This window comes from Sitophilus oryzae, unplaced genomic scaffold (genome assembly GCF_002938485.1).
Source record: "Sitophilus oryzae breed Bouriz unplaced genomic scaffold, Soryzae_2.0 scaffold_1500_pilon_pilon, whole genome shotgun sequence".
Classification (NCBI taxonomy): Eukaryota; Metazoa; Arthropoda; class Insecta; order Coleoptera; family Curculionidae; genus Sitophilus; species Sitophilus oryzae.
Window position 1 is genome coordinate 1,059,267 of NW_022146171.1, and position 122,104 is coordinate 1,181,370.

Here is a 122,104-nt window from a genome sequence, read left to right on the forward strand (position 1 = left end):
TGATTGGTCCTGGTCCGGTCGTAGCTCACGTCGTATTGTCGGTAAGCAAAATCCCTGTCCAAAAATTTTGACGATCAGCGCCATCATCCGTCATAATTGGGAAACTTTTGCTGTTCCGTTCGGTCTGTCGTCAAGGCAGCATCGTATGTTGTCTGATGGCTGATTGTTCGGGAGTCCAAGTTGTTATTCTGAAGATACAATTGTAATCGTTTTATAAAAGTCTATTATTTTTTGGTGCAAAAGTGTTAAATTGAGTTCGTGTCTCATTCAGATACATATTTTTGTGAAATACATTTAAAGAAAATCTTTTTCACGTTGTCACGGGGTAACCAGGCCCTATGTAGCCGGATGCTACCAGCGTGGGAGAAGAGAAGGTCAGATTGATAATATTTTTAAAGACAACCTTTTTTCACGTTGTCACGGGGGTAACCAGGCCCTATGTAGCCGGACGCTACCAGCGTGGGAGAAGCTTTCGAAAGAAGTTGAAAAAGTTTAATTGAAGAATAGAAGAAATAGTCCATTCTGAAGACCAAACACGGAGGGTATGGATTCGTTCCAGATGCCTGAAAGGGCGCTCTCAGTGATGAAATAGAAGAAATGGAGATAGGAAATCTATCCACGGGCCGTATAGTCCAGGCAGCTAAAGGCCGTTAAACTGAAGAAAAAAAAAACTACAATTCTACAACCTAACCTCTAACGTCCATATTTTAGGTAACGATTTTGAGAGAAACGTGAGTTCAGAGTTTAAAAATAAAACTGTTTAGTGTATTGGTTTAGGGGGGGGGGGGTGAGGGGTAAATTAAAGAATCCACAGGCAATTTTGTTATAAAAATATTTAAGAATAATCCATATTAATCAACACCAAAAATATAGTAATTAAAATAATTGAAGTTTACATGACTAAAACATCACAAAAATAAAATATTAAGACATAATTTTTAAAAATATGCCATTTTATTAAAACTTGAAGTTGTGGCATGTGTGTCAGTTATTTATTATGCTTTAAATGGTCATCAATCCATATTATGGTATTGAGTATGGAATCCATTTCATTTGGAACACTTCCTAGAGGATGACTGTCTTCATATAAGTTCATTCTGAAAATATAAAAACAAAATGCTTTGAATGTAATAGGTATAAATAGGTACACGTATTTGGAACTTTGTTTTGTAGAAACAATTTTATTTCTTAGTACTGACTGATATAAGAGGAGTTAAGAAGAAGAGCAGGAAATAACTATGGCTATATCTAAATAGCACTCTAATTCTCCAATATTTCTAAAAACATGTCATTACTTATTTATTATTGTTTTAAGATTATTATTTTCTTTTGATGGAAATTTATTAAGTACTTATTAGAATACATCCTTTCATCATAATGGTATTTTTGTTATATTGGAGAAATAAAGACAATAACTTGTTTAGATGTCACATGTTTAAATGAAAATAAACTAGAAATATAGGTGCTCATAAACACCGCACAATCGAAAAAAACGGCGTCAAAGACGGCTAGGGAATGACAATCGATAATAATTTTGGCGAGGTCTAAAAGTTGACATAAAACTTGTCAAATATTAACACTAATTATAGAAAGATTAAAAAAGGAAGTACCCAGAAACACAAATCTATTTCCAAGAAATTATTTTTCTTGAATTTTAAACTATACATAGATAGATATTCATTTATTTGTTCCGATTAACAAAAGTTACAAGAGCCTGCAGGCATGGAACTATGGAAAAATAGCAAAAAAAAACAAATCTTAAGACTTAATATAACACACATAAATACACTTAAATAAGGAAATCACTAGAATAACACTCGACAACAAAAAAATATAAAATGTATGTTTCGAAAATCATTGTTCAGTTTAAATAGTCTTTCTAACCGTGCTATATATATAGTATATACTATACTACAGTAGTAGCAACTATCTCAAAAGTCCACACTACATTACAATTACTACAAACAATAAACATGGTCACTAAAAAGTGAGATATGCGAATCGGAAAAAAAATCGGCCAAACTATAGTATGCCTTTTTGGTTAAATAATCTTTTAGTACAGTTCTTATCTTTCCACGAGACAATGCAAAAACAATGTAAAAAGTATATTAACTGAATATAAAAGAGAAAATGTAAATACAATGTAAAAAGTACGTTTACTGAATATAAAAATAAAATACAACCTTATAAGGCCAACTGGCAGTAAGCGCCATTAAAAAGTAAAGAAGAGTAAATGTAAGTAAAGGGCAACTAGATTTCGCCAAAATTATCATCGGTTGTCATTTCCAAGCCGTCTTTGACGTTGTTTTTTTTTCGACTGTATGATATAATATTTAGTACATTACCTGACTTTAATATTGTTAGATTTGAGTCTAGTATAATACTCTAAACTTTGGCTGGGCGGAACTCTTAAATCTTTAGATCCTATTAATAGAAGAGTTGGAGCAGTTACTTTATGTGCATGCATAATAGGTGTTGCATTACGCATTTTTAACAAATGATCGGTATTAGGCTCCCCCACCTGGCTATAAGACTCCCCAACTCCAACATAGCATCTGAAAAGGTATAACGAAAATTAATGAAAAAAGACGATCAAAGCGTTGAGTCTACAGTCTGTTGCATTGCTTACCTGAACATAGGAAATCCCATGTAAATTTTAAAAATGACGAATAAGTTTTCCCCATTTTATTTTACAGAAAAAAGTATTTGAAACTTTTGAAGAACTCCTTAAATTTTTGATCTTCAATACTTCTACGAATTCCTTTTGGAGTTATGAAAGGTAAAAAAATACTAAATTAATTGAAAACATAATTCGGTCCAGAACAGTTTACAAACTATACTAAGGATCGGCATCTTAGATGGCATCTGGTCTTGGGTGCCGGTTTTCATGTGTACGAAGAGTACGGTCAACACGCTTAGTAAAATAAGATGTACTGAATAAAGACAGAAGGCGAGTATTTTCCCAAGCGCATGGATTCTAGCGTTAGGTTAAGTACCCAAGCAGCATTTGGATGTCGGGACAACGTTGTGTCACGCGACCAAACGTCGGGGCGTAACGTCGGCACAACTTCGTGCCAACCCTAGTCTGCACTAGTTTGGAGAATAATTTTTAGGTCGAAACGACGTTGGATACCTACGTTGGCTAGTAGCCTAATTTAGTACAAACTGCAACGTTGTTTAAAATCCTAATTCACAGAAATACAAAACTAAAATAATATGGCGTCTAAGTCACGTTTTATCCTATATTGGGATAATTATAGTAAAAATATTATTTTTATGATTTAGTAAGAGACATAGGCCAGATGGCAGTAAAGGAAAACAAAACAAAAGTATTTAAGTGTGGAGGATGTTTGAAGATTATAATTATTGAAACACTTTTAATTAATATAACCAACTCTGTAACTCGTTACCCAAGGCAAAAAAGTTAAACGCAAACAACTTTATTTATAAATCTATTGTTTCTATTTTGAAAAATACTAATGGGCCTTAAAATTAAAGAAGTTTTAAAAAATTTGTTTAAATTTTTTTTTTAGTAAAATGAGAATAATTTATTCGCAGTCGAAAAAAAATTGTTTCCGCGTGTTGTTTAGGGTCAAATATTTCAAGTTAATGTATTCAAAAAGCAGGAATTGCTATTTTAGGAACGAAACATTTTCTTATTCAACAACATGGCGGCTTTCACTTTGTTGTTTTGGAGATTAAGATAGAGTAGTTCGAGTAGTCGCATACTGGACTAATAAAGTCGCAGTTCAGCCTTAACAGGTAGTATACTAATCGCAAGATTGCCTAATTTAGTCATCCTAGAGTCTAGCTTGTGCCGCCCTCTATATTCTAAATAAACGAGGGAGTGGATAAAATATCGGTAATATGTCGATGTATATTTAAATTTAGTTTTATATGTGCCTTCCTTACGTCTCATTTTAATTAAGTTTTTTTATAAAAACAAAACAACACTGAACTGTCTGCCTAAACAGAACAATGAAGTGAAAATTTAAGATTTAAGGTTATTGTTCAATACAGTTGCAAAAAAGTAGTGGCTCGACGTCCTACCAACGTAAGAATAAGGAAATCTAAACAACGTTGGAATTAGTAAAACAGACGACGTTTGTATAACGTTGGAATAGGTCCTGAAAGTGACGTCGGAAAACTCTTTATTGCCCAACATTGTAACTACGTTGTCCGAATCACCTAAAGATCACTTAAGCAAAAAAGGTTACAAGACAACGTTTATTCGACGTCGCAGAAGCTTTTACTTTGTTGTAGTACTAGTTCAACGTCGGCACAACGTTACAACAACGTTTACATTTATTTTAATACCCAAGGTACGGAGCTAACTATGTTTTGTAACTAATCCAACGTTGTGTTTAGTAAATATGTGGTCGCAAGTCGTGAAAATGCTATTTGGGTAGTTATGTAATAAATACTTTGTATTTATGCTCACTCCGACTTACTAGATTGCCAAAACGACTCACTCCTATACATGTAAACGCCGACCTAAAGGTTCGCTTGCCAGCAGGGTATATGTAATAAGAAGAATTCCAACAGGAACAATAATTATTAATGACTGTAAATATAAAAAGAAGAATAATATTGGTATGGATCCAGGGTGGCTCTAAGATTAAGGGAATCCAATATGTGGAACCATACCAACTACGGTCACTCCAGGATATGGTCAGTGATGAAAATCATGGCGTACACGAGTACACATCTGCTAGACCAGAGAACGGACTATATGCTCAACAAACATGATTTTGGAGAAAAGATAAATGATTCGCATCCCAACAAGAAAAGTTTCCATTCTTTTCTTGTCGAGCAACCAAGAGATAGAAGTCTACACAGATGCTTCCGTAACTTCAGGAGGCACAAGTGTAGGCATCTTCTCAGAGGAACTAGACATCCGACGATCTTTAAGGCTATCAAATAGCTGTAATGTTTTACAAACAGGGGTTTACGCCATAAAGGAAGCGGCCAGTTGTATATGAGAGAAAATCGCTGATAGACCGATAGGAGATATCGTAATATACTCTGACAACTTGGGCGCTTTAAGAAGCATCGCCATGCAATCAGTGAGATCGAAAACTGTGATGGGCTGCCGAGAAGCACTGTTCTGGCTGCGTTAAGGCGGGGCTACTTTGTGCTGGGTGCCAGGAAACAGCACTGTGTTGGGCAACCAAGAAGCAGACGGACCCACCAAAGGGGGGACCAGGGGAGAGGTCGTGGCAGATGACCCACCACTTGTGACGATCAACACACTAAAGGAAGCTATAGGAACTACCATCAAGGCCAAGTAGTAAGAGACGTGGCAACACCGTGAGGACTGCTGGAAGACTGTGGCCAGTGGTAGATAGCAAAAAGACAAAACATCTACTAGAGCACACAAAGAACCTAGTATACATAATTGTAGGTATCATCACTGGAAACTGCACCACGGGGGTAAACCTCGTGAGATGGAAGATTTCCAAGGACAACTACTGCAGAGAATGTGGAGAAGAAGAAACCATAGAGAACCTGCTGCTTGGGTCGGGGTTGAAATTTGACAGATCGGATTATATTAGATTCAAATTAAATAAGCAAGAGGACAACTCCTCAAAGTTTAATGAAATAAGCACTCATTTTCAAGACAAAACCAAATTTTTCACAGACGCCTCAAAAGAGGTAGACTTTAACGTTGGTATTGGTGTCGTCTGCCCAGACCTTAAAATAGAGAAGACGTACAGAATCCCCAAGTTTGTCACAATATACACAGGAGAGATGGTAGCGATAATGAAAGCCCTGGAGCTGATTGAGACAAGAAATGCATATAATTCACTAATATTATCAGACAGCGAAAGTGCCCTCAAAGCAATAAGCTCCATACCCGCATACAAGGACGATCATATAACTTATTCAGTCAAGAAGAAGCTAATAGGACTAAAAGAAGGTGGATTTAGTATCTCCTTGGGATCGATACCAAGCCACACCCACATAAAAGGTAATGACAGAGCAGATTACATGGCTAAAATAGGAAGACGGAATGGATAGAATATAGACATTAAATGTTGGTACAAAGAATTTTATCCAGTAGTGATTGAAAAATTCTGGGGGACGTGGTTGAAACGATGGAAGGATGATTCAAGGCAGAAAGGCAGGCTGTACGCAGAGCTGATTGAAAAACCATACAAATACCCATGGTTCGGTCCTCTAGGCAATATATCCAGGAAGAAAATCACGACAGTCATTCGTATGAGAAGCGGACATTGCCTCACCCCAGTTCATCTACATCGAATCAGAGTCAAAGATGACCCAAGATGCCAATGCGGCGAAGAGAGCACGTTAAATCACATTTTTTTTCAATGTTCATTATTTTCAGACCAATTCTATACAAATCAATCACCAACCATTATAAGTTCGCCCCGCATGATTATACCTCCTTATTGCATGCGAGTCTCGCCTTAATCGAATATGTAAGTTGCTTTTTAGATTCTTGTAATCTAGAATTGTAAATTTTTGAATACTTATCCTGTAGTTCGGACAATGCATGTAAATTAATATCAATGACTAACTGGTTAGACTTTTTCATATAAGCTTTTGCTTGCCCCTGACATTATAGGGAAATATTATAATAGATTTGTCAGTACCTAAATTCATTCAATACGTTTATCTATTTCACCTAATATAGGACTCACCTTAGACCCAATACAGACACTCAACCAAAGAAGAAGACCTGGACTACCTTTCCAGGGTACAAGACAAATATTCAAGAGAAACAACCCCGAGTCGGGCGCTTTCACGAGCTTCTCTTGTCTTAAATTGAAGAAGCAAAAGATAGGAGATCACCTGGCCGTATAGTCCTGGAAGCTTAGGCCGTAAAACCAATCAAGAAAGAAGAAGAACCTGCTGTGCTACTGTCCGTCACTGGAATACCGACGCTTTAAAACTTTTGAGCAAGGTTTTTTTGGAGGGACTGGAGGAAGCAGCAGAAGCCAACATTAGCGACATCGGGAATTTTGCAATGAGCTGGAAGTGCTTTAACGCAAAGAAAGAATGAGAGGAATGTTTGGTAGAATAACACAGGGGTATCGCAATGGGCACAAGGCCTCCGAATGAGGGATCAAATATGATCCCAAGGCCTCCGAGTGAGGGATCAAACATGATGTCAAGCCCCAGCAACCTAACCTTGGTAAGGATTATCGAGAAATAATAAAAGAAAATGAATTAAATGTGATAGCTATATATATTTGACCAGAACGATTTTTAATTTTCGTCTAATTTAGTATTCCTGTATGTCTCATAACTCAAAAACGAATACGTATACATTCTTCAAAATGTATAATTTGGTTCATTATAAGGAGTTCTTTAAAAAGTTTGAAATGTAAAATAAAATAATAATAAAATATTTCCGTAAAATAAAATGGAGAAAAAACTTAATCATTTTCAAAATTTACATGGGATTTCCTATGCTGAGGTCAACGATGCAACACAGGGTACATCAAATACAGTAAGACAAATACAGACCACGTATTCGTATCCAATATAACTGCCGCTATATTATTTGAAAAATATATACAGGGTGGCGCACCTCATTCGCCTCGGTTGATTATACGAAAACGGAAAGATGAAGAAACAAAATATTTTATGGGTATATGTGGGGAGGTAATGTGCACATTTTAAAATTATTTTTAAATATACAGGGTGTTTCACAAGTAAGATCCATACCAACGTTATATTTTTTCTTATGGAACACCCGGTATTTTATTTCATTTTTGGATTCTTAAGCCCAAAAAAGGCATTTATTATAAGGGTTTGATATGTTTAAAAGTTTTGGTTTTTGAGATATTTAAAGATATTTAAATATGCATGCTATAATAAAAGAGTTTGTCAACACCCTGTACATTACTTTTCATAGTTAATTCTTGTGCTGACTTTGAAGCCAGAGAATAAACTTTAGTAAAAAATGTTATTGCTTCCTTAAATGTATACAGGCGTATCAAAAACTGCGGGGCTATTTTAAATATTATTTTACATAAAAACTTCATTATTTCAAATACAACACTATGTATTTATTTAAATAAGTCGAAGCAGATTTAAATGCTCTTTCAAACTATATCAGGGTTTCCTATACCTACCTGGCTAAGATTTTGATTAAAAAGCAATTTTTAAATAAAATGGCAATCAAGATGGCTGGTGTCGCTATGGCAATTTGCCAGTGATAGTTAGTAGCTATTTTCAAAATCGACATTACTTGACGGACTTTATGTAAATCTATAACAGTTTACTTTTATTTAATTTACCTGTAATAGTTTAATAAGTAAGTATTTATTATTTTATCAAGAAAAATAAAGAATTAGTTCTTTGATTTATATTACGATGACTTGTAAATATATTGGATTTTCTATAAAAGATGAAAAGAACCAATTAAGGCAAATTCATTTTCTTCACTTCTACAGGTTTCATTCACCAACTACAGGTTTCTGCTAATAGGGTTTTCACATATACCACACAGCTCTGCGAAATAGGAAAAGTAGTATTTCAAAAAAACTCTTATCAAGAAATTTTCTATTTGGATATCTTTGAGCATAAATCCTTCAGGCCAACAAGTAATTGTGCTCACAAAATAAAATCACTAGTAACATATCCATTCCTTCCGCCAGCAGATACTGCTTCGTTTTTCTTGATAAAATTTATTTATTTATTAATTATTTATCGTATGGCAAACACATGATACAATAAAAGTAATATGTATAAATATACACAACCAAAAGAATATAGACAAATATGTACAACACTTAAAATTATAAACAAAATATATACATTGACAGAGGTAAATATAAAAAACAATTACTTATATATAAAATATAAAAAAGGAACATATAAAAAAACAGAACGAAACAGGTATTAATATAAAAACTTTACAGTGCTATATCCAGGTTTTCGATCCATTGAGTTGCAGTAAGTGGTAAGGTAAAAAAGTCGTTCTTATCCCCAGGATAAGATCGGTTTTCACACTCGGTCACAATGTGCGCCACAGTCTGACAAGCACATCCGCAATCACATTGAGGAGTCGCTAGCTTTCCCCCAAATACGTTCAAATAAACTTTATTTTAAACGTATTGGCTTTCCCCATTTATGCAGGAGATCGGCACCTCGGCCGTGGCCTGTACGGATCCTGTTGGCTGTTTTCCATATTTGGCGTGATGCCTCAAAGCCCTTAGGTTTACAGTTGACAGGAAGATTCAGATGGATGTTGGGTGGTGTGGACTCAGACCATATCTCGGTCCATTTGTGAATTACCCCAAAATTATCTTCCTGCAATTCCCGAGCAGTTTTAATTACGGGTCGGCGGGACTTCAGTCTAGACAGAGATGCAGCAGCCACATCCTCATGTATAGGATGGAGTTCGTTGGCTGACAATTTATTATATTCCTGGAGTAATGCGTCTTGTCTTCTTAAGTGTGGCGGTGCAATACAGGACAGCGTTGGGAGCCAGTATGTTGGTGTAGACTTGATACAACGAGAAATAGTGCGCATAGTGTTATTAAGCTCTGTATCAGGTTTGTGCACATGTCTACTATTTAGCCAGATAGGTGCACCATATTCTGCAGCGCTGTAGACAAAACCTAGAGCCGATGTTCGGAGGGTTTCTGCTGTCGCACCCCATGTTGTGCCACATAGTTTTCGAATAATATTATTTCTTGTCCGTACTTTTGCTGTTGTAGGACAAAGTTCTATCCAGTGTGATCCCAAGGTATTTTGGAGTTGGATTATGTCGAAGAATAGCACCATTAAATGATATTGTAAGCTCCCTGTTAGCTAGTTTATTATTTAGGTGGAAGCAGGTGCTTTCTGTTTTGCTGGGGTTTGGTGTTAGTCTCCATTTGCGATAAAAATCACCCAAAATCTCCAAATCGTTGGTTAGGGTCTGTTCTATAGCTTCCATGCTTTTATTACTTACTACCAAAGCTAAGTCATCAGCGTAAGCAAATTTTTTGGACTGCGTTACTGGCATGTCCGATATATACAAATTAAATAACACTGAAGCAAGTACGGAACCTTGTGGTAACCCATTTTATAACGTCTTTAACTGGCTGGCTCTGTCACCCATTATTACCTGGAAAAGTCTGTCGCACAGCATGGTGTTAAGTAACTTGGCTAATTTTATATTTCGAACTATTCGCAGAAACTTATACAGCAAGCCGTGCCGCCACACTGTGTCATAGGCGGCAGTCAGGTCAACAAAGACTGCTGATGTTTTCAGTCCTCTTTGGAAACCAGCCTCAATATGTGTCGTAAGGCTCATTACCTGGTCTGTACAGCTTCGATTTGGTCGAAATTCTGCTTGATATGCTGGCACACAGTTGTTTACTATTACCACTATTCTTTCTAAAATTAGCCTTTCTAAGAGTTTATAGCAAGAGCTTAGAAGGGAAATGGGTCTGTAACTTTCTGGCCTATCTTTATATTTGCCAGGCTTTAAGACAGAAATTATTTTTGCTTTCTTCATGTCTTTCTTCTTCAATAGAGGGATCTCTGCACTATTATTTAATATATCGGTAAAGAAATTTGCCAACCATTGTCTTACATTTGGTCCTGTATTAATGAGAAATTCGTTATGAATTCCATCAAATCCTGGCGCTTTTCCCGTTTTGATATTCGTTAAGGCTTCCGTTATCTCATCTCTATCGAAAGGCCTAGAAAGGTGGCACTCTTCGGTGCTATTGGCCTTTAAATTGCGTAGTTCCCTTTTAATTTTCATTGTGTGCTCTCGGTCTCTAGGAGCTCTAGATAGTGAGACTATTCTGTTAGCAATCTGGTTTGGGCTTACTTCAGTGTCGTCGCGTTTCACCGGATTACTAGCGCCCAACTTTTTAAGGAGACTCCAAGCCTTTCTACTGGAATGCTGAAAATTCAGACTTTCAGTTGTTTCGATCCAACTAGTCCTGCGGGCTGCGTCAAGAGAATGAAGAAGTTCGTCTCCAATTTCAGGGTCTTTGCTGCGCAGGAAATTTTTGTACAGATCTTCGCTATGTGAACTCCAGCCTGGAATATATTCTTTTCGGTAACCCCTAGAAATATGTTTTTTGGCAATTGATTTGAGTCCGGTAAACCTATGATAGTTCTTATACTTGGGAGGAATTCTATCTATGCAGTTCTCAAGTTCCTCCTTATACTGGCTCCAATTGGCTTTTCTGAAGTTCCATCTTGGTTTGGGGAGCGATCTTATAACAGGTATTTGAGTGCCAACCTCAAGCAATATGGGGCGGTGCTGGCTTTTGGAGAAATCATCAAGTACCTTTCTGGCTATATTGATCGGTTGCCCTTTATCATCGCAAGTCACAAATGTTAAGTCCGGATTGAATTCTCTATTCCACGCAGCAGAACTGAAAGATGCTCTGTCCTTTGCATCAAATACTAAGTGGAGTCTCTGCACTACAGTCCACTCGACGAGTGCTTCTCCGTTGGGATTATTATGGTTATATTTCCAGCTGGTATTGTCACTGTTAAAGTCGCCTGCATAAATAGCTGGATAGGGGAAGGTATCGAGAATATGGTGTGGTCATGCGGTTGCGGGGGGTTTGTATATATTTATTATATGCGTTTCACCCATTTTAACAGCGATCGAGTAGATGTCATCTTTGCTTGGAAGTAGATATTAACTTTACGTTTTCAATATCGTTGCGAGCATATGTTATGTTACACACAATAGATCTTTAAGGTCGCGGTGACTAACTCTCCTCCTAAACATTCTAAACATATGTTATGTTATTAGGCCGTAACTGTGATGGTAAGTAATGCCAATTATGTCATAGCCGGGGATTACAGCTCTGGATCGAGCTTGGTCTTCATCCGCTAGATGAGATTCCTGGACAAGCACTAAGTCAATTTTATACTCTCTGAGAATTTTCGAGAGAGTTTGGCATTTTGGTCTACTAATGCCTTCTATATTTATCTGGCAGATTCGGTATATATCTCCGAGATCTCTTGTCAAGCAGTCCTCAGAAGGACAATTGAGATTGTTGGATTCCATGTGTTTAAATGCCAGGAGATCAGATATGATGGTCTGGCTGCCAAGTCGCACAAGCTCTTTAGCGTAACCCAGGGTGCACCACGTGGGGGCGAGCTAGAATTGCACCACCTTGATAAAATAATACATACTTATTAACCTTATTGTAGGCAAATTAAATAAAAATAACCCATTATAAATTTAAATAAAGTTCATAAACTAATGTTTATTTTGAAAATAGCTACTAAGTGTCACTAGAAAATTGCCATGGCGACATCAGCCGTCTTGATTAAAATTTTATTGAAAAATCGCTTTTTATTCAAAATCTGAGCAAGATAGGTATAGAAAACCCTGCTTCGACTTATTTAAAAAAATACATAGTGTTGCATTTGAAATAACGAAGTTTTTATGTAAAATAAATATTTAAAATAGACAAGCAATTTTTGATACCTCTGTATACATTTAAGGAAGCAAAAATCAATTTTTTTAGTAAAGTTTATTTCTCTCGCTTGAAAGTCAGCACAAGAATTAATTCCGAAAAGTAATGTACAAGGTGTTGACAAACTTTTTTATTACAGCATTCATATTTAAATATCTTTAAATATCTCAAAAACCAAAACTTTTAAACATATTAAACCCTGATAATAAATGCCTTATTTTATATCCAAGAATCCAAAAATGAAATAAAATACCGGGTGTTCCATTAGAAAAAATATAACTTTGGTATGGATCTTAGTTCTGACACACCCTGTACAGTTCAAAATAATTTTAAATTATGCGTATTGCCTTCCCACATATACCCATAAAATATATTGTTTCTACATTTTTCCGTTTTCGTATAATCAGCGAGGCGAATGAGGTGCGCCACCCGTTTATAAATCGTTTTGTTCTGCGCGAAATATTTTTTTACTTACAAATCGGGTATATCGGAACTGATGCTCTTCGAAGCAATGTCGATCACTGGATTTCTTGCTACTACCACTTTAAATTTATCTGGATATTGGCCACTTAAATGAGTTACTAGAAATCCTCCATATGATCCTCCACGTAAAGCCAACTATAACAATAATTATTTCAGAATATCTCTAAATGACTTTTGAACATCCGTATGATCGAATAGAAACGGCGTCAAATGAATAAAACAATGTTGCCGTTTGCTGTCGCCTTATTTTATGAACGGTTTTAATAACGGCGGAAAGTAACGCCTAGCTATAGCCAATTTTGCAAGAGCAGCTGTGGATGCATTGGTAAGGTCGGGAACGAGAGGTTCCAGGATCGTGTCCCAACCCAAACCAAACTTTTTTATTTTTTTACAGCTGTTTTAATTTTTTTAATTATTTACAGTTGTCGGTAATAGCAATACGCCGTAGGTAGGCGTGTTTTCATTGCGTTGGTTAGTATCTGGGTTTTTTTTTGTTTAGATTGCACGCGAAATACCCGACCGATTATCTTTATGCGCGTGCAGAACTGCGAAATTAAGGACAACAAACGGCAACATTGTTGGGTATGCGAGTTGACTAGTGTGACGTAGAAGCTAGTATGACAATCGATGATAAATTTGGCTAGGTCAATCTCTAGACGTCATTTACTAAAAACTGGCATAAAATTTGTCAAAAATTAACATTAATTATTATAGAAGAGATTAAAAAAGGATAGAACTTTCCTAGACACACAAATCTATTTCCAAAAAAATATTTTTTGCAACTAAATGACGTCAAGGGTTTGACCTCGTCAAAATTATCATCGATTGTCATTCCTAGCCGTCTATGACGCCGTTTTATTGTCGATCGCATGGTACATAACTAATGCAATCAAAAATATCAATTTCTTATCGCCAAACCAAACCAAACCCAATACATTTATCTGTATTAAATGACACACAATCAAAAGATTAATAATAACTAATCACATTGTAATATTTTTGTAAAGAAATTCGAAAAGGTTTATATACAGGGTGAGTTTCCTACGATGTTCTCTATGGGTATCTCGGAGAGTACTGGAGATAGAGAGTCGGTTAAATGGGGAAAGAATTGCAATTTTGTGAGGTCATATGCGCCTTTCAGATTTTTGAAAAAGTTCATGGCTTACTAGTTACTTCGAAAAAAACAAATTTCGGCTATTTTAAAAAATTGCCCCTAATTCCATTATAATATATTTTAGATAAAAAGTTTTCAGATAAAAGTTGTAGATAATCACATCCTAAATGAATTTATGTTCTCCGATTTTTTTAAAGCCTGTCTTTTTTGACATATATATAACATCGTCGATATTACATCGTTGATTTGACATATATATATATATATATATATATATATATATATATAACATCGTCGATATCAGCATATAAAAGAAAATGTACATACCTGTTCTGGATTTATCCATGGGAATTCTTTAAGAGCGGTATCAACAGCCAAAATGCAGTCTTGGACATCCGCCGTGCCAACTTTTCCAGCCAAATAATATATTGAATCATTACCGGCTCCTATAGAGCCTCTATAATTAATAAGTAGCACGGCATAACCTATATACCAAAAAATATTCGTTAGGACGTATAGGTACGTATAAATAAACACCCTGTAAACTATCAAAAAGTCTTATGATCAAGCAGGCTGAACCGATTTTAACCAAATTTGGCACAAAAATACTGTGGCACCCGAGAATCTGGCCATTAGTTTTTGGTGGGGGTGGGGGGTTGGTAAGGGGGTATGGGAGGGGGTTAAAAGTTTTAAAAAATCGTAACTCCAAAATTACAGTAGCTAGCGAAACGCGGTTTTCAAATTAAGATTAGGAATAATATTTGCAACAAAATTTGTAACATCAAAATCAGTCAAAGTCGCAGTTTTCGAGATATTAACATATTTTAGTATGGGCGGCTATACACCCGGTATTTTATTTCATTTTTGGGTTCTTGCGCCCAAAAAATGTATTTATTATAAGGGTTAATAATGTTTAAAATCTTTGGTTTTTGAGATATTTAAAGATATTTAAATTTGCATGCCACAATAGAATAGATTATAATCAAGATGGCTAATGTTGTCATGGCAAGTTTCTAGTGACAGTTAGTAGCTATTTTCAAAATCGAAATTAGTTTATGGACTTATTTAAATTTATACCAGTTTACTTTTATTTAATTTACCTACAATAGTTTAATAAATAATAAACACATAATATGTGTTTATTATTCTATCAAGAAAAACGAAGTAGTTCTTTGAATTATTTTACGATGACTTGTAGATATATGGATTTTCTATAAAAGAACCAATTACGGCAAATTAATTTTCTTCACTTCCAACGACAGGTTTCTACCTAATAGGTTTTTTATAAACCACACTACCAGCTCTGCGAAATAGGACAAGAAGTTTTTCAAAGAAACGCTTATCAGGAAAATTCCTATTTGGATATCTTTGAGCATAAGCCCTTGAGGCCAAGAAGCAATTTTCCTCATAAAATAATATCACTAGTAACATATCTATTCGTTCCGCCAGCAGATACTGCTTTATTTTTCTTGATAAAATAATTAATACTTCTTACTTATTAAACTATTGTAGGCAAATTTAAGTAAACTGTTATAAATTATAAATAGTAATGTCCATAAATTAATGTCGACTTTGAAAATAGTTATTAACTGTCACTAGAAAATTGCCATGGCGACAGCAGCCATCTTGATTGCAATTTTATTTAAAAATTGCTTTTTATTCAAAATCTCAGCTAGATAGGTATAGGAAACCCTAATAAAATTTGAAAGAGCATTTGAATCTTATTCGATTTATTTAGAAAAATACAGAGTGTTGCAGTTGAAATACCGAAGTTTTTATATAAAATCTATCCTTAAAATATATCAGCAACTTTTAATACCCCTGTATAAATTTAAGAAACCAATACCATTTTTCAGTAAAGTTTATTTCTCTACCTTTAAACTCAGCATAATAATTAATTCTGAAAAGTAATGTACAGGGTGTTAATAGTCTATTCTATTGTAGCATGCAAATTTAAATATCTTTAAATATCTCAAAAACTAAAGATTTTAACCATATTTAACCCTTATAATAAATGCCTTTTGTTGGACCCTAGAATCCAAAAATAAAATAAAATACAGGGTGTTCCATAAGAAAAAATATAACTTTGGTATGGATCTTAGTTCTGAAACATCCTGTATATTTTAAAATAATTTTAAATTGTGCACATTGTCTCTCCACATATACCCATAAAATATTTTGTTTTTAAGTCTTTCCGTTTTCGTATAATCAACCGAGGCGAATGAGGTGCGCCACCCTGTATAAATAATTAATAAAACGGATTTTAATTAAATAAGTATTATTATATTTATTAACTATTCTGCAATATTTATAACACCTATTTTTAGAATCTCTAGTTTTTATTTTGTTTTGACTGTCTTTTGACTAATGTTATTTATGTATAAATTATTTATTTAAAACATACCTAAAGCTAAAAAAATTGCCACTTCGAACATAAAGCAGTTGGTAAATGCACTATTCGGTCCTCCATGTGGCACTATGACAAGTGGAACTGTTGCATCTTCTCCATTTTTTGGACCTATGTATATAGCGTTGAAATCACCTAAAAATATGTATATTAAGCTTTTATATTAGGGGTTTTAAAACAAGTTAATAATATATAGTTTATATAGTTATAGTTTTTAGTTATAGTTAGTTTTAATTTCTTATATTTTAAATTATTCAAGGTGTTACAACCTAAAATTAAAAAAAAATAAATACACGTAAATATAAAAATGTAATGTAATGGTAATTGTGTAATATTGATATAAGTAATGATTACAACAAGATTATGATACTCACTAACACTCTCTTCAGGAACCACTATATCTAGATATTTGTAAGTTAGATCCTTTAATAGATCCACTTCAACTTTAGGACTTATTTCAACCCAGTCAACTAAATTATCAGGTGTAAGTGTTCCAATAACTAAAATATCTGGAATAAGAAAATTTCTTCTCACAGCTAAAACTACATCGTTGTATGTATCTACAATTATCTGACTGCCATTTGGCCATTCTAATTCGGTTATAGCGCCCGTATCTAGAAAAATAAACATGTAAAATATATCTTAAACTTACAAAATCCATCAAATTACCTATATCAATCACATAGGAGTTTATTGTATATTTCTGATATGTATTTAATAGCAACCTATTGTTGCTTGCCCAAGGCCTCTTAGGAAATGCGGTATTGTAAATTCCATAAAATAATTTGTTATTATTGATTATTTTTTCCTTAGCTACTATATCAACAATTATTTCTACTTTAGACTGTAAAATTTAGAATATTAATCATCTTAGCAGTTTAGAGTAATGTTTTGCAATGTTTTTCAATATCCCAACCCCGAAAAAGTATCCATTTCAATTTAGGTGAGCTGACATACTGTCATAATTAGGGAGAAATATATATTTAACAATTATAATAGCTCCCGTATATAGCGTTTAACGCCTTGGGAGTAGCAAGATACAGCCATGGTACAGCTAGCCCAAGCAGCTAGCCATGCTAGAGCAGTTACAAGGAAGGTAATATGGCTAGCACTACGCTTCAACCGCCTATTATTACCTCAAGATTGTGAATCCCAAGTACTCATTTAAGGCTGAGTCGACCTAGGTACCCAAACTATTTTTATTTTAATAAAAATAGTCGGCTGAAGAAATGCCGGGTGTAGGATTCGAACCCACTACCTTGAGATTGGTAGACGAGAGACTGCCACCCTACGCCACCGGGCACCTCATTTAACAATTAACTTATATATTATATAAAGGCTAAATTAATATTATATAAAGGCTAAAGAATAATTACATTCAATATTTAATAATTAACTATAGGCTTGGTGCATTCTCCGCCGGTACTGCCACCATCGGAGAATATCGTAAACAACTGGTAAAAAAAATGGCTTTGTGAAAATTCTAAAAATAAAAAAGTAAATATTTTAATATCGCCAGAATATCTAACCTGTATTATAATTTATTATAACGTAACCAGAGTAAGTGGATCGACACCTAACCAACTAAAAAAACGTTTTAGATGAGTTCAACTACGGTAGAGAGCACCGGTTTTGCTAATGGAGTCATAATTGGGGCTATTTCGGCTATAACGAATTTTTTTAAAGGTACATAATTATAATTTTAGAAGATGTTCGTAAAACATTTAATCACTAGTTGATTAAAAAAAGTATACAATTAATATTGCAAATTATATTTTATCCTTTCATAGTATATGCTTATTTAATTTTTTCATGAAATTTTTTTGGCTATGTAATACGCACTTTGTTTACTCCTTTGAATAAGAAGACTAAGGAAGGAGCATAATGCTATCCATGTATTCATGGATGGTGGGCGGAAAAGGCGCCATAAAAGCTCTCTAGGGTGGGGATCCTTGACAGTTCTGTTTGACGATTCATTTGACATATTTGAATTTGATTTGAAATTTTGTGGATTTGTCAGTCTTTATGGAGCTTATTTTATGTTATTTATTATTTATTCTACTACTGATAGTTGTATAAAGGTAGTTAATCTAGATGGAAATTGTGGCAGAACTTAAATTAACAGTGACACTATCGCGATTTATCGAAAAAGACTCTAAAATAGTTCGTTGTGTAGCGTGCGGTAGATCTCGGCAAAAATTGAGTGAAATAATGGAACAACTTTTCGCTAGTAAGTGACTATATAATATACATACGTGTAGTAAACCGATCATTTATGAAATTCACTTAAATTAACTAAATTATATATTTTTCTCGCATTTTAGCTTTTATTTATTACTTGTCAAAGATTAGATGTCAAAAAATTTGGATACGTTAATTTGACTTACCTGCTTCAGTAGCGTATCGGATGTTTGTGTTAATAAATACTTATTATAACTTATCTATTTTTTATTAGAATTATATATTTTATAACAATTTTAATAACTACCAACATTTATTCACAACGTAAAATAAAACAACAAATTATTGAGTCTACCCTACGTCTACCCTACATCATAGTTTTATATTTTTTAAATAAAATTAGAACGACACTGATAAACCGGAATTTAAGTCGGCCATATTTGAGGGCCATCGCGGTGTACCTAAGATTTTTGATATGCTCCTTCCTTAGTCTTCTTATTCAAAGGTTTACTCTTACTAATTTGTTTCGTCGAACTGCTTGAATCCATTTTGCTTTTGATCAAATCGGTGTGAGAAACTGAAGCTATAAAATTTTTCGGGAGAATTGAATATCCGGGAAAAGTTGAGTTATTGAATGTTATTGCGCCGAACAACGCCCTAATTACGCTCTCGTTTACGCGTTAACATTTTTTCGTCAATTTTATTAACATTTGAAATTGTCACAACACAACACGACGCCTAATTCGTTTTTTTTTCACTGATTTTTTACTACCCGAAACAGCGTTACATCACACAAACCTCGAACCGGAGTGTTTTGTAATTTCAATAACTGCACTATTAAAAAATCAAATACTTAAATATTACGACAAAACCACGATTTTAATATTATTTCAATGCGATCGACATAAACGGTAACAGGACTGCGTCAAATACTTTATACCCGGCAATTCTAATTTCTGCCGTTGGAGCGCTGCGATCGGACTTTTTAAAATGAACTGAAATGCACCAAGCCTATAACCACAGATTATACAGATTTTGTTTTTTCTTTATTGTTTTTCGTGGTTCCAATTTTCGGAATCGGGCACTAGTTAGGTTACTAGTTTGCGTACATAGCACGCCCACTTATGGCCTCTAAAATTGTGCACAGCGCCTGACCGGCACAGTTATTAGAGAGATCTCGGAAAACCGATATGCGCGAGTCAATTTTTAATAACGCCTGACGTAATTTGCGGATCAATTACACCAAGCGCTATTTCCAAATAACGTTTAAAAATTGCTTAAATGGGCATGTGCGGGTATTTGACAACCGGGGCCGGCCGGCGAGATCTTTTATTTTAGGTTATGTTTGAATTGTTTTGAATTATTACTTTAGTTTTATTAGGTAATTTGATATTTAAGTAGCTGGGATTAGTTTTAATTAAATAAATATGGCTCAAAATATGGATTCCACCTCTTCCGATGTTAAAGAACCTATAAAGAGGCTTAGGTTTACAGCAGATGACGACTTAGCCCTTCTAAGAGAATTTGTTGCTTGTTGCCCTAAACCCACTGGCAGATGTTGAACAATAAAGCACTGGAAATAAGCACTTTAGCCCGTTAGTTTTAAAATACCTAGTAAACAAAACAATTTCAAAGTTTTAAATTCAAAGTTAGGTTCAGTTTAAATAGCGGAAGCAACGCGAACAGAATTCTTTCCGATCCGAAAACTATAAATGAAGAGAGTTAATATCACCTCACGTAAAGGAAATAACACCTTGCCTCATTAACGTCCATGCCCGCTATTTGGTTTAGCGATATCTCTCTATTACGCTGTTTATTGTTATTTTACGCGAGTTTATTTTTGCGCACAGGAAATTTTACTCGTTTGCACATCGTCATAAAAAACAATTTTCGTACCACGAATTAGGGACAAGATTTTTATCTGTATACTTATAGGATACCTAATCTATGCTATAACTAAAACATTACCTTGTCATTTAGAGGCACACTAGTTTTAACTAAAGCCATACAAGTCTTATGAGGTCCTCCGGCTCTCCTCTGTAACCATACTAATGAATTACCATCGGGAGTAAAAATTGGTGAATTAACTGAATTATCTTTTAAGTTTAATTCATCTAAAATATAGAAGTATATTTAGTCGTACGGAACACGTTTTATGCTGGAAGTACACATTCGCCGAGGCGTCACAAAAAATGCGAGGTCCAGCGAGGCACCCCGAGGCATAGCGCAAAAACCCAGCAATAAAATTTGGCAGTACCTACATAAATAAATATATTCTGAAGAATAATTTTGTAATAATAAAAACAATCAGGCGCTCAACGAGATAAATTTAATAACACTTTTGGGAAAATGCGGGCAAAAATTTTTCTTAAATCCCATTTATAAAACCGACCTGAAAGACGAGAAAATAAAAAAAGGGAAATCCACAAAATCAAATTGCATATATCAGTTCCAAACAGAAAAGGATAAATTCACCTGTGATTAGTTTTGTTTAAATTGTATTTCTGGTATTTTATAGACGCGTACTCATCTACGCCACTCTGTTCTGTGTCTACGCTTTGTTTTTTTGCTCTTTGGCTGTTACGTCACAGATTGTCACTCTATTGTCCGTGTTATGCAAAGGTGTTATGAAAAAAAATCATGAAAACCAATACGACGTCGAAAATGATGACATAACTTGGATCGAAACACAAAATGTATTTTTGACTTTATGTTGCCGAGGTCAGGTGTATTAAAAAATTTAATAAAAGAATTAATAGATTAAATGAAAAAACAACATAATGTTGCATAAACGTAAAATATTTGCTATTTTACCTAATAATATTAAAACAAACTTTTACATTATAAAAAATAAATCTTTGTTTTTAACTGAGGATAAAATAGATTAATCAATAATTTTGTAATTAGAGTAATAATTTTTATGTTAATGATGGTACAAAACGTTCAGTGTACGAGGCGAGAGGGCCCGAGAGGACGCGAGAGCCCCAAGTACACACTCGCCTCGTCTCTGCCTCGGGTCACCTCGCCGAGTGTATACTTGCACCATTATATGTATATTACAATAATGTCCTTCAAAATCCAATTGAAAAATGGTACTCCGTCTGTTAGAGCAATAAATTAATCCTAATTTCCTTGGTTCTGTAAAGTAAGCTACTCCGACTATGTAAGAGCCATCTGGTGAATATTTTGTTTTGGCGACACAAACATTTTCTGGAATTCCTTCAAGTATTTGAGCAGTGTCTTTTTCAATATCATATTGAACAACGATAGATCTTTTTTTGCCAACTAGTTGTTCTCCCCAGTCTTGTTCAAACAAATATTCGTCACCCTATATAAAAATTTACATTATCAATAATTTTCTTATTTTTTATCTAATCAAAAAAAATATTATTCGTAAATATCTTTGAATAGGAAGACGGAAGGAGCATAATGATATCCATGTATTCATGCATGGTGGGCGGAAAAAGGACTCTAGGGTGGGGATCCTTCACAGTTCTGATTGACGATTCATTTGACACATTTGAATTTGATTTGAAATTTTGTGGATTTGTCAGTTTTTACGGAGCTTATTTTATGTTATTTACTATTTATTCTACTACTGATAGTTGTATAAAGGTAGTAAATCTAGATGGAAATTGTGGCAGAACTTAAATTAACAGTGACACTATCGCGATTTATCGAAAAAGACTCTAAAATAGTTGTTTGTGTAACGTGCGGTAGATCTCGTCAAAAATCGAGTGAAATAATGGAACAACTTTTCGATAGTAAGTGACTATATAATATACATACGTGTAGTAAACCGATCATTTATGGAATTCACTTAAATTAACTAATTATATATTTTTTCTTGCATTTTTGCTTTTATTTACTACTTGTCAAAGATTAGATTAGATAGATAGAAAGAATTTAGACACGTCAATTTGACTTACCTGCTTCAGTAGCGTATCGGATGTTTATGGTTATAAATAATTATTATAACTTATCTATTTTTATTAGAATTTTTTATTTTTATAACAATTTTAATAACTACCAACATTTATTCACAACGTAAAATAAAAAATAATATTGAGTAGAGGGTAGACGTGGGGTAGACGTCTACCCTACATCATAGTTTTACATTTTTTAAATAAAATTAGAACGGCACTTATAAACCAGAATTTAAGTCGGCCATATTTGAGGCCCATCGCGGTGGACCTAAGATTTTTGATATGCTCCTTCCTTTATTCAAAGGTAAATATATATAAAATTTAAGTGCCACACTGACGGGCTACAGAATGATGCCCTTGACGTTTCGAACCGATCTCTTTTCTTAATTATGGGTCGATTGGAATCAAACTCGGCACGTGGATAGAATTACCCTTAGATTATGAATTACCCGAATGGAGTTCTCAAACGGACAGATGGTCATTTTAATACAAATTTTGTGAAAGTGAATCAAATTATTTATTATTTTTTAATTTATTACTTTCTGCCTTTCTGCACATTTAAAACTGCACTTTTTCAAACGTCCTTCAGATCCTTCAATTTAATAGCTGTTAGTAAGAAGTTTCACTTCAAATATGCGCACATAGTGCACACACTTTTTTTATTTTGCATTTAATAGAAAAATAACACATTGAAAAAAGAACAAGAAAAATTACTTTAAATTTTAACAATTTTGACATTAAATTTTAAGTATGCTGTACTATACAAGGTGTTCCAAATTGTATTCGGGAAACTATGGCAGAATATTCTGCCGATAAAAATAATTAAAAAATTCGTATGAATGTTCTAAAATGCTTCGCTTCGGAGATACAGGGTGTAGAAATTTTTATTTTTATTTTGATTTTCTCAAATAATTTCTGTACCTGTAGTATACTACTGAGTGAAAAAATATACAGGGTGAGTCTTAAATAAGTGCAAATATTTTCATGGGTGGTATATTTCGACTCTAGGAACACGTCTATGAGGTTTTTTTCACTAAAAAAATGTTGAAAATCATGCATTTTCATTTAAATTTCCCTGTATATCTTTCGAAAACTTTTTAGAACTGCCTGTTCACCGCAAATGTTTTCCCACGGTATAATTTCTTAATCTTTGATATTACCAACGACTAAAGAATCATGTAACGCCCATATACGGGCTGCAGCAGAATTTGTTACGTTAGACGCCATCATTTTGGAGACTACGGATGAGTCACCATCTCGTCAACAGCGACAATTTTAGCGATTTTTAATAATGTACTGTATGTAGTGAATTTTGTATAAACTTTATTACAATGGTGACGTGTTCAGCTTTCAAGTGTAAAATCCGCAAAGATAAGGAGCAGAAGTTGCGTTTCATAAGTAAATAAACTCCACCCTTTTAGCGTTTTCTTATTGAATTTGGTAATTATTGTTCTGATACCATATGTTCTTGATATGTGCTATACGTCGATACTAGTTTTATACTTTTTGTTAACATTTTAATACGTTTTTTTCCTAATTAATTAGTATGATACCACCGTCTACACCATAGGCGTAGTCAAAACATTTATCAAAAATATAAATATCCATTCAAGCAGCTATGTTAAGAAAAATATAGGCCACGGCACTGTTTGGAGCCATGGTAACAATTTGGTCTTGGGTGTTATGTCCTTGTATTCTTTCTTCTTTTTAGGCCGCTGTTTCCCTTCGGAGGTTGGCGATCCAACTGGCTATGATGGTGCGTGAAACCGCACCTCTGAAAATTTCAATTGATATTCTTCGACTAGATCATGTATATATACAACGTCAAAACTATTAAAAACGTAGCCGTAAAACATCAGGCAAAAAAGTCTTTTCATTCGTAAACTTTAAGGTCACTTGTAGTACTTTATCGAAAAATTACGTAATTCTAGACCGTCGTGATTCTATAATAGCGCGGTCTTTTTGAAAGACCGCTTAAAACGCCGAAAAATAAGACGAACTTTTATGTCGTAGGGGGTTAGATTTGGGCGCAGTAGACTAAAAAATTCACCGAGTTACTGCGACGCCGAATTTGAGGACGAGTCACTCGAAACGCCTGTGTCGACGACGATCGAATGGTCCCTCAAATACAGAATCGCTCGGCCCAATTGGCACCGGTGATCAACCTAAAGTATACATATATACATTTATTTGAGCAGCTATGTCATGTCTCGCGCGATGCAGATTGAGGCTACCAGTTTACAATCTCTAAAAAATGTGAGGTTGATGTTAAATTTAATTAGGCGTGAGGTCAGGCAGCATCAATCTGACATAGCGGGAGATTTTGCGCACCGAATTCCGCGCGGAAATTAATGAGAATTCAACGAAACGTCACAAATAAACTGGCGGATTTGTCTGCGAAAAGCAATTCTTGTTCGTTGTGGAACTCAACGCTAGGGCGACTTGGGTGTTTGAGGCATCTGATCAACCGTTTCCCGGCCATTCCCGGCCGACTGGTTGCCGTCCAAGCCGTCCCTTGCCTGGAAGAATCGATCCGCGTCACACATGAGGGTGGCTCCGGTGCAACACTGGCCGCTGTGCTCCGGAGCTCCTCCGGATCCGGCCTCCTCCATCAGGATAATGGCGCTCTGCTCGGAGCTCGGCGCTATCGTGAAGTCCTCCTGGTCCAGGGTGAAGAGCGGCGTCGCACAGTGGTTTCGGCAATGGAAAAAAACCCAAAAAAGAGGGTGTTAAATCGGGTTTAAATTATCCCATCTTACATCGAGTTAGTTCAAAGACAATATAATATTATTTTTTTAATTTAATTACTAGTTTTGAATTTACAGCACCTCCTTTTTGACAATTTTCTTAATATACGAAACGCGCAAAAATAAAGCGAAAACAAGTAATATTTTACAGCCCTTCTTTTAATTCCTAAAAATCGGTATTACCCAGGAACTGTTTGGTTTATCCATGGGCATTAAAAGTAAAAATCATTTTGCCAAAATATACCGTGCCTTTGGTGCAGTTTAGTTTGAATCTATTTCTAATAAAATTACTTTACTTCTTACTTTAATCAGACTAGAAAAAAAAAGCTTTACCGAGCTTTGGTCTCGGATTAATTTGACTAAAAAAAGCAACTGTTAAAGTAGTGATTCTATAAATTTTATCGCCAGATTCGGCCAAGTTTGTTAAAAATTTAAAATAAAAGATAAACAGTGTGAAAAAAAATTAAAACTACTTTCTTCATTTTTGCGGATGCCGAAAACCGATTTTAGATAAATTTTGATATGAAACTTTATCAGTATTGTTGTTGGATTTGTCTTATTAGCTGGATAATAAATATGTCGCAATTTGTGATACCATACAGTGTTGTGTGCGAGTTACTCTTTAACCGCGAGTACCCTTTAGAGCAAGGTTTAAGGGAACAGTATCCAGAATTACAAGGAGAGCGGTTGTTGCTGGTAACTGGAGCCATAAAAAAAAGATTTGAACCCAACTTTGCCAAAAAATTGAGAGAAGTGCATCATGTGAAACGAATTTTTTTTCGGAAGTATAGTGAGCGGTTGCAGGGCGAGTTTTTGTTAATTTTCCTGAATCTGATCATGAATCCGAAAACGAGTCATCCCTTAAGTCTGTCGGAGGTCGCCCAGAGAAACCTTTTAAAGATTTGTGTAAAAGAAGTAAGCAAAATAAAATAAAAAAACTTCGAGAGGATTTTTCGGATGAATTGATAATCGCAGCAGCAGAACAAATAAAAAAAGAAAAACAATCTGATCCTATGAGGTATATTGACTCTAAAAAAGCCTTGTGTTTAATTCTTGACGCATTTTTAACAAAATATCAATATGAAATATTAAGAAAATGTGTTAAGGAAGTAGGCTGTAATATTTTCTTATTATAACTTCTTCTATTTTTTAAACTTTTGAAGGAATTTTGAATTTGCCAGCCAGATTCTAAAACATTGTTTTATCGACTATCGAACCGTTCTTTGCAGTTTTTTTCAATTATTGGTCAGGACCCATAATACAGGGTAAAACAAAAATTCGCGCATTTTTAACAAAATTTTAAGTGAGCCTGATTTTGTGGGGGGATGGAGGAAATCCATTTTTTGTGGGTAGTTTGAAGGAGGTGTTTTATACCTCCGGACGTTTATGAGTTTTTTTGGCTATCGCTCTCCATTGCGATGTTTTCGATATTCTTATGATTGTCGGTAGAGTTTTAATACTAATAATTTTATCTCATTGTGAAATGAAGATATCGTATCTTTAAGCATTATACATTTTAATGTACAATTAAATAAAGCAAACAAATAATTTTATAAAACTAAAAAGTGTTACAGTTATACAGGGCGTTAAAAATTTATCTAGCTGGTATATTTAAATTATATGAACAGGTTTTATCATGTATCTTGGCATAACAAAAGAAGCATTTAACGTAGTATAATCATTAGTTAATACGCATAATACTCAAAAATACAATATATTAATTCCATAATGAGATAAATTTATTAGAATTAAAACCTTACCGAAAATCATAAAAAAAAGGAAAACATCGCAATGGAGAGCGATACCCCAAAAAACCTCAAAAACGTCCCGAGGTATAAAACAGCTCTTTTAAAATACCCACAAATAATGGAAATCCTCCATCACCCCACAAAATGAAGGTCACTTAAAATTTTGTAAAAAATGCACGCATTTTTGTTTTACCCTGTATTATGGGTATTGGCCAATAATTAAATAAACTGCAAAGAACGGTTCGACAGTCGATAAAAAAGCGTTTCAGAATCTGGCTAGCAATTCAAAATGCCTTCAATAGTTTAGAAAATACAAGAAGTTCAACTTGATGCAAAAATTTTCACTTTACGTTTCAATTGGTGCTCAGTTTACTTTTAAATAAATTTATTAAACTATGTTATTTGATGTATTTTATTAAGCTGAATCGAATAAAATTCGTCCCAATGCGATTGGATTAACGGTTTAGGAAATATAGGGTTTTTTCGTTATATTATCAGTTTCACACCACTGTGCGTCGTCGTCCACCTCGAGATGTTGCTAGAACGCGTGGTGCCTGTAATCATCGATCGATCGATCTCCTGCCCTCAATTTTGCCTTTGATGACCAGTCTGAGCACCTCGTATCGATCACCCCTCATGATGTGACCGACGTACTGTAACTTCCTTTCCTTCGCTGTTGATAGGAGCTCTTTATCTTTCCCTTCCTCCTGAGCACCTCCTCATTTTTTGTATTGTTTAGTCATTGGATATTACCATAGTCACGGCTTTACTCTATGGTTACGGCAATAAAAGAGATGTAAATACAGAAAAAATCCGGAATCAAAATTTCCAATCTCAAATTTTTTCAAAAAAATCAATTTTTTTTTAATTTTCAAACTTAAATAATTCGGATATTTTGACTTATCTGAAAAATGGTAAAGAGAAAATATGTTTTTTTATCGAGATCTACCAGCTCTGAAAATATTTGCACTTATTTAAGATTCACCCTGTATATTTCCAATGCTTTTTACGTAAAAAAGGTCGCTTGGTAAAAATTGGTACTAATAGTAGTTCTCAAGATATTCGGAATCGAAATAATCAATACATGTCATTAATGACAAAAAGTAAACATGTTGACTAATTAGTTATTTGACTGAAATACTAAATTTGGAAATGTTTTTGTGTCAAAGGTTCAACGGAAACTATATTAACATAATTTTTTGTAGAAAAATTAATAATTAATTTAAAAAATAAAAAAGTTCCCAAATTTATTATTTCAGTCAAATAACTGTCTTGTCAATGACATGTATTGATAATTTCCATTCCAAATATCTTGAGAATGGTTGCTCATAGCGATTTTTAGCAGGAGAATTTTTTTTAAACAGGTACGGGAAAAAAGTTATAACCCTTCAAAGCAGTTACAAAACATGTAAGTGGCGCCCCGTACAAGTAGCAGGCATGCTGACATCAAAATGAATTTTATCATGTCAAAAAACCGATTTTATCAGGTTTTATCCAAATATCTCCATTAGTTTAGAAATTATTTTACTTATTTTTATCGGCAGAATATGCTGCCGAACTTTCCCAAATACATTTCGGACCACCCTATAGAACAAACCAACTGTAGTATAGGTACACCGAGCGTTGTTTTGAATTCAAGATGTCAATTGATATTTTAAATTATTTATTGATGAGATGATGCAAAATATATTTTTTATTCTCTGTTACTCTCTGTTTTATTACTTTGTTCTTCGGACCACCCTATAGAACAAACCAACTGTAGTATAGGTACACCGAGCGTTGTTTTGAATTCAAGACGTCAATTGATATTTTAAATTATTTATTGATAAGATGATGCAAAATATATTTTTTATTCTCTGTTACTCTCTGTTTTATTACTTTGTTCTCTGAAACTATTAAAACAATTTTAATAATAAACTAGGATTTTGTCTCGTAATTTTGTTGGATTACCTTCTTTGGTCTTACTCAATTATTACCTTTGTAGTAGGCTTTGCAGTACCTCCATCATTATTATCCCCATTTCCATCAGATTTCTTTCTTTTGTAAAAAGGTTCGCTTTTTGGATTCTTCTTTTCAGCAACGTATATCAACTTTTTTTCGTCCGGAGAAAATTCGAATGCTCTAAACTCCGCTATAAAAACAGTTAATAATTTATATAAAATTGCATATTTAGCTTATTTTAAATACCGTCTGTATAGACAGATCCATGCATATCTAACGACGTCAAATCTACTACTCGTATTAGCGAATTGCTTTGCCATATCTCTAAATACTGTTTAGAATCATTTTCTCGAATAACAGCTTTAAGGTTACCCGATTTAGCAATCTGTGAAAGTGACCTGGAATAAAAAAAAATGAGAATTAGAGAACAACGGCATAAGCATGACAATAGAGAACAACGGCATACGATCGAGTCGGCCGCTGCTGGCACGTAGACGTAGACGTAAAGAATCTTTTACGTGTATAAAAAATAAAAAATATAAGAACTGCGCATGCGTACGTAAACGTTTACGTGTTTGTAGGCCGACTCGACCGTATGCCGTTGTTCTCTATTTTTTTAGTAAAAAACGTATAATTAAAACACAATTAAAAAATAGACATATGAAAACTTAAGCAAAATCTACTCCGCTAATTCACCACAATCGTGTCTGATTTCAGACATGACAATAGAGAACAACGGCATACGATCGAGTCGGCCGCTGCTGGCACGTAGACGTAGACGTAAAGAATCTTTTACGTGTATAAAAAATAAAAAATATAAGAAATGCGCATGCGTACGTAAACGTTTACGTGTTTGTAGGCCGACTCGACCGTATGCCGTTGTTCTCTATTTTTTTAGTAAAAAACGTATAATTAAAACACAATTAAAAAATAGACATATGAAAACTTAAGCAAAATCTACTCCGCTAATTCACCACAATACACCAAAAGTTAAATTCACTTCAGTTTTTAACCGCTTTTCGGATATAGTGTATAAGAAATAAAATGGCAACACCGAACAGTGCTTCAAATAAAAATAGTATTCTATTAGGCAGAATTTATACTGAATTCAATTGTCTACAGAAAAATGAGGGGTGCAATTTAAAAAAAAACTTAAAATTTTATCATAATTTTTTTGGGGCATCCTGTATACAACAGCACAACTTATATAACCCAACCATGCAACATCTGTATAAAACTTTTTTTCATATCTTCGACAACGACGAGGATATTAGACTTCCTCGCACTAATGGGCCATCCTGTATATATTTTTATTTACTTAGTAATACCTCTGAAATTATGAAAACATTATTTAATAATATCTTAGGATTATATAAAGTGATCAGAAAGGAATCCAAAAATGCAATAATATCCAGGGCGTACCATTTAAAAAAATCATTAAAATTCACTCACTTTTTTGAGCCACTCTGTGCAAGTTAAAATATTTTCCTGAATACATCCTACTACATTCTATACTAATTTCTAAGTATTTTATTATAGGAGCTGCAGATGCCCCGACGCACTGTTGCAGAACCATGTATAAACTATTTATCTTAAATGGAACACCCTGTATATTAGTACTGTATCGGTCAGCACATTTTTTCAAATTGTAAAAAGATAATATATCGCACAATATTGTAAAATCAAGTTCTGTATGATAAAAAAAACGGCGCCCAGTTGGCTGGGAAATGACGATCGATGACATTTCCCATATAAAATGACAGCGCCGATCTTCATCTCATAGCCATTGCTGACGCCGTTTTTTTTCAATCATACCACAGATCATACGGTAGTAGCTTTATAGGGAAAACTCGCAATAAAAAAGTTATACCAAACACCTGTCTTAAGGTGGCTACACACACTACTGCAAGCTTGACAAGCATGTATGAACAATCTTTTTGTACAAGCATGCATAATTTACCTTCGCCGCCATACGGTACATGCATGCTTGAGCAAGCTTCAGTTTATGCCGCGAAAAAGAAGAAGGATGTCCGAAGAAAAAGAAGAAGGAAGTCCGCGAAAAAGTAAAAGTAATACTGAAGACATTTATCTTTTTAATAACGGCATCCTTATCGGCTTGGCTGTCAATTAATCTATACTTATTAAGTAAAATTTTGTATGCTGCATCCTTCTTCACCCTATCATGATATTCTGGTGATTTAATTCGCCAAAGACACGGCTGATTTTCGCATGCGCGAATAAAATCTTTCAATAATCCTCGATTGCTCCTCTTCAGATCGCTAGACATGATAGCGACGCGACGTACAGGTCATTTACGATCACGGACTGAACTAATTGTTTGTACAAGCTGAATACATGTGGTACACACGTACCTTTTCGCTTGCGCAAGCATGACTTGTCCAAGCTTGCATGATTCAAATTCAATCGATCAAGCGGCTTGCACAATTAAAATTCTTGCGCAAATTTTCCCTACAGACGCTACAGTTTGCTTGTAAAAAAAGATTGTTTATACATGCTTGTCAAGCTTGCAGTAGTGTGCGTAGCCACCTTTATTTTATAAAAAGAATAAGTTCCTAAATCTTTTCGCGCTTATTCATTTAGGAATACCTAGTCAATGTTTATCACTCTATACATTAAAATAAAAGACAAGTAATTTACCAAGACTCCATTCAAATATGTTTTATTTTATTAAGTTCACACCATATCTGAAAACTGGCATTTATTATTTTTTTATCACTTTCTCACAAATCTCTTTCTCTACACAAATTTAATAAAGTTAGCAAAATGCAGAATATAATTAGGCACTTACTCTGTAGTAATATCAAAAGGTGAAATTTCCCCAATTTTTTCAAAATTATTGTTAAGCAAAATTGTAGAGCTAAACCTAGCAGTCTTTCCTTTTTCAATATTCCTTTGAGACCAAGTTGTACTAATTATATTTTGAGATTGAATTTGTCCAGTAGTTAAAGCAGATACTCTGGATAAAGATTTATATGTTTTTACTAATTTATCAATCTACAAAAAATAGTCTCATTAAACAAAAAAATTCTTTAAAAAATAAAATAATCTTACCTCAAAACTCATTGTATATCATACACTATTCTTCGATAGGAATATATACCTACTTAATTAAAAGAAGCTTTGTTGTAAAATGCAACACGATTGTATCTGTAGGGTTTGCAAATATTTTTACACATAAATTGCCTTTATTTATTGTTCAAATATTTAAAGATTGCTTAATATTAAAAAAATACTAAAATAAAATTGTGAAACGAATCTTTTGCATATCATCATCTAAATTTAAGTCTCGTCTCTAATTTTTTTAACTGTCCACCTATATATTTATGGAAATTAGAAATTTTAATTATTTTTATTTTTGTCTGCATTATAAACATAAAAATAAAATAAAATTGAGGTTAAATATGGACAGAGATATGGATTAAAGATTAAATCTAGGTATCAGGTCCAGTAGGTTAGTCAACCAGTAAATACAAATATTAAAAATTTCCTTGGAAAGATAATTTAAGACACTTTTTTACGCTTCTGTATTCTATGTATATTTCGATAATTTAAAAGACTGTTATGTAAAAGTAAATATTAATAATAAAGATTTATTAAGTTATCTAAATAATTTGTCGTTAAACAAAAGTTCCTACTTTAGTTTTTTATTTATATTTTCAAAATTATCATTTTTCTGAAAATTTTCAATAGGAAGCGGTTCTGAAAAAGTAATAAGATTAAGATGAGTATTGTATTTTTATATAGGCACTTCTATTTCTAAATTTGGGGGAAAATGAAAAAAAAATACAGTGATTTATGACAAATTATTTATTTTGTCAACTTAAAAAATGTAAAACTTATGTAAAAAGTAACAATATTTCTTTGGATAAGTAGATTTCCTGTTAAAATAGCCAATCAAAACATTTTTTGCCGCCATTGTAGTTTTTATTACAAAAAATGTATCCAGTCTACAAGAATATTAGAAGATAAGGCTGTCTCGTAACTTTTGGACCAATAGGAGCGAAGCGGAATAGCATATCCCTCTGACGTAGACAGAACGTATAAAATCATATACAGGGTGGTCCAAACTGTATTCCGGAAACTTCGGCAGCATATTCTGCAGATAAAAATAAATAAAAAAGTTTGTATAAATGTATGTCCTAAAATGCATAATTTCGAAGATACAGGGTGTAGAAGTTTCATTTTTATTTCAATTTTTTCCAAATAATTTCTGAAGCAACATCAATACTTGGATGAAAATTGGTGTCTGGTAGTTTTTTGACATGAGAAATTTGATTTTGATGTCAATATGACTCCTATTTGTAGAGGGCGCCACCTAAATGTGTTTTAACTGTTTTGGAGAGTAATAACTTTTCGTCCGTACCTGTATAAAACTACTGAGTGAAAAAATATACATTTTCATGATTTTTTACGTAAAACATGCCTCTTGGTAAAAGTCGCAACGAACAACCGTTTTCAAGATATTTAGAATGGAAATAGTCAATACATACCATTATTGACAAAAAATAAGCATGTTGACTAGATAGTTATTTGACTGAAATTATAATTTTGGGAACTTTTTATTTTTTTTCATGATAAAGAACTTTTAGCACAAAAACATTTCAAATTTATGATTTCAGCCTAATAACTATTTAGTCAATATGCTTAATTTATGTGAAAGATGACAGGTTTTGATAATTTCGATTCCAAATATCTCGAGAATCATTACTCGTAGCGATTTTTATTATGAGACATTTTTTACGTAAAAAACGTTGTGAATACATATTTTTATACTCAGTTGTTTAATACAGGTACGGACGAAAAGTTATTACTCTTCAAACCAGTTAAAAATATGTAGGTGGCGCCCTCTACAAGTCGGAGTCATATTGACATCAAAATCAAATTTCTCATATCAGAAAACTCCCAGACATCAATTTTCATCCAAATATTGACAATACTTCAGAAATTATTTGGAAAAAACCGAAATAAAAATGAAACTTCTACACCCTGTATCTCCGAAACTAAGCATTTAAAGGCATACATTTATACGAACTTTTTTGCTTATTTTCATCTGCAGAATATGCTGCCGAAGTTTCCGGAATACAATTCGGACCACCCTGTATAAAAAGAATAAAAAATAAAATGCAACCGACAAAGAGAGATAAATGGACAATATAATAAAGAAAACACACATCAAACAACTGAAAACTATTCACGCCATACACTATAAACAATAAAGTACACAATGAACATCGATTCGGACATGCACTGTGGGCAGTTTTTGTCCCTTTATCTATGAATGGTATCATTCCTATGACGTAGTAGATGACGTTTTAGATAATGGCGGATCGAGTTACGAGACAACCTTATCTTTTAATAACCTTGTCCAGTCTACGGTATGTCCCCGGATCGTCTTTACGTATGGAAAAACTTTTTGACAAGTTTTTGAGAAAAATGCATACCTACACACACGCAACAGATTGATATTTTCAAAGAAACACGTCTTGATTTTTGAGATATATTTAAATTTTTCTTTAAAACGGTATGAAAATTTGAAAAAGTATAAACGGGATTAATAATTTTAAAACAAGCAAAAACTTGTATGACGAATGCATTTTCATCAAATAATTAATAATAAAAAAATTTTCCTCTTCCAAAGACGATCCAGGGACATCCTGTATAGTATAAAAATCTAGTTTGATATGTTAGGGAAATTTCGCTGTTAGGGAAAAACAAAAAGAAAACATTTTCTGTTATATAAAAACTAAACAAATTTTTAGCATTCTTAAGTTAACAAAAATAATCCCCTTACAATTAGGTACAATTAAAGAAATAATTTTAAATCAAACCAAACCTAAACAATATATTAAGTATGTACTTATATTAATTTTATGTAACACGATAGAAAAAATATGAGAATTAACTATTACCAGTTTAATTAAACTAGTAAGTAATTAAGGCAGTTATTTTAGTTATTAAACTTTAAATGCTCATCAATCCATAATATGGTATTAAGTATGTTATCCATTTCATTTGGAACACTTCCTAGTGGATGATTGTCGTCATACAAATTCATTCTGAAAATTAAAAGTTTACTGTCATAAATAAGTACACTGAATGATAAAAAAGGTGTCAAGTTGGCTAGGAAATAACGGCCAATGACATTCACCATATAATTTTCTATATAAAATAACACAGGTTTAATTTCAAATTTAAAAACATATAAAATTGAAAAGGATAAAAAAATAATAGGCCATTAGGCGAGGATAAAAATAGGGTATTACCACAGATTATACAGATTATAAACTTTGTTTTTTCTTTATTGTTTTTCGTGGTTCCAATTTTCGGAATCGGGCACTAGTTATAAGAGAGACATCGGTAAACCGAATAGGCGTCATGCAGTATTTACGCGTACCTTATTTTGACAGTTACGATATGTGTGAGTCAATTTTTAACGCAACGCCTGCTAATAACGTTACCGCCTGACGTAATTTGCGGATCAATTACACCAAGCGTTTTTTAATTAAATAAATATGCCCCAAAATATGGATTCCACCTCTTCCAATATTAAAGAACCTATAAAGAAGCTTAGGTTTACAGTAGATGACGACTTAGCCCTTCTAAGAGAATTTGTTGCTTGTTGCCCTAAACCCACTGGCAGACGTTGAACAATAAAGCATTGGAAATAAGAACTTTAGCCCTTTAGTTTTAAAATACCTAGTAAACAAAACAATTTCAAAGTTTTAAATTCAAAGTTAGGTTAAGTTTAAATAGCGGACGAGACCCGAACAGAATTCTTTCCGATCCGATAACTATAAATGAAGAGAGTTAATACCACCTCACGCAAAGGAAATAACATCTGGCGTTATTAACGTCCATGCACGCTATTCGGTTTACCGATATCTCTCTATTACGTTGTTTATTGTTATTTTACGCAAGTTTATTTTTGCGCACAGGAATTCACTCGTTTGCTCATCGTCATAAAAAACAATTTTCGTACCACGAATTATTAATTAATGGATAAGATTTTTATCTGTATATATATAGTATACCTAATCTGTGGTATTACCTCCGAATTCTTGACACCCGCACCGATTGACGTGAAATTTTAACAGTGAATAGAGATATATTCAGTGGCGGATAGAGAGGGGGGCCCATGGGGCCCGGCCCCCCCTAAAATCTGTAAGTTTGGTTAAATATTAGCCTTTTGGGTTAAAAATGACGCCCTACAAGGCATATTTCACATTATTTTTGATTTGGGCCCCCTCTAAAATAAATTCCTGTATCCGCCCCTGGATATATTATAAGAAACAAAAGTTACATAGCAGCGATGTGTGCTTTCACCCTGGGGGTGAGTCCCACGCCTTCTCGGTGGTGAAAAATAAATCACCCATTTTAATTGCAAAAATCAACAAAGGGATGAATTCTAAGCAAAAAATGTTCTATAACATTTTATCAGAGTTATTTAGGATTGAAAATGTTGATTTTTCATTTAAAAACTGCATATTTTTCTGCCATTTTTTATAAATAACACGAAAACATTGCGTTTTATCGCAAAACTCATATAAAGCAAAAATGAAGCTGTTGGAATAACTAAACGCTTCATTTTTTGATTACCGTAGGTGTAATAATAACCGAATTATCACTTTGTAAAGGTGATTTTTTATTTTTCGAAAACTAAATTGCAACCTTTTACAATAAAATAATCACATTTTTCGAAGAAAATGAATATGACCGTTTTTGTTGTAAATTTTTTTCCGAAAAAATGAGGAGACCATTTTATTTTTATCATAACTCGAGAGTTTTTGAGCCACAAACTTTTTTAAAAAAGCATTTAAAATGTCCTCAAGCACTTTAAAAACGACTTACATTGATAACTCGGCTATTATTACACCTACGGTAATCAACAAAAAATGAATCGTTGAGTTATTCCAAAAGCTTCATTTTTGCTTTATATGAGTTTTGCGATAAAACGCCAGGTTATTTATAAAAAATGGCAGAAAATATGTAGTTTTTAGATGAAAAATCAACATTTTCAATCCTATATCCTCCTCCTCCTAGGTTCATCTCCGTTGAGGTTGGCGACCACTATGGCAAAATCTTCCCTATGTTGGGAACGATGTATTAAAGTATTCCCGTTTGAAATATTTGTCCAATCTCGTATATTTCGAAGCCACGATTTCTTCTTCCTTCCTATGCCGCGCTTTCCCTCGATTTTACCTTGAAGCTGAAGCTGTTCGTATTCTTCGTGTCTCATTATATATTCGTGTCTCATTATATGCCCCAGGTAAGCGGTTTTCCTTATTTTTGTTGTGTTGATTAAGTGGGTACGGGTGTTCACATTCTGGTCAGTACTTCCACATTTGTTGTTCTAGTGGTCCAGCTTATACGTAGCATTCGCCTATAAAGCCACATTTCGAATGCCTACATCTTCCTGAGGTCCTCCTGTTTTAGGGCCCAAGTTTCGCACCCGTATAGCAACAAAGACCAAACGTAGCGCTTGAGTGTTCTCAACCTTACCCCTATGGACAAACGCGGGTTGCAGAGTACGCTTCGCATCTTAACGAATCCTGCACGAGCGATTTCTATTCTCCTTTTAATCTCTATAGAGTGGTCGAGCTGACTGTTTATTTCCCTGCCCAGGTAACAGTACTTTTGTACATTATGTAAAGTGGTGTTATTAACAACAATGTCCAATTGAGGGTGATCTTGAGAGGTCCGAGAAAACACCATAGTTTTGGTCTTAGATGCGTTTACCTCCAAACCCATTCTTTTACTGTGCTCTGTTAGGATGTTCATCAGAGTCTGTAGCTGTTCTTTAGACTGTCCGATCACTACGGTGTCATCTGCGTAACGGAGGTTGTTAATTACTATTCCATTTAGTTTAGCTCCTTCAGCTCGATCTTCCAACGATTGTTTGATTATGTACTCCGAGTACACATTAAATAACAATGGGGAGAGGAAGCAGCCTTGACGTACCCCTCTTTGGATATCTACGTGAGAGGTGTTTCCAGTTGATGTTCGGACGCATCCCTTATGGTTCCAGTATATATTACGAATTACAATGATGTCATGGTTATCTACTCCGATTTCCTGGAGGATGTTTATTAGTTTTTCATGTTGTAAAAGCCTTCTTGTAGTCTACGAAGCAGACATAAAGATCCTTCTTTACCTCCAAGTATCTTTCAGCCATTAAGGTTAGGTCCAGGATGGCCTCTCTTGTTCCTGTTCCTCTTCTGAAGCCATACTGCGATCGACTTAGGTAGTTGTCGCACTTGGAGCGTATCCGATTAAAAATGATCCTCATCATTATCTTAGCAGCATGGCTTATAAGGCAGATGGTCCTGTGGTCGTCGCACTTCCTTGCTTTATTTTTCTTTGGAAGAGGTACGAACGTAGAAGTCAGCCAGTCCTGGGGTAGGATACCGCTTTCGTAGATGGCGTTCATCAGATGGGTAAATTTTTGCATTGCTTCTTCGCTGAGGTTCTTGAATTGCTCTGCTACGGTAGAGTCTTCGCCCAGTGCCTTGTTATTTTTGATTTCGGCGATTGCCCGGGATACTTCGGACGTGAGAATCCTTAGGTGGTTTTCTTTTTTGAGGACTGGCTCTGCAGGGGTTCTTTCGTCTCCGAACAAGTCCTTCAGGTATTCTTCCCAGATAAGTTTTTGTTTGTCAGGGTCTAATTCAAGTTCATTATTTTTGTTTGTTATTAGGGACACTTGCTTGGGCTTCCAGAGACCTGCGGCTTCACGTATTTTTTCGTGAAGCTCTCTGTCCTTATGTTGGTTTTGCAGCTCTTCAATTTATCTGCATTGTGCATTTAACTACTGCTCTTTTGCCTTCCTTATCTTATCCTCTATTGTCCTGTTTATATCTCTGTGTGCCTGCTCGTTCTTGTTCTTTAATTCTCTTCTGGCGTCCATCAATTTTAATATGTCCTCCGTCATCCAGTCCTTGGTCTTCCTGCGGTCTTCCTTTCCTATTGCTTCTTGCTCTGACTCAATAAGTATGTTCTTGAAGTCGGTCCATGTGCTTTCGATGCTATATAACTAGGAAAATATTCATTTTCTGAAAAAAATGTTACTGAACATTTTTTGCTTAGAATTCATCCCTTTATTGCTCTTTGCAATTAAAATGGGTAATTTATTTTTCACCCCCGAGAAAGGGTGGCACTCACCCCCGGGGTGAAAGCACACATCGCTACTATGTAACTTTTGTTTCTTACATATATCTTATTCACTGTTAAAATTTCACGTCAATCGATGGAGGTTTTCAGAATTCGGACCCTAAAACCCTCGCTTACTGGCCTTAAATGTCAGATTAGAAAAAAAAATAAAATTGAAAATGATAAATATATAACTTGTAAAAAAAGATCTCATGACAACCGGCAACATTTGCCATGACTATCAACTTAAAGCCTTTTTTGGCCCATCCGCCATGAGCGGCGGCGCGGGCGTGCTGTCTTTTTATAACTAAAATTATATAAAAAAGGAAAAAGTGTGCTATAAGTTTCAAACAAATTTGTTATTTATTAGAAATTTAATTTGTTAGTAATTTCGATGTCTTTGATGACTTGCATGCACACTTTTATTAGTTTCTTTATACCAGGTGTTGCATCGTCGGACGGGATATAGGAAATCCCATGTAAATTTTAATGGGGTCAATTATTGGCTTCCCTAATTATTTTAGAGAATAATTCTATTTAGGTTTATTGAAGAGCACTAAAACCCACATTCAAAAGAATAACTTTAGATATTTTTGATTAGCTCGTTTACGAGTTATCGCCGATTTCTTTTTAAATATTTCTCCTTTCTTATGGCCCTGTATTTACTTATGAGCACCAGTCAAGGTAAAAGATAACTGTCAAATGAAGTTGTCATTCACAAATTTACCTATTTAGTGCTTTATTATTATTGAAAACTCATTCCTACATCAGAAATTTTAAAGATGTATTTATAAATACAAATTAATATGAATTAAAGTAAAATAAAGTAATCAATTACAAGGTTAATTATAGTATTATTACAATATTCAATAACTTATTAATTTAAGTACTATTAAATTGTTAGAAATTTAGGATTTAAGAAGATGTTCAAATATTCCTCCATCAACTGCTAGACAATAACCCAGGCGATCATAAAATTCTCTTCTTACATTCGCTAGTTGGTAAACTGAAATTCTATTGCATTAATATTGCAGAAATGGCCCCAGAGAAAGAAATCATTTGGCGAAATATCAGGAGACCTTGCTGGCCAATTTACTGTATAATTTAGGCCAATAACTTTTCCGTTAAAACTATTGTCTAAATATTCCCGAACAGCCAGGGTACTATGTGCCGGGCAGCCATCCATTTGGTACCAAACTTCCTGATTTTCCCTAGCTGCATCATGTAAAGCAGGTAAAATATGATTTTCGAGTAGTTCCAAATAATATTCTGCATTTAAATTTCGCGTAAGAAATAATGGCCCGATAATATTGTGTCTGAATATCCCTGCCCAAACATTTACGTTCTGTGGATATAGCCTTGTTTCGACAAACCTGTGTTGGTTTTCTGTGTTACAATATCGATAATTTTGAACATTGGGTTCGTTATTTAAGGTAAAGGTGCATTCGTCAGTGAAGCATGTTTTTTTAAAATTCCCTATCCGTGTTTGCTCTTTCTATCATACCAAAACAAAACGCCTGCCGCCGTATTTCGTCCCCATCTCGTAGCTCTTGGTGCTTTTCATATTTGAAGGAATACTAGGAATAGTATTTATGTCGTTTCAAAATTCGAAACGCTGTAGTGTGATCTATTCCTATTTCATCCTCAAGTTTCCTTGTGCTGATCTTTCCATCGTTCTCTTCCACGCACAATAAAACTTCCAAGTCGGTATCATTTCTTGCATCTTCTCTTTGTTCCTGCCTTGCTTCACATCTGCATTTATTTATTAGGGTACCTTTGGTCTCAAATCTCTGGATATTCCTTGGGATTGTAGATTTTCCAGGTATCGGTCTATTCGGATACAGAAGAGAAGAACTATTTTCTTGATAATACCATTTAATCATCAATACTTTTTCTTCGGTAGTGTAATTCATGGCTAATATTTTCGATGTAGGTATGAATTTTTAATAATAATAATAAAGCACTAAATAGATAAATTTCTGAAATGACAACCTCATTTGACAGTTATCTTTTACCTTGACTGGTGCTCATAAGTAAATACAGGGCCATAAGAAAGGAGAAATATTTAAAAAGAAATCGGCGATAACTCGTAAACGGGCTAATCAAAAATATCTAAAGTTATTCTTTTGAATGTGGGTTTTAGTGCTCTTCAATAAAACTCAATAGAATTATTCTCTAAAATAATTAGGGAAGCCAATAATTGACCCCATTAAAATTTACATGGGATTTCCTATGTCCCGCTCGACGATGCAACACCCGGTATACAATATAACCGAAAAAAAAAACGGCGTCAGCGATGGCTATAAAATGAAGATCGCTGTCATTTTATATGTAAAATTATAAGGGAAATGTAATCGATCATCATTTCCAAGCCAACTGGACGCCGTTTTTTTTCGATCGTACGGTATATGCAGCTAATGTAAAATACATCCACAGAATCAAATCCTTCAATCTCACACCTGGCGAGAAGGAACGGATGGACTACAAAAATTACAGCATGGTATTCACGAGGAATTAAAAGACCTAGAAGAAGTCCAAACCTGAAATGAGGCCATGACATTATGAAATTAGCAAGGATAACTTAAGCTTTTTCGGTGTCTAAATATGCAAGGGGTGAGGGAGGCTACACCATAATAATTGGAAATGGTTGAATAAGGTAAAAATAATGATGATGAAGATGATGATGAATGTTAATTAAATATTGATTAAATAAATATAAAAATTAACATTAACTGCAGCAAAAAATATTCTTATTACATTTGAGATAATATATTTATAATATTACCTGACTTTAATATTATTGGACTTCAATCTAGTATAATACTCTAATCCTTGACTGGGAGGAACTCTTAAATCTTTAGATCCAATTTGTAGGAGAGTTGGAGCGGTAACTTTATGCGCATGCACAATAGGAGAAGCATTGCGCATCTTTATTAGAATGTTGTTATTTGGGAGCCCGACCTGAGTATAGGGCTCTCCAGCTTCCACATAGCACCTGAAAAATATTATGACAGTTGAACAATAATTAAAAAATAAACACAATAAAATTAATTGAAAAATATGACAAAAAATATAGAAATCATCCACAGTTTACCATCCTGTGGTACGTGATATTCGTTTTCGTGATATTCGTATTCATTCGTGATATTCGTATTAATTTTTTCGGAAAACATTTTATTTTTTTAAGTAAATAGTTTTATTTTTGCCTAGCTGTTGTATATGTAGGAATCAAAAGTTTTCTAAATGAACCATTATTCACTAGAAATTTTTATTTCAAAAAGAGTGTGACGGTCTATTCCTGGAGACCGTTTGTGAGATTTCTTAAGGTAAGTAGTTATAGTATATGTAGTAGTGATGAAATGGATAGTTGTTTGGCCGGATACCGGATATCCGGTGAACTGAGAGGCCGGATGGCCGAATATCCGGCAGCCGGATATCCAAGCGTGATCGACTGCTACTTCAAAACAGTTCGAATTGATCACAGCCGGGTTCACTAAACCATTTTGACGAAATTTGCGAAAATATACCTTTCAGCTCCTTGCAGCAGTGTTTTTAGTAAGTGGTTGTTTTCCGAAGCTGGTTAGATTTACGAAAACAAGCGAAATCGCCTATTACTGATAAACGCTAAAAATTTAATTTTTATTTATCATAATTTGACACTTATTAATTTTGACTATTCTTCTTCTTCTTCCTGTGCCTTGTGCTTAGCCGCACGTTGGCGATTGTCTGTACTCTTCATACAATGTGTAGAGTGCCGTTTTCGGCTCTCGTGCAGCTAGTATCGCTGATGTTACACCAATCCCGTATGTTTCTTAGCCAGGAATGTTGTTTTCTTCCTGGGCCTCGCCGTCCCTCTATTTTTCCTTGTAGAATCAGCTTAGGAATGTAATATTTGTCTCCTCTAAGGATATGGCCGAGGTATGAGACTTTCCTTTCTTTAACTATATTAAGCATTTCTCGTTCATAGCCTGCAGTTGTTAAAACTTCTTCGTTGGTGGCATGTGCGGTCCATGGCACACGTAAGTCTCCAGAGAGTCCACATTTCGAAAGCCTCGATGCGGTTCAGGGTTCTAGCCTTGAGAGACCACGTTTCTGCGCCGTATAGTAAGATGGGCCATATGTAGCATTTTACTACCCGTAGTCTAAGTGTTAGCGGGAGACTGCGTGCTAATAGGAAGTTTTTAAGTTTAAAAAATGTTGACTTTGCATAATTCGTTCTAAGTTTAACTTCCTCATCGCAGTCCCATCGTTCATTGATTATGGCACCCAGATATTTAAATCGTGGTACTCGCTCTATAATATTTCCATCCACGGTCAATGCGGTGTTGATTATAGGCTGGCGTCCTATTACCATAAGTTTGGTCTCGGCAGCGTTGATTTTAAGACCGAAACGATTTCCCATGTCCCCTATCTTATTTATTATTTATTATTTTGACTATTAATTTTCTAAAATTCCCTTTGACAAAAGAAAAAGAACAAGATAGTAAATTTTAAGAACCTGTGTATTTTTTATGTTTTTTTCATTTATTATTAGTTATTTATGTATGTCACTGTATGAAGTTTTCATTTTTGTATTTTTCATTAAAGTGAATAATGAATATTTTAATTTTTTTTTAAGTTTTTGTTATTTTCAGCTTTAAATAAAAGCAGTTTAAACTGTAAGTACGTTATTTTTTATTATTTATGTTACTTTTAGAATATCCGGTATCCGGCCGAATATTGAGTTACTATTCGGTAGGGGACACAATGGATCTGTAAGGTCGAAGTGATTAACCCCCCTCCCACTCATTCTAAATTCTAAATTCTAAATTCTACTATTCGGTATCCGGCTGGATAATAAATTTAGGCCGGATACCGGATAGTTGCCGGATATCCGTTTCATCTCTAATATGTAGTTCTCGGACGCCACCTCTAAATTATTGTTTAAAGTGGTTTAGAGGCTCCACTCTTGCCAGTACGGGTAGTTTTTAGACAATGGAGAATCCAGGAAGTAGTTGGGGTAAAAGCCAGTAAGGTTTTAAAGGTATTTATTTAGTAAAGAAATAAACAGGTATACCAACAAGCTTGTCGCTCGCAACTCTGCGTCGTTCCCAAATGTAGACAATCTGAATTATTTCTGACGGCAATTATACCTACATTTTTTCTGATGACTGATTACTTGATAATTTGATCTTATTGTCATTAAAAATCTCAATTTTTTATCGATTTTGCTTTGGAAACGCATCTCTTGCTTTCTGACTGATGCACCATCGTTGAACAAAAATTAGTCAGTACCGAAAGTACGGAAGAAAAAGGGAAATCCTGGCTCCTAAGAGGCGCGATACCGAAATTCCTGGTTCCGTAAAACAGCTCCGGTTCTGACAACTAGTGATGGGATAACTTGAGTGAAAATTCGCTCGAATACTCGATTATTGAAATAATCGGCATCAATGCAAGTGACGAGTTACAAGCGACGAACGCAAGCGATCCTAGAATGAAATAAATTGAAATCCGATTTTAATGTGACATACTCGATAAAAGGCCTAGCGAATTTTCTACATACATTGCAGGCAGCAAATTTATACGACGTTGTCCGTTGCGGTATCTGAGCAATAAAAGTTTACGACCCACATCGACACTGCTTTAAAATAAACTAAATCAAGCGAATTACTAGTCGCTCGTCGCTTGCTACTTGCCGTCATCACCGAAAGAATATGTGCTCTGCGCACGCAACTTATTGCTTGAGGACGCTAGCGACGGGCGAAAAACCGTATTTTTAAATAAGAGCGAAATTTCGCTCGAACGATCGCTCGATTATTGAAATCGCTTGAAACTCGAGTACTCGATTATTGAAATTAATCGTGTTTTCCTATCACTACTGAAAACCCTAATAACCAAATATATTTGTACGAAAACGCGACATAGCTAAATTTTATGTAAAAAACATATTCCAGATCAGTCATTTCTCAAAAATAAAAAAAAATACTTTTGAAAAACATCCGGTATACTAAACAAATTAACTAATTTTAACCAATATGCCCTATAAATCTACTTACCAATCTGGTATATCAGAAATAACACTCATCGATGCAATATCGATAACTGGATTTCTTGCTACTACCACTTTAAACTTATCTGGATATTGTCCACTTAAATGAGTTACTAGAAATCCGCCATGTGATCCGCCGCATAGAGCCAACTATAAAAGATTTTTTTTATCAGATTACCACACTGAAAATGTAATTATTATTAATTAAATATACAGGGTGAGTCTTAAATAAGTGCAAATATTTTCAGGGCTAGTAGATCTCGAGAAAAGAAATATAATAAGATTATAAATAAGATATGAAGTTTTTTTAACTAAGAATTAAAAAAACTTCCAAATTTAAAAAAAATCGCGAAAAAAAACTCATAAACGTGTTTCTGAGGTCGAAATATACTACCCCTAAAAGTATTTGCACTTATTTAAGACTCGTCCTGTATAAATGTAATTAAGTCTATACCAAACAATAAAAAAGGCGTCACAATGGCTTTTAAAACGACAATAATTGTTGGTAATTTCATTTAAAAATTGACATACCAACTTGTCAAAAATTAATATTTAAATTGAAAAAAGGAAAGTTTTCAGCCATGCCCAATCATTCGAACACAAATCTATTCTGTAACAAATATTTCAAAATATATTTTTCTAAATAAAATATTATTTTTAAGAAAAAAAAAACAAATTCGAGTTCGGCATTGTAACGTCTTTTTGTTCGATCATAGAGTATATATTGTGCAAATGTCCAAAAAACTTATAAAAAATATTTTTTTGTAATGTTTCCAAATCTTAAAAACTGAGTAAAAACATAAAATATAAAAATTGTTAGTAACAATATAGGGTCCTCCTAAAGATATATACAAAAATCTACCACATATTTTTAGAACTAAATTAGACAATAAACAATAAAAACGACAAATAATTAATACAGGGTGTCCAAGGCTGAGCCTGCATTAGAAGTTTCTAGAGAAGTACAAAATCTAGATTGGAGATTTCTTGCACATCATTGTTTCATAACAAGATCTATCGATAAAAAATATTTTCAATATGGCGGCACTATCGGAACCACACATAAGAAGTAAGGTAATGTTTTTGTTTATTTTGTACCTATACCGGAATTCCAAGCGTCTAGCCGCTACCGGTAACAGATTGATGAGTTTTGAATGTTTTGATTTCAACCTTTTTTTTGTGATGAAGGTTTTCAACCTTTTTTGCAGGGTTGGCATGATTTAAATCAAGTGATTTTTAAATTTTAATCATGTGATTTAAATCAAACAAAAATATTTTATTGAAACTTTATAATAAATCAAAAAATGACTGTAAAATTTATAAAAATGTGTCCTAGAAAAACTATAAAGAGTATGATTTTCAACATTGCACATAATGCATGGCCATTTTCGTAAATCATTCATTTATATTTCTATAACAGATATAACAGATAATAAAATCGAAAATAATTGTAAACGTTGATAAAACTATATAAAAATAACTATTCACCAATTTAATTGTTAGAGCGTTTTTGAACTAATTTCCTGTGAATTCATTAGACCGCTAAACGCAAATTTTAAAATTTATGTATAAGTGACAAAAATTCGCTGTTCGAAAGTTCGAATACTAGTATTTTTTTTTTAAAAGAGTCAATGCCAGAACTAGGTTCTTCTTATATAGAACCTATACCTTCATTCCCGAGAATCTACAATCGTTGTCAGAAAATATGTTGTTTTATATTTTTTTTGACACGGTAATTTTTTTCGAACTTTAGTTTCGGAGATATTCATTTAATCGGACATTTTTTAAAAAATTAATTTTATTTTTCAGAAACTATTAGAGACAGAGTTTACCAAAAATGCTTTTTATAACTACTAGTGGGTAAATGAATTTCTAGATATATTACGAAAATTTTTGGAACTTTAGTTTCGGAGATATAAATTTAATCGGACCTTTTTAAAAAAATTAATTTTATTTTTCAGAAACTATTTGAGACAGAGTTTACCAAAAATGCTTTTTATATCTACTAGTGGGTAAATGAATTTGTAGATATATTACGACATTTCTTGGAACTTTAGTTTCGGAGATATAAATTTAATCGGACCTTTTTAAAAAAAATAATTTTATTTTTCAGAAACTATTAGAGACAGAGTTTACCAAAAATGCTTTTTATAACTACTAGTGGGTAAATGAATTTCTAGATATATTACGAATTTTTTTGGAACCTTAGTTTCGGAGATAAGTAAGTAAGTAAGTACTTTACACTTTGACATTTGATAATACATACTAATTTCATTCTCGACTTATAGACTATTTCCGAACAATAATGTAGTGTATTGTTTTATTAGGAGTAAAAATTATAGTGTTTTTGACGACGCTGTACCTTTGAAGGACCATCGTAAAGCTATTCCGACGTTACAGGTAGGCATAAAAAGTACATGTTTAATCCGAATAGAACATACTATTTTTTTAAACATTACAAATATTTTTTTAATCAATTTCAAACATTGCAAATAATGTAAACAGTAATCGAGCAACAATTTGTGCACTCGTTGAATTTGATACTTAATATCAGTTTAATAATTTAAAAATTCGTACTTTTGAAAAAAATCCTTTTGATCTGAAGCGAACGACTTTTTGCGGAATATATTGGTGACCGATGTGGAAAAATGACACGCCCCGTAGAATTATTAATGTTATCGGTATCGGGGTATAGATTTAGCCATTTAGGATAGGACTTTAATTGGAAATAAGTCCTAGACATTTGGAAATCCGATTTAAATATTGTTTTAAATTAAAATCCAAAAAATCTGATTTAAATTAAAAAAATCCGATTTTTTTGATTTTTTTAAAAAAATCATGATTTTTTCCAACCCTGCTTTTTTGTGATTCTCTGTATTTTTTTAATTTTAATATGAATTTGATTGCTTTGAATGTCATGATTTAAAATGAATGTCAAAGTCAGGGTTCAATGGAAAGGTCTAACAGAGATACTGAGGAAATGTTAGCTGTCGTTGTTGAAGAAGACAGCTTTTGTATTTCAACGTTTCCCCATATTTTGTCTTCAATAACGTTATTGCCTTCGACAATGATTGACAAAAGCCAATAAAAGAGTATCATTTTCAACATTGCACCTAATGCATGGCCATTTTCGTAAATATCCCAGCTATGACTATATTATTTGGTTTAATTGGGTACTTACGTTATTGGTCGGGAATTATCGTAAAAGTCCTGTATACAGTACGTCTGTCCGTTCTGTAGCTACGGGGTATCCGTGAGAGGGGAAACGATATTCTCTCGATTTTTTTCGTAAAAAATTAGACGACGCGTCCCATCAATAAAAATTTGACAAATTTGCAAGTAGCCAATAAAATGAGTGGGCGGAGCGATTTGCGGTGACGTACTCATCAAGTCGACGTATAAAATATATTGCTGTTTATTTAAATGTTTTTTGTCCGCATTCCTTTCATAGACACAGATCCAGCAGACGTACTGTACATAATTGTCCGTAACATAATATTATAATTAGAAACATTATCAAGGATGAAACATTATTATTCACTTACAATGTAAGTGAGTATATCCTATTAAACTAAAAAAAACATTCATTAAAACATAATGTACATACCTGTTCTGGATTTATCCATGGAAATTCTTTAAGAGCGGTATCAACGGCCAAAATGCAGTCTTGAACATCTGCAGTACCAACTTTTCCTAGCAAATAATTTACCGAATCGTCTCCGCATCCGATAGACCCTCTGTAGTTAATAAGAAGTATGGCATAACCTAATACCAAAAAAATATAGATAACAATAAATAAAGATTTCAATTTCATTAATAGAAGGAATAAATACGGTGTAGTGATAGGCATTACGATTTTTTTAGTGAATGGAATCCTACGATTCGTTTATTTGAACGAACCACATGCACAATTTACGTTTCATAAAAACAAGAATCCTAACTGGCACTACAGGCGATAATTTGGTCAATTACTTAAGGGACCAGAAAATAAATATACAGTTCTTTCAACACTTTATGGGACTAATAATATTAAATTATCAATCCAATTCATAATATGTACTATATATGTACTATTTATACGCGAAAATTAAATGTATTACAGATATTCCTGTACTAAGCACATTATAAAGTTTTTTTCCTGTATTTACAGGAAAAAAACTTATTTATATATTATTTATTATTAAAAAAGTTATTTAACTTTCTTATCGTTTGCATTTATGCCCATGATGCGTTATTTTTTACCAACATGGCAAATATAAAATCCCTCTGTCAAAAAAGTTACTGATATTCTTTAAACTGAGTGCCTGAACGAATCAGATAGGTAACTCTTTTTACTTTCGGAAAGTGAATATACTAAAAATACTAAAAAGGAAAATACTAAAACAAGTGACACTTCTTCCTCTTCTTGCAAAAATCAACACAAAATGTCATAATTGTTAAAAGTAAAATGTCATCAGCTTTTGACATTTCTATTTAGATATTTATCAGACAACAAAGAAAAATGCATGGCCGCAAGTTGCTAACCTAATAAAATTAACACTAGACTTGCAACGGTCGCGACCCAAAGCTTTTGATAATTTCGGATCGGTTCGGCTTTATGTCGCCAAATATTATATTTATTCAAATTTATTATTTTCTTTTAATTTTATAAATAAAATACAGTGTGTTGCATATAAGAAACTTTATTTTATATAAGGACATGTATGTGAAATACCTATGAAACATTGGAAATCGACGTTATGCCACGATCCGCAATGATTTTTGCAATTCACAGTTCACAACACAGTTTTTTAGTTTTTAATGCCACTTTTTCACAATTATCACGGGTTTGAGCAAGTAAAATTTGAATTAAACTCACACGATAGCAATAATTACTTTGAGAATGGACGCTTTAAATACTTTTCGGTATTTTTTCAATGAGGGCGGTTTCGATTTTGAAAGATTTTATAATTTTTGAAGATTCTGACTTTGACAAGAGAAAATTATTTCTGTTATTGTTTAGCGGTTGTTCTTAGCAACCGCTATAGCAGCGCCAGATGGCATACAACGGTCGCGACCCAAAACAATTATATATTTTGTCGGGCTTTCCAATCTAAATTTATTTCCTTTATCTGTGGTTTATAGTGTCTGCTGTTTTTCAATAAAAGTTTACTAAGTTTTGCCTTTACCCCTGATTTATTTTCAAGCCGAGTCTCCGAACAATAATACAACACCGTGCTGGCCACGATTCAATTGAAAGAACCGTATTCTAAGCAGTAAATCGAGTCTCACGATTCATTTTTAACACTCTCAAATGAACGACTCTTTCAATCTTTGCCCACCTCTAATATGGTGACTTTTTCACGTGTACAAAATTGCAAATGTGTAAAAATATACAGAATGTCACTTAAAATGCTTTACTTACTTCAATAAGATTTAAAGCGGACATATGAAAATCCGCCTTTACTTCCGAATTTTGATTAACTATTTTGAACCTAACTGTTATATTTATTTATTTCATAAAAATCAACAAATTAGGCATTGATAGCGCATTGATCAATCTGCTAAGATAAAATAGATAACGTTTCTGTACGAATTCTGTACTTAGAACTTACCGGAAGCTAAAAAGTTTGCAACCTCGAGCATAAAGTAATTTGCAAAAGCACTATGCGGTCCTCCATGTGGCCATACGATTAGAGGAACTGTTGCATTTTCTCCATTTTTCGGACCTAAGTATATGGCGTTGAAATCACCTACAAATAAGTACATATTTTAAAGCATTATCTACATTTTTTTAAAGTCTACATTAAATTATCCCATATATTATTATTATTATTAGGTTTATAATAGTAACAAGCCCTGTTGGAACAAAAAGCTGGTCACTCTTCGACTTCTTAACAGAGCTAACTCCAGTGATGGATATATCGAGAAATTAACTGAGTTCAAAAAGGAAATAAGAAGGGCAAAGCGATCTGACTTTGGATCTTCTTGCGAAAACATCTCTTCTACTCCATATGCAGATAGGCTACACAAAGCCATGGTCAATATCCTTGATATGGCACTTAAGAAATCTGACGGAAGTCACACGAAAGGACATGAAGAGAGAGCTAACCTCCTACTTCATACACACTTTTCAAGTAGCGTATCTATTGATACGCATGTAGTTCCGACTGAATACCCATAATCCTTCAAGGGAAAACTTGCAGGTAGCCAAGCTAGTAATAACAGAACAAAAACTGAAATGGGCTATTCACACCGTTCAGCCTTATAAAGCAGCAGGAGTAGATGTGATTTTCCTGCCCTTCTAAAGAAAGGTCAGAAATAGCTACTTATCATCTAGTAAACATTTCAAGAAGCAGCTTAGTGATGGGATATATACCAACCATCTGGAGAAGAGCAAAAGTAATCTTCATACCCAAAACAGACCAAACTGACGGGCCTATTAAGGCCTAAATGATTTAGGGTTGGCCCAGTCAGTTTGATTGAGACTAATGTTCGTTCATACTAAAAACGATGGAGAAAGTAGTGGACAACCATATTGGAGAAAAGCATCTTAAGGTTAAACCACCGCATTGTAGTATATTTATACAGGGTGGTCCGAACTGTATTCCGGAAACATAGGCGCATATTCTACAGTTAAAAATAAGTAAAAAAGTTCGTATAAATATATGTCCTAAAAATGCTTGGTTTCGGAGATAGAGGGTGTAGAAGTATCATTTTTATTTCGATTTTTTATCGTCAAAGTAACATCAATATTTAGACGAATTTGGCGTCTGGGAGTTTTTTGACATAATAAATTTGATTTTGATGTCAATATGACTCCTATTTGTAGGAGGCGCCATCTACATGTGTTTTAACTGTTTTGATGAGTATTTTAGAGTGTTTAACTGTTTTCGTCCGTACCTGTATAGAACTACTGGGTAAAAAATATACATTTCCGTGATTTTTTACGTAAAAACCGTTCTCGAGATATTTAGAATGGAAAGAGTCAATACATGTCATTATTGACAATAAATAAACATGTCGAGTAGATAGTTATTTGACTGAAATGATAAATTTGGGAACTTTTTTATTTTTTTTTAATTAATCATAATTTGTTCTTCGAAAAAATGACGATAAAACGGTTTCTGTTAAACTTTTAGCACAAAAACATTTCAAATTTATGATTTCAGTCTAATAACTATTAATTATAGTCAACATGTTTCTGCTTCTTCTTATGCCGCGCCGCCGCGCCGTCTCCCATCGGAGGCTGGCGATCCAACTGGCTATGATGGTGCGTGAAACCACACCTCTGAAAACTTCGATTGATGTTCTTCCGAACCAACGATGCAGATCCTTAAGCCAGGAGTTTTGCCTTCTTCCCACTGATCTCCTGCCCTCAGTTTTGCCTTCGATGACCAGTCTGAGCACCTCGTATCGATCACCCCTCATGATGTGACCAGACGTACTGTAACTTCTTTTCCTTCATTGTTGATAGGAGCGCTTTATCTTTGCCAATCCGCCTGGGTACCTCTTATTTGTCACTCTATCCATCCACGATATACGTCATATATGTCAACATGTTTAATTTATGTCAATGACGACAGGTCTTGATAATTTCGATTCCGAATATCTCGAGAACCATTACTCGTAGCGATTTTACCACGTTTAAAACTTTTTAAAAGTTACGACGTTTTTACGTAGAAAGGTCTCTACGTAAAAACGTCGTAAATGTGTATTTTTTACTCAGTAGTTTTATACAGGTACGGACAAAAAGTTATTACTTATTCAAACCAGTTAAACATATGTAGGTAGTGCCCTCTACAAGTAGGGAGTTATATTGACATAAATATTTATCATCAAAAATCCCCAGACACAAAATTTTATCTAAATATTGAGGTTACTTCAGAAATTACTTGGAAAAAATCGCAATAAAAATGAAACTTCTTTACCTACACGTCAGCCACAATTTTATTCATTTTTCTTAAGAAAAACGTAAAATAGTATACACGGTCGGCAACAGAGAGTCTTGTGTCAGATTTACGTCTTAATCTGACGCTTTATTGCATGCGCTTTGGAAGATATTTGCTTGATATTGTTAAAAACATAGGATGTACTCTTCGTAGACACAAAATCGGCACCTTAAGCCAGTCTTTGCCGACCGTATATAAACTACAATTTACCAGTATACAATATACAAGCAAAAAAGCAAATGCTTTTTGTTTTTGAATGTTATCATTTAAATACATTTAAATTAGAATGATACTTACCAACGGTCTCTCCAGGCACAACTATATCTAAATATTTGTAGGTTAAATCTTTTAACAGATCAACTTCAACTTTAGAACTTATTTCAACCTTAATCAACTAAATTTTTAGATGTTAATTTTCCAATAACTACAATATCTGGAATAAGGAAATTTCTTCTTAAAGCCAAAAAGTATATCGTCGTATGTATCTACCACTATTAGACTTCCATTTGGCCATTCTAATTCTTGTTATATCTCCGGTATCTTAAAGTAATAAAGTCATATAAAATAATTTAAAAAGAAATACACATCTAATTACCTATATTAATCAACGTAAGAGTTTATTGTATATTTCTGGTTAGTATTTAACAACAATCTGTTGTTACTTGCCCACGGCCTCTTAGGAAATCCAGTATTGTAAATTCCATAAAATGTTCTATTATTATTGATTAATTTTTCCTTAGCTACTATGTCAACGACGGTTTGTACTTTAGACTAAAAATTGATTATAATAGTTATATTACCTACTTAAGTATTGTCGTTGATTGAAAGAATTGTGTGTGGGTAGATACGCAACTTAATGGGCGAATTCGTGACAAGGCTGATTTGATTTTCCCTTACATCTCAAGTAAAACTGATAGTGTAAACAACTATAAACATTATAACCTTACCTTGTCGTTCAAAGGCACACTCGTTTTAACTAAAGCCATACCAGCCATATGTGGTCCATCTGCTTTCCTTTGTAACCATACCAATGACTTACCATCGGGGGTAAAAATAGGAGACTTAACCGACTCAGATTTTAAATCTAACTGATCTATAAACGCAAGCCCATATTAATTAGTAGCAAGAGAAACATGTTTATATATTACAATAATTTCCTTCAAAATCCAATTGAAAGATAGTACTAGGTCTGTTAGTACAATAGATTATTCCTAATTTTCTTGGATCAGTGAAATAAGCTACTCCTATTATGTATGAACCATCCAGTGAATATTTAGTTTTTGACGACAAACATTTTCTGGAATGTGCCTTCAAGCACTTTGGCTGTATCGCTTTCAATGTCATATTGAACAATGACAGATGCTTTTTGCCAACGAGTTGTTCTCCCCAATCTTGTTCAAACAAATACTCTTCACCCTAAATGAAAAAAACTCAAATTAAACAAGAACACCTAGTGTGTATTCACTGATTAGATGGATAATCGAAAATATAATAATAACGGCGTCAAGTTACTTGAAATTACCAATAAATGACATTCCCCATATCATTTTATACATATACCGGGTGCTGCATCGTCGTTGAGAACGTAGGAGATCCCATGAAAAATTTGAACTGTCCGGATATTGGCTCCCCTATGGATTTTATAGCAAAGTCGTAAATAGACCTTTTAAAGGTCTACATTTGGTAAACACACATGCCAAATTTGAACAATTTTGGACAAGTCGATTTTAGGTAATTTGAGAAAAACTTAATCGATTTTTATATTAAAATCCAACAGGTAACAATCAAACACCAGTCAAAAACTGACATACCTTACGTTTACAAACTATGATTTTGTCATTGTCAAAAGTAATTTTAATAAAATTTTAATATTTAGGGAAAATTAACCGAAACATGTCAGATACACTGTCTAATCTATTTCCCGCGTATTTTATCATGTTCACTTTTTCTTTATATGTATAACAATAAATTATTACTAGTACTGAATATTAAAATTTTATTAAAATTAAGTTACGTTTGAAAATGACGCTGTCGACTTAAGGAATGTCGGTTTTTGACTGGTGTTTGATTCAGGGGCGGGAAAGTGAAATAGCAAAAGCAGTTCCACCGTTTCCATGGAAATTTCAAATAAAATAGTTCCAGCCTCAGGCGCTAGGTGGTAGTGCAATTAATTTTTAGGTTAAGAAGTTGCTACTCGTTATTGCCAGATGGAGTTAAATCAGAATTTTTTGTAGTTGTCATAGTTTCCAACAGCCATCGTCATACTATTGTCAAATTCTCAAAAAATATTGTCGTTGTCATAGCGCCAATCAGAATATATATATAATTTGTTACATGTGTTTTAATTAGACAATTCCTTTTGTTTGTGGCCATAAAAATATAATGTAAGTTTTTTATTTTTGCCATCATTTAAGTACCTATTTATATTTACTCCATTTACAAAACTTTGGGCATATTACGTTGGTCTTGTTTTATTATAATAAACGATGTTTAAATATTTTACTTATAAATAAAAACTTTAAATAAAAAATAATATTTCACATGTTTGGTTTTAATTTTATTTAATAATTGTATAAATTATACTGTTAAATCTTATTTTTTACACATCACAACGATACTTGTTATTAGTATTGTTGAATTTGTGTAAAAATAAGATTTAATAATCAAATTTAATTATTTTAGAGTAAAATTCAATAAATAGGCTCATTTAAAAAGCCCGCGCTTCGATCCTTTTAAAACAAGCCCTACTCAATAGATGGCGCCACTTCTGTAGGACCATTTTTCATTATGGCAGAGTCCATTCTTTTTCTAGCTAGGTATATTCTTTGGTTTGATTGTTACCTATTCGGTTTGAATTTAAAAATCGATTGAGTTTTTCTCAAATTACCTAAAATCGGCTTGTCAAAAATTGTTCAAATTTGGCACGTGTGTTTACCAAATGTAGACCTTTAAAAAGTCTATTTACGACTTCGCTATAAAATCTGTAGGGGAGCCAATATCTGGACAATTCAAATTTTGCATGGGATTTCCTATGTTCCCAACGACGATGCAACACCCGGTATAAAATAACACAAAATTATTTCGAAGATAACTCGAGGCTGTTTTTTTTCGTTTATATGGTATTATTTTATGTACTGTTTTATTAAAATAAAAATCAAAAGGTACAAATATGTACCTTTTGATTTTTATTTAAGGTAATCACACACACAAAAGGTATACCGGGTACCGGGTCCGTCTCAAAAGTGGCTCACCCCTATAACTTTTTTATTTTTTCAGATAAAAAAACGAGATTTGATATGTTAGTATATGCCATAAATTAGGATTGATTGACTTATTCAATTGTTTTCTGTCACTTCCTATTTCGCCGGAAATGACTACAACTTTTGACTTTTAAATGGCACCTTCAGTATTTTTTTACTTCATTCGATAGAAAATGACATTCTGAATAGAATGACATATCATATGTCAACTTTTGACATTTTTGCTTAAAACAAAATTGAATTTTAAATTTCAATCTAGAGTGCCATGGCTGTGTTAAAAACACTAATTTTTAATCAAGTAGCCTTGGAAAAATAGATTTGATCGTCTAATGTTATTCGTGTCTTGTCCTGGCTGGTTAAAAGATGCCCAAATCGTATTTTTAATCATATCTCAATTTTTTTCAAATGGAATCAGGGTGGCTCATTAGCATATTTGGAAAAGGCATTTTTTACGAATAATTTGGTACCACACACTTGGTATTTCGAGTCAAATTGTCGTTACGAATCGCATGTTGCAATTTCTAATAAACCATATTCGAAAATGTCAAAGTTGACATATGATATGTCATTCTATTCAAAGTATCATTTTCTATCGAATAAAGCAACAAAAAAAAGAAGGGAACCATTTAAAAATCAAAAGTTGTAGTCATTTCCGGCGAAACAGGAAGCGACAGAAAACAATTGAATACGTCAATCAATCCTAATTTATGTCATATATTAACATACCGAATCTAAATTTTTTATCTGAAAAAATAAAAAAGTTATAGGGGTGAGCCACTTTTAAGACGCAACCGGTATATATTATGGCATTATTTTATGTACTGCTTTATTAAAATAAAAATCAAAAGGTATCGAAAAATGTATTATCGAAAAAAAAAAAAACAGCGTCAAAGTCGCCTACGGAATAATAATTGATACTGAATCTTGATGAGTTTATCCCTAGAAACTAAAACAATTTTTAATCTACTTAAGACAACAGTTCCGTTAAAATTTAATAAGCATCCATTGATAGTAAAGACCGCCCAAAATTAAAAATAAAGAAATTCCTAAACTATACAAGGATTATGGAGAGATCATATATGCAGAGGATGGAACTCATGGAAAACACCAAATCGATTTGTAGAAACGTTTCCTATTCTAAACTTCGGAAAAAAACTTATTTCATATAAGTAAAGCGATTGTTTGGTCACCTTGTATACCACTGTGCAAATAACGTTTATATTTATATATAACGCATTTCAACCGATTTTTAAAATTACGCCGAAAATTCAAAATACCGAGCAGCGCTCGTTACGGCCGAAATCAGAACTTCTCGACTCTGTATTTCACTCCGTCCCGGTTATCGTTCATGTTCATCGCATTAAAATAATACTGAAATCTTAGTTATATTTGATATCAATTAAACTTTTAGCCACGTAATCGAGGGCGCGATTTTTAAATTCATTGGTGCCAACATATTCGACGTCGGGCTGAAAACTGGAATTTAAATTTCGCACTGGGGATTCAGGTGGTAGCTCTGCTGTTAAAAAATGTCAACACATTTATTGTTGCCACATTTATTTATTTATTTCCTAACATTGTCATTCGTTTTGACACTTTAGTTTTATATTACGAGTTTTTAGTGTAAATAAATAGTGTTGTGATACTTTAAACTTAAAAATGTTTATTAGCAGACCTTGCAGTCGAACATTGTTCTTTTTAGAACCCCTTTTAGTGCGAAGTGTACAAGATCGCTTAATAGCCGTAAAAAACTTATCGCAACTTTATTAGAATATTTTGAATGGGAAACCGGTAGTAATGGCCTTTTATGCCCCTTAAGTGCTCTTAAGAAAGTGAGTTTAGTTGATGTAAATAATAACTATTTATATATTTAAAATTAGTTCATCTTTGTTTCCTACAATATTTTGATTAAGTGGGCAACGCTGTGCTGGTCAAGCTTCAAAAGCTGCTTTTAGTCAATCACGTGACTATATAAAAGTTTATTTTGACATAATATTTAAGTATTTTGGTTGTTGCTAGTGCAGTTATTGAAACTATTTCTGGTACGAAATTTGTGTGATGTAACGCTGTTTCGGGCAGTAAAAATTAAGCGAAAAAGAACCCGAACTGAGCAACACGTTGTGCTGTGACAATTTCAAATGATAATAAAATTGCCGAACAAATGTCAACACGCAAAGGAGGCGTTATTCCGGGAGAGTTGTATTGTTGTATAGTGTTATTGTACTCAACAATAGCGTGGTTGTGGGATACAATAACAAAAAAAAAATTCTCCGCCGGTGCTACCACCATAGGAGAATATCGTAAACAACTATACACGGATTTAAATAGCCAGTATACGAAAAATTTATTATATAATTATCCTAAAAGTGTTGTGGTCGAAATTTTTTGAAATCACCTGAAATGCACCAAGCCTATACATACGTATAATATACATTATAAAATATTACCCATAGATATTACCTTTGGTGCCGGCTTTGGTGCATCTCCACCATTATTCTCCTTTTGATCCTCAGGTTTCTTTCTCTTGTAAAAAGGTTCGCTTTTTGGATTTTTCTTTTCAGCAATATATATCAACTTTGTTTCATCAGGAGAAAACTCAAATGTTCCAAATTCGACTAAAAACAAATAATCAATATGATTTGAAATATTTGTTTCTTTAAATAGGTACTGTCGGTATAAACAGATCCGTGTATATCCAACGACGTCAAATCTACTACTCGTATTAAAGTATTGCTTTGCCAAACCTCTAAATATTGTTTAGTATCATTTTCTCGAATAACCGCTTTTAATTTACTTGATTTAGATATCTGAGAAAGCGATCTAAAATATAAGAAATCAAAATTAATAAAAATTAAAAAATTGCAGCTATATCTATAAAACTATGAACTGAACATAAATGGTTTAGAAAAAATTATCTGCTTTTGAGTGGAGCTGCACCAATAGATAGAGTCCTGAGTCGATATTTCTGAAACCGAGGGATTTTAACCGGGAGCTAGATCTTTTGCAGACAGAAAGAAAATCGTGAAACATGTCGGGATAAGAGGTGGGCATGAACTTCTTATTAGAAACCTATACAACAAAATATTTATTAGAAGATAACACTGCTAGTCAGCTCAGAGGCTTGAACACCTTCAAAAAGAAAATTCCACTCCTCCAACGACATATGGATGAGATACTATCTTTACTTGTGACTATAATGGCATAAAATTTTAAAGAAAGAAATACCGATTCAATGGGGATTATATATACCGGGTGCGTCTCAAAAGTGGTTCACCCCTATAACTTTTTAATTTTTTCAGATAAAAAAACGAGATTTGGTATGTTAGTATATGACATAAATTAGGATTGATTGACGTTTTCAATTGTTTTCGGTTACTTCCTGTTTTACCAGAAATGACTACAACTTTTGATTTTTAAATGGCACCCCCCGTATTTTTTTACTTTATTCGATAGAAAATTACTTTCTGAATCGAATGATATATCATATCGTCCAATTGCTACCAAAAGTCACTAACTTACTTTTTATTACTTCCGAGAAAAATTCGTCTAAAGATGAATTGTTTTAATTTACTTGATTTAGATATCTGAGAAAGCGATCTAAAATAAGAAATCAAATTAATAAAATTAAAAATTGCAAAATATATCTATAAACTATGACCAATAGTAAGCTATCTCTAGGATACCCGAAGATCTGAACATAAATGGTTTAGAAAAAAATTCTGCTGCTTTTGAAATGGAGCTGCACCAATAGATAGAGTCCTGAGTCGATATTTCTGAAACCGAGGGATTTTAACCGGGAGCTAGATCTTTTGCAGACGGCTCGAAAGTCTTGTCCTGGCCGGTTAAAGATGCCCATATATGTATTTTTAATCATATCTCAATTTTTCAAATGGAAGGAGGGTGGCTCGTTATCATATTTGGAAAAAGCATTTTTTACGAATAATTTGATACCACACACTTGGTATTTCAAGTAAAATTGTCGTTATGAACCGCATGTTATAACTTCAAATAAACCATATGCGAAAATGTCAAAAGTTGATATATGATATGTCATTCTATTCAGAGTGTCATTTTCTATCAAATAAAGTAAAAAATGTCGATGGTGCCATTTAAAATCAAAAGTTGTAGTCATTTCCGGTGAAACCGGAAGTGACCGAAAACAAATATGTCAATCAATCCTAATTTATGTCATATACTAACATACCAAATCTCGTTTTTTATCTGAAAAAATAAAAAGTTATAGGGGTGAGCCACTTTCAAGACGCACCCGGTATATATATATATATATATATATATATATATATATATATATATATATATATATATATATATATATATATATATATATATATATATATATATATATATATATATATATATATATATATATATATATATATATATATATATATATTTTTTTTTTTTTCCAAGGCTCCTTGATTAAAAATTAGTGTTTTAATTAAAAACAGCGATGGCACTCTAGATTGAAATTTAAAATACGATTTTTTAAACAAAAATGTTAAAAGTTGACATACGGTATGTTATTCTGTTCATTTCATTGTGTCATTTTCTATCAAATAAAGTAGAAATATACCGAGGGTGCAATTTAAAAATCAAAAGTTTTAGTTTTAGTCATTTCCGATGAAACAGGAAATCAACAAAAACAATTGAATACTCAGTCAATCCTAATTTATGTCACATACTAACATACCAAATCTCGTTTTCTATCTGAAAAAATAAAAAGTCATTGGGGTGAGCCACTTTCGAGACGCACCCGGTATTGAAAAATAAAAATTTTCATCAAACAAATATTCTAATAATTCTTCCTTTAAAATTTTATTTGCATCAAATAACTAAAAATACTATTTATTTAAAGATTATCTATGTAGAAAGTGCCTCTAGTAAAAATCTATTAAAAAATAAGACTTGCAAGAGTCTTGCAGCAAGACTACTTATTACACTGCAAGACCAAGACCAGTGGAATCCTGGTCTTGCAGTGTAATAAAAAACTGAAAACTAAAAAACTTGTCAAAGAATATAGATTTTTAAAAAAATTGTCACTATTAAGCGGTTTAGACAGTGTAGACTAGGGGTTTAGAATGTTTTTTCTTATTTTTACCATTTCTACAGGAATGAATTTGTTTCTTTACAAGCTTCTCAGAAAAATGTAACAGTTGGGTCTATTTTAATAAAGAACCATAAAAATCGCCATTATGCCCAGTTGTCGCACAAAATACTAATTTTTAGAGTCAACAGGCCAGAGAAGAATTAGACAGATGACATCCAAAAAATGATATGTTACCTGTTACTTGTTACTCGTCACTGTCATGTATTCTCTTCTTTAACAGACTTTACCTTGATGCAGTCTAATATAATCTAAATAAAAGTATGTTCCTAAATATTCATTCTCTTACCTCAAAATTTAATTAAAAATTGCAAATTTTAAATAAATAATATTATTAAATAAGATTTTTTTGGCTTTTCCTGCAAGTAATTTTCTTATACAGGGTGGACGAAAATCTATATTATTGACTTTTATCAAAAACCATTCACACAAAAGTAATGCCATTTGGTATCTGGATGCCAAAAATCAAGTACCTAGCGTTTGTAGGTATAATAATTTTTCATATGCCATATACAGGGTGTTCCTTTATGACATGCTAATATTTAAGAGGGTGTTTCCTGGACATATTCTAAGAAAAAAACTTCATATAAATGTGTGTCCTAAACGTCTTAACTTTTGAGATACAGGGTGGTAAATTTAAAAAAAAAATACTTTTTTTCATAACAACTGAGATGTTATTAAGGACGGTCCACACTTGCTATATAACACTGCTATACATATAGCAAAGTTATATAACATGTTACATGTTTTTAGTCATATTTAGCTAATTTCGCTGCTATATAACTTGCTAGATGTTATTCATTTGTAGTCGGTAAAGATCAAAAGATGTTGTTTACACTGCTATTGTAACATGAAACAATGCGTCCAGACTTGCTAAATTTCTAGTTTAGCCGCTTATATTTTATGGACGCACGCGACAGAATTTTAGTGTGGTGAACTGGTATTGGTTTGTTTATTTACTGGTCAATAATATCGTAAGATCGAAAAAACTGCGCCCAGTTGGCTTGGACATGACGATCGATGACATTCCCCATATAATTTTCCATATAGAATGACAGCGATCTTCATTTTCATAGCCATCGCTGACGCCATTTTTTCGATCATTGTTCTTATATTAATGGAGGTAGAGCCAAGAGCAGACTTGTCAACTAATTAAGTTGTATAGAGATCATACAGTGTAATGGGATATCCGTAGTCCCTCATTTAAAGTGAAATAGAAAAAAGCATCATGCACGGTTAAAAAGTGCAAGAAGTATGTATTTGGAAAAGAAAAAGTTTAGAAAAAAATGTTATCCGAGGCGTTATCTAATAGGTCAGTTCCAGAGGGAACAAAAGAAATGCAAATCAGGTACTGGTTTAGATGAAGTGGATAATTAAAAATGGTTTGCTTTATGTTATTAATAAATGTTTTAAATGACAGAAACACACCACGAGAACAGCCGAGGCAGGTATTGAAAAGGTAAGCTAATTGAGTTCAACTATATCTAGATTTTGCGGACTCAAAACCGCTTTTTTCTCGACTTTCTTTCTCTTTCTTCAAAAGTAATTACGCACGCCGTTGCTGCGAGCAGAACCTCTTTCTCGTCAAAACGATTCATGATTACGAAAACTATAATGCGGACGGCTCCCGGTTTTTTAACATGTTACATGTAGCTTGTTAAATAGCAATGTTATATAATATGTTACTAAATGTGGACCCTCCTTTACAGATATCTTCGTGAAACTTGGTACACGTTTTCTATTCATCAAATCGCATGTTTTAATTTACTAACAATTTTATTTATATCAACCAGAGGCGTCCATACCGGTTTTGCATTGAATATTTCTGAAAGAAAAAATGGTACGCCATTGACTTCAAATAAAAAATATTTTGAAAATCTTCATTCGTTTCTAAACAACTTACATCTGCTGAATTTTTTCGTCGGACGCATAGTTTTTGACCGTTTGTGGAAACCGTTGGTGACCGTTTTGTGGAAATTGTTTTTGTGTCTATGAGCATTGGATGAAAATTAAGAAATACAACAAAAAAATTTTGTACACCAAAAAAAATATAGTTTTATGCATAGAAGACGTGTATGAAATATCATAAAGATAATTATAATAACCTCTAACCTAAAAGAGTTTATTAAAAGGTTTCTTTTCAGAAAATTTTACCGCCCTGTATCTCAAAAGTTAAGATATATTAAGACATACATTCATGTGAAGATTTTTTTTCTTAAAATAGGTCCAAAAATCTCTTCCTTAAATATTAGCATGTCATTAAGGAACACTCTGTACAGACTGTTCTTTCTTTATCCATGGGGTGTTCATAATATACCTACTCACTACTCCACTTGTAATTATTTTACCATAATTTTTTATTCCCAAATTAATAGATTTAACAAAATACCTACTCTGTAGATATATCAATTGGTAAAATTTCTCCCACTTTTTCAAAATTGTTTAGCAGAATTGTAGAGCTAAATTTAGCCGATTTTCCTTTTTCAATGTTCCTTTGGGACCAAGTCGTGCTAATTATATTTGGAGATTGAATTTGTCCAGCACTTAAAGCAGATACGCTAGATAAAGACTTGTATGTTTTTACTAATTTATCAATCTAAAAAGTAGTAACATGTAACAACATAAAATATTATTTTCATTACAAAATAAAGTAAATCTTACCTTGGAAGCCATTATAAATTTGATGATGTATTAGTTATAGTTGCAGTAAAAGAAAAAAGAAAGACCGTGTATACTCCTACAATAAATAAAATATGAATACAAAATAATTTTACTTATCTTTATTTTTGTTCAAATATTTAACTATATAAAGCCAATGTTTAACACCAAAAAACCTTCAATTTGAAATAATAAAGGAAATTTTCTGCATATCATTCTCTAAATATATCTCCGTACCTTTTTATCTCTTTATATTTGTAGATTTTAATTTTTGTATAGCTAATATCCTTTAATATTTAAAATGAGAATAAAAAATAAAAAACAAAATTGAATTGTTGAGGTTAACAACAATTAAAATTAAAACAAGATGTAGGATAGGCAACTAGTAAATACCATAGTAAATACCGTATGATCGAAAAAACCCGGCGTCCAGTTGGCTTAGAAATGACGATCAATTGCCCATATAACTTTACATATGACTTTACATATATGATGACAGCGATTTTACCATGATAACTTTACATAAAATGACAACGATCTTCATTTCATTCTTTTTTTCGACCATACGGTAGCTTTTTTCGGGTTCTTATTATTACCGATTCTGAACCGTCCTAGAACTCTGCAGCGCATGCGCAAATGAAACAATGTCTTCATATTTCCTTCTGCGCATACGCATCACAGTTCTAGGACGGTTCAGAATCGGTAATAACAAGAACCCGAATAAAGCTGGTATTAGCTTGATTTCCGTTCGTTATGCAAAAAATGTTATATTACAAAAAAAGCGATTCAGGCAAAAATTTCTTTCCTGCGCCTAAGTTTAAAGGTGCCATTACACGGCGTGTGGCTTGCCGACCTTGCCGTCCACGCGCCTGGCGCGCGAATCGTCGAGCCAGGACGCGCCAATGCGTATTTTCGCACTTGCGATCTCACGCCCGACCGAGAGACAGAGACAAAAAATACATTATATAACTTTTTAACATAGACTATCGGTTTAAATTGGGTTTAAATTCATACAATCAAATAATTTGTTCCGCAACTTTATTTTCAGTGCAGTTTATTAAGATCTTCTTACAGTGCTATACTCTATATAGATCGTCGGCTACCTCTCGCATGTACTTGTGATGTGTGTCATCAGTGTTTCACAAGTACACGGGACGAGACAGTTTATCGCCAAATCCGAAAGGCACTATTTGAAAGGCTGTATTTACTCAAGGTGGCAAATATACTCAAGGTGGTTTGCCATTGCCTTCCTTGAGGTGGCGGCTTGTTGGTCGCTCTATTTAGATAAATAAATATTTTTATTTAAATAAATAAAGCGACCGTACTGGCTGGGGATCGAACCCAGTACCTTCCGCTCCGCAGATCGACACACTAATGCTGGAGCTACGGCCGGCCACTTATTAAGATAACAAGATGGAAAGCAAAATCATCTGGTTAAATTAAATTAAATAAGATAATAATACTTTTTTTAACTAGGGCTATTTATGTTCAAAAGTTAAATAATATTTTTTTGCCTTATTTATGAAAATATTATTTTAGAGTATATCATATTTTCAGAAATCCCATAACAAGGCAAATAATATAAAAAAATAATATACTGGGTGTCTCATTTAAAAAATAGAAGTCAGATTTCGAAAATGAGAACCATCAGCGAAACTAGTTAACATCACTGGATTCTAGTAAAAAACTAAACGAGACTGAGTTTTCACCTTTTCGATAAGTTATAAGATAACCGATATACGATGGAATCGAAAAATGCAACATTTTAAAATTCCTGTATTTTAGGAACTAAAAAGACAACACAGAACTCTTCTTCTTTTTTAATTCTTTGATTAATTAATTTTTTAATTCGTTCATGGTGCAATTGATACTCAAGTTTTGATGTATTCTCAGGCAGCCATCGTGTATTTCATTTCTATTTTTATGTGCATTATTATTTCTGGGGTTCCAAGTTATTTGTTCTTTTTCATATAGGGGTAAAAACTCAGATATAGTCTCGTTCGACCAAGACATGTTGTCTCGAAATATGTAAAATATCAATTATTCTTTGAATCCCCGTTTTTCGATAGATATGGTAGGTTACATAATCAAATGTATCACATACCTACTGTGTCCAAAATAAACAATTTTTTGTCGTACCGGTTGGCCGGCTATAAATCAGTTCATTTGTGATTGAACTAATCGCACTGAGGGGTAAATTGGTACCTATAATATATTGTTATAATCATCGGCAATTACCACCGCTCAAATTACCGCCAATAAATTAGTATAATAATAATAATAATAATAATAATATTTATTTATTTCCAAATTATGTTACAAAAAAAACATAAAGAGAAATATCGTCAAACATCAAAATAAATATTACACAAAAAATCACGATAAAATGTATGGGCACTTTTAGTTTAAATCACTTGCACAACGTAATTTTTAAAATTTCTATTTTTTGTGCGAAACCGAGAGTGACCATATATCTGGTAGTAGTTTATGTCACTTCAACACTCAAAATAATTAGTTTTTTGCACTAAGCACACAATAATACCAAAATCAAAAGAGTTAAAACCAAAATCAACCGGACAAAATATGAAACGGAATCTAACCCAATATCTAAGTATGTACAGCTGATGAAGTAAACAAGAGTCCGCCTGTAGGCTGATCTTTTAACAGAAGGCATTGGCTTATGTCGCCTCCCCCTTTTATAACCTCATTGCATAAACTACACCCTCTACATAAACTACATTAACTACATGCTACATATGATGTAGTTTTTAAAAGTAACATGTAGTTTTCCGAACCCTGCTGCCTACTATAACTATCCTTTCCACCAGAAACACTAATCTATGGCTAATGGCAACTACTTTGTTTTTAATGTTAGGAGGCGGTAGTAGCAATATAAACAAATTATTAATGTCGACAGAAGATATAGAATGGAACGTTATAAACGAGGGTCAGTTGTTAGACGCTATGGTAGGACACAAACCCGTCGGTAAGTCCAAAAAATATTATTATTTTAAATTTTACTTAACCTATTAAATATCCAGGGGTAAATAAATACTTTCAAATGGCCCTTATATGTGACAAGTTCTCCGAAAGTTTAAACAAAGATATCGACCCTCAAAAAATTTGGGCTCATCTAGAAACTATGTATAACTTAGAAGCTTTAGATGAAAATGAGTCCATACCATTCCCAAATAATGAAAGGGAATTTTGCTTGCCAGAATCAGAATTTGGAATGTTGCTTATTAAAAAGGAGGAAGACGATGAAAAGACCAGTATGGAAATGCCTAAACTAGCAAGGGACACCAAAAAAGATGAGAAAACTTTGACAAAAAACACCAAAGATACAACACTAAGAAGAGATAGTAAGGAGGGTAAAGATAATAATAAGATGCTTAGTAATAATAAAAAAGACATAAAAAAAGAGGCAGAGAAGAGTGGAAAGCCTTCAAGTAAAAATAGGAATTCTACAAATGTTAAAGATGACAATAAGGGGAGAGATACACCTAAGCCAACCAAAAGAACTAGAGGTAAGATTACTCTTAATATAAAGATAGATTTTTAATACAAATAACAATATCTAATTCTAGGTAGTTTAAAGCCAAATGATGACTCGGGATCTAGTGGAAAGTCTAGTCCAATTACTGTTACACCATCTAGTGCAAAAAGGAGACGATTATAATTCTATTTTAAGTAGTTAATGCTGGTTAGAAATTTATTCAGACTCTAAAAAATATAATGCCTGATTTTACATTGTTATATAATCGAAAAATTATTTGCTCTAGGTTTATCTATTGCTCTACCATACACCACTGAAAATAAAACCATAATAGTAAATAAATAGATCTAATTTTGGTAGAGATAGAGCAATTTTTATGTATGAAACAGGCGGATCTATGGGGAGGACTGAGGAGGCCCAGGCCTCTCAGCTCTAATCACTATAAATATAAAATTTGCTATTTTTACAATATCAATAACTTGCAATCTACCTACCTAAAATATTTTGAAAATATCAACTTAGTTTATAAGTAAAAAATGTTAGCTATTTTTATTTCCTCTAAGTATATTTTTTGTTCTCTGTATTGTTCACATCTGTTTTTATTGATTTTTAAGGTTTTGTTATAATGGCTCACTCAATGACTAAAGAATACAAGGACGTGTAACCCTAGATCATATATACTTACGTGGATAAGTAAATCACTATGGAAACTGTCCCAAGCATATCAACGACTTCCATTTATCTTCTTTTTTTGTTGCACACGCGGTGCTTCTACTCTATCTATCCTTGTCGAGGACCTAACGCCCACGCGCCAAATTTGGACATTAATTTTAAAAATTTAATTTGTAAAATGTATATATTTGAACAATAATTGTAACTGTCACAAAAATTAAATTATATAACAAATAAATTAGCCACTCCATACGAATATCAATATTCTTAGGAAATCTAACCAGAAAGTATGCATGTGGTTTAATATACCTACATAAAAGAACAACTGAATACTTTACTTGCCTGTGAAAAGATAATTCGGGGACATTTATATTTTAATTTCCACACTCCAAACATTTTCTTGTCATTTTTACGAGTATTTACCCAAAAAGTAAAACCCAGCGAATAAAAAATAGAAATATTGTTGTGAACATACATTTAATATGGTTATATGTATATGTATATTCGACAAATTGTATAAAATATTATTTTTACCCTTATTCTACGGCTATGCCTAAAGAATTTAAGGTACGAAAAATACCATCAACATTATTATTCTTCTCAGAAAGATGGGTGATGCAAATAAACAGAACCATTACCAGTTGGTTTCCATAACAATGTATAATTTGTACTTTCTAAACCGGATAAAATTGTAATTATTTTGAAAATACGTGCCACTTTTAATGCGCATGCGTAAAGTCAGGTCCTCGAGAAAGACAAACCTATTGAACGTTTCATAAGTGCAATAAAAAGGTTTGAAAATGGCATGTCGTGATGTTGGGGACATATTTTTTAATGCTAAACTTATGGCGTTGATTTATCCACGTAAGTATATATGATCTAGGCGTGTAACGCACATATACGGAATTTGTGCTATTAGACACTACCATTTTGGACCCTGCAGATAAGTCACCAGCTCCAAATTTTAGCGATTTTTAATAGTTTGTTGTGTGTAGTGAACTTTGTGTAAATTTAATTACAATGGTGATCGTTCAGCTTTTAAGTGTAACAGCCTCAACGATAAGAAAGAGCCTGGGAGTTACGTTCCATAGGCCCACTCCACCTTTTTAGCATTTTCTTATTGAATTTGATAATTATTTTTCTGATATGTATTTGATATGTGCTATACGTCAACGCTAGTTTTGTACATTTTATTAACATTTTAATACGTTTTTTTTTTGTAATTAATTAGTATGATACCACCACATACACCATAGGCGTAGTCAAAACAGTTATCAAAAATATAAATATCTCTTCAAGCAGCTAAGTTAAAAGAAATATGTGGCCACGGCATTGTTTGGAGCCATGGTAACAATTTGGTCTCAGGTGTTATTTGTCCTTTGTATTCTTTAGTCATTGGCACAGATATGGTCATTGGGCTCACATCACCACTTTTTAATAGACATGTATTCGATGACATACACATCTATCTGTAATGGATACATATAAAGTACTACAAAATCGGTTAAATTTTATAAAAAAAAAACATATTTTTGTGTTTGTAGTTGTTCTGAAAATTAACCGTTTTATTTTATATGGTTTTAGTCTCATCTGTATCTACAATCTACAATAAATTAATAATATGATACTTAGGGTGGCTGCAAAGACGTCCCGTAATCCTGCTGTTAAAACATAACAACTGGTTTTCATATACAGGTTGTTAATTTGTTCATTACTCGCGGCTCGCGCCAAGAGCTTTATGGTTCAAATATGGCAACCTCGGCCCGCTCGTCGATAGACGATGCGATGACGGGACGAGTCGGCAGAAAACCCTGTGCATGCGTTCTCAATAGGCAGTGTTCTGTTCCCCTATAAGTACAAGGCTGAACCTCTGCTACCCGAAGATGCTTATCACCGAACATTAGGCATTACGTGTAACATTGACACGTAACTGCATTCCAATCTTTCCTCCGGGAAATCCCTAAAAGTATACAATTTTCGCAGAGCGGACTACCCACTATTATACGACCGATTTTTTAATACTGATGGGTCTTTCTTGGAGACAGGGCGTTTTGACAACTTAGATGATATGGTTAGAGCATTCTATACGAAAGTTACTACCTATCATGGATGCAGTAATACCACTTTATGATAAACAGAAAAGTTCCAGGACTTATCCAGCATGGTTCACAACTTGTTCACAAGGGATATAATCAACAACTTAAAAGAAAAATACAGACAGTTCAGAATTTACAAGTGCACCAACTTCGTTATTGCATTAGAATCCTTCAAGCGTCTTCGCGCACTCACTAAGAATCAAATCAAAGAAGCCTACTCAACATATGAACAGACAATCCAAAACAATCTGCAAACCCAACCTCAAGATTTATGGAAATTTGTGAACCAGAAGCGTAAGCATTCCCGCATACCAGGCATTATGGAATATGAAAACACTCAGCTTTTCGACACATCTCAAATACTGGATGCTTTTGGATCATTTTTCCGAAGTGTATACGAACAGAAGCAGGACAATTGGGATGGCTGTCCTGTACAGCTACTAGTGTTGGGAAAATTCGAATTAAATAATACGACTAATTCGATAGTAAATTAAAACTAACTAATTCGAATTATCTTTTTCGAGATAAAAATTAGTAGTATTTTATATTATATCTGTGGTAACCGAATTACAAATGAACATAAAACATAACCTCTTATGGACGAATACGAATATTACTAATTAGTATAGTACTATTAGTAGTATTCTTTCGTTCTGAACGAACTGAAAATTTTCACTTAAACTGATTTATAAAGGGAATCGACAAAGAAAGGAACGATCCGATATAGAAAAATCCAGAAATCATTGTTATTTCCTATACCAAGTGGGAATAAATCAGTTTAAGTGAAAATTTTAATTTCGTTCAGAACGAAAGAATACTACTATTATTTGGTTCATTTCCATCTCACCCAAATTTCACCGAACACCTGCCGAACACTAAAATTAATTTTCTTCTTTTATCTAAATAATTATTGATTGCAACTGATAAAATAAAAAGAAATACGAACCGCACGTAAACAAGGACATACTTATATCGTTTTAGAAGAAGCTTTTATTTTAGATATGAGCTTTTCAATAGGAATTGAAACAATCATAAACTCGGCACTTTTAAATTTAAAACTTTAAATTATGGTTTAATTTATTAAACGGCTTCGGCACAGTTAATAGAATACATTGAATAAAGAATATTTTTTTTTTAATTTTTTATTCAGTGATAGAATATAGGTATGGCAATGGTTCAGATTTGTTTAAAATAGCCCCTAGACGAGCACTAGTTGGGACGAATTTATTTTTAGGTTAAATTTATAATACTACTAAATAATTCGAATTATTAATTCGATTGTGAAATATGAATTATTACTAATTATTCGATGGTGAAAATAATTCGATTATTCCCATCACAAACAGCTACCACTAAATTGTGTTTCCCTGATTGGAATTGATGAATCCGATGTTCTCAACGCGTTACGAAAACTGAAAACTAATGTTACTGCAGGACCTGATAGTGTTCCTCTGTCATTGTTAGAGACTGTGCAGCGGTCTTCTCTAAACCACTTACTAAGATTTTTAACTTGGCTCTGCCTACTAATACTTTCCCCGATGCCTGGAAGAATGTAAAGATTTGTCCAGTATTCAAGGCCGGTAAAGTCAACGTCATTGGTAATTACAGGCCGATTGCCATTTTATCAAACTTTGCCAAGGCTTTTGAACTGTGCATATTTACGAAATTATTTCCGCAGATCCAAAACGAACTTTCCCCCAATCAGCATGATTTCTTCCCAAAAAGATCTACTGTAACAAATCTTATTACATTTATGGAATACACCTATAAAGCTATTGAAGAACACCAGCAGGCAGATGCAATTTTTATGGACTTCTCAAAAGCATTCTGCTTCATAAATTGGAAAATGTTGGTTTTTACAGAAGAACTCGTAGCATTCTTTTCGTCATATCTTTCTTGCCGATCGCAATACGTTGAATATAATGGCCACCGTTCTTTCAGATTTACACCAACAAGTGGCGCTCCTCAGGGTAGTAACCTCGCACCCCTATTCTCCATTTATATCAATGATATATTCAACGTAATTGACTGTCCATCCTTATTATTCGCCGACGATCTAAAATTGTTCTCTGTTGTGACTTGTGACCGACTTAGAAGATTGCATACGAGTTCAGAATTCATTAAACTCCATCTTTGCCTGGACTGTTCGCAACCATCTACCACTCAACATACAGAAATGTAAGAAAATGCCAATAACACTAAAGCACGGATAAATCATATACGACTACAAAATAGACAGCATTACAATGGGAAACTGCGATACGGTAAAAGACCTTGGCGTCTATATCGACAAGCGTCTCAGTTTTAACTATCACGTTGAGGAAATCTGTAAAGCATCACTGAAGGCACTTGGTTTTATATCACGCACAACTAAGAACTTCCACAATATTCCGTGTCTTATTGCAGCAGACATACAGATTTGGATCTCTTCCACAACTCCCTCCAAAGTTTTAAAGGGCATCTGGACACTCATTTCTTCAAACATTAATTGTTATCTGTTTTTTCATCTATCTTTTGTTTCACATATATACATATACTTTTTTTCTGTATTTTTTTATATTTAATTAATTATTACTATATTTGAATATTATTATTATGTCTAAATTGTCTTTTGTATGGGTAAATACCTGTTAGGCAATAAAGTTATTATTATTATTATAAGCAACTGTCCAGAGTGTCCAGTTAACAACCTGTATAAAAACCAGCTGTTATGTATTAACGGCAGGACGTCGATGCAGCCACCCTTAGTGAGAAAATCGCTAATTGGTAATACAAGAAAATTAATATTAACATTTAACCAAAGGTACTTATATTGAATTCTGGTTGTCTTGATTTGAAGGTAATTTTATTGATTTAAGTCATTTTACTGACTTAACTTGCAGATGCAGATCATCATGATTTAAGTCAAAAATATAGACTTTAGTCATAAAAACGACTTAAATAACGTTATATTGATTTGTCTTTACAAAAATGACTTGACATGAAATAAAATGTCATAAGTCAAAGACTTAAGACTTAAATCATTTGAACTTTACATTGAATTTGACTTAAATCATTTTGATTTTAGAAATTACTTAAGACTTAAGTGTTTTTAAAACTGACTTATTGCAGCGCCGCCTGAACGGTCTATTTTTACACACAAAAATGGTCAGCGCTGAAGTTTTACAACGCCTCCTCTCTCTTTCATCCATGGTACCCAAACACCTACACTTGAAATATTGTACCAAAGTCTATATATTACAATAAGTCCGCTCAGTCCTTTGATCCCCTCGAAACGCCGTTTTTTTTTCGACTGTTTGTAAACATACACATGACGATCGATTCCCAGTCATGACTGGAGGCGACAAAGGAGCCGGGGTGCGGAGTTGGCAGGAGGGGGATTTTCGTCGCGCCCAGCAAGTGGTCGAACTTATTGCATATATAGACTTTGATTGTACTACTTACATTTCTTTCCTATTTCACTACCAATTTTTAAATATTTTTTTTTATATCGGGTGCGTCTCAAAAGTGGCTCACTCTATAACTTTTTTACATAAAAAAAGATATTTGGTATGTTAGTATATGACATAAATTAGGATTGATTGACGTATTCAGTTGTTTTTGGTTACTCTCTGTTTCACCGGAAATGACTAAGGTACCATTTAAAATAAAAATACTTAAACATTTATTATTTGAGTGTGTTTACAAGCCAAAACTAAAAATAAATAAATTCTCTAAATCCAAAACTCATTTCCAAAATTAAAAAATACATCAATAAAATAAAAAAAACTAAAATAATACTCTAAATAAAAAAAGTTATAACACGTGTTCAAAAAGACCACCTTCTTGTGCTAGACAGAAGCCTGGCGGTCGTAAAATCCCCGTCTGACATTGGCTAACATATTAGGGAATAGTTTAGAAAGCCTCGTATTTTTACTTGAAGCTCATCCAGATTATTAGCCCTATTATGATCAAACACTTTGGATTTTACATAACCCCACAAAAAGAAATCATTGCGAGAAAGATCTGGTGATTCTTGCGGGCCACAAAATAGTTCCATAACCACTAATTAAACGGTTTGAGTAAAACGGTAAAGATCTATTTTGGAAATACCATTTTACAATTTGAATTTTCTCACGAACTTCGTAAACATCCATTATTTTACTTAAAAAATAAATTTTACACGAGAACTGTCGCGAGAATCTATGTATTCGTTTTGGCTATTAAAACACGAATAAATACAAATTCAGAAACATTCTTATCACATATCTACCTATTTTTATTTTATCACATTTTTTCGCCTGCTTTTTATCCGGCGGACGGGTATACGTTAATTCGTCCGGTTCTGCCTATGTTACTACTACGGTGGTCCGGTCTGTATACTAATATAATACTTTAGATTGAAATTTAAAATACAATTTTTTTAAATCGAAAATGCCAAAAGTTGACATATGATGTCATATTACATTCATTTACTATGTCATTTTTAAAAAAATACCGAGGGTGTCAATCAATGCTAATTTATGTCATATACTAACATACCAAATTTCGGTTCTTATCTAAATAAAAATAAAAAAGTTATAGGGGAGAGCCACTTTTGAGGCGCACCCGGTATAATAGTAAAATATTTTTTTCTACACATTTTCTACACAGTAAAGAGTAAAGGGTGAAAAAAAATAAAATTCAACATTATTGATGTGCATTGGAAGGGACATTAAATCATATTTTCGATTTTTTCAAAAACGTTTGCACTAGAAAATTTTAATTTTGACACAAAGGACCATTACTAGCACTTTCCCGTTCAAAATATTATAATAAACTTGCGATGAGTTTTTGCGGCTATTAAGCTATCTTGTGCACTTAGGACTAAAAGGGGTTCTAAAAATAACAATGTTCGACAGCAAGGTCTGCTAGTAAACATTCTTAAGCTTAAAGTATCACAATTACTGGATAGAAAATAACATTCTGAATAGAATGACATATCATATGTCAACTTTTGATATTTTCGCATATGGTTTATTTGACATTATAACTTGCGGTTCGTAACGAAAATTTGACTCGAAATACCAAGTGTGTGGTATCAAATTATTCGTAAAAACATGCTTTTCCCAAATATGCTAATAAGCCACCCTCGTTCCATTTGAAAAAATTGAGATATGATTAAAAATACGATTTGAGTATTTTCTAATTGCCCAGGACAAGACACTAAAAACATTAGACGATCAAATCTATTTTTCCAAGGCTCTTGAAAAAGGCTCCTTGATTTAGAATTAGTGTTTTTAACGTAGCCATGGCACTCTAGATTGAATTTTAAAATACGATTTTTTATTAAGCGAGAATGTCAGAAGTTGACATATGATATGTCATTGTATTCAGAATGTCATTTTCTATCGAATAAAGTAAAAAAATACCGAGAGTGCCATTTAAAAATCAAAAGTTGTAGTCATTTCCGGTGAAACAAGAAGTGACCAAAAACAAATTGAATATGTCAATCAATCCTAATTTATGTCATATACTAACATACCAAATCTCATTTTTTTATCTGAAAAAATAAAAAAGTTATAGGGGGTGAGTCACTTTTGAGACGCATCCGGTATAGAAGTTTAATTATTGGTATCAAGAATAAATAGGATGCTTTATTGCAGATGTCATATACAGAGTGTTCAAACAAACAGTAATCCGAACACTCAAAATTTTCACCCTGTTCGGATTATAGTATGTACAGGGTGAGTTAACGATAGAGTAAAGTCCATTATCTCATTTGTTTCGAGGTTTACGTAAAAAATGTTAAATATAAAAGTTATAGGGAAGGTTAAGATAAACATTTTAAAATTATTATAGAATATACAGCATGCTTCAAAAAAGCGTAGCGAATATAACATGTGTTTTTTTTAAATGCAACATAGTATTTTTTATCTTAATTTTAGATTCTGCGTAAAATTCTATAACTTTTTGATATACCGGGTGTTGCATCGTCGAGCGGGACATAGGAAATCCCATGTAAATTTTAATGGGGTCAATTATTGGCTTTCCTAATTATTTTAGAGAATTCTATTTAGGTTTATTGAAGAGCACTAAAACCCACATTCAAAAGAATAACTTTAGATATTTTTGATTAGTCCGTTTACGAGTTATCGCCGATTTCTTTTTAAATATTTCTCCTTTCTTATGGCCCTGTATTTACTTATGAGCACCAGACAAGGTAGAATATAACTGTCAAATGAAGTTGTCATTTCAGAAATTTATCTATTTAGTGCTTTATTATTATTATTAAAACCTCATACCTACATCGAAAATATTAGCCATGAATTACACTACCGATCTACAATCGCAAGGAATATCCAGAGATTTGAGACCAAAGGTACCGTAATAAATAACTGCAGATGTGACGCAAGGCAGGAACAAAGAGAAGATGCGAGAAATGATACCGACTTGGAAGTTTTATTGTGCATGGAAGAGAACGATGGAAAGATCAGCACAAGGAAACTTGAGGATGAAATAGGAATAGATCACACTACAGCGTTTCGAATTTTGAAACGACATAAATACTATTCATTGAAATATGAAAAGCACCAAGACCTACGAGATGGGGACGAAATACGGCGGCAGGCGTTTTGTTTTGATATGATGGAAAGGGCAAACACGGATAGGGTGTAGCGTTTTTTATAAAACATTACTACTGCGAACGGCAGCTTTTCATCGGAGAGCAGTCGTGGATAAGGTATTTCACTAGAGAGAAAACTAATCAATAACAATAAACAAAAAATATAGATATTGGGCGCCAGGCATGTACAGAGAAAGAAAACACAGTTGTTTATTACTTAAAACTAATGACTATATTTCATGATGTTTTTTGCTGGTACATGACATTGTAGAATTCTAATAAATATATAGTGGTTATATGTCAAAAAAAATGGTGTTAAGAGTTGTACTAAATATCTATGAAAGTAATACCATTACAAGACGTAATGTAATGAAACCTAAGATCTAAATCATATTTTAAATATTAAATCGACATGAATGTTCTTAACAATCTAACCACTAAACATAGTCTGTACGATATTACTTAAGATGTACGTTATTGTTTAAGACTGAAAATGTTTTAAATGTTAAATGTAAAACTAGAACTTAAATCTACACTTAGCTGATCTTTATGTAATCTTGCTTCAAACAGTAGCAGCGTGAGGTGGTCTCGCATCTCTGTACTCGGCCATCCAATACAACAAAAGGGCCAGAATGAGGACACCATGAATTGATACAGCCGTAACTACTAACTAGCTTATATATGGGAACGACGCAGCATGGGGCTTATGCTGTATCCATACTGTGACAATATGGGGACAGTACCCGTACCTTGGAACACTACTAGGACCTTGGATAATGTCCGTAACTTGGACCATAACCTTGGATCATAACCTTGGACACAGTCCGTCCATAAGATAACGGTACAGGGGAACACTACCCGTACCTTGGATACTACTAGGACCTTGGATAATGCCCGTGCCTTGTAAATAGTCCGTCCATAAGACCCTAAAAATACGAAACTCTTGTTTAAAATCAAACAAGGTCTAATAAACAAAATGAACCTACCTCGAATTACTTCCGAGGGCTCAATAATAAACAAAGAAACTGTCCTTTCTTCCATGTAACATTCTGGAGGACAAAAGAAAAACGCCAACGTGCCAGCAAAATACAAATACAAGTTAAGTTGGGACATCCAAAACTCTACCCTAAAAAAATGCAGTAATAATATCGAATCTAAAAGGATAATATTTCATCTTTACCTGTTGCTTTGAAATAGCAGCTGATTCAGATTATACAGCAAGATTTAAATAATCACCATTTCTAAAAGCCGGGATAGTTAGGTTAGGCTACAGAGCGCCAAAAAGCCAAAGTGAGTCCACAGCACAGAGAGTTAACAGAAGCGATGTTGACAGCGCCTCCATAGAGCGATAACAGGCTTGTGTCAAACGATAACAGGGTTGTGGACTAGAGAACGTAAAAATTACGCCAAGCGCTTCAAATAAATTATCAGGCCTGAACGATATGGAATCCGATGACGATACGCCAGACATCATATATATCATATATAAAAAAGACATGTAACAACTAAAAACGTTACAAGGGAATTTTTAAAAAACTAAAAAAATAATGAATTCAATGTTCAAAATTATCGATATCGGAACAAAGAAAACCAACACAGGTTTGTCGAAACAAGGACGCAATATCCACAGAAAGTAAATGTTTGGGCGGGGATGTAGAATGTAGAATGTTTAGGAGGGGAGTTAATCACCGCGACCTTATAGATCTATTGTGTGTTCCCCTTTCTTGAGTTATAACGAGTTATAACTCATCATTCAGTCTCAGGGCTTTAAGAAAAGCCAGTATCTGAGACGGCTCCACAGAGGCCAGCTCTCCATCCTCAACATTAGACGTACCAAGGTTCATGGCACGAATGGTCGTCGTCTCGGCGCACTCAGTGATAAGGTGTTCTGGTGTTTCCCCATTTTCCCCACAAAATCTGCATTCGCCGTTGTTTCTCAGTTTCAGCCTACTGAGGTGTTCGTTGAGGAGACAGTGTCCTGTTAGAAACCCCGTGACAATCCGAAGATTGTTTTTACTTAAATCAAGGAAAACCTTTGATTTTTCTCGGTCATAAGTGCTAATGAACTTTTTCGAGTGTCTTAGACCGGTGAAGGACACCCATTCCAAGTTACGGATGGAGTCTTCCAGATTCTTCAGTTCCGCTTTCAGGGAATTTTTAAAAAACTAAAAAAATAAAATGAATTCAATGTTCAAAATTATCGATATTGGAACAAAGAAAACCAACACAGGTTTGTCGAAACAAGGACGCAATATCCACAGAAAGTAAATGTTTGGGCAGGGATATTCGGACACAATATTATCGGGCCATTATTTCTTCGGGTGAAATTTAAATGCAGAATATTATTTGGAACTACTCGAAAATCATATTTTACCTGCTTTACATGATGCCGCTAGGGAAAATCAGGAAGTTTGGTACCAAATGGATGGCTGCCCGGCACATAGTACCCTGGCTGTTCGGGAATATTTAGACAATAGTTTCAACGGAAAAATGGGCCAGCAAGGTCTCCTGATATTTCGCCAAATGATTTCTTTCTCTGGGGCCATTTAAAAAACAGGATATACAAGGATAAAAAATACCCAAATCTAGACGAGTTAAAAAATGCTATTTCTGCCGAATGTAATAGAATTTCAGTTTACCAACTAGCGAATGTAAGAAGAGAATTTTATTATCGCCTGGGTTATTGTCTAGCATTCGATGGAGGAATATTTGAACATCTTCTTAAATCCTAAAGTTCTAACAATTTAATAGTACATAAATTAATAAGTTATTGAATATTGTAATAATACTATAATTAACCTTGTAATTGATTACTTTATTTTACTTTAATTTATATTAATTTGTATTTTTAAGTACATCTTTAAGATTTCCGATGTAGGAATGAGTTTTCAATAATAATCATAGACTAATGTCACGTACTAGAGATAGATTGGACACTGATATAAAACAAATGGATCCGTCATTTAGAGCCACCTGGTGATCCGGAAGAAACTAATGGAGAGTATTGGCATAACATAATTTTAGCGTTCCGTTACTTATTAAAGCTTATTAAAACGGTAACGTTATTCGAGCGCAAAATTATTCCTTGTAAAATATAACATAATAAATATAGACTTTTTTACTGCCATTTTATGTTTTATTAGATCATTAGAAGTGTAACATAATTAAAACAAAATTAAAATTATGAAAACATACATTTTAAACACCAACAATAGATCACATAGCGCCTATTTTTTTGATTTAGCAACTAAATTATAATATAGTAAAATTATTATTAATATTAAGACTATTAATTAACAGTTACTAAAAATAGATACAGTATATTACCATAGACTTAAAATAAAATATAGACTGAGCATCTCATTCATAAATAGCTGGAACATGCGGTCAGACACTGTCTTGTTATTGTTGTGTTATTGTTTTAGGTTATAACGAGTGCGACACGAGCGATAGATAGGTTGTCTCTGTCATAACGGTCGTTCCCTGACGACTCTGCCGAAAAACACAACACTGTCTTTCGTTTCTCAAGTACACCTGAACTCTCCGTATCATAGCCGGGTAATTTTTTTATTTTAATGAAGCTATAATTAAATTAAAAATATATCGTATTTAAACTTTTTTATATTTTATTAAGATTTTTTAAATAAAAGTTTAGAAAAAACAATTTAGAGTCCAAAAAGGATAAAAATAATAAAATACACGTTATAGAAGAAATTTTATCATCGAAATTAGGTAATTTTTGAAATTAATAATAAATTATTAATTTTAGTCAAACATTTACAACCCCTAATATTAATCAAAACAGGATCTATTCCACAGATATAATAGAATCGGCAACAGGGAGAGAAAAAAAATATGATTGTTGTAATTTTTTTTCTGGTTAAGTGATGTCTTATTATGTAAATTAGAGCAAACATAAATCTGTTCCATTAAAGCAAGGAAGGTGATAGGAAGTGGATAAAATAAAAACTACATTTATAACTCGGTACTGTCTTTATTATACCGGGTGCGTCTCAAAAGTGGCTCATCCCCATAATTTTTTTATATTTTCAAATAAAAAAAACAAGATTTAGTATGTTAGTATATGAAATAAATTAGGATTGATTGACGCATTCAATTGTTTTTGGTCACTTCCTGTTTCACCGGAAATGACTATAACTTTTAATTTTTAAACGGCACCCTCGGTATATTTCTACTTTATTCGATAGAAAATGACACTCTGAATAGAATGACATATCATATGTCAACTTTTGACATTTTCGCATTTAGTTTAATTGTAATTGTAACACGCGGTTCATAACGACAATTTGACTCGAAATACCAAGTGTGTGGTATCAATATATTCATAAAAAAATGCTTTTTCCAAATATGCTAATGAGTCACCCTTGTTCCATTTGAAAAAATTGACATATGTATGATTAAAAATACGATTTGTACATCTTTTAACCGGCCTAGACAAGACACGAAACCTATTAGACGATCAAAACTATTTTTTCAAGGCTCCTTGATTAAAACTTAGTGGATTGAAAAAAACTGGATTGAAATTTAAAATAGGATATGTTGTTTTTAAGCGACAATGTCAAAAGTTGACATATGATATGTCATTCTATTCAGAGTGTCATTTTTTATCGAATAAAGTAGCAATATACCGAGGGTGCCTTTAAAAATCAAAAGATGTAATCATTTCGGTGAAACAGGAAGAGACCAAAAACAACCGGTATATTAAAAAACGACGACCCGGTATATTAAAAAATATTGTTTCATAATGTAATATCATTTTAAAATTCTTGTATGTTATTTTAGATTCTGAAGATAATTTTAGAATAAACCGGAATATATTTTTAATAAAAACATTATTAATTATTAACAGGGTTATAATTATAATTTTGTTACAATGTAAGTAAGTAAATAATGTAATGTAAGAGAAAAAATTCAGATTTTACATTTTACTAAAATATTATCTAAATAAGCGCCTTTCTACAACAACGCCACTGACTCCCAATGGGTAAATTGAGAGTTGCCTACCGGTCAAAAGTCGTTTCAAGACTTAAATGGATTATTTAAGTCAAATTTCTTGCAAATTTGGCACTGGCGAACCATATTTTATAGTTCTTGAACAGAAAAAGTCAATAAAATAAACACTTAAGCACTACAAGCTAAGAAAATGCGTTAATACAGCCGGGGAGATAGCGGCAACAAAGCTTTACCGCACACGTGCGACACGTACTACAAGGTAATAAATGAATGAATAGGCTCCCTCGCCTCTAATCGGTGTTGTCATATTGTAAAGAACTTATCCTTTTTAAACAGTATCCGACTTATAATTTAGTAGTATAAGGACTATTTAATACATCTCTGGAATATTAAAACCTACTTTATTAAACTGTAGTATTAATATCTCAATATATGTGTATAACAAGAAAAAAAATATTGATAATATTAAAGACGTGACAACATAGGCTGGATGAGGAAGGCTCGGTCGACTGTACCCAGAAGTAAACATGTGTACAAAAAAGGTTGTTTGTCCGCGTTGAGATGTAAATAGTGTAGTCTATATTTTATTTTAAGTCTATGTATATTACCAACTATGTACTTACTTATTTATGATTAAACTATTTTTTATTTGGCTCATAAATTTATCACTTCTAAAATGTCAAAATGACTTTATAATAAAAAAGTTTAGTATCTAACACGAAAATGATGATCGACTGTAAATATCAGAATGCACAAACTAATAAAAACACAAACTATAAACACAAATCACTGAAATCACTAAACTTTCCGACAAATCAGGAATATTTGAATTAATAATTATTTAAAAATAACTTGAAGGATCACCAACATTTTGTCAACTAGACAAAACTAGACCATAGACAGTTAACATAGAGACTGTCATGTCATCTTCATATATAAATTAGAAACCTGTACTTTAATGTCTTTTGCGCCGTCTGGCGATGCGGAAGAAACTAAATTTGTAGTTCTATAAAATTACCATTGAGTGTCTAGGGCATGATAATAATAAAGCACTAAAAGGTAGGTAACTACTAGGTAAATTTCTGAAATGACAACTTCATTTGACAGTTATCTTTTACCTTGACTGGTGCTCATAAGTAAATACAGGGCCATAAGAAAGGAGAAATATTTAAAAAGAAATCGGGCGATAACTCGTAAACGAGCTAATCAAAAATATCTAAAGTTATTCTTTTGAATGTGGGTTTTAGTGCTCTTCAATAAACCTAAATAGAATTATTCTCCAAAATAATTAGGGAAGCCAATAATTGACCCCATTAAAATTTACATGGGATTTCCTATGTCCCGTCCGAAGATGCAACACCCGGTATATTATTTACCTAAAATTAATAGTTTTTGTAATATTTCAATTGAGCGTCCGGATTGCACAACGACCTTAGCTCTTCAATAAACCTAAATAGAATTATTCTCCAAAATAATTAGGGAAGCCAATAATTGACCCCATTAAAATTTACATGGGATTTCCTATGTCCCGTCCGAAGATGCAACACCCGGTATATTATTTACCTAAAATTAATAGTTTTTGTAATATTTCAATTGAGCGTCCGGATTGCACAACGACCTTAGCGCGTGGCCGTGGGCAGCCCAGTAGGCAAGCGAGACAGCGACGCGCCGATTTAAAGCCGCGTCCAAGCTACTCGAACAAAATGTTCGCGAACATATATAATTAAACAGATACTAAGTGAAAATTGAGAGATAGGTAGATTTATAAATAATAAAGCCAACAAGTACAGCTAGCCTAGGCCTATTAAGGAGCGCGAAGCGCCGAACGGCTAGCTTGTACGCCGGAGCGTGCGTCTGCCTATGCTATAGCGCGCGCGTTCTTTTTCCGACGGGTGTCGGTAAATCAAAAGGAGCGAACGGCGTGCATTTTTGCAGACATTGCACCGGACACTTGGAAGGGTCTCATTTAATTTCGGGCGTCCATCTGTGATTTTTATTTTTTACCGGATATTCGACAATGGGAGACGCAGTTATTGACTGGGATCGTGAAAAACATTTACAACTAATTTGTTTACACAAAGAAAATATTTTATAATTTTATTGTGGGTTGAGTGTGAATAGCTATGTAGCTAGACTTCGTCCATATAATTTCATTTTTGTTAATAAAGACCTTTATGATTCTTTTTATTAAAAACCGGAATTGTTATGGGATTCTGAAATTAAAAATTACTACTTATTAGGAAGATTGACACCGGAAATGAAATTTTACCATTACATTTTTAGAAATAAATATACCGGGTGTTTCTGAAAAGTGGTTCACTTCTATGACTTTTTAAATTTTTTTGATAAAAAACGAGATTTGGTATGTTAGTATAGGACATAAATCAGAATTGATCGACGCTTTCATTTATTTTCGATCACTACCTATTTCACCGGAAATGACAACTTTTGATTTAAATGGTACCCTCGGTATTTTTTACCGTATATGATGAGAAAATGACATTCTAAATAGAATAATATATTATATGTCAACTTTTGATATTTTCAATTTAAAAATGGCCGTAAATAAACGTAACGACAATTTTACTCCAAATACCAAGTATGTGGTACCAAATTATTCGCAAAAAATGCTTTTTCCACATATGCTGAGCCAGCCTCGTACCATTTGAAAAATTTGAGTTATCATTAAAAATGCGATTTGGGCATCTATTAAGCGGCCATGAAAGGATACGAAAAAAAATTACACGATCAAATATATGTTTCCAAAGTTCTTTGATTACAAATTAATAGTTTTAACTCAATCTTGGCACTCTAGATTGAAATTTAAAATGCTATTTTTATTTAATTGGAATTGTCTAAAATTGACGTATGGTATGTCATTCTATTCAGAATGTCATTTTCTATCAAATAAAGTAAAAAAGTACTTATGATACAATCTAAAAATACAAAGTTGTAGTCATTTCCGGTGAAACAGGAAGCGACCGAAGGTAATTGAATACGTCAATCAATCCCGATTTATGTCATATACTAACAAACCAAATTTCGTTGTATTATCTGAAAAAATAAAAAAGTAAAAAAGTGAGCCCCTTTTGAGAAACACCTGGTAGAATCGGCTGAAAATGAATACAGGTCTTAAAAATACACTATAACGAATAATCTACCAAAAGACCCCTGTAACCCTCCGCCTGCTAAATATCGATTCTTCAACGACAAAAGTTCTTAAACTGTTTACCGGTTAATTTATTTAATAATATGCTTGCACTCGAAATCCTGGCACTCGAAAAAACAGCGACTACCTAAACGCATTCTAGATTTATAGAGCAAACTGGTTGTCGCATTCTTCCCCGCACCTCAGTCCTCGGGACCGATGCGATGGGCTGTGCCGTCGTTTACGACCTGCTGCTACTAGTATATAGTGTGAATTATATATGTTCGCGAACGTTTTGTTCGAGTAGCTTGGACGCGGCTTAGCAAAATAAATAATTTTAAACCTGCTGTCATTTCGTTAATAATTATCGTATCGTGTTGATTTTTGCATAGAAATACTCATGAGTCTTTAGCGCTTCCGACAAGCCTAAGTAACTGGATTATTTTTTATATTTTCGATTTGTTTACATTGCCCGAGCATATTATAACTTTGAGATAAAAATCTTTGTTATAAATTTTAAAACTGACAGAATGAATACTATCATTTAATTAGTTACAATATATTCAAAATTTAGGTCTATCGGTTTATGCTAGCAGTAATAACGAGTATAAATAAAAAAATGGTCAGTACAACGCTCGCCGTTTTTAGCGCACGTTCAGCTTTGGTTTTAGCTTTAGCGCTATTTTTACAGAAAATAAATTCTGAACTTTGATCAAATGACAAGAACATTATCATTGCCGATATCTTCTGGTTATAATGTAGTTCTTTTTTCAAAATATTGCATTGTTTTCGCTTAAAAAAAACTTGAATTATGCGGCTTTTTTGCGAGAGCTACCGGAGCTGCGTTAATAAAAAGATGGCTATGTACGTCAATCATAGCCATAATAGAGTGTAATTTTACCTCGTCACGAGATTTTTTGGAAATATTGCACTTCCATTTATCCGGATTTCTACTAACATTTGACCTTTCTTTTCGGTCGCATTTCCCTCTATTTAATAATAAATAATTTAAAAAAACGCACAAATACTACTGGTAGTAAACAAACTGTGTCAAAAATTTTCTATACTCCGTGTAAACAAAAGACTATCGCAAATACTGTCTTTCGATAGACGTACATAGCCATCTCTTTTTTAACGCAGCGCCGGCGCCACGCCGGTAGCTCTCACAAAAAAGCCGCATAATTCAAGGTTTTTTTAAGCTAAAACAATGCAATATTTTGAAAGAAGAACTACATTATAACCAGAAGATATCGGCAATGATAATGTTCTTGTCATTTGATCAAAATTCAGAATTTATTTTCTGTAAAAATAGCGCTAAAACTAAAACCAAAGGTGAACGTGCGCTAAAAACGGTGAGCGTTGTACTGACCATTTCTTTATTTATACTCGCTATTACTGCTAGCATAAACCGCTAAACCTAAATTTTGAATATGTTGTAACTAATTGTATAACTAATTAAATGATAGTATTCATATTTGTCAGTTTTAAAATTTATAACAGAGATTTTTATCTCAAAGTTATAATATGCTTGGGCAATGTAAACAAATCGAAAATATAAAAAATAATTCAGTTATTTAGGCTTGTCGGAAGTGCTAAAGACTCATGAGTAAATGCAAAAATCAACACGATACGAGAATTATTAACGAAATGACAGCAGGTTTAAAATTATTTATTTTGTTAAATCGGCGCGTCGCTGTCTCGCTTGCCTACTGGGCTGCCCGCGGTCACGCGCTAAGGTCGTTGTGCAATCCGGATGCTCAATTTGCTTCAACAAATGGTAGATTTCAGTGTGGTAAAAAATGTTCAGTGATGCCATTGTTTTTGAAGTTGGACAACTAAAAGTTGGTAGGAGAAATTTATAATGATGGAGAAAAAGATATATGTAAAGATATTTTAGTTAGATGCTACAGCGTGTTCAAAATATATTTATAAATTTCAACTACTTAAAATTAAAAAATCTCAAATTTTTTAAATGGCACGCCGTATATGTATATTATCATTTTTCCTGATATATTATACTTGTGAATTATTTTTTTTAACCAATACAAAATCTGGTTCCAAAAAAAGGGTTTTATTTTATAAAATATTCTTAGCGTTCTAAACGACAAAAGAAAGCATGTTTAGAGTCCTGCACGTCAGTTCTAAAATACTTATCATAGAAATCTAAAACCACATTTTCAACTTTAAATCCAAACTGCTGATACAAAAATAAAGCTGGATTGTTGATTGAGACATGAAGCGTGATATCTCGTCCCAAACTTGTCTAAAAACAGATTTGTTACAGAGTATATATGTAGAATATATAAGAAAAAAACAGATTACTTGTATTAGATGGTACACCATAAATTTGGCTATACTGCAATTCCTCCATCCTGGTCTTGTGAATACAAAGGAAATATAATTCTCTGTATGCTTAACATCAGGAACTAAAAAGGCAAAACCTATTATAAGTCTCTTGTACAAAGCCACGCAGCTAAAATCTGGATATTGCAGAGATTCAGTTACTACAAAAAATGAAATTACAGACAATGTTATCTTCATAACTCTTTTAATTTTGCTACATATACTCACAGTCAATCCCAGGCCAGAAAAATTGATTGCACAAACTATTTATAGCAGGAATATGTTCAGGTTGAACATACGTATAGTCTATTGGAGCTCTAGGATTCAAAATAAATTCTGGATCGGTTTTGTTGGCGGTCAGCTGTATTTCTGCCATTAATTTTAACCTATATCAATGGCACTGAATTAGTATTCTCTAAGTAAACATAACAATCTTCTTACCATGAGGGAAAAGTATCTACATCTCTTCTGATGTAAGGTTTTAAATATATACCACTATACGGAGAGAGTGTTATCTCCTTTCTTATATTTCCTGTAAGTTTTACATGCATTTTTTGCATCTTCATTCTTGAAATATCTGAAAGGACTCATGTAAACATGTTAAAAGCTTTTAAACAGAAAAAAAAATACTATTTAGGGATGTATTGTAATAACACATAGGATCCAATAACTTTAATGGCTTCATTGAAGGCCCATTCTGACTTTTCTGGATTGGTATTTGCTCAGAGGGATTATCATAAAAAACAGGCTCTTCTGTCAATGATGAAATAGGAGTGAATTTCATTAATCTAAAATATATAAATGCAATAAACAGGTCAATATGAATGATAAAAACTTACTTTTTTGGAAGGTCTTTATAATTAGGTAACAGAATTTTTCTTTTAATACTTTTTTGCTTCTGAAATTCACATTCTTACTGTAATGCCTATAAAGGAGTGCTCAGATGACTCGTCTACTTAACACACATTTGTTATTGGTATACAAGGTATATTGGGTGCGCCAGGCATTTATAAAGAATTTCTTAGTTATTTATTATAGGAGCTACGCCGCACTATCGCTGAACCCTGTATGTCAATAAAAAATGTTTGCCAAGTACCCGAGTCATCAGAGTCTGCCTTAACAATAAATTTAATACCTTTTTTTCTGTTTGATTATCAACCTCATCAATATTTTCTATACTGTTTATGTGCCTTCTTGATATATCAAATTTTTTAGTAAGATTTTCATCAGGAACATATTGCTTTAGAAGAGCATCAAAACTCTCAGCATCTGATGTAACTCTTTTTTCATTCCTTGATTTAGCCTTTTGCTTTTCTAAATTCATTACATTGTCTAAAATAAACATACTATGAAACTATTAGTTCATGTATTTTAAATAAAGACATACAGATGTTAGATAAAACTAAGGGTGTAATTTTGGGGTACATAAGGGTCCACCAAGCTGTTTTGTTAATAACTGTTTTTCCTCCAGATAGAAATAAGTATGAGCTGTAATGAGACAACCTTCCTGCAACTGTACCAATCCACTTTTTTTTGCGTTTGATTTCATTTGGGAAAAGAATATCCCAATTTCGATCAATGAATGCCACTATATGATCCCGCCAATGAAAGAACCCATTTCGCGCTAAACCAGCACTTTTTGTCCCCAAATGATACAAAGACAATGTGATGACTTGCAGCCTACAAATAACACTTATTTACTGACTTTCGTTTCTAAATTCGAATGATAGTATTACCAAGACAACTTCTGCCTAACAAACTTTTCGCTGCCTATATCTGAACATTCTTGGCAAGTAAAATTATAAAATAGGTCTCCGTGTAATCCACCAGGGACTGAGCCCCGCTTAAGGCAACCAGCATGGACATTAGAATTACATACAATACATTCAATTCCTTCATCTAGACAAGATTTTAAGTTTTCGTGGCAATACTTGCATTCTTTTATTAATAATAATCCTTCCATTGTTTTTAGCAGTTTGTAGTAGTTAATTTCAGGCACAGAATATACTAACGAAAATGATTTCAGATTAATTTAATTAATTTAGTCCTGAAGTCGTGGCCATAAAATAATAAATACAAGAAGAAGTGTCAAGTAGAGGTGGGTTGTGAAATCGCAGTCCGCTACTTTGTCACAGCTCCACCAACGTCGCAGTATGTGACTGCTCCAGTTCCAAGAAAATCGCAGTGACATTTCGGAGCAGTTTACAAGTTTAGGACATCTGCGCTCGTGAGTAGCAATAGGAGCAATAGCAGGCAATAGTGTAAATTCTGAAAATGCTCCTAGCCCCGTCGCCCGTCAGACTGTTCCAGTCACAGTCGTCGCAGGTCGCAGTCGACTGGAGCATAGTATATTGAGTATATTCTGTGTACTGGAGCTGTTGGGAGTTTGGGAACGGGAAACGTAGCAGCGTTCGCTTTTTCTTTCATGAATCTAAATAAGATATTTATGTATTATATATTAATCACAAACAGATGTTTTTGACAAAGGTAATTTTTAACTTGTTAGTATGTTTATTTGTTAGTTAATTTTGTATCTGTGTTTTGTTGTATATCCTAAATCTTTTATTTGATCTTATACATTCATATAAGTTTTATTATTTATATCTATTTTTAAGGTCTGATGATGGCTAAATAGCCGAAACCGGTCACTAATAAAGATTTTTTTGACAGTTTCGACTTTGAATTGAATATAACATTAAGTTTTTACCATGGGCCACCACTCTGTGAAAATGAACAGACTCTTTAAGATATTTATAGCAAAGTGCTTGGTACTTAGAAACACTCAAATTCTTCTGAATAGACTAAAAAAATATAGCAACATCTATCAAACTAAGACATCAGTATAGTACCGTACAGCCGCGATTTTAAGAGCTCTAGGGGCCCGTAGTTCGGAAAAGTTCGAATCTTGTTCGCAAGGGCCCGGGAGGCTTGGGGCCCGTCGGTGACTTACCCCGATTGCACAGACGTTAAAATCGCCACTACTGATCGAAATAAAAAACGGCGTCCAGTTGGCTTGGAAATGACAATCGATAACATTCCCCATAAATTTTACATATAAAATGCCAGCAATCTTCATTTCATAGCTATCGCTGACGCCGTTTTTTCGATCATACGATATAAATAAATAAAAACTAGACGATGATGTTGCCTATCATAATCACACCTATAGTCCTGTACTTTTTTAGTAAATGCAACTAACGGTGCCGAACACCGAGTGCGATTTTTCGGAGCAATTAACCTATAATACTACATTTTTAATTTATAGGTTAATTGCTCCGAAAAATCGCTGCTACTTGTCACAGTGCTTTTATTGGAGCAGTCGCAGAGCGTAGCAGCTCCACAAAAATCGCAGACTGGCCCACCTCTAGTGTCAAGTCAATGTTAAATTATGGAAACAGCGTGGCTGCCTGGGTAACTAATTTTCAGATATGGCGGCTGGGACATTTGACATGATTTGACATGACATAGACACTTCATTGACATGACAATTTCAATTTTATGAATTTTATTTCCGTTTCCGGTTTTTAATGGCGGGCTGTTCAGGAGGTTTAAATGAGGGTAATATACTTTTTACTTTTTCTAGTAGTAAATAATACAACAAAATTACTCAAAAATATTTATTTGGAATTTAGAACAATGTAAATATGCAAATCAACACAATTAAAGAGCTATAAACCCATAAACTACTGTATCAATATCAAAATATTTAAATAACATCAGAGATGCTGTGTTAAAGTGAAATAGTAAAGTAACAATGCACTGACTTACAGAAACTTGAAGATAAATAAATGTTTTCACAGCTTCACGGGCGTAAAACTAACTGGAAGCAAGAAAAAGACAACAGGAACCCACGCAAAACCTGGAATCAAAAAAAAAATATGTAAAAAAAACATAAATATAGGTACATAAGACTGTTGTGAATTAAATCAAACAGGACTTGAATGAAAATAAAATGAATAAAAAATATGATACACATATGATATACATGATATGATATACATCTAATACCTCATTTGTATTTTAAAAATAATCTACATACATAGCATTATTCTATGAAAATACATAATAGGTACCTATGTGATATGTAATTACGCATTTCTGTTCATCTTGTAGATAATTAATGTAGGCTAATAATATTTCAATAATCATAATTTACCTTGTGTAACTTGCTTTCAATTGCTCAAAATCTCCGATCAGTCTTTAAAGTAGATATACGGAAAAATCCTTGGCAAAGAATATCCCAAGATCCTTGGATCTAAAGCTAAAAAAATATAACAGTTAATATATTACCTATTTTTACATATAATATGGCCCATACCTACTACACGCAGAAACGTCGATTTCATCATTTTCTTTATGTAATTAATATCATATATACTTTATTAAAGTGTTAACAAGGAACTTTATATCAAAAAACATCTTTGTACTTATAAATTTCCGCCGAAATATCATAAACAAGCTTCTAATCAAATCTAAACGGCAAAAATTAAAATGGCGCTCGACCTTGCCAGAGGCCTCGGTAGTTGACACATGGCTGACACACAGACAAAAGAAGAGGACGCCGACGTGCATAAAAATGTTCCGTAACTGAAATTGGCAGAAATCATATAGAAATATTCAGATTTTTGTCTAGGACAGTCTAGAAGGCCATGCTTTCCGCCTGGGTAAGACCGCGCCAGAACTGTTTCCAATTTTCCGGTTTACTGTCACCCCCCTGGTCGTGGCTGGTCGTGGCTAACATAAAATAATTAACTAGAAAGAAGTGTCAACTCTGTGTTAAATCGTGGAAACACGATACGCCACCGAAAGCCTTCGTTGTCGTCTGGAGAACTAACTTTCCAATTGACAGGTTGACACAGTGCCTTCTATTAAAAGATCAGCCTACGGGCGGACTTTTGTTTACTTCATCAGCTGTACATACTTAGATATTGGGTTAGATTCCGTTTCATATTTTGTCGGTTGATTTTTGGTTTTAACTCTTTGATTTTTGGTATTATTTATTATTGTAGTGCAAAAAACTAATTATTTTGGTGTTGAAGTGACATAAACTACTACCAGATATATGGTCACTCTCGGTTTCGCATAAAAAAATAGAAATTTTAAAATTACACGTTGTGTAAGTGATTTAACCTAAAAGTGCCCATACATTTTTTACTTATCGTGATTTTTGTGTGTGTTTTTTTAAGACTCTAACAATTCATCAATAAAGCTTAAGTGGAGTGTGTTTTTGGTGCTATGCCTCATCTTTGTTGTGTTCCTGGTGGAAAGGATAGTTACTAAGGATAGTTATTATACTAGGCAGCCTAAAGTGTCCGGAAGAGCAAGAAAAGTGGGTACGAGTTATAAATCAAGAGAATTTTATTGAAAATATCTTTAATAAATTTAAAAATAATATTCTCCCATGATGGTATTAATGAAAACTGGACAATTATGTTTATTTTATTCATATTGTGGAATCTCCACTCCAAGTGTTGCTGGTTCAGCTTCGATAGATTCAAACACGTAAGTAGGTATTATGATCTAGGGAAAAATAAAGAATATGTGTATTAGAGATCATGAAAAAGATTATTATTTTGAGTTCAAATTTTAAAAAAGATTTTTGTAAAGACAAGACTGATACAGTTTAAAAGAAGAATGTGTTTTTGTTTGATAATATATAATGTATGTTAAGCATAACATATATTTGTTCAGTAATTTTTAATGAATAGTATTGATTATTTATAATACCAAATTAATATCAAATATTTAAGTGATGGCTGAATACAATATGAATAAAATAACAATAAAATTGGTATATTTGCATAATACAAAATTAAGTTTTAAGAATAAAGGTGTTACTAAAAATACTAAGAAATTCATATTTCTTTGTTTTAATTGGTCTAATGTTATTTACATTTTACGTAAGAATTATACCGTATCATCGAAAAAATCGGCGTCTAGTTGGCTTGGAAATGAACATCGATGACATTCCCTAAATAACTGTACACATAAAATAATTAACTAGAATTTTACAATCTTGGAAAATTTGATATTCTTGAACCTTGATTCTAAATATTCTAAATTTTTTTTGATTTTTTTAGGAATTTAGGTTCGGGAAAAACGCTGATTGATTTTTCATTTGGTTTTCATTATTTTTATTTGGTTTAAAAAACGGTTCGGCTAACATTATAGCCTCCATCAGTGTTGTGTCATATGAAAAAATAGTGTCGAATATAATCCAAAAATTGCATATAAAATATTCACACCACGCACATAATGTTTACTGCGTACTCCATAGTCAATGTAGATAATTTTAGTGTTAAGAATAATAATTTTAAAAAATATGTGGTCATCTTTTGATAAGTTTATATTAGTTTATTAATTGCAGTAAACATTATGAGGTGTGAATTATATTGTATATGTAATTTTTTGGATTATATTCGACACCATTTTTCTCATATGACACAACACTGTGAAGGCTATAGTTAGCCGAAACGTTTTTTTTAAACCAAATAAAAATAATGAAAACCCAAATGAAAACTTAATCAACGTTTTTCCCGAACCTAAAAATCACAAGAAAATCAAAAATTTTAGAATAATTTAACATATAAAATGCCAGCGATCTTCATTTCATAGCCATCGCTGACGCCTTTTTTTAGATACTATTGTATTATTTGTAAATATAATTTTTCGAACATTGATACTTGCAAAATATACATATAAATTTTATGAATGCAAATAATAATACATCACTATTAGTAGATATTAAATGTTTTTGTTAAATTAGATCGATTTTCAAACCCCAAAATTTAAAATATATTTTACATTTTACCCATTATCTTATGTACCTATACATTATTTGTACATTGTAAAACATTTGCTGCATTTGTATGGTTCATAGTTTATTTGCCAAAGTATTTATTACTATAAATAGGTATATATGTTGTAGTTATTAACTGTATATTATGTATATTTCATTTAAACTATATCATTTTTAAAATACAAACCAAAAATCTGAGGAATAATTATGTTTTCCATGTATTCTACAATATATTTATTAATCCGTTATATCTAACTAGCGTGACGTCATAAATCTCGCCCGCAGGCTGATCTTTTAATAGAAGGCACTGCGGGGCTTTAGCCTTGTGAAATGACAGACTGATGACAGATTGACAGATGACATGATGTAATACACTTGTGTATAGTATAATCAGCTTGTAATCTTGTAATCATCTCCTTATAATAAAATTTATAAAATAATTGCAAATATCTTAAATTGAAATGTCATTCACCAGTTTGTAATATATTTGCTAATGTTTAAATAATTATGAAAAAGGATATTAGGATATTTTATAACTGTTCTTAAAAGTTACAGTTTTTATATTTTTCTAAAAATGTCTAATTCCGATGTATACAACGACCTAACTTTGTAAGTTACCAAATAATATAAGTTACCATATATATTAAGATATTGAATAAACTGCATTATTTATAAGGTATATTAAATTTATAATAGGGTGTATTTTAATAGGTACATTACTCCTGAGAAATTTTATATAGAACCAAAAACTAGTGATGAATTGTTAGTAATTGATCGTGGATCGGAAGCTGTAACTGTACATCGAAACACGGGTCAAATTCCGGCAGCTAATAGTAACAAAGACTTTTGCGGGCTTCTCGGATCTATTAATTTGTTGGCTGGAAGATATTTAATTATAGCAACACAGAGAGATTTGATTGGGTATGGCCCCGATATTACATCTGTTTCATTTTGATTTAGGTCAAAATTTATAGGTATATAGGTGGTCATCCAATATGGAAGCTAGTTAAAACTGAACTGATACCATATTGTCGCAGTATGCTTCATTTGACCAATGAAAAGTTAGCTGACAATAATACTTATGTGAATATGGTAGAAAATGTGTTAGCAACTCCAAGTTTTTATTTCAGCTATAGTTATGATATTACTCATTCCATTCAGAGGTTGCATGATCTTACACCTGATTTTTGGCAACAATCCATGTTACAAAGGGCTGATAATAGGTAGGCATCCTGTTTTAATTATAACACTTTTTAAGCTTATCATATGTTGTATAGGTTTGTTTGGAACAGATATCTTTTAGAACAATTTAAGGAGACAAATGCTAAAAGGTTTTCCCTTCCTTTATTACATGGATTTGTTTCAATTAACCAATGTGTCATAAATGGTCGTAATTTTACTTGGGCAATTATATCTAGGAGAAGTATTTATAGGTAAATTATAAATTTATAATTGACTGTTGTCATCCATCGACCTTATAATAAGTTGATGTGTAAAAACATTGATTTTTTAATGACATATTGATAGTTTTATTAATTACTCTATGATATATTTTTATTTGAATAAAAAGAGCTGGAACAAGATGGTTTAGAAGAGGCATAGATAAGGATGGGAATGTAGCTAATTTTGTTGAGACAGAACAAATTGTTGAGTCTAGTGAAGGTGATAGAGCTAGTTTTGTACAGGTAGGATATAACCAAGAACAATAAGAATCCCTCTGTAGTTACTGATTAGGAGTATTATTATTACTCTGAGATAACTTATCATCTAGATTATCATATCATATTTTTTAAGATAAGAGGTTCAATACCACTCTTTTGGTATCAAAAGCCAGATTTGCGGTACAAACCAAGCATAACTTTGGACTTGGGAGTGGATGTTCAAGATCAACAAGCTGCTTGCTTAAGACATCTAGAAACCACAGCAGGTATATATGGCAGACAGGTCATGATAGATTTGGTTGATCAAGTGGGCTCTGAAGGTCGATTGGAGAAGGCATTTAAGGACACCATAAGCTATTTATCTCATCCGTCAGTTCGTTACGAACCATTTGACTTCCACGCCGAATGTCGAAAAATGAAATGGCACAGACTATCCATATTGACAGATAGAGTTGCTTTAGATCAGGATGATATGAGTTATTTCCTAATTCTTTCTGATGGAACATTTTCTTCTTTGCAAGAAGGGGTGTTCCGAACAAATTGCATTGACTGTTTGGATAGAACCAATGTTGTTCAGAGCATGTTGGCTCATAGGAACTTAGAGATTGTATTGAGGAAATTTACGATCTTGAGCTATGATCAGAAGTTAGAAGATCATCGGACTTTTGAGTCATTGTTTAAGAACGTATGGGCTGATCATGCTGATTTGATTAGTATACAGTATTCAGGCACTGGGGCTTTAAAAACGGATTTTACCAGAACCGGTAAGTAAAATCTGTGACACTCAAAATAAATTGACTCTCATTAGATATATTTAAACTTTTTGATTTTTATTGTAAAGTTCTCACAATTTATTTGTTCAAACTATATCTTTAATATGAAAAAGAAACTTGCATTGAGAGTACAGATAAAGGAGTAAACAGTAAATTACATTCAAATCATTTTTCATTATGTTTATTTTTATTTTTATTCAAATTATTTTTCACTAGTTTAAACAGGCGCCTAAAAATTCTGACGTAACTTATGAGCATTTGGATTGTCGCCTATACCTGGAATGTGTTGTAGTAATGGGCATTAAGATTCTTTTTAATGAATCAAATCACACGATTCAATTTCTCATATTGAATCGACTCCTACAATTCGTTCATTTGAACGAACCACATGCACAATTTACGTTTCATAAAAACAAGAATCGTAACTGGCACTACCGGCGATAATTTTAGGGACCAGAACAAGAAACATACAACCAGGGAACAATAATAGAGACCACAAAATGGCGTAATTGGATTGATTATTTTACCAATAATATTAAATTTTCAATCCAATTTATATATACTATTTATTGAAGACTTCTTAATACCATTTTAATATTTTTAGAACCATATTTTAATTCCGATTTAGTAATCATAAAATAAATAGTAAAAGGGTAACATTGAACATCGATGACATTCCCCATAATATTTTACATATAAAATGACAGCGATCTTCATTTTATAACCATGGCTGATGCCGTTTTTTATCACATTGAGCAGAGGTCAACAATATTTATTTGGAGTTGCATTGGTTTATAGTCGGTAATATTATTTTAACAAAAATATTAACGTGAAAATTAAATACCTTACAGATACTCCCGAACTAAGCACAGTATAAATATTATTTTTTCCTGCAAAATACTTTCTTATCGTTTGCATTTTATGTCCATGATGTTTGTTTAGGACTTTTGTTCAAGTCTCAATATAGGCGCCTGCGACTATATGCCTATATCACCGCCGCACAGTGTTCAAAATTGATGAAAACTTGGTCAAAATTGATTACGTGCAAGCTGTAAACCCTATTGCGCCAATTTAAACTACTTTTTCATTAATTTTTGACAGGTTTTATTGCAAATAGTCTATAGCAGTCATATATCAATTATAATAATATAAAAACTAATCATCCGAATCCTCATATTGTTCTCGCCCATCATTATCTTCATTGTCATTATGCTCATCAATTTTGAGTTCATGTTTCTCCTCCTCTGTAAGGTCCAGCAAAGGAAGCATGCTTTGGTCTATTTTCCTATGAACTTTTTTGGAGAAATGAAATGAACTCAGGAGTGGATCCGAGCTCAATATGAGTCTTTTGAACAAATCCTCATTAATTTTAGCAGGGCTGATTTTTGTTATGTGAACATTCCAGAATTTTAGTTGCTCTTGTGGGCGTGGTCATAGTTGCCTCTGTTACCAATTTTGAAGCAGAGACGTTTCCCTCTTTACGCAATTTCATAGACTCAGCAAATGATAACTCGGCTGCTGTATTTTGCCGTCGAATTTTTTCAGTCTTTCTACGTTTACTAACGTCCGAACTTTCTACAAATGTTTTTGACGGCCGACCTGGTATAATAATATAAAATGTTAGAATTTATCCCTATAGATAAATAATTATTTTGCATATTTACCTCCACTTGTAGATGCAGAACAATCAGGAACCGTAAGTTGTCGTTGACAATGAAACACTTCATCGGGAAAAATAACATCAACCTGTATAGCCAATCTGCATACCTAGACAAGAAATTTCTGTCTTTCCTCCGAGCAGCTTTCTATTTTGTTAAATATTACGGAAAAAACGATTGCCTCATGAAGTTATTGAGAGAGTTAGTTGCAATTTCATCTCCGTTTGTTTCAAAATGATCTTTTAAAAAGTCCAAACATGAATTTTCTTCACAGAGAAATCTTGGCCAGGTATTTCCATCATTTTCTCATGTAGATGCAGACGTGTAATTGCCATCATGAATAAATGCCAAAAATAAACCCACACACTTTAAAACAATATATTTGTTGACTTACAACACCGCAAAATAACACAAACTAAACTTATGACTACACTGAACACCATATAATAAAAAACTAAATACTGGCCGCCCGGCCGCGTGTAAACATGTTTAAAACTCAGCGCAAATGAATCCGAATTGCAGCCTGATGCGCACCTTTGCGCAGGTAAAACAAAATGTTCCTAAATTCCTTAGACTATAGGCTTTTATGTAATGTATAATTTATTGATGAGCAAGGACTAGCAATAAACATAAAAGACCAATAAAATGGCATTTCTTCAAAAACTGTATTGGGTTATAGGCAGCGAATTATGCCTGAAAGGAAAAGCGACCTTCATTATAGTATTTAGGTTATTTAAATCCTTAAAATATGTACTTTTTTCTGATATAATTACATTTCCATGAAAAATTTGACTTACAGCGGCTAAAAAAGAAAACATTTTAATGCCAAAATATGCTGTATAAAATTATTATTATTTTTTTAGCTTTTGCTCATAAAAATATTCAGTCATGATAAAACCATTAAAGCAATGCTTGGTTAAAAGTTGTAAAATGAGGTAAAGAAACATATACGTAAATTTGACGATTCTCAAATAAACTAAAAATTTTCAATTTCGATCGGTTTTTTGCAAATTTTGAACACTGTGCGCCGCCGGCGCCGCACTGTGGTCAGTTTTTAAAAATTAACAGGAAAATATTAAAAAATATGATGAAGCTAAGCGGCGTCAAAAACTCCATAAGTAGGCTTTGAAATAGTTGCTAAGAACATTTCATTAACAAATATGTCAAAGGTCGTTGCGAATTTACTCATGAATTTACTGTTATTTTGATTGAAAATGTAGTATGGTTGACAAATTAAACTAAATAATCTTGTTATTTGCACATAAATAAAGTTTTTAATTTGCGTATTCCGTGCAAAAAGTTATATGTCATTAATACTATCTAAAATAGAAAGAGCAATTGTTGTTGGTAAGTTTTTTGACATTAATGTTCTTCTGTTGAATATTAAATATGAGTAAATAATTTTGATATGGTTAGATTTTTTTTTTAAATTATTAGAATATACATTTTTTTAATGAACTAGCAGAAAAATGTCTTATGAGGTTTCCGTTTTAAATAAAGTTAAGTTGATAGTTAAACCATTAGACAACTTTACCAAACCTACAAATTTACCGTCTTAGTCCGTCTGTTAAGTCCAGGCCATTTTTTAGGACGTATTGCCCATATTAAACGCTTGGAGGTTGTTGACTTTTTAAATAAATAAAATAAGATAATATATTTACGGACTAGCCATTTAAATGTACGTACAACAATAATTATAATTACAACTAGAATAAAATCCATCACAACAGAAACTTTACAATAAATTACTACAAAACCTCCGCCTTTACTTTATTCTTGAAACTATTTATATTATTACAGAAGAAGTCGACAGTCTATCAATAATCTGATTAGCCTCTACACAAAATCTTGTAAGCGCAGACATTCCATAATTAGTTCTGTGAAAAGGTATATGGAACAGACCAAACCCACGCAGAATTCTCCCCGGAACATGCAAACATAGTTCGCTTAGTAAGCTGGGACAGTCAATCTGAGAGTTGAGAATCTTGAAAAGTGTGCAAATATCTATAAATTTTCGCCGATCTCCCAAACTTGGTAAATTCAATGAATACATTATTTCCTCAATTGCAATATCTTCCACGGGGATTCCCATCTTAAAGCCCACAAACCTCAAGAATTTTCTCTGTATGCGTTCGATCTGCTCCACATAGATCTTATAATATGGACCCCAGACTGGGCAAGCATATTCTAGTATCGATCTCACATAGGCAATATATAAAGTTTTGATACAGTTTATGTCATTAAAATCAGTTAACGTTCTTTTAATAAAACCCAACATCTTTAACGCTTTGTTTGTCATGAAGTTAATATGATAATTAAAATTCAGATCCTTAACAAAGTATACACCTAGATCTTTCATCACATCAGTTTTATCTAAAATATCATCTTGAATCTTATAATCATAAAATAAAACATTTTTCTTTCTGTAGAACTGCATTACTTTACACTTTGGTATATTTAATGACATCCTATTCAACCTACACCATTCACTCAATCCATTCAAATCCTGTTGCAACTTAAAGCAGTCATCCAGTGACTGAATTACCTTGTAAATTTTGAGATCATCCGCGTATAACAAAAATTTAGAGTGTGTAACAAAGTCGGTTACATCATTAATAAATATATTGAAAAGCAGCGGAGATAAATGAGACCCCTGTGGAACTCCGGACTCGACTAAAACCTCCCTAGAAGTGAACCCTTTAATTTTAACCATTTTGGCGGCGTTCCATTAAATAACTTTTAAACCATGACAGAAGGTTTCCACAAATTCCACACCTCTCCAATTTCTCCATCAGCAGATTATGATTGACTTTATCGAATGCTTTAGAAAAATCTGTGTAAATAGCATCGATTTGTTGTTTCTTCTCTAGAGATGTTTTTAATTCATTTTCATAGACTAATAAATTTGTAATTGTAGATTTTCCTTTTCTAAAGCCATGCTGATAATCGGTTAATATATTTTGAAATTCCGGTTTGATTTTGCTATCAATAATTGATTCGAGATTTTGGCAAGTATGGAATTCCTAGAAATCGCTAAAAGCAACTGTTAGCAAAATCTGTAAGATCCATAGTATTATTCTTATAAAATGATAATTTTTAAATATCTAACATATGCAAATGATCGCGACCAACATCTATTTAAAATAAAAAATAACGAAACTTTTCCAAGTTTTTAATTATTATACACGCTGTATACGACCTGTTCTTATTAATTATATTATTAATGTAATTTTATGATACCTAACATATAAAATCGGATATAGTTATTAATCAAAGTTAAGTAATTTTCACTAATATTTTTTTCCGGCTAATTTGACAAAATTGACCACAGTTCTGAAAGGAGCGGTGCGCGATAGCCTCGTGCCGCCCTATGGCGCGGAACAGTTCTGGAGCTTTATGACTCAATAGAATGGAGTGAGAGTATCGCGTTCTTGGATTCGATTCAATTCTCACGATTTTTTTTGCGGCTCATCGTTCAAATCTTATGGATCCGTGCTGCGTACAATTCAATTTAGCGAACCGTATTGTAAGCAATGAATCAATTCTCACGACTCTTTGAACCAACGATCGCATTGTGATCCGATTCAATCCTCACGATTCTTTTTTACGGCTCATCGTTCAAATCTTATAGATAAGTGCTGACCACGATTCAATTGAACGAACCGTATTGTAAGCAATGAATCGAATCTCACGATTCATTTTTAATACTCGTTCAAATGAACGACCCGTTCAATCTTTGCCCACCTCTAATGTGTTGGAATTGAAGCCGGGCCAGAGATAACTAGATAACCGGTCATGTGTATTTCACATAAGTTCTTCTGTTAGGCTTCCCTGGCGCAATAGCGCAACTCCAAAATTCCGAATATTGATTAGCCCATACTCTGAGGATTAGCAATTGTCGAACGGGAGCGCAAACGAAAGCCGTACGAATGAACAGCTGATGCTAGTGTCTACTCTCTTAGTCTCTTATTGGTCTAGTTATCCGATCAACAATTCAAAATCCAGGCTTCCGCACTACATTTGAGCTCGCCTACTCAGCGACTTATGCAAATTCCTTCAGAAGATTTATATACCCATTTCATCGGCTCGGCTTCACAGAGTACAGTTTGGAGTCGATATTTTATAGTTAATAAATACTGTATTATCGAAAAAAAAACGCCGTCAGCGATGGCTATGAAATGAAGATTGCTGTCATTTTATATGTAAAATTATATGGGAAATGTCATCGACCGTCATTTCCAAGCCAACTGGACGCCGTTTTTATTCGATCATACAATATACAATACAGTATCTATGTATGTATCCAAAGTATTAATTATATTTTCTGACGCAAAACGGTGTAAAATAAATGGAAATTTATGTTTAATTGCATTGTTCATCTCATACAGGGTTTTTAGGGAGGAAAGGGTTTTATTTTAAGGAATGCTGGAATCCAAAATAAACAAATATAATGTCCAAAAAGAATCCTTTCTGAGTTACAAAGTGACAAAGAAAGAAAAAAAAGTTAAAAAAAAACGTTTTTGTTTATTGGTGTAAAATTATTTGTTTTAGCGAAAAAAATCCGGGGATTTATTTATTTAGAAATGACAATGCAAATAAATAGCACAAATTTTGACAAGAATTGTCGCGTAAATTTTTTATTTTTTTATTTAAAACCCCATAACCCTTGCCCATAACACAGATTTTCTTCTTGGTTTTGCTGTGTCTCATCCAGATGTAAAAGAGAAGTAAGGTGAAATGTCAGCACTGGCAATTTAATCACTTTTTTGGTTTTCCATTAGGGTATCCTGCACTATAACTTGTTACTCCTATTCAGTAAGCGCTTACTTTATTGGTCCTTTTGTGCTAATGTAGCAACTGAAAGCACAACTGAAACAAATAAAAATGATTATTAAATAATTTGTATGTGGCCGCTATTACACTGTCAAATTTCTTTGTCAAAGATTTTATTTATAATATATTTTATGAAGAATTTGACAGTGTAACATGTGTGATTTTATTAAATATTATATATTAACACTGTCAAATTTTTCTTAAAATATATTTTAAACATAACCTTTGACAAAGAAATTTTATAGTGTAATAGCGGCCTGATACCCGCCTAACAAAAATAAGTCGGCTTATTATTCATTTCATAAGTACAGTTCAAAAATCTCAGAATGGCGAAACACAACCATTCCGCGACATTGAAAAGACTGCTTACATGTTATTTAATTTCGAGCTTATGGCATGTACATAAATGCAAAATTAGATTCACGTGTGGCTCTCATTCCTTTTGCAAGTCAGGTACAGTCATCCTCTGTTATAAATGTTTAGAGCATACACGGCAATTTTCATGATTCCATTTCTTACCTCTGCGATATTTTTGGATCCATTCTTGTCGTAGTTATTTGTCATTGGGTAACAGATAAAAACTTATTTCATCCCCTGATTTTTTGGCTTTTGCTCTGCAATTTGTGCAGGCTGTCACTGTACATAGACCCTTTCGGTGTTGAAATTTAATCACTGGTTGATAACCGGTTTTTTATTCGGTGTACCGGTGTTGGCTGATTTACCAATAGTATTCGCTATATTATCATTTAGTAAGAGTAATGACGTAGCAGCTCTCGGACGAGAGGGATATAGTGACGTATGCTGGCGACCTCGTCTCGTAAACGGGCTAGAGCTGTTTATTATTTTATGGTTGTTGCTGTCGTTTGTGTTGTGTATTGGTTTAATCTTTATTGAAGCGCACCCACTTTAACTTAACGGTTTCAAATTTAGATATACTTTTTTGTCAGATAAACAACTATAAAGTAAAAAACTGTTTGATAAAAAACAAAAAGTATTCACCTGTAACAATCAAGATGTCGGATAAACACCGGTGTCGAGATGAACGCCAATGTCGGTATTGACACCCATACAGCGACTGAAACACCGGTTATCATCAACACCTAAACCGGTATTTAAATTTTAACACCGAACAGGTCTATGCTATGATTGCTATGTACAGTTGTAGCCCGCGCAAATTGCAGAGCAGAAGCCAAAAAATCAAAGGATGAAATTAGTTTTTATCGGTTACCGCAATGACAGATAACTTCGACAAGTTTGGATTCAGAAATGTCTCAGAGATTGTAAATGGAATTATGAAAATTGCCATGTATGATCTTAATATTTAACAGAGGATGATTGAACGTGACTTACAGGCTGAACTGCTCAACTGTACTAACAAACAAAAATGAGAGCCACACGTCAATATAATTTTGCATTTATGTACATGCCATAAGCACGAAATTAAAAAAACTGCGAGCAGTCTTTTCAATGCCTCGGAATGGCTGTATTTCATCATTCTGAGACTTTTGAACTGTACTTACGAAAAACAAGCCGACTTGTTTTTGTTAGCCTTTTTTAAATTCAAAAAAGGGCATACAAATATTTAATAATCATTTTTTTTTTGTTTCAGTTGTGCTTTCACTGTACTTAGTGTTTTACCATCAATTGCTACATTAGCACAAAAGAATCAATGAAGTAACGCTTACTGAATAAGAGTACCAAGCTATAATGCAGGATATCCTAATGGAGAGCCAAAAAAAAACTGATAAAATTGCCAGTGGTGACAGCAGATTGCCATTTATTTTACGCCGTTTTGCGTAATAGTGACAGATAACTTCGAGAGAGACTTTTACCTCGGAATACAATTACTGTGAATGTATTAATGTCAAACCTTCTGTATTGTGTTTTATAGGTAAAATACTAAAATGTTTACCCATTTTTCTTCGTTGCTTTTAATTTTTTATTTTAGTAATTTTAGTAAATTCTTAATTATTTCCTTAATATTTTGATTTTTTTATATTTTTTTCTGGGTACATTTATTGAAATAAATAAATCTAATGCTTAAGCTATACCTATTCTGCTTATATTCTCATCATTGAAATTTTGATTGAAATCGAATTATACAGGGTGGCCCGTCATATACAACGCGGTTTTTGCAGGAACGAAAGTTTGTATTGAAATGAAATTTTGTGAGCTTTATGTCAGTCAATTTAAAGCATTTTCTAAAATTATGTAGAGTTCTACAGGGTCTCCCCAAAAAAAGTTACACATCAAAGTAATGTTTTTGTAATGGAACACCCTATATATTAATTGATTTTTGGATTCTAGTAAAAAAAAGAAAGGTTTGTTTCATTAGAAAAGTATACGACTAAAACGTATAGTTTTTGAAAAAGCTAAATTATTTGACTTTTTAGTATCTTTTTCTAAATTAAAAATGAAACTCCCCTTCTGTTAATTATACGAGGGAAAACAAAATATTGATATTTTGGTGAAAGTTTGAAACACCCTGTGAAATATGTTAAAACAGCAAGAAATTTAAAAATCATTTTATCATCTAGATACATCCTTTCTCGATAATTTGTTTTTTGGTTCATCTCATTAGCTTTATTTTTGTTGGAAATATTCGGCTTTAAAGAAGACATTAACATTTTTTCGTAATTTTTACATTAAGACCATGCCTTTGCTTTTGGGCCTAGTCAACACATCTAGTAAGTTCTGGTCCCGAAGCAGGCCTTCTTGACATGAGATTTGCTTCATTTAATCTTCTTCTTGTAGTCCGTTAGTTAATATGTACGGTCCTTAAGTGCAATTCATTATCAATTTGAAAAGCTGGCAAACGGCGGTTTCTTAGCGATAAACTTACAATAAGTCGATCGTCTCGATTAGAAGTTCTCATACGAAGGTTCCTGGACGTCTAGATTGACGTTATCATAGACGTGGTCATAATTCAAAGACCATTTATTACTCTATGGTATTAAGGTATTTTTGGAGCCGGAATTTTATAGCAAATTCACTGAACTCGAATAAATAAATGATATATATTTGACTCACTGTGTATATCTATAAAAATATTTTTGAAATGTGAACTACCATTCATATACATATATTTTGTAAAAGGTTTGGAATGAAAATCTCAAATAGGAATCCTGATACAGAGCTTTTCCGGAATACGGAGCCATCTTGTATGTATGCACTTGTATATGTGTGTTTATTTTAATACTAAAGTGAAAGCAACGACTTTAAATTGGTAAACTTTGTAATATATCTTATTAACAATTCAATGCAAAAAGTTTTATAAAAATTCGTTCACAGTAAATGAATTCCGAGGTTTGTATCCCATAAGGGCTTAAAGCACTCCACTATAAGAAAATATAATAATTCATACTTTGGATACTAGGATAAAAATTGACAACAGAATTAATCTTAATATATTATTATTAATCTTAATACAGGAAAATACGGGAAAATTGTATTCGGGAAACTTCGGCAGTATATTCTGCAGATAAAAATAAAGAAAGCTCTTATAAATTTATGTCCTAAAATGCCTCGTTTCGGAGATAACGGGGTGTAGTTTCACTTTTATTTTGATTTTTTTCCAAATAATTTGTGAGCTAACGCCGATATTTGGATGAAAATTAGTGTCTGAGCGGGGTGTTTTTTGACATGAGAAATCCGATTTTGATATCAGTATGACTCCTACTTGTAGCCGGCGCCACCTACATATTTCTTACCTGTTTTGAAGAGTAATAACCTTTTTTTCGTACCTGTATCACAATAGTGAGCGAAAAATTTACATTTTTAGTCCAAATAACTATCTAGTCAACACTATTGATAGTTATCAATATATCGGAAAAAATCTATCCTGAATCGTAAGTATCTAATATAAAAACTGGTCTCATTAAATTTTAAGGAAAACTGATAATATAATATACCTTATTTTCTTTGAATAAAAATATTTTGTAAAACAATTTTGAGATGTTCAATTAATATTCAGATTTTAATAAAGGTGAATCAAAATATACATGACGCTTATCGATATATCGATAACTATCGATTGTTATCGATATATCCCTAGTCACTACTCTATATATTTCTATAGGTAAAAGGACGAAATCGGGCATGATCCAAGATGGTATCAACTCGCTGATCCGGTATTACAAGAACAACTTTAACGACGGCTCCAGACAAGACTCTATAGATTTGTTTCTGGGTAATGGAAAGGTGGTATCTCCTTTGGCCCCACCCCCTGGTTGGAGATACATTACCTTCCCTTCTGTTTTGCTAGTGGCCACAGCAATGTTTGTCGCTTCTGTCATATTCCCCGCCGAGTACTCCAGTGAGTGCCTGTTGTACCTAATGTTTTGGGGCGGCATGATGGCTTCCACAACTTACTATATATTCCAATATGGCGTCGAATTTGTTGACAGGCCTAAGTTGACGCCTACGTAATTGTCTATACAAGTAAATCAATATTTATCTTTTTTAGTAGCGGATTATAGTAAAATAAAGTGTTGCCCATTGGCTCTGTATCGGGTAAGCTAGCTTGTAGCTTTTTTCGGATACACGTAAAATAAAAATGTATTTTAAGTAACTAAAATTTTTACTCTTTATAAAAGTCTCAGCGAACTCTTCAGCCACCTGCTGCAAAAAATAAAAAATACAACTTCAATAATTTAATTAAAATTTTTATTACGTTTAAAATTTAATTATAAAAAACTGTTTGATACAGACACTTGGGTAACACTATAAAGAAAAATCATAGCTTCGTCTTATTTACTGGAAATTAATTGGTTTAGGTGTTTAACAATTTGTCTATTTTAATTGTAAAAAAAGATACTAATTCGTTTTAGAATATCATTTTATTCTGTATACCTCACAATATTTAATTCAAACTTTACATTATATGGTTAAGTTGTAACTGTTAAGTTGTGTTTTTGTTATTTTATTATTTTGTTTATATATTTTATAGAGATGTTCATGTAACACTTAACTAATACTTCTTTGTATACAGGGTGTTTCAAAACAAATGCGAAAAACTTCAGGGGGTGATTCCTTGTTCAAAATAAAGGGTAGTTTGCTTCATAAACGTTGGGTCAAAAGTCAACCATTAGGGAGATATCGCGGTACAAAGATGGCGGAAAAATAATGTTCTTATTTTTTATCTTGAAAACGAAAAGAGATAGACTAATGAAATTTTATGGAAGCATTACTGTTATGAAAACACACTTTCTGGTAATTTTTCACTTTTTAAAATGAGTGGAAGGGGTTGAAATAAACTACCCCTATCATTCTTGTTAACGAAATTTAAAGAAAAATCTTATCAAACACGTGCAAAAAAATTAATTTGGATAGCTTAGTTTGTTTAGAAACTTTTTTATCTCTTGTATTTTTTTTTATAAAACTCACCGATTTGAAATTACAAAATAAAATGTAAAGCATTACATGTCAGGACTAAAAATATTTTTAGATTAACAATCTAGTGATAATAATGATAATAATAATAATCTAGATAATAACGTATTGCAGTAGGGTAATGTCAAATAAAACAATATTAGAAACATCTTAAAAAGTGACAGCGGCCGACTAGATTTTTTCCTAAAAAAATTACAGCTACCCACTAGATTCTTTATCTAAAAATGTTTTTTGCCCTGACATGTAATGCTTTACATTTTATTTTTTAATTTCAAATCGGTGAGTTTTATCAAAAAAACACAAGAGATAAAAAAGTTTCTAAATAAACTAAACTATCAAAATTATTTTTTTTGCATGTGTTTGATAAGATTTTTCTTTAAATTTCATTAAAAAGAATGATAGGGGTAGTTTATTTCAACCCCTTCCACTCATTTTAAAAAAGTGAAAAAATTACCAGAAAGTGTGTTTTCATAACAGTAATGCTTCCGTAAAATTTCATTAGTCTATCTCATTTCGTTTTCTAGATAAAAAATAAAAACATTATTTTTCCGCCATCTTTGTACTGCGATATCTCCCTAATGGTTGACTTTTGACCCAACGTTTATAAAGCAAACTACCCTTTATTTTGAACAAGGAATCACCCCCTGAAGTTTTTCGCATTTGTTTTGAAAACACCCTGTATATAAGCACAATATAAGTTTGTGATACAGGTATTGTAAATATTTCAATATTTGTCAGTAATAAAGGCCGTGATATTCTATTTAATTTATTTTGTAACTTGGTAATAGCTTACCTTAAATATTTGGTAATGGATTACCATAAATATTTGGTAATAACTTACCTTAAACATATAAAAACAAACATGCAAACAACATAGGACGTTTGTGTTAAATGGATAACCAGAGATTAATCTCTGGGTAGAATGAAGACTTTAACAAGTAACAAAGTGAAGTTTCCTATGCTATTTCGGCTGTTTCTTGTTCTTTTTCTCTTTGTCTGACGGCCACAGCGGTCTCTACTAATAAATATAGGCATTTAAAACGTTCCTTCTCTTCTTCTTCCGTCATCAGAGGATCTGGGTCGATTTGGTTGGCCGGCAACACTTGCACTTTGGGACTGGGATCAGGCTGATTGTGGATCAAGGTAGGCAAATACTGCACTCTAAAGTACATAGGAAAATAAAAAAAGTCTGCCAAATGTAGAAACGAGGCAAAGTTATGGGGTAATAACTATAGAGCAAGACAAACGAACTCACCCAGTGTTGGTAAATCTTTTATTGGCGTATATGCCTTCGGTTGGCATTCCAGAATATTCGATAGGGCCGGTCCACGTGGCACTAAACTTTTCTTCCTCGCTAGGGCTAGAACTCTCGTAGCCATTAATTTCTTCCGGTTCGGAACGGTAAAAAAGCGTCATGCTGTCTTCAAATTCGGGATTTAATCTCATCCGTTTGTGATGGTGATTTTCGAACTCTTCGGCCCATCTATAAACGATTCGTACACTCTAAAGACACGTTAAGGATAAATAAAACATTTTTTTCAGTACCCTACTCGTCCTCGGTCGCCGCCAATAAAGTTGGCAGCTGAAAGTTTCTTTCCTCTACGAGATATGGTGTAATTTAACGGATCGTGACCCTCCCTGCGTATCATTTCTGGCAAAATTCTTCTGCGTGCATTGATAAACCAATTGCAAACCTACAAAAAATATGTTACGCCACACATTCTACTCCAAAAATTCTAATAAAAACCTGCAAAACTGTAAGGCCGGCTTCCTGAGACAAAGTCAATTTCTCAGCATCGCTAGGATAAGCATTGTATCTGTGCTCGTACAGCCATCGTTTCAAAATTTTCACCGCATGTTTAGGTAAATTTCCTCTGCGCTTTCTTATTGGAGTTAGTCCCAGACGTAATGAAGCTGAAGAGTGATTTATAATGTTGTCAATAGTTACCTGAAATATTGTAGCACCAAAGAGATAGTTACGTGATAAGTAAGGCGGAGAAACTTCGCGCAAAGTTGTTTCATGGTCGGATCCCGAGTCGTTGTCTTCGCTGCTGCTGTTTTCCGGATAACAACCGCTGTTCGTGAACATTGGATTGAATTTTTCGTTTACGTTTTCCATGTTCGGACTGAAATTCATCTCGGCCGTAGTTCGAAAGACGAGTTTCGGTCGTTTTGTTTGGTTTTGTTTACTTGTGAAACAGTTGAAGCGACGACCGGGTGAAGTTGAAATTGTCCAGTGCCAACTTTTGGCATTGATGGCCGAATGATGTTTTTGTCTTTTCGAGATGATACGTTCTATTTGCCGCTTCAATAATTGATTTCTTTTAACAAATAACAAAAGTATCTGTGTAAAAGGCAAAAAAATACGGTCAAAATGTTTTTAGCGGCTTTATTTCAAATATTTAAATGCTCGGCGGATCTTCGGAGAAACTCGTAAACTTTCGTAGATCATTTCCTGTTCGATATTCCCGCCATTTTTGAATTCAGACCTATTGGAGAATTCCACGTATTGTGGATTCGGTGCCTTTTCTAATTTTAATGCTGTTTGTGAAAAACTGAGTTTATTTTTCCACATCACTGATAAAAATATCAGTAAAAAAGGTAGGTTTGACTCCAAAATTAAGTAATTAAAGCTTGGTTCTCACTGCACGATCATATTATCATTATCATATTAACCGAACTTGATGTCGAATGCATTGGTGTTTCGTATAGTGATATTCAGATTGTAACCATTTATAGATCTCCATTGGGTGATTTTGAATCATTCTTGATGGCACTGACCACAATGTTGGAGAGATTAAACATTACAAAAATATTATAGTGGTGACGGGTAATTTTAATGTGCACTTTAAATCTGGTTTACTTAATGCCCTTTTATGCGGAGTATTTGAATCTTATGGATTAACAAAGCCAATCGATGTCAATTTTCTATCAAAATGCATTTAGCTTAGGAGTTGAAGAACTCGGTTTATCTGATGAGTAATAATAAAAGTGCTGGTGTCAGATGTAATTGGTTTAATCAAGAGCTGAAACGAGATCGAGAAACTCTGAAATTTTTGACTATCCTGCTTAGAAATGGCTCAAATATGGTCTCCCATGACACAATCATATCATTTCGTTCCAATTATAAAACAAAGATAGAAATGTGCAAGAAAAAAACTAATGATAATAATTACATTACTCGCTCGAGAAACATATACAAAGCTGTTTATCCTATAATGAAATCATCACGTTTAGATGTTATCAGTCCCCAAGAATTTAACTTTTATTTTTGTACTGTGGCCGAAGATATATTAAGAAATCTTTCTTCATCTAAAAATTACTCTCTTGACCAGTTGACTATAATAATGAAAATATAAATCATATTAGCACATTCTCTCAATTTAGACAGTTAACATACATTGAAACCAGGCAGATTCTGCGAGATTTAAAAAATAGCCTCAGTATGTATTAACTACGGTTTCAACGCCAGAATAATAAAAACAATACGGGAACTAATCGTAAACACATGCATTAACAAAATTGATAAATTTATGAATTCAAGCTGATGTGTTTCGCGATCGATTTAAGTTGGTTAGGGTTGTACCTTATATGTGTTTTGTGGTTGTACCCGTGTTTAAAAAGGTGACCACGATGGAGTATCAAATTATAGAGCAATCTCCAGATTTATTTGGAGATGGCATTAACAAATCAAATATATATAATATGTATGTGCATATTTACAGGAACATATGTTACAGCCAAATATGGATAACCATATATATAACCAGCCCAATACGGTTTTCGATCAAACATGTCCACCATCGCGGCTATAAATAGGCTTACCAGCCGCATACAAGAATGTTTTGGAGAAAAGGGTATTGCCTAAGCAACCTTTTTTGATATAAGGAAAGTATTTGATTGTGTTTCACATGACATCCCATAGACTTAAAATAATATTTTAAGTCTATGTGACATCCTGATTGGTATAATAAGCTTAAATGCTATGGTTTCTGCAACAGTAGCATATCATATCCATGATTCAGTCATAACTAACACAATCGTCGTCAATATGTTGTATTCAATCAAGTATCAAGTCAGTTTGCAGTTACCAACGGAGTACCTCAAGGTTCTGTTTTAGGGCCAATTCTTTTTTTATTATATGTAAGCGCGACTTGAGAAATTGCTTAGATGATGGATCACATTTAATACAATTTGCAAACGATACTACAGTCATAGCATACCTAATAGCAGCGATTGGTCCATGTTAGCTGATGTAAGTCAGAAATCAGATAAAGGCATCACTGTATACAGTACATCTGCTGGATCTGTGTCTATGAAAGGAATGCGGACAAAAAACATTTAAATAAACAGCAATATATTTTATACGTCGATTTGACGAGTGCCTCACCGCAAATCGCTCCGCCCACTCATTTTATTGGCTACTTGCAAATTTGTTGAATTTTTATTGATGGGACGCGTCGTCTATTTTTTTTACGAAAAACATCGAGAGAATATCGTTTCCCCTCTCACGGATACCCCGTAGCTACAGAACGGACAGACGTACTGTACATACATACATACTGCCATTACTCGCTGACGAGTATTTGACATGCGTCAGAAGATTTACGGTTACGCAAGGAGCTTTCTTTCATGAGCTTGTCTGTGACGGAAAAACCCGGTACGTGCATGATGTGTTGCTGTTAACTGTGTTTACAATTCTTCTCCATTGAGGTCTATTGTGCGCTGTTTCTTCCCTCTCATTCGGCATGTTTATGCCCTTTCGTAGAAAACATCCTTGTACCTTTTGAGTTGTCCACCCGGTTTCCTCTTACCGTCTACAAGTTCACCGTAAAGCAGAGATTTTGGTAGGCGGTTTTCTTGCATTCTGCATACGTGATCAGTCCATCTTAAGCGGGATTTTGTAATCATGACTTCAACGCTCTCGCAACTAGCTTTTTCAAGAACCGATACGTTTGAGACATGGTGGAACCATTTTATTCTTAAGAGTTGTCTAAGATGTCTCTGTTGCAACTTGTTTAATGTGTTCATGTGTCGGTGGTACTGCACCCAAGTTTCGCTTCTATATAGCATGGTAGGGATTATTATTGTTTGGTACACTGCAAGTTTCGTTTTTGTGCTCCAGTCATGATTGTAGAAAACCCTGTCTTTTAATTTCCAGAATGCTCTTGAGGCGCTGCTAATACTGTGCTGAATTTCAGAGTAGATATTGGCCTTTTCCTAAATCAAACTGCCGAGATAATTGAATTCCGCTACATATTCCAATAGTTCTCCGATTTTTATAACGTTGTAATCTTCCAGGGGAGTGCACATGATTTTAGTTTTATCGATGTTCAGCTTAAGGCCCAAAGCCTCGTATGCCCAGGTATATGTGTTCAACATTTCTTGTAATTGCTGTAACGTTTTTGCAACTAGAGCGCAGTCATCAGCGTATTGAAGTTCTGTGATGAACTTTGTACGTGTTTTTGCCCTGAGCCTTTTTGTGTTGAACAGACCGCCGTCGTATCTGTATCTAATGGCCAATCCTCTTTCCTGTAGTTTGCTGTCCACTACAATGGAGAGCGCTGCCGTGAATATGTTGAATAGAAGACGCCTCCTTGCCCAATACCTGTATTTATTAGGAAGGGATCGCTCACTGACCCATGATGGTGATACTCTTGACTTGTTATAGTAATGGAGGCTTTTACACACTGTAAGAAATTTGTTGGGTACTCAGAACTTTTTCACTGAATGGTTTAATAATAAAAAACTATTGGTTAATAACCAAAAACACAATCATTCATTTGTACGCTAAAACCAACAGTGGAAAAAATAGTGCCTATTATAAATTCTTAGGTGTTATTATATTAACGCTGACCTGGAAAACTCACGCAATAGAACTCAATAAGAAAGTTAATAAAGACTTATATGCAATAAGAAACCTAAAAAAACATTGTGTCGCAGCAGGTAGTCAAGAGCGCCTATTTTTGCCTTGTTCATTCGCACTTGAGTTCCGCTGTTCTGTATTGGGGACATTCTGTCCATGCAACAAAAGTATTTGCAGCACAAAGGTCAATTTAAAATACTCTGAATGTTGTAGAACAGCGTTTCAATCTATGGGTATTCTCACGGTACCGTATACAGGGTGTCATTGAAATGGTGTAAAAAAATATCGGGGGGTGATAGTACTCCTAAAAATAGTAAAAAAGTTCCTATAAGTATAGGGCGGAAAATGCATATTAAGGGAGTTAGGGGCACTGAAAGGGTGACTTTAAAAAACGTTTTTTTTTATAAATTGTAGGCTTAAAAAACGAGATAAAATTTTGAAAAAAAATCCTCTGCCATAAATTTTTACCCTAAATCAAATGGTGATACTGAAAAATTATTTGGAAAAGCGGAAAGGATAGTTTTTGCAAGGGTAAGGGGTTGTTTCGTGAATAACTTTTTTGAGGTTATTTTTTTTGCAACGTGGGTTCATTTTTTGAAAACTACATACTCTTTCCTACAAAAAAGGTACTCTTGTTGCACATCGCTTAGTGTGATGGTTTTCGAGAAAATTGAAGGCAAAGAGTTTGCTCTGATAGGTTGCTAACTGGTTAATCAACATAAATTTATGAAAGTTATGGCGGTTCAAAAGTAACCAAGTAGTTTGTTAAATAATTAATTGGAATATCAAAATTTCATGATTTTTAAAACATCGTTTTGCTTTAAAAACGAAATAAACCAATTACCAAAATTCCTTATTAAAATAACGCATTCCTTAATTCATTCATAGTAAATGTTCAAAGTGACCACCATTCATTTCAATGCAGACATCTGCTCTTCTTCTGCGTACCCTGTGGAATATCCTTGGTGTTGTCCGAATTTGATTGGAACAGTCAATAATGCGTTGCCGTAGTTGCTCTTCAGTATTAATCGGTACTGAGTAAACCATAGCTTTGTTATTTCGTTTTTTAAAGCAATAAGATGTTTTAAAAATAATGAAATTTTGATTTTTCAATTAATTATTTGATAGCTAATTGGTTACTTTTGAACCGCCATAACTTTCATAAGTTTATGTTGATAAACCAGTTAGCAACCCATCAGAGCAAACTCTTTGCCTTCAATTTTCTCGAAAATCATTACTCTGGGTGATGTGCAACAAGAGTACCTTTTTTGTAGAAAAAAGTATGTAGTTTTCAAAAAATGAACCCACGTTGTAAAAAAAAACTTCAAAAAAGTTATTCGCGAAACAACCCCCTACCCTTGCAAAATCTACCCTTTCCGCTTTTCCAAATAATTTTTCAGTATCGCCATTTGATTTAGGGTCAAAATTTATAGCAGAGGATTTTTTTTCAAAATTTTATCTCGTTTTTTAAGCCTACAATTTCAAAACAACCGTATTTTAAATTCACCCTTTCAGTGCCCCTAGCTCCCTTAATATGCATTTTCCGCCCTATACTTATAGGAACTTTTTTACTATTTTTAGGAGTACTATCACCCCCCGATTTTTTACACCATTTCAATGACACCCTGTATATACCTTCCTGCTTGCTTAATGCACATTAAAACAAATTTTGTGATGTAAAGGAATGAGCAACGAGTATAATACTAGAGGATGAATCCGATTAATTGTGTCTTACTCCAGAATAGAGGGTACGAGACGGGCAGAACCACTATGGCATGCAATTTTTTAATATTCTGTCACAGAAAACTAAGGAGCTAAATAGCTTGGCGTTCGGAATCAGATTAAAGTCTTACTTAAAGCATAAAGCGTTCGGGGAAAACGAATATTTGAACAATAATTTTGAGGCTCTTTAAGGACCACTCACCTAAAAACATTTTTTGTAACAATGCTTTAGTCGTTTTATTTTGTTTTAGTTTAAATTTAGTGTTATTTTATAAAATTTTAAGTTAGTGTATGTTATTGTACCGTATGATCGAATAAAAACGGCGTCCAATTCCCCGTATAATTTTGCATATAAAATGACAGCGAACTTCATTTCATAGCCTGACGCCTTTTTTTCGATCATATGGTATGTATTATCATGTAACCCAAGTTAAAATACACGTATATTAATAAAAAAAAAAAACAGTGCTTACTTCGAGCAATCGCTTTCCAGCGCAACACTCAGTGCTTTTAACAGCATTTCATAGATAAATGAAACAAGTTTAGATTGGAAAGTGCCCATAAGGACAATGTAAACACTATTTGGCGCTATTCTTGCAACGGTCGCGACCCAAAACTTTTGAAAATTTCGGAGCGGTTCGGCTTTTTCCGGAATTATATCGCCAAAAATTGTTTATTCAAATTTATTATTTTTTCGTTTAATTTTATAAATAAAATACAGTGTGTTGCATACAAGAAACTTTATTTTATATAAGGACGCATGTATGAAATACCTATGAAACATTGGAAACCGACGTTATGCCACGATCCACGATGGTTTTTGCAGTTCACCGTTCACAGCAAAGCTTTTTAAGTTTTTAATGCCACTTTTTCACAATTATCACCGGTTGGAGTAAATAAAACTTGAATTGAACTCACAAGATAGCAATAATTACTTTGAAAATGGACACTATAAACACTTTTCGGAATTAATTTAATGAAAGCGGTTTAGATTTTGAAAGATTATTATGATTTTTGAAGATTCTGACTTTGACAAGAGAAAATTATTTCTGTTTTTGTTTGCCGTTGTTCTTAGCGACCGCTATAGCAGCGCCAGATCGCGTATAACGGTCGCGACCCAAAATAATTTCGCGACCCAAAATTTTTACGGGCTTTCCAATCTAAACTTGTTGCATTTATCTATGCAGCATTTTTCAAATTGCCAAGCAAAATGGAAACTTCAATGGCAAGTTGTCAACTGACGTAAACTAAAATTTTGTTTTTCACAGCCTTCTATCTTCTATGTTACATCAACAGAATAATAAAACGATTGTAATATGGAAATTAAGCATAGCCACCAAATTTAGATTGAAGTACGAGTTTATTTGCAAAAGAAAAACTATAACTATAGGGAAATTAAAATAACTTTGGTAGCACATCATAATACGACCACCAGCAAACTCCATAAGACGACGCATGATGTCATTTGCTGTACTCCATTCGCGAATTTCAAGTTCCAGAGCTTTACGCCCTGGGCTATTCGAGAACGGTTCTGAAAGGAGCTGTGCGCGTTAGCCTGGTGCCTCCATATGGCGCGGAACAGTTCTGAACTTTATGATTCAAGATGACGTGCAACGAAAGTTGTTTTAATTTCCCATTTTTTATAAAGTTGGGATGTTCTAAATGAGATAATATTATGAAAAATAGCATTTCTAAAGGTTACTTTTTACCACTTAGACTGTCCGCACACGGGTCGTTTGACTTTCAAAGCAGAAGCGTCTCGAACTCCAAGCGAATCTTCCTCCACTCTACCTTCGTATGATTCGTATGTAACTAATAGTATGAATCACATCAACACCGCATCGATCGCCAAACGACCCGTTCGTGGACATACTATTATTTACGTAGGAAGTAGAGTTCGATCGATATTTCGGCTTCGAGTTTGAGACGACCTGTGTGTGTACTGTCTTAGATTTCAATTCTAGCCCTGTGTGCGACGGGACGAAACGTTTCGGGGTCTAGGTTATCTACTCTCTGGTCTATGACAAAATAAGGTGAGTCGTATTTACTGTCCTCCATTCACGCAGTTGTGCAGCTCTAAGCTATTCAAGAATCAATTTCAAGTTTCAAATCAAATTTTATATTTAAATATTTGTTTTTCTTTAAAAATTATTTTTTTTTCAAAGAATCAACTCAGGGAACAGTGAACACGTTGCCAAACGTATGAAATAAACCGAGAAACTGTGCGCATTGCTAAGAGACGTGGAAGGGGATATAGCAGATTTGTCGCAGTCGACCGGGTGACCCAATTAGTACCTCTCAGTACTGAAAGTTCTAGGGAAAGGTGTACAGTGAACTGAATGAAGGGCAGCGACGTCTGAGGCAGCAGAGGGGAAGCGTGTAAAAAATCTAGTCATGTCATAGGTGTGCAAATTTATTTTAATCAGATTATTATTAAAAATATTAATCAGTTTTAATAAGTTCATTGGAAGTAAATACAAATTTTGGTAATTATTTACTTAGATAATAATAGATATACTTAATATAATATTAGGTATAAACTAAGAACGCTGTGGTATTTTTGGTATTTTTTAAACTGAGTCTTAAACTTCAAATGACTACCTAATAGGTACTTATCTAATAAAAAACAAATAGGTAAAAAAACTCAAAACATTTGGAAATAAATAAATAATATTAAAAGTATTATAATAAACTATGAACGGTCGAAACCTAAACTCTAAATTATAAATGTCTCTTTGGTAATGTAAGTACTTAACTATTAAATAAAAAACAAAAAACAAATACTAGGTCTATGAAACACCCTGTACATATAAGAGTCTAATTTTCTTTATCACTTTCATCGTCAGTGTCGGTGTCGGAATCATCATCACTGCTGTCATCAGTTTGAATAATTATAGGTTCCACTTCTTCCATGTACTGGTCAACCTCCCAAAATGTATTTTCAATGTTGATTACGTTTTTATTTTTTATTTCTAGATTTTCTCTTCAAAATGCGGGATAAAATTTTGTATACCTAGGTGCAGCTGATTAAAAAAATTATACGACTTGATTAACTTATTTTTTATTTTAAGGATGTATTATTTTTATGTCTCTATTCTTTATTCTTGATATTTTTATTAACTTGCAATAAGTTGAGTTATTATTGTTTGATAAAAATCCCCTTTGTTGCAGTCTTAATGGACCTCACTTTACCAAAAACAGAAATAAAACTCTTATGGTCATGATCAGATAAATAAATTAAATTAAACTGGTTTCAAAACTTACCACTTGCCCTAATATTATTAACTATTCCAAAAACGTCGTTACTTTGCCAACATTTTCTAAAAGTTAAATCATTATCCAGCCATGTCTCGTCAATGTAAATTATGTTACATCCTTCTTTTCTGTATTTCCGAATTGACTTTATATATTTATACCGCCAATGAAGAATCGTGGGTCTTTCCATTTGGCATTTTTTTGGCATATCCTTTTTAGCGTTTCCGAAAATGAAATCCATTGGCCTTTAATAGCATCCTCAATGTTTCGCGACTATACGGAGAATTCATTATTTCTCGCAGCTTAAGGAGTAATTTTTTAAATGTAGGAACGACTTTTAGCTCCAAATAAAACCTTTTTATTGTTTGTCTAATGACAGGAAAATCTTCGAAGTCTTTCATAAGAGACAAGCGGGTTTTCTTCTTAGGTGGTGATGACAGCATCTCAGCTGGACGTTCCCGTTGCCGCTCCTCATCTTCTCTATGAATTTTGCGGACTGTTTTTTGAGAAACCCCAGTATAATAGAGACACGCGATCAATTTTTCTTTTTATGGGTAATTTAAAAGCATTGTTTCTGGCTTCTTCATCGCAAACTCTATATACATTAGCGATAATTTCCCTAGATTGGCCAGCAAGGGGTTTCCTTTGTAAAAAAATATTTCGTTCCATTATTAAAAAAAAACTATTTAAGGTTTAAGGATTGCGAAAACCCTACAAATATAAATGTATCAGGAAATGTGTCATTTATATATGACATTTTTTTTTCATGCAAATACTTTATTACACACAACAACCAAAAACGAGTCCAGTTAATAAGTGTAACAAAATAAACGAATTATAAATTAACCAAACCAAACAACTATTACTAATTAAAAAACACAGTTGGAACTTTTTCCGCCTACGCCTGTGACCAAAGTTCGGCAACGGCTTCCGATCTCAGGTAGGTACACAATTTAATTTTTTGTCTCCTAGGAATAATCTCTCATCCTCTCACTCTGGCCCACGGCGAAAAATCGCCCGAGGCAGCGCTTTTGCCGGTTCTATTTTGTAGTAGGTATATTTCAAATAGTTTTTTAAAGAAAAAGTGGTAATAGTAATTTTATTCTGCATTTCCCCATGTAAATAAAATAGCAAATCCCAGAAGACAATACTACTGAGAAAATTCATAAGGTTAAGTAATGAAATAGAAATTTAAAATTTGTACTTCTAGTCTATACAAAATAAATTAGGATTATTACGAGAAAATTGTGACAACATCGTAAAATGCAAGGAAGTTTTTTGCTCTCATTCTTTCGACCTCCCTTCATTGGGTTGTCAGACTGTACATCATGCGTTCAGCTTCACGATTTAATTACGTCTCGTGATACTTCATCTGTTTATTTATTAACGAGTCGTTGTAATTTTCCCTACTGCTTGAAAACTTTTAAGTGCAAGTTAGAAACACTTGCATTTTTGGTAAAAATCAGTGGAATTGAGTTGGTGTTCGACAGTGGTGGCGCTATTAGAACTCTGAATTCAAAAATTGATATTTCGAAATGTATTAGAATTAATTGATTGTAGTTTTTCAAAATCTTTCTTCGCAGACAGTATGCAAAAATCTTTATAAATAAAAAAGTTACACGATTGCTGAAAACTTCTATGAACTAAAAGCAAATGGATGGGTTGTTTAAATTTTAGAACGGAAAAAAACAACCTTATCGAATTTTTCTTATGTAAACATATTGTAAATGATCCGATCTTCAAAATAAAAGAAGCTTCAATATCTAAAGTGGTTCTTAAGTTATGGCGTGTTATGGGTAAAAAAGTTGAGGTTTTAAATTATCGCGATTACTGATGTTTTCTCGTAAAATGGACACCCTAACGATATCCTTATAGTTCCATTTCAAATGCTCAGAAACATATCTAATGATTTTATCTAGTTACCTTTTCGAAAAAAAGTCTTAAAAATAAGCGGTTTGCGATGGTGATTTTACTTTACTTGATAGGGAAAGGCGTACCGGCAACAACGCAACAGCACACCGTCGCATTTCTCTCACTCCGACTTAATAAGATCCTTATACTTCCACACATGTAAATCTTCTTCTTACAGTGCCATACTCTATATAGAGCGTCGGCTACCTCTCGCATGTACTTGTGATGTGTGTCATCAACGTTTCACAAGTACAAGGGACCTACAGGACCTACAGTTTATTGCCGAATCCGAACGGCACTATTTGAGAGGCTGTACAAGGCAAATATACTAAGGCATAATATATCAAGGTGGTTTGCCATTGCCTTCCTTGAGGTAGCGGCTCGTTGGTCGCTTTATTTAGATAAATAAATATTTTTATTTAAAGAAATAAAGCGACCGTACTGGCTGGGGATCGAACCCAGTACCTTCCGCTCTGCAGATCGACACACTAACGCTGGAGCTACGGCCGGCCACACATGTAAATACCAATCCAAAAGTAACAGTTGCCAGCACGGTATGGCAATAAATATTTCTATTTTAAATATTAAATATTTATCTATATAAAAACTGCTATAAAACGTCGAGTTTTGTCCCAAGCGTGAAGACCTAATCGAACAAATCTAATCGGCAAGCCAGATTGGGCCGTCTAAAATGACGGGGGTTTTGGTAAGTCCGTCGACTAAATCTGCCGACCAAATCGGTCAGCTAATCCGCTGGTGTCTGGGGGGCTAATGAGTTCTGTTGATCC

General features: G+C 33.3%; 5 protein-coding genes and 1 pseudogene across 10 annotated transcripts; 2 read left to right on the forward strand and 4 right to left on the reverse strand.

Annotated features, from left to right (window-relative positions):
• Positions 1-942: 942 nt before the first annotated feature.
• On the reverse strand, positions 943-32,353 carry LOC115878097 (acylamino-acid-releasing enzyme-like). The gene is made up of 13 exons (XM_030894460.1): positions 32,039-32,353; positions 31,776-31,981; positions 29,213-29,364; positions 29,002-29,156; positions 21,665-21,932; positions 20,573-20,718; positions 17,093-17,267; positions 16,798-17,037; positions 16,421-16,558; positions 14,344-14,501; positions 12,895-13,037; positions 2,346-2,555; positions 943-1,097 (listed from the first exon to the last, which is right to left on the reverse strand). The coding sequence occupies exons 1-13, from the start codon at positions 32,048-32,050 to the stop codon at positions 989-991; spliced, it is 2,112 nt and encodes a 703-aa protein (XP_030750320.1). The 5' UTR covers positions 32,051-32,353; the 3' UTR covers positions 943-988.
• Positions 32,354-34,823: 2,470 nt separating this feature from the next.
• Positions 34,824-64,467, reverse strand: LOC115878098 (annotated as a pseudogene).
• A 2,485-nt stretch (positions 64,468-66,952) lies between these two features.
• On the forward strand, positions 66,953-68,219 carry LOC115878100 (MRG/MORF4L-binding protein). The gene is made up of 3 exons (XM_030894461.1): positions 66,953-67,121; positions 67,177-67,662; positions 67,723-68,219. Exons 1-3 carry the CDS (start codon positions 66,983-66,985, stop codon positions 67,812-67,814), a joined length of 717 nt encoding a protein of 238 aa, XP_030750321.1. The 5' UTR covers positions 66,953-66,982; the 3' UTR covers positions 67,815-68,219.
• An 18,939-nt stretch (positions 68,220-87,158) lies between these two features.
• On the reverse strand, positions 87,159-92,186 carry LOC115878101 (cysteine-rich protein 2-binding protein). 3 transcript variants are annotated; one of them, XM_030894463.1, is made up of 10 exons: positions 92,165-92,186; positions 89,184-89,499; positions 88,835-89,127; positions 88,583-88,779; positions 88,287-88,345; positions 88,078-88,235; positions 87,889-88,024; positions 87,676-87,833; positions 87,427-87,608; positions 87,159-87,367 (listed from the first exon to the last, which is right to left on the reverse strand). In XM_030894463.1, the coding sequence occupies exons 2-10, from the start codon at positions 89,408-89,410 to the stop codon at positions 87,194-87,196; spliced, it is 1,584 nt and encodes a 527-aa protein (XP_030750323.1). In that variant the 5' UTR covers positions 89,411-89,499; positions 92,165-92,186; the 3' UTR covers positions 87,159-87,193. The 3 variants fall into 3 exon arrangements, with proteins under 3 accessions (XP_030750323.1, XP_030750325.1, XP_030750322.1); XM_030894465.1 differs by lacking the exon at positions 92,165-92,186 and having other exon boundaries at positions 87,427-87,530; positions 89,184-89,741; XM_030894462.1 differs by lacking the exon at positions 92,165-92,186 and having other exon boundaries at positions 89,184-89,741.
• Positions 92,187-94,594: 2,408 nt separating this feature from the next.
• LOC115878102 (phosphatidylinositide phosphatase SAC1) lies at positions 94,595-108,075 on the forward strand. Of its 3 annotated transcripts, none has more exons than XM_030894466.1 (7): positions 94,595-94,855; positions 94,958-95,167; positions 95,221-95,469; positions 95,524-95,679; positions 95,817-95,931; positions 96,041-96,671; positions 107,250-108,075. In XM_030894466.1, exons 1-7 carry the CDS (start codon positions 94,821-94,823, stop codon positions 107,597-107,599), a joined length of 1,746 nt encoding a protein of 581 aa, XP_030750326.1. In that variant the 5' UTR covers positions 94,595-94,820; the 3' UTR covers positions 107,600-108,075. The 3 variants fall into 3 exon arrangements, with proteins under 3 accessions (XP_030750326.1, XP_030750327.1, XP_030750328.1); XM_030894467.1 differs by lacking the exon at positions 107,250-108,075 and adding an exon at positions 104,781-105,042; XM_030894468.1 differs by lacking the exon at positions 94,595-94,855 and having other exon boundaries at positions 95,054-95,167; positions 95,207-95,469.
• A 1,237-nt stretch (positions 108,076-109,312) lies between these two features.
• Positions 109,313-111,351, reverse strand: LOC115878103 (BEL1-like homeodomain protein 10). 2 transcript variants are annotated; one of them, XM_030894470.1, is made up of 5 exons: positions 110,543-111,074; positions 110,310-110,476; positions 110,108-110,256; positions 109,818-110,045; positions 109,313-109,723 (listed from the first exon to the last, which is right to left on the reverse strand). In XM_030894470.1, the coding sequence occupies exons 1-5, from the start codon at positions 110,697-110,699 to the stop codon at positions 109,519-109,521; spliced, it is 906 nt and encodes a 301-aa protein (XP_030750330.1). In that variant the 5' UTR covers positions 110,700-111,074; the 3' UTR covers positions 109,313-109,518. The 2 variants fall into 2 exon arrangements, with proteins under 2 accessions (XP_030750330.1, XP_030750329.1); XM_030894469.1 differs by having other exon boundaries at positions 110,310-111,351.
• Positions 111,352-122,104: the final 10,753 nt, after the last annotated feature.

Excerpts from the sequence above, each read along its gene's own strand:
- LOC115878101 (XM_030894463.1), bottom strand. The coding sequence starts at position 89,410 with ATGGAAGGATTATTATTAATAAAAGAATGCAAGTATTGCCACGAAAAC. Across the intron at positions 88,780-88,834 it reads CTTAGTTTTATCTAACATCT|ACAATGTAATGAATTTAGAA; the intron begins GTATGTCTTTAT and ends TGTTTATTTTAG. Across the intron at positions 87,834-87,888 it reads GTAGATACTTTTCCCTCATG|GTTAAAATTAATGGCAGAAA; the intron begins GTAAGAAGATTG and ends CCATTGATATAG.
- LOC115878100 (XM_030894461.1), top strand. The coding sequence starts at position 66,983 with ATGGCAACTACTTTGTTTTTAATGTTAGGAGGCGGTAGTAGCAATATA. Across the intron at positions 67,122-67,176 it reads GGTAGGACACAAACCCGTCG|GGGTAAATAAATACTTTCAA; the intron begins GTAAGTCCAAAA and ends TTAAATATCCAG. Across the intron at positions 67,663-67,722 it reads GCCAACCAAAAGAACTAGAG|GTAGTTTAAAGCCAAATGAT; the intron begins GTAAGATTACTC and ends ATCTAATTCTAG.
- LOC115878103 (XM_030894469.1), bottom strand. The coding sequence starts at position 110,699 with ATGAATTTCAGTCCGAACATGGAAAACGTAAACGAAAAATTCAATCCA. Across the intron at positions 110,257-110,309 it reads CCGGCCTTACAGTTTTGCAG|GTTTGCAATTGGTTTATCAA; the intron begins GTTTTTATTAGA and ends TATTTTTTGTAG. Across the intron at positions 109,724-109,817 it reads AAAAGATTTACCAACACTGG|AGTGCAGTATTTGCCTACCT; the intron begins GTGAGTTCGTTT and ends TATGTACTTTAG.
- LOC115878102 (XM_030894466.1), top strand. The coding sequence starts at position 94,821 with ATGTCTAATTCCGATGTATACAACGACCTAACTTT. Across the intron at positions 94,856-94,957 it reads GTATACAACGACCTAACTTT|GTACATTACTCCTGAGAAAT; the intron begins GTAAGTTACCAA and ends GTATTTTAATAG. Across the intron at positions 95,680-95,816 it reads TCTAGGAGAAGTATTTATAG|AGCTGGAACAAGATGGTTTA; the intron begins GTAAATTATAAA and ends TTGAATAAAAAG.
- LOC115878097 (XM_030894460.1), bottom strand. Across the intron at positions 29,157-29,212 it reads TGGATCTGTCTATACAGACG|CGGAGTTTAGAGCATTCGAA; the intron begins GTATTTAAAATA and ends CTGTTTTTATAG. Across the intron at positions 17,268-20,572 it reads GTGTGCCTCTAAATGACAAG|TCTAAAGTAGAAATAATTGT; the intron begins GTAATGTTTTAG and ends TAAATTTTACAG.